Source organism: Equus asinus, chromosome 6, assembly GCF_041296235.1.
Source record: "Equus asinus isolate D_3611 breed Donkey chromosome 6, EquAss-T2T_v2, whole genome shotgun sequence".
Taxonomy (NCBI): Eukaryota; Metazoa; Chordata; class Mammalia; order Perissodactyla; family Equidae; genus Equus; species Equus asinus.
In genome coordinates this window covers 44,657,246-44,785,291 of record NC_091795.1, presented here as the reverse complement: position 1 = coordinate 44,785,291, position 128,046 = coordinate 44,657,246, and the positions used below count along the sequence as shown (strand labels likewise).

General features: G+C 45.2%; 1 protein-coding gene and 1 long non-coding RNA gene across 8 annotated transcripts; one reads left to right on the top strand and one right to left on the bottom strand.

Moving 5' to 3' along the window:
* The first annotated feature begins 33,121 nt into the window (after positions 1 to 33,121).
* On the top strand, positions 33,122 to 118,946 carry ARHGAP25 (Rho GTPase activating protein 25). 7 transcript variants are annotated; one of them, XM_014836741.3, is made up of 11 exons: positions 33,122 to 33,587; positions 75,156 to 75,355; positions 82,887 to 82,974; positions 87,967 to 88,083; positions 101,360 to 101,567; positions 106,262 to 106,394; positions 109,155 to 109,228; positions 111,040 to 111,161; positions 111,975 to 112,171; positions 114,807 to 115,339; positions 118,090 to 118,946. In XM_014836741.3, the coding sequence occupies exons 1-11, from the start codon at positions 33,527 to 33,529 to the stop codon at positions 118,295 to 118,297; spliced, it is 1,941 nt and encodes a 646-aa protein (XP_014692227.2). In that variant the 5' UTR covers positions 33,122 to 33,526; the 3' UTR covers positions 118,298 to 118,946. The 7 variants fall into 7 exon arrangements, with proteins under 7 accessions (XP_014692227.2, XP_014692229.1, XP_070368115.1 ...); XM_070512014.1 differs by lacking the exon at positions 33,122 to 33,587 and adding an exon at positions 33,712 to 33,865; XM_070512016.1 differs by lacking the exon at positions 33,122 to 33,587 and adding an exon at positions 74,136 to 74,448.
* On the bottom strand, positions 63,678 to 73,864 carry LOC139045509 (uncharacterized). The gene is made up of 3 exons (XR_011503965.1): positions 73,740 to 73,864; positions 65,190 to 65,276; positions 63,678 to 63,810 (listed from the first exon to the last, which is right to left on the bottom strand). It is a non-coding gene; the product is annotated as an uncharacterized lncRNA (long non-coding RNA).
* Positions 118,947 to 128,046: the final 9,100 nt, after the last annotated feature.

Below are 128,046 nucleotides of genomic sequence, written 5' to 3'. Positions count from 1 at the left end.
GGGTCTCATGCACATGCTTATTGGCAGAACATGAATTTTTGAACTGAGTAGCACGGCAAGACCCTGCGGCTCCTCACAGTGCCAGACTTTGCCTCCCTCCAGCCAGCCTTAGCAGTCAATTACGTTTAGCCAAAACTAGCTTTCTGCTGCAACCCCAATTAACATTCTTTGTAATGCAAAACTCCCTCTTTTGCCTTTAAAAGCCCCTGCCTCTTCCTCTCTAAGCGGGACCCTATTTGGGTTGCTACAGGAATCTGTGTAGCCGGAATTGCAATTCTTTGATCCCAAAATAAATGCCTCTCTGCCTCTCATTTTGCCTCTTTATCTGTAGGTTAACAGATCCCTTGCTCTGGGATTTCCCATTAGTCCTCGCATGCCCAAGGACCCTCACGCCCTAGGTTAAGGTTTTCATCACTGTGGCCCCTTCAGGCAGAAAGGTCCTACTCAATAGCTGTAGCGAAGAGGGCCAGCCTCAGAACATCCCACTCTACGCTTCTGTTTTTATTTATTTATTTATTTCTTAATAAAGCTCCTTACCCAGACATAAAAGTAGTGGAGGGGTGTTCCCTCCCTATCAAAAACCAACCGACAAACAAAAAACCCCTGATCCTTTCCAAGAGATCCTATTTTCCTTGTACAATACAGAGGAAATCAAATAATGCATAAGCGTTCATAACTCTGACCCTCCACTAGCTCATAAGGAAAAATCTGGAAATTCCAGCATTGTTGGCTTGGCACTTTCCCTTTGGCCATGTTTTCTGCCCTATTCACCTTCTCCCTGCTCCACCCACCTCAACAGTCATTTTCATTAAGAGGATCTAGTCTATTAGAGAACAGGAGAAGCGCTAGCTAGAGAATTTATAATAGAAATGAATTTAAAAAACCAACCAATAAACCTAAGAATGAGGTGGAGCGCTACAAGAGTCTAATAGGATAGGTTCAGAAAGTTTAAGTTGGGAGCTGAGGGTGGGCAAGAAACCATTCCCGGGGAGTAACTTCCATGTACGTGAAGATATTGAGAGTGGAAGAGCTGAAGAGAGAGGATGCCCAAGACGTTTGTGGATTAAGAAGGTGGTTCCTCATGAGATGGAACATTTGAATTACCTTGAATTGTTTTTAATGACTGTTTAGTTGTTTGTTTTTCTTTGAATTAGGGGGCATGGTATAAAGTTTGGCCATGGGATGGGGCCAAGTATATTCATGTTCTTCAAAAAAAGGAAAACATTATTGACCTATCTTTGAACCAAATGCAGACGCTCTGCCTTAAGAGAGAAGCAGCACTTTTTCCAATTAACCATCGGAAGGGTGGCCAGTGCCAGTAAGCTGGGTAATTTGTCTACTTTAGTTGCTCTTCCAGGCGCAGTAACACTACACTTAATTAACTACTGCTGACAACACTTTGCTAAGTGTGCGGAGGTGTGGTCCCTTGCCAAGAACCAATTTCATTCGCTGCCCCTCTTGCCCCTCCTCAACAAACCTCTCTCCTGATGGTGCTCCAAAGACAGCAGGTCTTCACTCAACCCAAACTACCAAAGTTGGTTATCTTCGGGCCTCCTTCCCAACTACTGTTAGAACACCTTATATGGAGGCAAAAGGAGGAGTTTCCTTCCTTATAATTCCAACATGGAAGGCTCTCAGTTAGGCTGCTTATCTTGTTGGGGTTCTGTCTGCAAGGTTCAGAGCAGAATCTATAAGAGAGAGGAAATGCTCTGCATAACAGGAAGGGAAGAATTTGAGGTTCAAAGGACGTGTTCAGGGCAAGGAAGAAGGGAGGAATGGAGCATGTGAGACGGTGGAGGGACCTGTGCTGTCCATTGTAACTCCAAATCTTGCGCAAATCCTACTAAACTGAAAACATGGTGCTGACTTCTGAATCCAAGTTGATGTATGACAGAAATGGTACACACGGACTCAGGATCCATTGGCAGAGAGTACCAAGAGAATAAATAACTCTTGGGAATTCACAAAAATCAGAAAGGGGGCTGTGAAATTGGGTGACTTTTTTTTTTTGAAGAAAATTAGCCCTGAGCTAACATCTGATGCCAATCCTCCTGTTTTTGCTGAGGAACACTGGCCCTGAGCTAACATCTGTGCCCATCTTCCTCTCCTTTATACGTGGGACGCCTGCCACAGAATGGCTTAACAAGCAGTGCAAAGGTCTGCACCCAGGATCTGAACTGGCAAACCCCAGACCACTGAAGCGGAACGTGTGAACTTAATTGCTGTGCCACTGAGCTGGCAACCCCCCCTTTTTTTTGAGGAATATTAGCCCTGAGCTAACATCTGCTGGCAATTCTCCTCTTTTTTGCTGAGGAAGACTGGCCCTGAGCTAACGTCTATGCCCATCTTCCTCTATTTTATATATGGGACGCCTGCCACAGCATGGCTTGATATGCAGTGTGTAGGTCTGCACTTGGAATCCAAGCCAGCGAACCTTGGGCCACTGAAGCAGAACATGAGAACTTAACCCCTGTGCCACTGCGGGGCCCCGAATTGGATGTTTTGAATCAAGTTTACCTGGATATCTTGCATAGCTAATATTGAATTTTCATTAAAAAAGGAGCTTTTCAATATACAATTGGAGATAAAGCTTTAGAATGCAAGCATCCATGACAGAGACAACTCATTGGCATAAATGTGCACTAAGGTATGAAGAACTGACGTCCTGTTGAAAGGACTTATTCAAAAGCACATATAGGAGGGTGGTAGGAATCTAAAGTAGAAAAAGAGTGAAAGAGAAGAGATGCTAGTGTGGAAAGAGAAGTGGAGAGAAGGAGGGCATATCTGTGCCTGGGCTAATTAAAATTTGCAACATAGACGGAGGAAGGGGTACATAGCAAATGACTAACCAGTATTAATTTTTCTATGTTGCTGCATAAATCGTGAATTTAATGAAAAAATTTAGATGGCTCTTAAATTCTGTTTCTAAATCTCAGTGAAATCATATATATTCTCCTTCATCTTTTTTTAATGATCTAAAAAAAATCAGATGTGAGAACTTGAAATTTTGTGATCTATTACAGTGTGCACGTTCTCAAGTTAATACTCTTTGTGTGTGTGTCTTTGTTATATCTTTATTCTTCATTTTTAACATAACACGCATAAAAAATGAACATATTTTTGTTGTAAAAATGTTTTCTATGTTCTCTTTAGTTTCTCTAAATCACTTCCAAGAAACAATTTCTTGGTTAGCTTATTTGACCTTTTCTGTTCTTGACATTGGACACACGTATTCTTCTACCATTTCACCACTTCCTAGGATAAAAACCTATAAATGTCAGTTAGTAGGATTAAAATGCGATAATTCCAGGCCAGCCCTGGTGGCCTAGTGGTTAAGTTTGGCTCTGCTTCCATGGCCTGGGTTCGGTTCCCAGGCGCAGACCTATACCATTTGTCTGTCAGTGGCTATACTATAGTGCCGGCTCACACAAAAAGAGGAAGATTGGCAGTGGATGTTAGCTCATGCCACAACTAGAAGGACCCACAATGAAGAATATACAACTATGCACCGGGGGGCTTTGGGGAGAAAAAGGAAAAAAATAAAATCTTTAAAAAAAAAAATTTGAAGCTGCTTTGCATTTTTCGAAATTCCTTTGGGGAAAAGCACTTTTGTTAACAAAAAACATTTTCAACATGGAAATTGCAACTAGAGGCACAGCCTACTATGAAAAGTTCAGATACATTTGGTTAATTGGAAAACTGATCTGACAGATGGCTGCTTGTATTTGGGGCTAAGGAGTTTTCTGATTAGTGTTGTGCCTGTTTGTGGGATTCAGGCTGTGTATACTGCCGGGTTCAGAAATAAGTGGGTATTTCTGGTGAACTGGTGGGGTGGTCTGAAAGAAGACTGCTGTGGGAGGTGGTATCTTAAGGGAAGAAGGAGCCAAGCATGAAGAGTTAGAATCAGTAAAGAGATGTACTTCCCAGAGGTGATAGGGATCCTGAGGATATAATTGTGATTACTTAAATGTGTCCTTAGCCTAGGGGAAAAAGCACTGAGGGAAAAACTGGCATTCTGTAATATATCAGGCTCTAGCAATCCTACTTTGGGGTCTCTCGTGTAGTATCTAATGCAAAAGGGAGAGAGCCATTCTCTCTCATTCCCCTCCAGAACATTGCACAGTTCTGGTGCCCCGTGGCTCACTGTTTGCAGCACGGTAGCCCAGGAGAGTGGCAGCGATGGTCATCCCTGGCAGAGCCACACTGGAGCAGGGGCAGGATCTGCTTGGTGGCATGAATAATGGTGGCACAAGTCGGGAAGCTGCCATGCTCAGTGGAGGTGTGACGAGAGACTATGGTGCAGAGACCGTGGTGCAGGCCCACAGAACCAAGCAGATCCCATGCGAGTGAGACTTCCCCACGTACATAACCATGGGGAAGACCAGAAATACTTGGGCTGGAGTAACTGTGGGGGCAGGTTAGAGCCAGGGTATTTGGTTTCTGCATAGAATTTGACTGAAATTAATATTATAATACTTTCAAGCTAAAATGTGAACTATACATGATATTAGAAGTATGAACAGAATTGGAATATTTTAGAATGTTGGTTACTGTTCGTTTTGAGGTAGCAGGTCACTTTGATTGAGGTCTTCAGGGAACTCAAGATCTAGTAACAGTAGAACTTCAAGGTAGGGATTATGCTTCTGCTTAGGATATAGAAAGCTGGAAGAGAGTTTCACTCCCACACTAACAGTGAGAAGAATCAGATAATCTACAGAATCCTTGAGCCCATCAGAGAGTTGAGGTTGCAAGACAATTAGGTGATGTGAATTTCAAAGGATAAGACAGAGAGTGAAGATACACAAATTGTTTTAGCCTTGGCCAAGCATGCAAGGGCTAGGTGGAAGCCAGAAAGGCAGATAAGAAGAAAACAATGGGAATTTTAAGGAATTCTTAAAGGCTAAATGGGATAGCATGACAATTTAGCATCCTGGGGGCCCCAGGTTCAAGGTGGGTATGTACTCACTCACTCATCAGCTTTTCTCCACGAGCCTCCGCTGGGGCTCAGGAGAAAGACTGGGCCAGGGCAGGAGATCTGAGAGAGCTTCCCTTGTTTTATTGTGGTAAAATATACGTAACATGGCATTTAACATTTCACCTGTTTTTAATGTAAAATTCATTAGCATTAAGTACATGCACCTTGTGCAACCTTTGCCACCATTCATCTCTGGAACTTTTTCTTCTTCCCCAAATGAAATTCTACACCCATTAAACAGTAACTCCCCTCTCCCCCTTCCCCCAGGCCTTGGAAACCACCACTCTATTTTCTGTTTCAATGAATTTAACTACTCTAGGTACATCATTGGTTTTGTTTCAATTTTGTATTTATCTTCTGGCGAGGTAGCACACTGACTTGGTTCAAAACTTAAAAGATACAAAGGGATATATGGTGAAAAGTCCCCCTCCTACTGCTTTCCCCAGCCACCCAGTTCCCCTCCCAGAGATCATCAATGTTCTTAGTTTCTTGGGAATACTTTCAGAGATAGGTTAGGACTATACCAGCAGATATACTCATATATACATAGTGAGTATGTACATACACACCCCCGCACATAAAACAGACACATATACACACGCACATATACCGTCGATTCTCATTATCCACGGTAGTTGTGTTCTGTAAAGTCAGCACAAACATTGAATTCACGAATACTGACCCATTGCTTCTAAGGGGAATATAGAGTTACTTTCCTATGAGCCTCTGGCCACAACATTTTTGTCAGCTGATCAATACATAACCTTGTTTTATGTGTGTTTCTGTTTAAAGACACATTATTAATATATACTATTGATTCACTAACACTGAACTCATGGCCAACGGCACTATAACTCCTGGCTAAACAAAGAACTGAGCTAACACACACATTTTCTCAATAGGGCACATTATGGTCTTCTAAAACTTAGGAACCCTAGACAGCACTTCAGTACTACATTTGGGGGCCATTTTAAACAGTGCAATCACTAATAAAAAGCACAAGAATGTGGAAAATGTGGCACTAAATAGACCATGGAGAGGATGCTTGTTGACCATTTGAGAGCTGAGACAAGAGGGCAGGGCACTACCTTGTTCAACCTCAGTGGGACTGCCCTTTTGATGGTGTAGGCATGGAGGGCTGGTCAAGGTTTGAGGGTGGAGCAAGAACACCTAGAGAAGCTTGTCCACGCCCTTGGCCTTGTATGAATACTAGGTGGTGATCAGCTGCCCCTGGGAGACAGGCAAGAAACCTGGCCACTTCTGCCATAGGAAACAAAAGGTCTTAAATCAATAACTTAAGTCTCCATCTTAAGAAACTAGAAAAAGGAGAGTAAATGTAATAATAGGAAATAATAATAACAAGAGCAGGAGTTAAAAACACAGACAATAAAAATACAATAGAGAAAAATCAATGAAAATCAATGGAACACTATCTTGTTGCAGTGGATAGGCACAAAAATCACCCTGGTGTTCTCATCTGGCCTCTGATTTACATGTATCTATCAGAAGTAGACTTTGTCAGATGTTTAATTTTGTTACGATTCCTCTTTCAGATTCTACTCCTAAGGAATCTGTTACGCCGAGTGCAACTGACTTCACTGTTGGAAGGCTATGCCTCTTCTCTGTGTGCCAGTCAATTCAGCATCAGTGTCCCCTGCATGATCTGCCAAGCAGAATCAGACCGTGACAAATCTTAACCACTTTATCGACCTGAGAGATGATCCTGGATGGTATATTAAGTGACTAAGGTTTAGAAGTTACCAAACACCCACACTGAGTTTTAAAGACTTCCTTTGAAAGGGATGGTATGTAAAATTTGCCTATTTTATATTCTATCAATAGCCTCAGGGACATTTCAAACTTCACATGTCCAGAATGGAACTTTGGTTCCCTCCTTCCCCCATCTGTTTCTCCTCTCAATCTTCACCATCTCAGTAAATGACATTAGTAAACACCTATTGCCCAGTGTAAGAAAGAGGCCACCAACTAGCTATCTCCTTCTTTCTTATCTCCCTCTTTTAATCCAACAGCAAGGTCTGTGTCTCCTATTTCCAGTACATATCTGTCTCTCCATTCCCATTGCCACCATGGTCCAAGCCACCATGACCTCTCCCCTGAGCTGCCGCAATAGCCTCCACAGTGGACTTTTCACATCCAGTCTATTTCCTTCACAGCAGTGAGGGTGATCTTTTGAACACACAAATCTGGTAGTGATGCTCTCTGCTTAAATCCCCACAGGGCTCTACAATGCACTTTTAAAAACTTCAAATTCCTAATTATGATCTACAAAGTCCTGAACAGTCTGACATTTACTCATCTCTCCAAACTGATCTCAATCTGCTCTCCCTCTGGCTCGCTCGTTCTAGCATCATTGGCTTTTTTTTCCTCTTCCTGGAGCATACCAACTGATCTTCCGGGGGCTTTGAGAATACCATTCTCTTTGTCAGGAACATTCTCTTGGCCACCACAACTGCTTCCTTGCTAATATCACCTCCCAGGTAAGTGTCAGCTCTTCCGAGAAGCATTTCCTGATCATTTGAAGTAAGTCAGTTTCACTCCCACTCTCACCACCATCCTTTCATATCACCCTCTTGGACTCCTCTCCAAATAATTTATAAGTGCCATGACAGTGGAAGTTCACAGCCATTTTGTCCACCATTATATATGTAGCATCTAGTACAGTACCTGGAAACTCGTAGGTCTACAAAAAAGACCTTCAGGGCTTCATGCCTGTTGTTTCCTGTTCTGAAGGACTCTTCCCTCATCTTCGCAAGTGTTGCTCCTTCACATTGGTCCCCTGGGCTCTGCTCAGCAGTCAGCTCTTCAAGGAGGCCTTCCCTAACCACCCTATAAGCCTTCCCACCACTCTCGCCATCGCTCTCTTTTCCCTTAGTTAAGCCTTCATTATCTTTCTTCTTACCACCTGTTATGTGAATTATATTTTATATTTACTTGCTGATTGTTGGTCTTCCCCTTTGGAATGTGACTCCACAAAGGCAGTGACTGTTTAGTGCTGTGTTCCAGCACTGAAAATAGTGCCTAGAACACAGAAGACACTTAATGGATATTTGTTCAGTGGATAAATATAGAAAGCCAAGCAAACTCATGCTAAATTCCAGCTGAAATGGTTATGAAGCAGATTAGAAAATGAGTCAGCATTGAGGGCCAATTAAACTCTAAACATTTGGGGCTTTAAAACCCTTTCCTTGCCTCCTGGCCCCACCGCTGTGCTATAAGATGAGCGAAAAATAAAAAAGATCCAGAGTACCAGTCTCCTTAATTTTTCCTAGTGTCCAGGGTATTTTCAATTTAATTTGGCAGCTTTATGTGTTGGGAACAAAAGACAAAGTGAGTGGAAGAATAAATATCCAAATGAGTAGATCAGGGGCCTTCTTGGTGGGTGCTTGAAAGTGCATGTCAATATTCTTCTTGAAGAGTCACAGGCGGTTTGCAAAGCATTGTTAACATTACAAGTGAGAGTCTCAGTTCTGGTGCGTTATAAACCTAAACTATATCTGTAACAACAAATTTTTTCTTTTTAAAAAAAGACGTATCTCTGAAAAATCCAAAGAGCTTTCCCAATATTTATCTCAAGACTTCTTCTCACATGCATTGAACTTACATCATTTCAATGTATTGCTATCAGTATTTTTTAGAAGGCCACTCACAGGGAATTAAATTTGAGAGCTTGTGGATTAGGCCATTAATTGAGTCCTTACAGATATTTTGGGTCAATATTTGTCAAACCTGAGACATTATTTTCAATAATCAAGGAGCTTATCTTAAAGATGCTAAACTACGTTTCGAAAAATTTTCTTATTTAAAGGTTATAGGTATATATGTAAATATATACAAAATGTGTTATGTATATATATACACACACACACAAATGACTTATAGCAAATCATTGTAACAAATCAACATGTATTTGTGGTTGTGAAATTTGATTGTAAAACATATTAACATGCTTTATGAAGAACGCAGGTTTATAGGAAGGTATTATATTATGTGTGTATAATATTTTCCTAGATAGAACAAACTATGGGAATGTTTTGTTCTCTTGCTTTGTGTGTACTTTGACTGACCCATGGTTATTTGGACAAATTTTGAGTTATTTCCCTTGGTAGGAAATGACTGAGACCACACATTTGCAAGGTGTCTGGCTGAACTCATGGATATAACTCAGAGCTGTGAAACTATTTTTCTCGGTGTAGCTCTGACTGGGGTAAATAGAATTTGAGGGTAAATTGTGCCCTGGCCAGTGAGAAGCAATCTCTTAGTCCCTGAGCTGACACGCCAAGACGTCTTCTCTTGCCAGGGATAGGTTTGATGTGTAGACCTCAGGCCTGTGGGCTCAGTATGCTGTGTGTGTCATTCAGCACCTGCCCGGTCTTCGCTGCTCTCATGCACGAGGAACGGCAGTCAGAAGGTTGGGAAATGTGACCCTTCTGTCATTCAGAGGAAACGCATTGACACTAGCAAAACCCTTAAGGAGAAGACTTGAGAAAGCCAAAGACAGGAAAGCAGCAGCCTTCAGAAACTTGGGTGCAGAGCTGAATGCCTCTCTGAATTGCTCTTATCAGTTCCTGAGAATCTTCGAGGAGGATAAGAAGCATGAAGAAATGGAAGTGGGGTTTTAAGTCTGAGGAAACAAGGGTATATGTGCCATTAAATAACCAAGCATATTGGGTCAGGTTAATGATTAGCCACCCCCCTCAACACATTAAGCCTGCAAAATACATAGAAATGCGAACTGTAGCCACCAGAATATGTCTTTGACATAAAACATAACTTTAGGACCTGCGGTTCCTAACCAGGATCACCTGGGAGTCTTTTTCAGAATAAACGTGCCTAGGCCCCATCTCTGGCTTGCTGCTTTGTCTAGTGGGCTGGAGAATCTGCCTGGCAGTTTGCACTCACCATTAGGAAGGCCTGCCTCTCTTCCATTATTATCTTTTGGAGCACTGGGTTTCTTGAGGAGTTTTTCCCAGTTGATGTGGACCTGTCTTCCCTATCAGCTCACATTTGGGAGGAAGTTGGCCCTCTATGCTCACAAAGCACGAGATCTGCTAGTAAGGGGACAAATGGTTTTCTGAAAGGCCAGCAGAGGGAGCTGAGGAACAAGAATTTTCCTCTTGCTAAATATTCCCATGGCTACAGATATAGAAAAACAGACTTTACTCGGTTATAATTCGGAACAGATTAAACCAAGATCCTAATATCCTGGAATTTGGCAAGTGAATGTGTTTGGTATTTCAGTCCCACTTTGCCTCCCTGAGCCAGACATGTGGTCCTTGTTCCTGAGCGATAGGAGGACAAATGTAACACACGCCAGCCAACGTGGACGTCTGTGCTGCCTAACATCCTCTTCAGGGTGGAGACAAAGAGAGCAGAATTAAACTGGACTTTGGATCGCAAGACAAAATGACCATACATTTCTCTTCAGATTGTTTTTCTGACAAATTAGAGAATAGTTTTCCTTAAGGTAATAGTGTTATTCTTTTTGAAAGCTGTCTTATTGAAGAATCTGATGACAAGCCCTTCCATTTGATCCATAAAGGAAACAGCTAATTATTCAGGACAGAGAGCATGAGGTTGATTTTATGCTAGGTCTGCAAATGAGTCAAGCAGGTAATTAATAAATGAAAAGAAGAATTGGCCATAGAAAGGGAGGAAAAAATGTTAATTCAACCTAGCCTTGCAATTGTGAAGAGAAATGGAAATGCTTTTAAAAAAAAAAGATACAAACTTGAATTGTGAAAGAAATGTATTGATGAATAGAATCCATTAAGTTCTTGAGCAAATGGAATAATAATAACTTTGTATTAATGGCAGAACTTCAGGTTATTTCCTCGGTGTTAGTGGGGAATGATGGCCAGAACCAAATGAAGAATAAGTATTATTTGAATCAGAGTCCCTGTTCTTCAGATGGTAAATGAAATAATGGTTATAGAGTGAATCAGGCCAAAAATAGCTATAAGGGTTTTTTTTTTTTTTTTTTAATTTACTTATTTACTTAGAGAAGCTCCTGCAATGGGTCAGACTTGGCTTTTCTGGTTTCTGCGTAGATGACTGCCAGCCTAGGAGCTCTCCGAGTTGTTCCACATGAAGAACACACTCAGCTTTTGGTCTATAGCTCCCAGCCCGGGTGGTTCTGGACACTGCTGAACCATCCCCCCTTCCAAGAAGAGTTCTCTGCAGCAGGTGAATTCCTTCTCAGGAGGTCAGAGCCCTCGGTCATCTGGCAATTTCATAGGATTGAATATATTTGCTCCCTGACATGAACTTGGTGGTTTTTTTCTAGTTCTTAAATGACAGGGTGTCAACTGGAGGCTGAGATGTAGGTGAAATTACCTTCAACTCTCTAATAACTGGGCCTGTGGAAAGTGAAAACCAAGATTTCTGCTACATCTCCCTAGGGTGGACTAATCATATGTCGTTCTCCGAGCCTCTGCTGCCTCCTTGGCTTTCCACTTCCTCTTGGGTTGTCTGGGTCATCCCATGTCATAGCTGCTTTAGTTTCCACTTCAAAAAATCACTTGCACGAGTATGTGTGAGTCTTAACTGAAGAGGGCCTTGGGAGGTGAAGAAGGATGTCAGGTGAGAGGTGACAGCTCAAAATGCAGCCCCTCTCAGTGGCACTCATTTCTCGATCCTTCTACTCTCTGCTCTTTGGTGGGTTTTCCAAGGAGGTCCAATGACTGCTCTTTTTGTTTGCAGAGCATTTCAGCCATTTTCTCTTGAGCCTTGGTGCTAGCCTTCATGGAGGTCCTTGTGGCGGGGGGTGGGCTTGGGGGGTGGCCTGAGGAGAAGGGGAGGTGAGCTTCTTCCCCAGGTTGTTTTCAAATTATTTTTCCAAAGGGGAACAGTGCCCTTCCTAAGACAAATTTTGGTGCAAGCCATAGGTTAATATTTTGTCAACCTCACTATGATGATTTTAACTCAATTACTGGTATCCTTGAAAGAATAGCTACTCATGCCTATATTATGCTCCATTCACAACCTTGATCTCGATACACAGAAGTGGCTGGTTGGGGAAAGGAAGAAAGTTGAGAATGTTCTTTAGTAGGAAAAATGTGCACTCCAAAAGTATTCTTATTAAAGCAAATAATACAACGAAAAGAAAAATCCAATCAGTTTAGATGGGCACATAATCATAACGAAATATCTCATTACTTCTTTTCCTCCCCTCCTCTCCCACCTGTTCTCCAGAGGCAGCCACTTTTGGCCGTTTCTGCTTTGAGTTCTTCTGCTGGTTACAATCATAACTTCCCTGTGTGAGAAGGATGACTCAGCTCTGAGCACGAGGGCGGGCCATGTAAACTGGAAGACTTAACTTGAAACGTGTGAGCAGGAAGTCAGGTTAGAGCCACTTAAAATGCCGAAAGAGGATGGGCCTTTCACTGTTGGTTACCTCCTCACATCCGGTAATTCTTAGCCCAGCACCATCAGCATCACCTGGGAACTGGGCAGAAATGCAAATTCTCTGTCCCTACCCTGAAACTTACCAAATCAGAACTTATGAGGGTGGAGCCCAGCCATCAGTGTTTTAACAACTTCTCCAGGTGATTCCGATGAGTGCTCAAGTTTGAGAAGCATTGCTCTAAGTCAACCACAGAAATCCCATTCCTCTTGCCGGTGATTGGTTTAAGGGTGAACACGTGACCCTGTTCTGGCTAATGAGTTATGATGAGAGGTTTGTTTGGAGGGCTTCTGGAGGGAAAAAATGTTCCCACTGTCCCTTGTAACCCATTTCAGAAGCAGAAGGAAAAATGACGTGTCTAGGGAAAGAGAAGAGCTGTCCAGCGAGGTCCCCTCTGGAACATCCCTGTGACCCTTGTGGGACACACTCTGATGCTACAGAAATTATCCTTCACACTTACATGCTGTGGCTTCTCCCAAACTGTAGATCCTTCAAGATAGACAGGGATACTGTGGTGGTCAGCGTGGCAGTGGAGAAAGTCAGCAGGGCTCCCGAGCTTGCCTTAGATAGCTTCTACCCTCTTATGGAGCTTGGGCCAACATCCTTTCCTCCCAGAAGGTAAATCAGAAGATGTGGAATATGATTCCCTTTACCTTCATAATTTTATGAAATTGTAGTTTCAATTGTCTAGCACAAATGGATTGAGAATGTGTATCTAGTTTTATTCAACCCCTCACCCACATGGTCTGATCTTGAGGTGGCACTTACATTGGTGAGAAACCACCATGGGGGCTCTAGGGCCAACTCAGATGGGCATCTGTGTTCTACTTATAAAGTTTTCTGACCTGAACTTCCTTTAGCTTGATGTGGTTCTGCCACAGCTGATATTTCTCTGTACTTTTTGATCCTAGTTGAATGATACATCTGATTCTGTCCTCTTTAAATGTCAGAATGTGACATTCTGTTTGTTTAAAAGTATTTGTTTTGTGTGTATTCCTTAATGTTCTTCTTATGATTAAATATACCTTAAACTATTGCTCCCACGCTGTCTCTGATCAGGGACCCCCTTTTAAAGGACAAGGCACGGCAGAGGTGTCATGATCTGGCCCTGGGTTGTTGGGGATGACCCAGGATGTTGAGGCTTTTACTTGCTCTAGAACTGAATCAATTCACTCATTTCATTTTCAGCTTCAGATTCTTTCTCTGTGAAAGACAGAGACTAATTACAGCCTCTGACAGATTTGTGGTGCGGAGGCTGGACAGGGGTGGTAGGTAACAACTGTGGTGTTATGTAAGGAAAGCCAACGGTCTGAAGTGTAAGCAAGCACACTGTCACCACCACTAAGGGTGGCAACAATCACTTGACCTTTTACATTTTCTCTTAAAAAGCAGATGCAGATCCCTCTAGCTTTTCTCGTCTAAATCTTATTCATAATGCACTGGCAGGAAAGTTTAGGTTTCTTTAAAATCAGAGTGAAAATTTAAAGGCATATTTTAAAGCATTCTTTTTTTTTTTTTAAAGATTGGCACCTGAGCTAACAACTGTTGCCAATCTTCTTTTTTTTTCCCTGCTTTTTCTCCCCAAATTCCCCCAGTACATAGTTGTATATTTAAATTGTAGGTGCTTCTAGTTGTGGCATGTGGGACGCCGCCTCAGCATGGCCTGATGAGCGGTACCATGTCCACACCCAGGATCTGAACCAGTGAAACCCTAGGCCAGTGAAGCGGAGCTCGTGAACTTAACCACTTGGCCCCGGGGCCGGCCCCCTTTTAAAGCATTCTAAGTCTAGAGATTTTTATGATTCTCCGTTCCACTTGCCCACATGTGATTTGATGTATTTTGTAGTGATATACATTTATTCTCTCTTTCCAAATCCATTAAATTAATTTTCATAGAAAGAGCTCTGTTTTTTTCTTTGCACTCATATTTCATTGGTGTAAGTAATCGACTTCATCGTATAATTAGAATAGTAAGTACAGCTTGTATTATCTTGGGATGCATTTGTTTGGGAACTGATCCAACCGAGTCAATACGTACAGTTCACTTGGTGGGAGTGGACGTGAAAGACGTACTACCAGTAGTGAGCACTCAGCAGACCCTGGGAGCCCTCAAGGAGGGTTACAAAGGACTGAGCAGAGTTGGGAAGTTAGTTAAGGGCAGGTCCCTTGCAGGAGTCTCTTGTGTGCCAATCAAATGTGTTCCCTTCAAATTGGTCCTCTAGAGCCCGGCTACTCAAAGTGTGATCTGAGGACCTGCAGCATTGCATCATTGTGAACGTGTTAGGAATGCAGAGTCTCAGGCCTCACCCCAGACCTCCTGAATCAGAATCTTCACTTCAACAAGAACTCAGATATTCAAAATTACAGGAATGTCTGAGAATCACTGCTCTAGGGTCTGCTTTAAGGCCTCTGTTTGTCCCACTCTACACACTGAAAGAAGTATGTGATGAATATGTGATAATCTTGTTGTAAAAAAATGGGAAAGATTGTTTTGTTGGAAATTGCCTCCAGAGCCAGCTTATGGGTCACCCAAGAAAATCAGTTTCATGACCTTTGTGTGAGTTTCTGCTTCCTACTGTAGTAAATTACCACAAACTCAGTGGCTTAAAACCACACAGATTTATTCTCTGATAGTACTGGAGGTTGAACTCCTAAAGGTCTCCCAGGGCTAACGTCAAGGGGTCAGTAAGTCTCGTTCCCTTTGAAGGCCCTGAGGGGAGAGTCAGTCTCCTTACCTCTTCCAGCATCTGGAGAGTGTCTGCATTCCTCGGCTCGTGGCCCCTTTCCCACATCATTCAGACCTCTGCTTCCATACTCATATTGATGTGGATTAAGCCTGCCCCAGCTGGAGAAGCCCAAGGTGACCTGGCCTACATGCCAAACTATACGACCCAGTGGACTTTTTTTATGGTATGAATTAGGACCGCCCCAGGGAGAGAAGCCCAGGGCATCCTCACCTACATGCCGATCTATATGGCCAGATTCGTATCTAAAGTTATATGACCGCACAATAACCAGACCCCATCTGCACTGAAATCATTTAATGACTTTTTACATCATCTTTTCTTTTCTCCAGTAAAAATAAGTCACGTACCCATGCCTTATAAAATTAGCCCTAACCCTCAACTCGGGGCAGCAGCAGGAGCTGTGACCGCCCGTGGGTCCTGTCCCCACGCACCAGCTCTGCCTGCCCATGGGCCCTGTCCCCATGCCAGCGGGGGCAGCAGAAGCGGCGGCAGCAGAAGCTCTGACTGCCCATGGCTCCTGTCCCCATGCTATTCCACACTATTCTCTAAATAAAAGAGCACTACTGCCAGATCTTAAGAGTCTAAGAAATCTTTCTTTTGACCTTCGGCTCACCGACCCCGCATCAATATCAATCCCCCTCTGCCTCCTTCTTATAGGCTCCTTGTGATTACACTAGACCGACCCGGATAATCCAGGATCGTGTCCCCATGTCAAGTTCCTTGACTTAATTACTTCTGCAAAGTCCCTTCACACGCTGTCAGGTTCCTGCGATTAGGATGTGAACGTCTTTGGGAGGCCATTATTCAGTGTTCCACATCGTCTTGTCAGATATTGGAAATTTAGCATTATTTTTAAGGAAATCTTAAGGAAATTTAGCATTATTATCTTACTATTTAACAACTCCTGCTATGTCCCAGGCACTTTACATACGCAAAGCCTAATCCTCACAAGAATAAGCCACAGCAAGTATTATCACTTCATCCTTATAGATAAGAAGCCTGGGGCTCAGAAATCACAGTGAGGGGCCGCCCAGTGGCCAGGTGGTTAAGTTCACGCACTCGGCTTTGGGCGGCCCAGGGTTTCATTGGTAGGAATCCTGGGCGCAGACATGGCACCGCTCATCAGGCCATGCTGAGGCAGCATCCCACATACCACAACTAGAAGGATCCACAGCTAAAATATACACAACTATGTACTGGGGGGCTTTGGGGAGAAAAAGGAAAAATAAAATTTTTTAAAAAAAGAAAAATAAATCACAGTGAGACAGAGAAGGGGTTCGCACTCAGACCCTCATGAGTCCAGGCCTACCTCTTGGTACCTGGCTCATGTCACCAACATAATCACCTGATTTATTTCCAAACTCAGTATGAGTGACATTGGATAGTCCAGGGTTGTCCAGTTACCTATGTCCACTGATCTAAAGCCCATGCTTATTTTGAGAAGAAAACTTTAAATGTTACACAAAGACCAAAGTGATAGTTTTGGTGAAAAGCCCTAGCAACTTCCTGTGCACTATCAGCTAACTGATCAGAGCCCCAATTCTAGAAATCACACACCCAGATAGGGAAGGTCCCCATCTTTAAAATCACGGGAGCCAGACAGAAGTGCTTTCCCTTCACAGAAGGTGGCTTGAGAGATGCCACTGACGAGCTTACGTGATAAACTGCGGCTCTAAATTTTGGTGGGGCGGAGGAACGAAGCTGGGACAGAACAGAGATCGCAAACATGGGAACATTACAAACAGTTTTTTCAAAAGTAAAAATAGCTCCTACGCTTGCCCTGGAAGTTTTGCTACGGGCAGAGATCAAACGCCCCCCAGTTATGTGTCCATAATCACTCTGTTATTGGACTCATCCAAAAGGGTACGTTCTTGGTGCACAAGGACCACAGTCTGCCTTCAGCATTTCTCCACCTCCTGGACACAAACATCCTTTAGCAAGGTGGGCAAAATCTATGTGGTTTTAAAATGTGTAGGCTATTTTCTGACATACTTCCCCACAAACCCCTGCCAGATATTTTGGAATATCTGAAAGTGATCCTAATAGATGCCTCTGCTTGAGTAATATGATCCTTCAAAACGGAGATGAATTTTTATAGAAATCCTGCCAGGCTTACAGATGTGACTGATACAGAAACACAAGACACCCCCAGACTCCAAAGGCTTATTGTGGATCAACATCCTCATTCTTTTTTCCCACCCCACATGTCTGGAACCACACATAAAACTTCTTGGTGACAACTTTAACTAGTACCAACTCTACATCAATACTGGCAACAGTTATGTTTCAGATGAAAGTGTGTACAAGTTTTAATTACACTGAGTACTTAAAATTTCATATACAAAACTTGTTTTGAATAACACATAAAGTAAGGCGACACCTTTTATGAAACTGGCCCAAACTCATTTCCTCATTTTGTTATCAGAGCTAACAATCAGAAATTAATTCCTTGATTTATTTTGAATTTCATACTTTATTTTAAGGATTATATTGTGTATTTTCTGACCATTAAGGTTTGCAACAACTCATGAACAAAATATAGATTTCTGACCTGATCCCTAGGCAAATTACCTCTCCAGTCCATGCCTCAGTTTTCTTATCTGTAAAATGGGATGAATAATACAATGTTGTCATGAAAATCATGAGAAGAAAGTGGATTTGCATTGGGTATGAAAGCCGGGTGTTCTCTTCGCCAATGTGTGGACTGAGTTCAAGGTGAAGTTACACATTTGCACTAATTCTTTCCTTCACCAGCAGGTCTGGCTGTTCTGTGTGAAATTACTCAATGTGAACTGCAGGTTTACATATCACTGGCGAAATCAGCTGCCTTTGTCACTTCCTGTTCTGGCAGCACCCTGCTGAGCATCTCGTGATCTCAGGAGAGTAGAAGCTGACTGACGGAGTGGTCCAGGTTGGGCTTAAAAATACAGTTCTCGAACTGTTGCATTAGATTTCCTCTTAGCAAAACCCCAGGTAGACGGAAGATGACAAGTTTACCTTTCTGCGACTTGGACCCCTTTCTCTTCTCTGAGTGTCAGGATTAGAATTCAACCCCTCCCCACGACACCACTTCCTTCCCCCCAATATGTCCAAGCTGATAAAACTGGGTGTGTCATTGTTTGCACACGTGCTGGGCCATTGGGCGGGTAAGAAGGGGCTCATTAAACCACACCACTGGTTTGTGGTCCAGAATTAGTCACCATCCTTAGCATGTCAGCACTGCAGTGCTTTGTGGACAGACAGCGCCCTTCCTCCCTCCTTTCCATGCCCTTCCCCAGTGGGTCCAAGCTGGCTTTGCAGGCTGGTGGGCCTTTTCAACAAGGAACAGCAGGTCCCTCCTGTTCCCAGGTTGGAGCCTGTATAGCACATTTTCACTTGTTAGCTACCACTTGCTTTCTTATTAAGTTACATGAAATGGAGCTTCAAGGGCTCTTCAGGACACATAAATTCACCCATGGATATTATTTTCTTCTCTAACATTTATTAAGAATTTGCTCCATGCCAGACCCCGTATTGAGTGTTTTTGGTGTATTATCTCATCTGATCTTCTCATCAGCTCTATGAGACAGATGTACTAATTACCTTAGCTTAGAGAGGTTAATCAACGTGCCCACGGTCAGGCGGGTAGCCAGCTGAGGAAGGCGGGTTCAAACCCAAGGAGTCTAGCTCCAGGGCCTCTGCTCCCTACAATGCTTCTCACCTAGTTCAGGCTTCTGGACTCCTCGACCTTTCCACATCACTTATGGGCACATGAGTGCTCCAGGACAGCTTTGTAAAGCCCTGTGCAAAGGACAGGACAAATGCAAGCAAGTGTCACTAGGTGCAGATGCCCTTGGGCTGGCAGTCAACAGGTACACCCTTTCCCCCCTCTCCAAACTGGGGAGAGGAGAGCTTGGCCTGGCTTCAGCCGGATGCCCATGAGTCTGTGCTCCAGCAGAAGGGTACCACCACCTCTTTGCTCTCTCTTCTTATGGGGCCAATGTGACAGTGGCTGGTTTGCTTCCTGAGCTGACCGTTCCAGTGTTCATGGAGGCACATTGGCTATCGTTGGTAAGAGTGTGGAATAGCTGGCAAATGCCACGGAGCTGAGCCTACCGGGAGGTAGGCAAATGGAGTTCCTGTAGTCAGAGATTTCCAGCACATGACAAAGGAGGTCATTTATAATCTAACAGTCTGTGGCCTTCCACTTGGGAGAGGCAGACAACTTCATGCCCTGAGAACATGTTCAAGGAAGTGACGCCCCCTGTTCAGGAGGAAGGAGCCTATAAAGTTAGTCTGCTAGTTATGGGCCAGGCTAGACCCTCGGGGGATGGAACCCTGCTCAGGTAGCTAGCGAGCAATGCATCTCTGTAACCAACACATTCCTTGTGGCCTTCCCAGTCCTTGTGGCTATTTCATCACTGTCCTGGGTCTGAGCAGGGGTCCTGCAGGCCTCTGTGGTCTGCTGTGGGTATACTATAATGACTGCTGCATCCAAATGTTCCCAGGGGTTTTTCATTCCAAATGCTTTTTTCAGAAGTGGTCCCTCCTGTGGGGTACAACCTGACACTCATAACCAAGAGGAGGAAGACCGTGGGTACCTGCTGACCCTTCCGCCCGTGGTCTCAGCCTGCACATGCGATGGCACCAGTGCTTTCTCTGGCAGAGTGTGCTCATATGGAATGAATATCGCCCAACCACACATACAGAAGGGGTCGACAGGGTCCTCCAGGGCGGAAGATAGCTCCCTCACCCCAAGGGTGATGGCAAGTCAGGAGAAAGTAGAAGTAGTAACCAGGGTGACCACAATGTCTGTGGGCCAGCAAAACCCCTGAGAGGGTGGGTCACTGGCCCTAAGGAGGGTTGGTGGTCTGGTGGCCATGTTGTTAGCTGTGGGCCAAGAAAGCCCTAGAAGGAGGGTCCCTCAGAAACCCTGTGTGGTGGATTGATCACACACGGGGAACTAGAGCCATTGGGCTCCCGCATTCAAACATTTGGCTCCTCTCCATGAGCAGAGACCAAAGACGCCTCCCCAAGATGGAGCAGTTCCTGTACAGTTACACTCTGGGGCCTTCTGAGAAAAGAGAAGTGTGCCCTCTAAGGCCCAGGCCACAGGAATCTGTCGGTGGAATCTCTTTGCGGTTGAGTGAGCCCAAATGACAAGCAGTAGAGGGTTAGTGCAGAGCTCTTCATCGTGGAATGAGGTGTCTAGACTGGCCCATCTGGAGGGGGCAGACACACCCACCCTTGTCTTGAACTGGACTCAGAGTGAATACATACCTGTGTGGGGTATGTAACTTCCCAGAGACCCCCAAGGCAAAGTTGAACAGCTCTGCTAAGACCGCAGGTACCACCCAGGCTCAGCATGCCCTGTCAGCATGGACCATAAGATCCCAGGCTGGATGGGTGCAGCTCCCAGGTTTCCACCCAGGAAAGAGTTGAGAGATAGAGCAGAGGAAGCCCAGAAAGGGCAAAGTCGGTGGGCCAAATCTGCTGCAAGAGCCCCTCATGGGAAGCAAGATGGCTAACAGCATTTTTGCTATAAGAGAAATGGAGGAGTTGCTAAGTCTTAAACCGTGGGGAAAATAGTGAGAGCCTGAAGGGGCAGGCCAAGCTCAGCAGTCTCCGGAGAACATGGGCAAATGCACCTAAGTGCTGTCTACCTTGGCACTTGGCTTGGGCAGCCTGCACAGGGCACTGGCTTTGTGTTCAAGGCCAGGAGGGCAAATCTGGGCTTACGAGAGCCTGCAGCAGCCACCCAGGTGCCTGCACCGTGGCTGCTGGTTGATAGCAGAAACAGGCTCTGTGGAGCCAAGGTGAGGGAAGCGAGGTGGTCATTCACAATGAGGGACGCTCTGGTGGACTTACCCACACTGGGCTCCCTGGGCAGCCTGCTCAGGCCTGTCATTACTCCAGGACCAGCTGGAGAACTGAATGCCAGCAGGCTACCCCAAATCCTGGAGGCGCCTTTGGAAAATTCTAGGAATGGGCTACATTGACTGGGAACTTCCTTGTGGCGGTTTGTCACATTTGGGACGGCATATGAAGGGGCGATAGAAACCTAGAGCCGTTGTGAGAAGGAGAGTGACGAGCCTGAACCTGGTCAAGGAGGAAGGACAAGGACACCCTTCTTGCCCTAGGGCTCCCTCTAGGGATCAGCGAGCAAGCTCCCACTCCTCACTAGTTCTGAGGGGAAAGAAAAGGGCACTGAATCTTGGCCTCTTGACCGTTTCAATCCGTCTCTGGGGTCTGGTGTGAGCTAAGCGCGTGGGAAAATCTGCTAGGGAGGGGCTACCTGAGGGGGCAATTGTGAGGCCCAGGCTGCTCTGCCATGGAGAGACTCCTGGACCTTGAGATGAGGCGTGAGGGATGGGAGATGGGAGAAGCTATCCCTCCACCCCTTGCTCACCTGGCCTGCTTGGTCAGGTCATCCTGCAAGTTGCTCTGACCTCCTGTGCTCAGCGGTTAGTGCCCATAGCTCAGGGCTCCCGGGGGGGTGACAGGCCCTGCCACTGACTATGGCCAGCCAGTCTGGGATGGACACAAATCGGACATACAGATGTGCCTTGAGTGATTTTATTAACACACTTCCTGAAGAGCACTTATGGTGGCAAGATGGAGACTCCCAGATCCCCACAGAACGTATTGCTCCCAGGAGATGAATAATCTGGCTCACTTTGGAAGGAGGAAAGACCCCAGTTGGTTGGGCATGGACATGTCCTACACTGGGAAGTGGGAGGAGTGAGGTAAATAATCTCCCTCTTCTTCATCCAGACACAAGAGAGCTATGGGCCTACTTGATGAGCCGCTGGGGTGAGAGAGCAGAACTATGAGCTGAGCAGGACCGTCTGAGGAGTGAGCTGAGGAGTTCTCGGGGTGGCCAAGAGGCACAGCTTCCCTTCTTCCAACGGAAAAGTATGAGTCCCTCCTGGACTCAACTTCCTGCTAGATTAGGGCCCCCAAGTTCTCCAGGTGCTAGGGAGCTGACAGTTCCCCCAGGCCCCCTAAACACCTGGCCTCTAGTTTAGACGCTTGGCATTTGAGCCTCAAATGTTTATTTCTCCTGGGCAAAACCTCTCTTACTCTAGCCCCCTGAAAAAGGAGAACAACCGTGGGCGGCCACCCAGCTGGGGCAAGCCTCGCAGTGTGTAATCGCTGCAGGATGTTGCGAGGATGGGGGCCACGGGCACCTGTGGGCCCTGCAGGTTATTACCTATTGCTTTTACTGAGGCTGCTCCTCAGCCACTTTACGGCACCGAAAAAGTGTAAGGTCAAGGAGATGTCTTTTTACATTATCTAAAATATCCATCCACTGGACCTCAGCCCTGAAGACCAGACTCGTATCCAACTGCCCACTGGCCCTTCTCCACTTGCATGTTTACTGGGCCTGTTAGCTCACTATGTGCTGCCCTCCACCCTCTCTCCCCAGCCGGCTCCTTCTCCATCTTGCCCATCTCAGCAAATGCGAACTCCATTGTTCCATTTTCTGAGGCCGTGATTCTGGGAGTTTCTCTTGATTCCTCTCTTTCTCTCACACTCCTCATCCAATCTGTTAGTGGAGCTGGCAGAGTTGATCCAGGATATATTTAGAATCTCAGCACCTCTCACCAGCTCCCTGGCTACCACCAGAGCCCGTGCTGGTCCAGATGGTGTTGCTTTCGTAAAATTTAGAAAAACGTTAAATCCATGACTTAATGCGTGGACAGAGCTCCACGCTTAGGCTCTGGGCCCTGGCTGGATTCTAGCTCCACTCACCCACGAGACCAGCACCAGCGCAGGGCATCAACTGTACAACCACGCGTGGTGTGCTGGCTGGTCCACACTGGTCCAGACCCACTATCCTCTCTCACCTGCACTGTTGCCATCAGCCTGTGTGCGATGTCTCTGCTTCCGCCCTTGCAGAAGGCACAAGTCCCACTCTTCAGACTATTTGCCCCTTTTGGTTTCCTGCCAGCCTGCTTGAGCTGGGACCTCTCATCTCATCTTCTCCAGCCCTCAACATGGAAGCCATAGGGATCTTTTAAAAGTACAAATCGAGTCAAGTCACTCTTCTGCTCAAAACTTCACTCCAAGTAAAAGCCAAAGTCCTGGCCAGGTCCTGGAAAGCCCTGTACAATCGGGCTCCTGTTGCCTCACCAACCTTGTCCCCAAGGGCCCCCTGCTCCCTCTGCTCCAGGCACACTGCCACCTGCTGTCTCTTGGTTGGACTTGGCTTGGTCCCACCTCAGGTGAGACTCTTGCACTCACTCTCCCTTCTGCTGGAAAGTTCTTCCACAGATATTTACCTGCCTCATTTCTCACTCTTTCTAGGTCTACTCAAATGTCGTACAGTCCAACTGTTTAAAACTGCAGCCACATCACCTGAAACCAGACCTCTTCTCGCTTCCCACAGCACTTTCAGTTTTCCTCCACAGCACTCACCACCATCTAACATACCATACATAGTTTACTTATTTATTGTGTTTATGTGTCTCTGCTCACTAGCATAAGCTTCACAAAAGGAGGAAATGTTGTCTGTCTTGCTTTTGGCTGTTTTCCCAGCACCTAAACAGTGCCTGGGACATTACAGGTGAACAATTCATTCGATATTTGTTGAGTGAATGAGTGACAGGAAGCAGACTGGGCCTCTTATATTGAACCATATGAAACTGGGTTTTTTTGCAGGTCTAAAGTGGTCAGATATCAGCAATTTCATGGGGTTCAGCTTCATATAATGTGGCCCAAAGGAGGTGTTATGTGGGGGACAATTGCCTTTTATTTGCTCTGTGTGCTTCCTTTCAAAAACTTCAGGTTCTGTTTATAATCCCTTGGTAACAAATTTCCCACTTAAATGGACATTTCTGTCCCTAATCCCGTGATCCACGGAACTGTGTTCCTCCAGGTACAGCCTTGGCAGCAACAATGCCAGCCTTGGCCTTTGATACTTTAAATACTTTTATTTTGGCCATGGGATAATTGGAAAAAGTAAAGGTTAATAGACTATCAAACTGTGACCAGCCATCGGAACCAACATCAGAGACATTGGCAGAGGCAACATCACTAATGAGACAGGGCATGTCCACTTCTCGGCTCAGGCCCTGGAGGAACAAGGCTCTGAGCCAAGATGACTGTCCTCTGTCCCTGAGCTCACAGAGTGTTCAGAGGACAGAAGTCTCTTCCTCCGCCAAGTTTTTTTTTTTTTCTTCTGTTTTCTCCATATAGCCAAGGGAAAGGGAATAAAACCTTGAACTTGTGCCTTCTAAATTCAGCTTTCTTAGGGAGAGACACACATCAGAAAGATCTTTCTTTGGGTGTCTGCAAATGCCACACTCCAGGACACACATTCTGGGAGCTGGTCATATCTACAAGATGCAGCCATTAGCCCTACACACTTCAGTGGTAACTAAAAGTGCAGTTGCTACTCAAGTGCTCCCCCAACATGGGGCCCACACTTCGATGCAGGAGCGGGGCGTGGGGCGGGGGGGACACGACATAAGCATGTAAAACTGGCTAGCTCATGTCCACGAAGAGAGATTGTTTCTCCCAACCATCTTGACCTTCTCAGACCACATTTTATCTCCCCACATTTGAATGAGACGTGGGTATAAAGTATTATACTTTTTTTCTTAGATCTATTATAGAGAAAACAACAATACAAGTGTGACTACAAATGGCACCTGGCACCGCCTCTCGGGAGTGGAAGGGTTTGGGTACACTTGACCCATCTGAAGAGGGTCAGCCTTGGCTGAGCTTCTGCTGACTGTGGTCTCGTGGACATGCAGGTACAAGTGGCTGCATCGCTGGTTGTTTAAAGAAGCCAGAAACCCAGATTCCTATATGAATCTCTTGATTTTAAAATCATGGCAATTAATTCTAATAAAGAAAAAACCCTCTACGCGAGCAAACATGAGGAGGTGTCAAAAAGTGGGTCCTCTACACAGACTTTTGGGACTTTTGGGGCAGCAAAACTACTCTATCTATGATGATGATGATGGACACACGTGTTACGCATTTGCCAAATCCATAGAATGTACAACACGAAGAGTGAATCCTAATGGAAACTATGGACTTTAGTTAATAATAATGTTTTAATATTGGCTCATCAGTTCTAACAAATGTACCATTAGCGCAAGCTGCTAATAAGCGGAAATGTGGAACTGCATGGGCAGTGCATGGGGGTGGGTGGTTTACGGGAACTCTCTACATTCTATTCAATTTTTCTGTAAACCTAAAACTGCTTAAAAAAATAAGATCTGTAAATTTAAAAAAAAAGTGTGAACTCTACCCAAATTGTCTGGATAAGCTCATTAAGATGCAGTCTTTCAAGACATTCCTTTTTAGAAGGGCATCCTGCAGGTTTTCTCAAACAAGTCACCTGATTCAAATTCTAGGCCACTGGAAAGTTCACAAGATGAGGGGGTTTCTTATAGACCACCACTGGGGAAAGTGGGGTAAGGGCTGGAGTAGGGATTCAAATTCTCAGGGAGCTGGGGTGGGAAGGATTGGGGTTGCTGTTGATATTTGCAGGTAGACAGTGAAATCAATCAAAGTACACGACACCTGGGCAGGTGCGGCAGCAAGGAGAGAATTCTCATGTGGATGAGCAGGGGTTGCGGGGCATACCTAGGTGGGGGTTGGAGGAGGTCCAACTAAGGGGGAGCAGTGTTTTCACAGACATTATTTAGAATTACCGTATGTGGTGATGATAACAACAATAAAAAAGCAGATGGCTTCTAGTTTTGTTATACTTTTTAAATTCTCTGTAGACAATGCACCCTATTGCATGGGCAGCCCCACTTATTGCCCTCCTTTCCTCTCCCACCCCACACTCACCACTGGGAAAGAGACATTGTATTCAGGGTCTGCCACCATGGGCAGGGCCTTAAAATTTCACCAAGTACCTACCTCTTCAAGGACTGTGGGAGACACGGGGGACGCAGGCCAATCCTCAGCCACCTGTCTACATTCCAAGAATTTTTCAGTTAAATGTAAGCGAATGAAAGTGAAATGGAAAGCCCCTTTTGTTTAAACTCCAACACCAAGATTTATCTTGGTTTATGCCCCTCCCACCCCAAATGTACAGTAATTCTGTTGAAAACAGCAACCATAAAGCCCTTTGGCTGGCACTCACAACAAAGCGCCTCTTTGCTCCTCCTAAGGAGAACCTCACTGATCAGCAGGGCATCGTCCTACTGCCTAAGGACCTGGTTCAGAGAAACCTTCCTGGTTTGTCTCATGAACAGAGACCTCCTGACAAAGGTGGACATCCACGTTCTGACTCTCTTGGAATCTATTCTTCACTCAGAGACTCAAACTGTGCAAAACCCAGAAAACTGAACTCCCCTTCTCCGCCGTCCATTTCTCTGATGCTCATCAGCGAGGTAGCTGGAGCATTATCCTTCCATCCCCTCCCCAGGCGTTGTTACAAATCCCTGCAGAAAACAACAGCTACAACAGTGATGATGAGGAGGATGAGGGTGACAACCACAACCTGGAGCATGTGATGGGGAAAGAGAGGGAGAGATCTAGTGGCAGCTGACTCTCTCCAGCAGATCTAATCACCACGGGTAAGGTGTGACTGCTTTTTCCTGCGCAGGGTCACTTAAACATTCTGGAGAACTGGCGGGGGTAGGGGACGATGGCAGTTTAGTAAAGTGGAAGTAATAGAGAAAAGGCTGCCGGAAGTTTGGAATGCTGTTCAGCACAGTGAGCATCAGCTTCCCCTAAGGAAGGATTTAAGGGAACCAAAACAAAATAGTAGAATGTCAGTCAAAATTGGAGGCTTGAGGTTTAGCTAAAAGTGGTCTTGTAGAAATGCAGGTTTCCTGTGGCTACATCCTTGGATGTTTCAAGAAGCAGGATTTACGCTTTGGAAAACCAAACCAGCCAATAAGCACGTGGAAAGATGCTCAACAGTATTAGCCATCAGGGAAATGCAAATCAAAACCACAATGAAATATCATTATACACCCACTAGGATGGCTAAAATAAAAAAGACAGGGGGTAACAAGCGTTGGGGAGGACGTGGGAAAAATGGAACCCTCCTCCATTGATAGTGGAATGTAAAATGGAGCAGCCACTTTGGAAAACATTCTGGCAGTTCCTCAAAAGTTTAAACTTGAGTCACCACATGATCCAGAAGTTCCACTGCTAGGTACATACCCAAGAGAAACAAACTCATATGTCCACACAAAAACCTGTACACGAATGACCAGAACAGCATTATTTATAACAGCCAAAAAGTGGGAAAAATCCAAATGTCCGTCAGCTAATGAATAGATAAACAAAATGTGCTATATCTATACAACGGAGTATTATTTGGCTATAAGAAGAAATGAAATTCTGATATATGCCACAACATGGATGAAGTTTGAAAACATAACGATAAGTGAAGGAAGCCAGTCACAGAAGATCATATATTATATGATTTCATTTATATGAAATGTCCAGAAAAAGCAAACAGAGGCAGAAAGTAGATTAGTGGTTGCCTAAGGCTGGGGAGGGAGAGTGGGAAGGGACTGCTAACGAGTGTGGGGTTTCTTTTGTGGGGGATGAAATATTCTAAAGTCGATTATGGTGATGGCTGCACAACTCTGTGAATATATTAAAAATCATTGAATTGTACATTTAGATCGGTGAATTGCACGCTATGTAAATTATATTTCAATAAAGCTGTTAAAAAAACAAAACTAGTAAGATGAAGGTCGAATATGAGCAATTGTCTCAACATGCAGAGGACAGTAACAGAGGTGACAAAATGAAAGACAAAGGGGCAACAAAGCAGAGACCCACCATGCAGGTATTGGCGTTTCTGAGGAAGACCCTAGATCTAGTGGGATGAAAGATCTTTAAATAAAGATGTAAGAAAACCCCCCTTTGCCGATTCCCCGCAAAATCGCTCAGACACATAGACACCTCGACGTATCTGACCTCTATAAGTGGCCATTAAGCACATGAAAAAAATAACTTGAGTTTCATTGTTTAATTATTTGCTTAAATAATTGGCAATGCTTTTTCTTCTTTTTAAAATAACAGCACCAACTATTAGTGAGGCCATGAGGGAAGTGGGCCCCTCATATATCACTAATTGGAACATAAATTGGTAGAATTTTCTGGAGGACAGTTTGGAAATACACGTTAAGTTTTAATATTTTCTTATCCACTTTCACAGCAATTCTATCTCTAAGAATTTACCTGGGGGTGAAAGGAGTGGAGAATGGATTTACCCAGATATTTAGCTATAAAAATATTATGAAAATTTGTACATATCTCAAATACTCAATGATACAGGGATTTGTTGAATAAATGCTGATCTCACCAAACAATTAAGAACTATGAGGCCACTACTAATGATATTTTGAAAAAATGCTTAATGATAGATAACTATTCATGTTTTTTGTGAAAGGAAGATAATAGCTTATAAAACAGCATACACTAACTTTTTTAATTAAAAAATATGTATACAGGATCTAATGTACAGCATGATGACTATCGTTAATAATACAGTATTATATATTTGAAAGTTGCTCAGAGTAGATCTTAAGCGTTCTCACCACACACACAAGAGTGTCTATGTTAACTGTGTGAGGTGATGGCTGTGTGAATAATCTTAATCTTGGTAATTGTACATCTGCAATGCGTCTGGATGTATATATACATATATATCAAATTATGTTGTACACTTTAAATATATACAACTAAATTTGCCCATTATTCCTTAATCAGTTAAAAAATCCATATATACATACACTACATATAAACGTAAATAGAAAGAGAGAGGTGGAGACTGAGAATGGGAAAAATTTTCATTACACATTAAATGGTAACAGTGATTTTTATTTTAGGCTCATTTAAAACCTGCATAGACTCCTATAATGGTGAAAAGAACATTGAAAGGAATGTTAAAGAGTGCTCCAATGACTGTCATCTCAGGTGGAGTCCAAACCCTCAGCAGTGTGTCAGGCCCAGTGGCTCCTCCTGCAGCCGTACCCTGCAGCCTCATGCCATTCCTGCTACTTCCCTAAGCGGGTTTCCTGTTTTAGCAGCCGTCTGCTGTTTCATTGCCCTGAACGCCCTCCTCCCTCCCACCTTGCTTCCTGCCTGCCTGCCCTCTCCTGGGTTACCTCTCCCGGGAAGCCGTCCCTGGCCACCCAAGCAGAGCTCCCCATTTTCTGCTCTCGCCCTTCCCTGTGCGTGCACTATTTTTGTACCTCGAATAGCACTGCCATTATGTTTACACTCCTCTCTCATGAGTCAGTTGAGGATTAGGCCAGGTTCTTAATCATCCTTGTTTACTCAGCATCCAGCACAGTCCTGGATAAATGTTTATGGAGTGCACAAGTGAACGAATGAATCAACCAGTCTCCTGAGCTCTGGGCTCACATACTTGCAGGACATCTGCACTCGACTACCCCATAGGTCTTTAAATGCAACACCCCCAAACTGAGCTTTGCATCTTCTCCCTGGGGAGCCTCAACTCCCCGCTCCTCATTAGCAGGGCTTGCTCTTTTGGTGCACTCCTCATTTCTGTGATTGGAGCCTCCCTCTCTGCAGGGACTGTCGACAGACCGTGGGGTCTCTTTTTCCTCCCATAGAAATTCCCCGTGGGCGATCAGTCCTTCCACCTGAAAGCCTTTTGCTTTGCTTTCCCTTCTTCCGCTGCATGCTGCTGCCGACCTCTCTCCCTCACACTCGCTCTCACCTGGACACATCTCATCTCTCATCTGCCACAGCCTCCTCATCTCGATGCCAATAACAACTCTGCAGTGGCTTCCATTTCCTCCCAGGTAAAGTCGAAACTCTTTACCAAGGCTTACCAAGGATTGAGGCCCGATCTAGCTCTGTCTATCTCTCCAGCTTCATCTCTCCTCCATCCCACCGCTTTCACCTTCTTCAGGAGCAAGCTGGTGTGTTCTTTTTTGCCTCTGTGCCTCTTGCATGCTGTTTGTTTTGTCTGGAAGACTTTTCCAACACTCTTGCCTCCCTAACTCATTCATCAAGCCTTAATCTAAAAGACGCTTCCTCCAGGAAGCCTTCCCTCACAGTCCAGGTCCCAGTTAGGCCCTCTGATATAAACTCCCAGAGCTCCCCACACCTCCCCCCACATACCCCTTCTCACACTGTATTTAATTGTTTACTTAATCACTCTTCTCCCTCAACAGACTGTAAGCTGAATGGGGGCGGAAACCAAGCCTGCTTCTTCATGAACATTCCTTCAATGTCCAGCAAAAATTAAGTCCTTACTCAACAAATGGTTAGCATTCAGTAAGCAAATGGGGGTAGGAATTTTTGCTTTTGCTGTTGGCGATGCTGATTCAAACTTTGGGACCAGACAAGACATCTCGTTCTTCCTTTTCTGAAGAGGAGAGCAGCCCTGCGGCAGACAGTGCCCCTACCCTGCCCCAGGCCACTGACGGCCCCGCGAGGGCCCTTCGGAGGGAAGGCTGCGGTGCTGGGCCTTCCCAGGGGTGCGTTTCCTCCAATGGCCTTCCCAAGTATTCACAGCCAACTTCCCCATCAGTCATGAGTTTTTCCAAGACTCACAGGAACCTGCCCTAAAGAGTTAAGGAAGTTCTCTGCGTGTTTCTAAATACCACCTCCAAAATACTTTCAGAGTTCCTGAGTTAAAGATCCCAGGACTGAAACTTTGGATGGTGTCAAGTTCCCCGTGGAGACTCAGAGACGCTGCAGGGCTGGGGCTCAGGATGGCTACCGCCCCACCCTACCCCTACTCAGGATAGGAAAAGGAGCAGCGATGTTTGGGTCAGGCAGGCAGTAATGAGAGTGGGGGTCCAAAGTCTCCAATTGGCTGAGTCAGGTTCAGAGGAATCAGCACCCCTGGGCGGTTGGAGGGTAGCTGGGTAAACCAGGTTGGGGTGATGGATTGGAGTCTTGATCACAAAAATTCACTCCCTTCTCCCTTCCCCCCGCCCCCCTCAGCGCTGTGTGTAGTTCCTGCCTCAATAACTTTGACCTTGGCTATGGGATGTGTATGGGCCACTGGAATATGAGCAGACATGATGCGAGCAGAGGTTCTGGTGCAATTCTTCCCTCTTACATTCTTGTCAATCACAATGAGAAGAATATGCCTCAGGTCACCACTCCTCCTTCAGCCTGGTCGCCTGAATATATAAGTTTTGGACATTTTATTTTTAGATGGCTATTAGATATCTAAGCAGAGATGTGGATGATTTGCGGCTCAGGGGGCTGGTCTGGGCTGGAAATATACGTTGAAATCATCAGCAGATATAAGGCATTTAAAGCCTTGAGTCAGACAAGCTCACCAAGATGTGAGTCTGGGTGGAAGAGAAGTCCACTGAGAGAGTCTTGGTTTCCTCCAACATGCAGAGGTCAGAGAGATGGGACGGCATCAGCAAGGCAAGGGAGACGGAGCAGCCAGAAAGCCCGGCAGACAACCAGGCTGGTGAGGGGTCCTGGGAGCCAAGCAGAGAGGGGGCTGAGTTGGAGAAAGTGGTCAAATGTGTCCACAGCTGCTCAGAGGTCAGTGAATGAGATGCAGACGTGACCGGTGGGTTCAGTGACAGGGGTGTCATCAATGTCCTTGACAAGAATATATTCTGTGGAGTCATGGGAGCAAAAACATCAACAGAAGGGGTTCAGAGAGAATAACAGTAGATAATTCTTATGGAAGCTTTGCTTAGAAATGAAGGAGAGAAATGGGACTGTAGCCGAAGGGCCAAGTGGCATCAAGAGAGATTTTTTTTTAAAGGTGGGTTAAAAAATAGTAAGTGTGAATGCTGATGGAAATGATCCAGAAGAGAGAAAGAATTGATGAGGCGGTAAAGATGGGAGGTGATGACAATGTTTCATCTGCTGTAACCGGAGAAGCTTGAGTGTGGGCTCACATGTACGGAGGTGGGCAGATGTAGTGGTGGGAGCCTGCAGACATTCTCTTCCAGTTGCGTCAACTTTCTCCGTGAAACAGGAAGCCAGGTCATCAACAGACAGTGAGCATGTGGGAGGCGAAGAAGAAAGTGTGACAGAGTAGGCCAGGAGAGCTGAAGAATGAATGGACCAAGGATGTGTAGCTTGCATGCTGGCAGGCAGCGACTGTGGTGAGCACTTTGTACCTACTATTTAATAAATCCTCATGGCAGCCTTATGAAGTAGGGCTTATTATTTGCCCCATTTACAGATGAGGACATGGAAGCACAGAGTGGTCAAGAAACTTGTCCAAAGTCACACAGCAAGAAAGTGGGAGAGCCAGGATTTGAACACAGGCAGTCAGCTTCCAGGCCCAAATACTTAACAACTAGGTTAGGCTGACCCAGTTAAACATATGAAAGCTTGTTGCAGAACTGGACTAAATGGAATAAGGGTTGAATTATTGTGGTGCAACCACTGTGTGTCAAGGTCTGTAGTAGCCACCTTCACAACTTTGTTCAGTCATGGGTATTATCAACCCCATTTTACTGACAAGGACACGGAGGCCCAGAGAGATCCAGGTGCTTGTTAAAAACTGCAGAGCTAGGAAATGGAAGAACTGGGTTTGGGACTCATGTTGGTCTGATTCCAAAACCCACACCCTGTACACAATACCAGAAAATCGCTAGAGCGTGTGAGGGGGTCTACCCAGCCACAGCTAACTTATTAGCTAAATCCATCAGAACGCTCCCTACAGCAGGCTGGGGTCCCTTAGAACCTTTATCCTGAGCAGGTGGAGAGCTTACCATGTGGTCCTTACAGCAGGAAGAATTTAAAGGAAGGTGACTTTGGGGGAACACTGGTTATCATACTGGCCATTTTCAGATGCTTGATCCATTTGGTGAGGAGGAGGGGCTTAGGGGCAAATGGCAGGAATCCTGGCATTTTCTTCTTCTTTTAATCAGAATGCTAGCCTTATATCACAAAAGCACTCACTCTACTTGTACAAGCATTTCCAAAACCCGTTTTCTTGAGAAACAGTGCTCATCAAGCATCATCTACACTGAACAGCCACCCACTTCCTCAAATGCAAGGAAGCAGACAGTTAAAAAAAAAAAAAAAAAAAAGCCGAGAGGCCGCAGTTGTTTATCACGACCTCGTCTCAGGGAGGCCTGAGATTCTTTCGAACAGGAGCTCTGCTTCCCATGACGCACAGCGAAGTGTCAACTGGGATATTTCTGGTAAAACTGAAAGCAAGAAAAGCGAGGTGCACGCTTCACGAGGTCCCGGGCCCCGTGGGACTGTGGGTGGAATTTGGAGGGGTTTGGGTGCCATCTCCAAGTGACAGATGGGTGGACCTCTCATCTGAAAGGAGGAGACACGTTGGCCAGTCGACCTCAAACCCAAAGTTGCTTGTGAAGCGACATAAAGGGGAAAACACACACACACCAGCTGGAGGGAAGAATCGAAAAAGCAAGAAGGGTGCGAATCCTGACAGACTCGCCGCTTGGGCAGGGACTCGCCGGAACCAGAGGCAAAATGTCCCTGAAGTTGCCAAGAAACTGGGATTTCAACCTGAAAATGGAGGCTGCGAAAATAGGTACCGTCAATGTCTTTTTGTTACCTTTGCGGTTCTTCTACTTGAGCTCCCACTATTTGCATGTGGGTCTGCAGGGAGCACAGGCTACTTAAAAATGGGTCTCTCACAAATCTGGGTTTGGGGAAAAATTTGCATTCAAACGGATATGTTGGCTCAAAGTTCCCTAGCACTGGGAGGGGATTCTCTTTCATTCGGAGGTGGCGGTGGCATGGAGCTCCTCAGTGTGTGGGACCTGGGGTACTTCGGATGGGCCAAGCCTACAGATCAGACACAAAACTGTGAGTTTTTCTCTATTTATCCTGGAAGGATAATTTGCCTCCTGTTTGGAACCTCATCCATATTTGGAGCGGTTTTTGATGGGAGCACTGAGAGTAGAGTCTTTTGAAGTGCTTCCTCTGTGAGTAAACTCGAGGTGTCCTGTGTTCTGAGTCCGCTGGGTCTCCAGGCCTTCTCTGTGGACCTGGGGGGCTGAGATGGGGCTGCTTGTAGCAACAAATAAACAGTGAGGACAAGACAGGAACATAGAGACATTTGAAGGTAGAATAAAGACAATTTTAGTTATAGCGACAGAATGGAAGGGAACTCTTTGCTAGAGGAGCTAAAAAAGAGAGACACATTTTAGATTAATTATCTTAAGGGTCGCTGGCATGCTTTCTCAGCTCTCCTGGCCTTTCATTAATGACGATGGTGATCCGTTGATTTTAATCTGGCATGCACTTGTGATGAGTTTCTTTATGTGGGTTTCTTCTATTGAATCGATCACAGGACTTTAGTGTGGAGCAATTGGGCCAAGAGGGATTCTCTGTGTTTTATTCTTATCCCCGTTCAGCGGCGTGGTTTCCTTGACCTTAGACAGAGGTAAGTGTTCAGCTGTTTCCAGCGGCTTGGAAAAGTTTTGCTAAGAACAAAGTTTAGACTTGGGCCTCCAACAGTGGTTAATGTGCTACTAGAGTAAGCGGTCTACTGCAAAGTTACATAATGGACGGTTAACGACGTAGGTCTGAGAAAGGATTTGAAAGAAAATTGAGAGTAATCAGAGGAGCCATTTATCTTGGTGACCAGGGAGGTCCCTAATCAAGGTAGAAATCACTGCATGCTGAGGTCGGTCCAGAGAACAGGGAGTGTGTGTGCCTCTAAGCAAGAGATTTTCCTCCTAACTGCTGCTGATACCAATGCCCTTGGCTAATGTTATTCTATTATATGTCATCAAAATTGTTTTTAGAAGTAAAACTTCTATGGTTCTATTCCTTTGAAAGTGTCCTGCTTCTCTTCACGTGAGGTCATTCTACCTTCCCCTTATCTGTGTTTGAACAGGTCTTACTCTCCTTCTGTTTAAAACTGGGAAACGTGAGACAATTAACAGTTAAGTGATTTTTTTTCGGGGATCTAGGAAGTTACCACCTTCGAACTCATGTCTGAACATGCTCAGACCTGGGAGTGGGTTGGGTGGATTACATGATTTCTACCAATGCTTCCTAAATCACGGTCCCATGGATAGCCGGTATCAGTTACCTCCAGTTATTGTTAAAGATGCAGATTCCTGGGCACCATCCTGACTTATGGAATCAGAATCTCTGAGGATTAGGCCTAAGAATCTGTAATTTAACAAGCACCCGGCCCTCTATCCCACCTGATGAAAAGGCCTGCTGTACGGCTGGCATCTAAGTCAGTATCCTTGAGAGTTACCATTCATCCAGCATGGAGCGCTGTGCCTGGTCTTAGTGGGCACAATATAAATATTTGTTGACTGAATGAATGATTGACTACAAGAAGATAATGTTATTTAGTATTATTTACTGAAAAAAAAATTACCTAATGAAATATAGACGGGCCCTTGTCGTTATCCATGCTATTTACAAGTCTGTCACCCTGAGAGATGGGACTGCAGCCAGAATACCTTTCATGAATGTCATGTCGATGGAGAGAGTCACTGACTCAACCACTGGATCTCAGGTCCCCTCTCCAGCATCCTGTGTCCAGGTGCGTCTGTAGGAACTGGCTTAACAATATATCAGAGATGCTTACCTCTATTAGGAGGATGGGTGGAACTGGGAGTCATGTCAGTCAAGCCAATGACCTGTGGTTTTCCCAGCCTGAGCTAGTAAGGAGTAGATCAGGGTTTCTTAGCGTGGACACTATTGATATTTTGGGCTGGCTAATTCTTCGTGATGGGGGCTATCCTGGGCATTACAGGATGTTAGCAGTATCCTTGGCCTCTACCTGCTAGATGATGGCAGCAACTACCCTGCCACCAGTTGTGACAACCAAAAATGTCTCCAGACATTATAAGATGCTTGGGGAGAGACATCTTCCCTAGTTGGAAACCACTGGAGTAGATGAGCAGCAAAAGGGTGTGATTTTAAGGCCACTTTGACTGGAACCCAAGTATTACCGCAAATTCACTGTCCAGGTCAATTTCCAAGAGGCTCTTATTAAGCTATAGTTTAAGGGGGATGGGCAGAAGCACAGGGAGTGCAGCAAGTGCAGCACATGCTTCAGGAAATAGCAAGACACTGGCCCAGGAAGAGGCCCCAGCATTTTTCTGGTGGGCTGCACTTCCAGTTTCCCCTAAATCTTTTGTGTGCTGAGTCAGGCTGGACTGAAAGTGGAAGTCCCTGAGAGTGGGGAAGGGACTCCCCACTGTACATCCATCTCAGAGAGCTGAGGAGGGCCCTGCTGGAGGCCAGGGCTGACCCGGAAACCACCACCTGGGCCTGGCAGTGGTGGGAGACCGGGACGCAGGCCCCCCTGCATCTGACCTATTGATCCTGGTAGGGAAGAGGGGTTGGAGGAAAAGGGGATGCAGAGCGAACAGACTTGACTTAAGTTGGAGCCAAGACCACACAGTTCCTTTTTTGATCCTTTATCATTTTCAATTTCAGTCTAGCAATTAAAGCTGTGACAGCCTTCTGTGGTTTTCATGCACTGTTACTCCAATCTACTCTTTCACATATTTGTCTTTCTCACTGAATTGTAAGCCCTGGAGGGCGGGTTCTAGGAGGCAGCATCCCTTCTTGCACACTGTCGGGGGCCTGGCACATCCACTTCCTTGCCTGGAGGCTCCATCGAGAGGGTATTGATCATCCAGGGAAGGCCCCCCCGTCTGCCCGGTGGTTGGGAGCATTTAGTGGGAAGATTGCTGGGTGGATTTCCGGACCGCCCATATTGTATCCAGTCGCAGGCACATCTTTCTCTTTTCCTCATTTCCCCCAAGCCAAAACAGGGGAGAACAGGCCCTAGACAGCGTGTGACTGTGAGACACATGACGAAAGTAACCATGGAAAGGTGGCTGCTTTCAACTTTTTTTCCCTCTGAAATTTAATATTGAAAAAATTTTTATTTAGAAACAAAAATGCATTACTCTAGTCTCCCAAGTAGTAAAGTGAAAAATATCAATAGTGGGGTTTTTTTCCCACTTGAGTTTTTTCCATTTGATAAATCATTATTTGTCTGAAGTGGGGTCTCGTTTTTTCCTTTAGGAAATTAGACTAAAGGGAATAAAAGCATTTCTTACTTAGGATCTTCACAACTAGATCAATTTATAAAGCCATAAGGCCTTACGCACTGTAGGTCATTATTCTTGTTAAAAGAAGTCAGACTTGAAAGTATAGTTTTAGGTAGATAAATACATAGATACACAGACACAGATAGAATTAAATATACTAAAAAAGTCCTGTAAATCAATAAAAAATGATAAACAAAATAAACAAAACACGAATAGGCATTTTATAGAATAAGAATACTACCGCCAATAAATATATGGAAATATGCTTAATCACCATAATCAGCAACTGCAAATTAAAAGCACGATGACATACTTGTTCTCACCCACCAAACTGGCCTTAAAATGAAAAAGTCTGATAATACCAAGTGTTGTCAAAGACGTGGAGCAACAGGAACTCTCGTAACGCTGAGGATACGACAATTTTGGAAAACAATTTGGCATCACTTAGTGAAGTCGACAATGCACAAACCCTGCGAGGCAGCCATTTCACTTCAGAGACTGCCTAGACACATTCTCGTGCCTGGGAACCAGAATAGAGGTACAGACGTTTCATAGGAGTATTGTTGATGACAACAGGAAACAACCCAATTGCTCATCAATTACAGAGTAAGAAAATAAACTGTAGTATCTTTATAAAATGGAATGCTACACAAGAGGAAAACTACTTAATTATAGTTATACATTTAAATGAGATTGAGTAGCAAAAGCTTAACATTGGGCCAAAAAGAAGCTCACAGGAAAGCAGAATAGGATTCATTTATACTAAGATTAAAAATTATATATGTATATGGCAAAACTATAAAGAAAAGCAAGGCATGGACTAATATAATATTCAAGGGGGTTGGTACCTCTGGAGGGGAAAAGAAGGGGAAAGCAGTTGGGATGCTTCACAGGTACCTCAGTGGGAGGTACACAAGAGTTTATTTTATTATTGTTTGTAAAATGAACAAAGAAATGAACATGTAAATAAACCCTCAAAAATCTGGAAGGATGTGCATCATTCGTCTCTAAGAGTTAACCATGGGTGAGAGATTTATGGGTGAGCCATACTTACACACATATATATTATTAGTTTTAAAGTAGTTTCCAGAATTTCTATAATGAACAAGTATTAACCATGTTATTAAAAACACCGAAAGCTAAAACAAATTCCAGATTCCGAATTCTGGACTCCAAGTTCTTGGCCAGGCCTACTGGCCCAAGGTCTTACAGACACACCCTCTTTGGCGATCAGCAGCCAGCTGCAAAACCCTGACCACACAGATTCGAACAAGCCAGGACCCACACCTGGTCCTCTGTGGACTTTCTGGACCTCTAGTCCCAGGATACAGGGCTTTCTGGGAACAGCTCCATGGCCCCAGAGTGACCAGGCCAGCCTGCTGGAGCATATTCGTCACCTTCTCTGAACACTGAAACGCTGGCTCCCCAGGTCAGGAATCCTGAGACCATGCAGGCCATGGTGAACTCGTCTTGGTCCAGTGTTCAGCTTTGGTGAACACTTTCTTTACAATTCATTGCCATACTTACAAGGTGCTAATCCGGACCAGCCTGCGTTCTGGACCAAATTTAGTTTATTTGCTGTGGCTGAAGCCTTTGCCGTCCCTGAGCAGCTCCAGGTCCCCGATGGGGAAAGGTCCCCACGTGTGCAGGCAGAGTCAAGGAGAAGAAAGTGACTTTCTCCACAGGGAACACTGACGCAGGGATGCCCCTCCACGGCCCATGCCTATCTTTATTCCTTGTTCGAGTAAAATGTCTGTCCCCATGTTGTTGTTGACTTACCTGTGGGCTTAAGTTAAATTCTTTCCACAAGATGCGTACCACCTGCTGCCCAGGCCCAGGGCCTCCCGGCCACTTGGGAAACAGGGACTGATGTCATGTCCTGCCCTTGTACACAGCAGCAGAGTTAGGACCAACCTAAGTGGTGAAGGGATGTCACAATCTTGATTTCTACTCCCTCACACACAAAGTGTCCCCTGCAGGCGCTGGACAAGGTTGCCCTGGATTCTGGACTTTGTGTTAGATTGGGAGCCCAAGTTCACTGGGATTGGCAGAGGCCAGCTCAGTGGCTCCGGGCGCTTGTGTCTCTAAAAATGGGTCAAGAGTGCGATGCCCTGTGGCCCTGGTGTGGGATACACAGCCATAAATACCTTCCAATTGCGGTAGTGCCGCCATCTCTCCCACCCACACTTCACAGTTTATAACTCATCTGCACAGCGTCTGACGGGAGAACTTGATACCTTCTCTGCCTGTCTCCAGAGCTGGCCCGCGGTCCTTTGAGTAAGGAAAGCCTGCCCGATGCAACTCTCAGGGTGCCATCGGTGAGGGACTGCAATGACGATCGAGTCAGGAGTTGCTCCCCTCAGAGCTTGGGGATTCAGGGAGGCCTGTTCAAGGACAAAGATGGGGTGGCTGGGTGGCAGGTGCCCCAATGGTGCTAGGAATTGTACCACCGTGCTTCCCGTTAACTTGCCGCCTATTTTTCTAGAGGACTCGCTCCTCCTGGAGGATTGGCCTTCTGTGTCCGCCAGGTTCCTGGAGGGCGCGGCAGCGCCGTGGCAGGGGTGGCAGGCCTGAGCGGGGGGCGGCCAAGGCTGGGACTCAGGGAGGGGGCCACGCTGGGGACTACGGGGCCGGCGAGGGTGGGGGCATCCCACCGGGAGCCTGGTCCCTGGTCCTTTTGGCCAAGATGCTCCTAACTGAGGGGCGCTCGGAGTTGACCACAGGGCTTCCCTGCCGAGCCAACTACACTCAGCAGTAGACTTTGATCTTCGAAAATGTCTAGGATGTGTGTAGTGCAGTATGTGATTTGTTTTTTTTTTTAAATCCCAAAGTTAAGCAAACTAATAGAGTTAGTTCTAAGTTTCAGAATTAATAGGGAAAGTTCACATACTGAGTCTTGTGGTGGTTTTCTTTAAAGGTTTAAATTTGTATAACACTAATACTTGGGAGATTTTAAGAAAAGCATTCTTTTTAAATAACTGGTATGAGAAAATAGGCTAATATTTAAAATATTCAGAAAATTGTTAAACTTTGCTCCTGTGCAGTTGTCATGATGAACCACAAAAACACCAGAATTGTACCTCATGATAAGGCTTTAATTGCCAGGAGCTTCTGAAAATACAATAATTCTAGATAGAGATATATTAATTTGAGTTAGTTTTCCTCTCTGTAGAGTGTGCTGTAGGTTTTGTCACTGAGTGAAATAGGAACAAATGTGAGTTGATTCATTAACATTTCCTGGTAGTTAAAATTACTTTTTAAATGCTTAACTCTATATCTGTTGGATTCAAAATCTCAGTTGAAACCATTTTTATTTGCCTGAAATATGTCATGAGCTGATAATGTAAAATACGCATAGAGAACAGTACTATTCTTTTTGAAGAAGAAGAAGATTAGCCCTGAGATAACTGCTGCCAATCCTCCTCTTTTTGCTGAGGAAGACTGGCCCTGAGCTAACATCCGTGCCCATCTTCCTCTGCTTTATATGTGGGACGCCTACCACATATGGTGTGCCAAGCGGTGCCATGTCCGCACCCAGGATCCGAACCGACGAACCCTGGGCTGCCAAGAAGCGGAACGTGCGCACTTAACAGCTGTGCCACCAGGCCGGCCCCAGAACAGTACGATTTTTGTAAAAACAAAAATATGGGAACTAATATTTAAAGCAGATTGACTATATAACGTAGTGCATTATAATTTGGATTTTCACTTAAACTCTCAAAATTAGAAGAGCTGACTTAGAAAGGCTTCAAAAAGGAAAAATGAAGTGTAGACGTTTTCCCTTTCTCTGAACATTCTGTTGTTTGAACAGAAAATAAAATGGCATTAGAAAACACCTAGGATTTGTTTCTACAATTCCACACTGTGTGCAAAGCCCTGAGCTGGGAGCGGATGGGAACATGCTTTACGATGTATAAAGTAACAGAGAAATCATCCTCAGTTATTCCTCTTACTCGTCTGGCCCAACCATGTCTCCCTGGGATACATTTTAAACTCCAAAACTTGCAATTCTTGTGCTAGTATTAATATGTACAGTTGTAATAGTATTTTAAAGAAAGCAAAGACAAATGATCTATTTACACTGTAAAAAAAAAAAAGCAAAAACAAAAACAAAGGAATGCCCATTATGGGAGTTTTGGAATGATCCCGGGACCTATTGAGAAGATAAGTTGTGAGGATGGGCCATCACACACAGCACAGCTTGAGAGATAAGAAGTGCGTGACAGCTCACAAGGCAGCTCTATGGCTAATCGGGTACAAGAGATGGGAGTGTGTGAGGAGCTGAAGGGAAGCCCCAACTGTGGCCACAGCCATTGCGACCACAGGACACCCGTGGAGAGCCAGGGATAACATGGGTGAGAGCCGGGGTGAGGCACAGGCCAAGCGGAGAGATTCCACCCAGGGGACGGTATGTACATTTTGTAGAGTTTCCAGACAGGAACTGAGATATGGAAGTTACAAAGAGAGAAAATAATTTGCATTTCTTGTCTTATGTTTCACTCATCATCATTTTTCTCCTTGAAACCTTTTTTTTTTGTCCTTTGAAAGCTTTCTTAAAAAACAAAAATCACTTTACAAAAAAAATTATACCAATAGGTCTAGCAGCCAAATATAAAGACAGTCGTGCTCTTTGCACCTGCAGGGCTTATGGGGTAGTGGGACAGACAGGGAAACAATGACAAGACGCGAGACAAGTCCTCTGATGGGAACAGCCTTGGGAGCCATAGGAGGGCGCCCAGGAGTAGGAATTCTGGTCTCCCGGCCACCCATCACTGCCATTCTTTTTCTTTAAGGTGTGGACGGACATGTTCTTCAGGGAGTCGCAGACTTGCCATCTTTCTCACCCTGGTTTTCCTCTACATAGTCTCTGTTTCTTCGAAGGAGAAAGAAGCTTTATAATTTCATATGGCTTCTCCTTGTGAAGGGATTAAACCGAAAGTGCCTGTGATCTGGCCCTGCTCACCTGCCCGCTTGTCTCTTGCCACACCCACTTCCTTCCCCAAGCACGCACACACTCTCACTGCAGCCCTCAGCCACAGCTTACCTTTCCCAGTTCCTGCTCTTTTTCATTTGCCTTGAAGCCTCTCTACTCAGGGCCCCCTTTTCACCCCCCAGTTCCTACCGCTACGTAAGTCACAGTGAAGACATCTTGTCCTCTGGGAGTCCCTCAGTCTGCAAATTGCTGGAAGGGAAATGTAGTAATCCTTTCCCAGCCATTTAGACAGAGAGGCTTGTAGCTCTAGAGACTGTGGACCTCCTTTGTGGTGAGCTCAGTGAACGCTCCTGAACTTGCGTGCTCTGAGTCAACCCTACCAACTGATCGCTGGGTAGTCAAAGAAAGATATTTATCCTTAATCAGTAACAGGCAACCACAGTGCTCTAGGCTCTCCCTGGAGAGAATGAACTCAAACTGCCTGTAAAAAGTGGCATCGACAGAGGACTCTCTAAGGGGTGACTTGTGACTTGCCCATTGACCCTTCTTGATAGAGTTAGGAGAGCAGGAGGGTGTTTAGTCAAGAAAACAGAAAAGCATGCATGGACTTGGCACCCTTCTGCTAACTAGCAGAGAATCCCAGGGCAAGTTGCTCAACGAATAGGATTAATTACGCGTCTGTTGAGAGGAGGAAGCTACATCATGCGCAGAACACGTTAGGGGCTCGGCAAACACCTGTTTCCTTTCTTTATAGATAATCTCATTGCCAACCTCGGAATGAGCTAAAGGCTGTGCTCGGACTGCATGCGCTGGAGGCACACCCTCACACAGTGGGCTCACGGACCTGTGCTTTAATGGCACACCCTCGGTTTTTATCTTTGCTGCAAGTAATCATTTCATGAAATCTGCTCCTGTTTGTGTTGTAAAAATGAGAACAAGGCGGCCAAAATGTACAAACTTCCAGTTATAAGATAGACAAGTCCTGGGGACGGAATGTATGGCATGGTGAGTGTAGTATTGTATATTTGAAAGTTGCTAAAAGAGCAGATCTTAAAAGTTCCCACCATGGGACAAAAAAATTGTAACTCTGTGCAGTGACAGATGTGAACTAAATTCATTGTGGTGATCATTTCGCAATGTAACATATATCAAATAATTGTCTTGTACAGCTAAAATGAATACAATCTTATATGTCAATTATATCTCAACAAAAACCGAAACAAAACAAAGAACGTGACCTTCTCTGTGAAACCTCGCTGACCTCTCCCAGGTGAAGTGCTCCACGCAGAGTACCTTGAGTCTAAATATCCTAAACATGTGTCTCATTGTATTGTTGCTCTTCGTTGTATGTTTGATGTAAGCCCATTGTTACACAGTACCTAGTAAGGTACTGTTTATACATTAGTTGCTCAATAAATGTTGTTGAATGACTGATAAAAAGCTGTGAACAAGGAGTGGACAATGCTAGCGACTCCTATGTATAACTCTATGAGGAAATTAGTTGAGAATTCAGTGCTCAGAAACCCTTTGTCTTCTTTGAGAGACCCAAGTGTTTCCTCCTTTCGGGTAAGACAGTTGTGCAACTCATTGTGTTTCTCCTTTTATCTTGGCTGCCAGGAAACTCAGAGCTAAATTTTGAAGCTCACTCACAGCAACTTTCAACCATTCGATTAGCAAACTTATATTTTCCTGTCTTTGATATGAATTTGTATGTTCATGGCAAATGAGTTTTTTATTTGAATATGAAAACACCGTTAAGTCTTTTCCTTTAAGAAGAGAGTGTAAGCATAAGCAATCTATCAGTACACAACTCCTAGGAGATCCTGTGGGTACAGTTCATTTACTAGTAGCAATCGGGCATTACAATTTTTCCAAGAATGGTGTTCAAAATTGTCAGTGCTGAGAATCAGTTCTTTTTGTTCATAAATGAAAACACGATTCCACAACCACTCATATTCTTTCCCTGGAGTTGCATAAGATGATGGTATCATTAGCACATTGAGGCCGGTCATTTGTTCGTTCATTTGTTCATTCATTCTTCAGGTCGTATTTATTTGCTCATCTCTGTAGGACTGGTCCTGTGCCGGGAGCATTGTCGATACTGTGCTTCTCACGCTGCCAGCGCTCTCTCACCCACACCTCCATCTTTCTAAGAAAAGTGTTTTTCCACTTGGTGCCACCGCACATTCTCCACAAGCCGTGAGGCGTCTGTCACCAGGACTCTGGCTGGCTCAGGTGACAGCTGCTTCACTTCCTCCCTTTCTTACTGTGTGACCCTCCCCGAAATGTCCACACACAGATCTTAGTTCCAGATGGAGCTGGTGCTACTCTACTGATGGGACCCCAGCCTCTGGACCATTCGTAGGCTTCCTTGTTGGTTTGGGAGTTTCCAGATGAAAGAGGAAGTTCCACGGTATGAAGTTTCTGACGCTGATGTAGACGATTTTTTAATATTTTAAAATAATTTAATCAAGCTTGCAAAAAGAATTTTCTGACCAAAGTCTGAACTAGCTACAATGAAATGGGCCAGCTATATATAGCAGGGGAGTTAGGAAGCTAGCTTTGGAGTCAGAGTGCCTGAATTTGAATCCCACTATCCCTAGCTGCTAGCCGTGTGACCGTGGTGCTCAGTTTCTTTATCTCGGCATAATCATCATGCTAACCCCTATGGTTACTGTGAGCATTAAAGGAGGTGATCTTGGTAAAACCCTTAGCATAATAGCGGGCATTGGTATGTGCTTCATAAATATCAGTCGTTATCATCATCGTCACCATGAGCATCACAACAATGTAGACATGATGTCGGCTCCTTCTAACCAAGTCACTGGTGGAAGCCACAGCCAGCAGGCTAGGGTTTTGTTTGTTTTGGTCCAATTTAGTTCTTCTTTCTTTTCTTTAGACAAATGGTCTTTACAATATCTTCTGATCCGCTTTCCTGCCCAGTGTCGGGCCCTGGCCCACAACAGCCATGCTGGTCTGGAGTTGGCTGGTCACGTCGTGTTTCGTACTCCTTTTTCCTCCAGTCCTCGAATGCGCAGTCCTTCCTTAATGCACACGAGCTTTATCGGTTATGTTCACCCAGCTATGCTTGTTTTCTTTTTTCCTTTTTCTTTCTTCTCACTCTTCTCTTTCTGTCTTGTTTCTTTGTTGTCATTTCTTTCCTAAATCAGTAAAGTGCCTGCGTTGTGACTTTCCAATAAGGATGATGAGGAGCTCGTGGGAGGTGTCCCGCAGAACGCCTGCTGTGGAAGTGTCGCTGTCTCCGTGCTCCTGGGATGGGAGCAGTTCCTCAAACTTCCCTTACCTACGGTGGGAAAAGAGGGACCGTGGGTTGCGTACCACCTGGAAGACCCTTCCCCAGTACTGAGAAGCCCCTTCCTCCAGAACTGCTGACGTCTCCCACTGTCACATGTATCTCTGGCCACTGAAGTGAGGGTGAAAGTTGTTTATTTGGGGTCAACGTTTAACGTCTGTGATCACTCACATGTGGGTTACAACAGTGGTGGATTAGCTTTCTGGTTGACTGTAAGAATCCTGCATGTGGCCTACTATTCATTTTCAGATCGTTAGTTTCAGATAGAACTATAAGGAACAGCAGGACCTTTGAAATGAGACTGCCATCTTCCTTAGCAACAGCTACCCAAGGGTTCTTATAAGTGCATTCTTCCTCCACAGCTAGTCACTTATGACTCAGAAACCCATTTTGCTGGTCGTGAGGAATCTCGCCATACCCACAACCACAGTCATGATGACAACAGGTACAGAGTATAGTTGTCACCTCTAATCCATTCTTAGTCAAGGTCGTTTGTGCTCTGTTTTGAGGTCCACCTGCTTTTTCTTCATTTGGGACTAATCTTCCTCTGAGCCATTCCAAGTTCTCCTGCTCAGCTAGGGTGACCAGCCGTCCTAAATTGCCCGAGACTCAGGGGGCTCTTGAGATTTGAGACTCCCAGGATGAAATCCAAGACAGTCACCCTAGTGCCAGCGCTCTGTGTCTGAGAAAACAAGGTATTTTGAGAAAATAATGCCATCATTGTGATGGGTGTTCTGTATAGCTAATGAATTGAATTTCTGGTGAGATCACATAGTTTAAGGTAAAAATGAAATTATGGAAAAACTTCTTTAAACCTTGAATTGTTGTTCTTTTTTAGGACCCATCTTTAGAATCTTCCAAATTCTTCCTTCAGCCTAACTGAGTCTGCCATGCTAGCTTCCTCCATCGGTTTCTATGAAATTTTTTATTTTTGCTCATACATTCTCTGGAAGGGTCAGACCGGTCAGTCATATGGCAGGGTATTTCCTTCCAGAATCACACGAAAATCCCATGGGCTCTATATCTGCCCCCTAGGCTTGCCATTCTACATTCTGGAAATTTTTGCAGCTCTCCTCCTTCCTCCCCATCACCACGCCCCCCCCCCCCCCCCATCTCCTGGAGTCTTCCTGAATTGCCCAAGTACAGTTCGTCCCTCTTTCTGTGAAATTGTACCACTTTGCTCATTTTGCTTCTATTCTGGCTGACGCATATTTATTGGACACCTACTATGTGCTGGGCACTATACTAGGCTCAGGATGTGAGAAGATTAAAAAGCTTAAGAGCTTGACCTCAAGTAGCTCACAGTCGTTGGAGAGACACCCAGAGAGAGGCAGGGCTCTCCCACTAAAGAGAATCAGGAACACATAAGTGACGTGACTGCGATTGTGACATTTAAAAAGCTGACACAGGGTTTGTTCTGTAACTAAAGTTTCCTTGCCCTACTTTACCCATAGTCACTAAATATCTACAAGGGGCAAGTTTTTACTCGTTAATTCAAGTCTACACTCTCCTTCCAAAAAGCACCAAGCATTTCCTGTCCCAGACTGCTGTTCTGACTAATGGCCAGTAGAGGGCGCCCGCAGACAATGGACGTAGTTGCATTTCTGCCGATAAACTTGCTCTGTTTTGTTTCTCTCCAGAAAGCCCTAGATTAAACCAGTCTCCGGTCAGCACAAAGTTAGGCCCATATCTCATCCTTCTGTGGCCTGAAATGCCCAGCATTATAATGAAAGCGATTGATGATTTAGTCACCGTTGTGTCTTTACAGATAAAAAGTGATGTTCCAGACAAAAAGTGTTTTCTTGAAAGAAAAAAAAATTAAAAAACACAAACCAACTCTACTCAACTAAGAAGCCAGACCTGAGTGTCGTGGCAGGGTCTTTAAGAATACAATCCTTGAAGTCAGACAAGCCTGGATTCGATTTCCAACTCAGCCTTTTACCACCTCTTTGACTTCGGGCAAGTAGGTTGAATCTCTCTGTGCCTGGGTCTTCTCGTCTGAAGAATGGGGGCAGTAGTCCTGCCCACTTTATAGAGCTATTATAAGAATCAAATAATGGGTGTACAAGCTACTTAGCGCAGTGCCTGACAATGACCTTGTTTTTATTATTGGTAGCATCTCTCCTTTGATGGCCTCATTTCCCATAACACTTCCTCCAACCAGTTGGTCTGCTCATAGTCATAAGTAAACCATGTCATCCCCTATAATTGTACCATCTCTAAAATCTCACTTCCAGGCTTCCCTCGCTGTGACCACCACCTCCTATATGCACAGCTCCCCCACCCAGGCAATCCTCTCACCCCAGTGAGCGATCATTCCATTGGTTCTATGGCTTTTTCATGATCAATCATCCACCACACCCCTCTACCGTCGAGTCCTCATTCTGGTGGTGCAGAACTGCTGAACTAACCCCCTGAAGTCCTCTGCTCCCCTCTCGCATGGTCATAACCACTGGAGAAACCCCTGACCCTGTTTAAACCCAATGATCCCCGGTCTTGGTGCCTGTACCTGGGCCGTTGAACACTGCTGGGGGAAATCAGACCACTGAGCCGCATGGATTTTCTTAAAATTTGTAATCAATCATATTAGGGGATGTTCCACAGAGCTTGACAATCTTACTATGCCTACCTAGTAAATTTACTTTCCTTTTCCCCAAAACTTTTTTTTTTCTCTCCCCAAGATCTTAGCACCTCCTTCCACCATCACTCTCACTTTTATGTTTCATTGAGGAAATATGTGCCACCCAATGAGAACCACCTCATTCTCCTACCGCCAAGTGCTTCCGTCTGCCCGCATCTTCACCTTCTTGGTCCTGGGCAACAAAGGCCCCATCAAGAGGCCTGGATCTTCGAGGGTCCTGGCTGAGGCTGTATTCCTCTTCACAGGGCAAGGCGGCTGGCCAAGGGAACATGCCCACCCACAGCCTGTGCCCTGCTTGCCGTCTAGACCACTTGGGACTGTGAAATTCGCCACACAGATGGCCAGAGCTGTTTCCAGGGCCCACACAAATGTTTTCCAGGGTCCCCCCAGTGGCTGTCTTGAGGATGATTGATTGCAGGGAGCCCCAGAACAGAGCCCGGATGTCTGGGCTGATGTGTCCACATGCACGTGTGAGGCCCCTCACTGTGAAGTGGAGCTGGGGGTGGGAAGAGAAGGGGTGTAGACTGCAGGATGGGGGCTTCCACTTGTATTCTCGCTACAGGTTCTCAAATGGCAGTGGTAGACCTGGTCACTTCTCTTTCTGCAGTCGACTTAATTAAGCCCTGGTGTGCGCCACTCCACCAAGAAGGTCCTCTCCAAAGTCGTGAGTCATCTGTACCCCGGCAAGCCAAGGCAGAATCCTCTGTCCTCTTCTTGCTCCACTACTCTGCACTGTTTGACACAGTCAGCTGTTTTCTCCTTGAAATAATTTCAAGGCTTCCTTGATACCACATTCCCTGGCTTCCCCTTCCTCTTGAGCCACTCTCCCTGAGTCTTCTCTGCTGGAGCCTCCTGCTTCACCAGACCTGTTAACTTTGAACCGTTCCAGGCAAAACTGGCTACATCATCTGCAGGGTCTGGTGCAAAATGAGAATATGGAGCCCCTTGATCCAAACTGTTAAGAATTTCAAGACGGTGAGAGCAGAGCATTCAACCAAGTGCAGGGGCCATCGAAGAGTGGAGCCCGATGTGACTGCACAGCTTGCATGTCTATGACACCAGCACTTGTCCCAGGGCTCAGTTCCCTGGTCTTCTTTTCTTCATCCATCCTCACTCACTGGCTCATCTCATCCCTTCCCGTGGCTTTAAATCCCATCTGCTCTGTTACACATCAGCCCCAACCTCTCTGCTGGGCTCTGCTCAACATCTCCACTGGGATGTCCCAGGAGCTCTCTCTCAGCATGTCCAACATGGAATTTGGAATGGCCTCTCTTTCCACCCTCCCACCCAGTTTCCCTGACCTCCATAAAAGCTCTACCATTCACCAAGTTGCTCAGGCTAAAAACCTACAGTCATCTCCCATTCATCTTTTTCTCTCCCGCCCTACATCTAATCCACCAGAGAGAACTTCTGGATTCTTTACCGATTCCTCTCTCCAATCTAATTATTTCCATTATCTCTGATACTCTAAATACCATCATTTCTTGCCTGGTCTACTGCAGTTGTTGCTAACTAGTCTTCCTGCCTCCGCTCTTGTCCTGAACCACAGATTCTTTGCACCATGGCCAGATTCGCTAGCTTTAAAAAGTAGAAATTGAGTTGTGTCATGTTTTCTTTAAAACCTTCAGTAGGTGCCGGCCCAGTGGCCCAGCAGTTAAGTGCGCACGTTCCGCTTTGGTAGCCCAGGGTTCACCGGTTTGGATCCCGGGTGCGGACATGGCACCACTTGGCACACTACGCTGTGGCAGGCGTCCCACATATAAAGTAGAGGAAGATGGGCACGGATGTTAGCTCAGGGCCAGTCTTCCTCAGCAAAAAGAGGAGGATTGGTAGCAGATGTTAGCTCAGGGCTAATCTTCCTAAAAAAAAATAAATAAATAAACAAAACAAAACAAAACACCTTCAGTACACATAGAATGAAATTCTAACTAATGATCCTGTCTATGGGACCTGATCCCTTCCCCTCTCTCCCAAGCCATCTGCCACTCCTCTGCTCCTCTCACACTGCCCTTCAGCCACATGCACCTTCAAGGTCCTTAAACACTTGGTGCACAAGGCCAGCTCAAGGCTGGTCTGCTCTTCTCTCTGAAATGCCCTTCCCCCGCTCTTACCACGGCCTTTCCTCCACTTCATTCAGTTTCAGTTCCAATATTATCTCTCCAATATTATCTCTTTCCTGACCACAGTATCTAAGATAGCCTCCAATACTCCAGTTTCTCTTTATCCCATTATCTTATTTTATTTTCTCTGCAATGCTTTTCATACCTGAAGTGATATTCATTTGTTTGTGGGTCTGTGGTCTCCAACCCCCACTAGACTGTAAGCCCCTTGAAGGCAGGGTTGGTCTGTTTCCTTCACTTTTAGATCATTGCTGCCAAGAACAGTGCCTGGCACACAGTAGGTGATCAAGGAGATTTTTGTGGAATAGCTGGGGACTGACCTGTGGCCTGCTAACTTTCCTCTATCCCAGTGACATGAAGTAAGTTGAAATAAGACCAATGCCTCCTTTTGCTGCCCTTATTAGTGTTGAGCAATGGTTTGGTCCAGAGAGGCAAGTCTGACTTTCTTGTGGAGAAGGAAGCAGGTCTTTCAGTTTCCGAAGCTAATTTGGAACAGCGCGTGGGTGACTGAGCATTCAGCTGTTCTTGAGAGAGGTCAGGGCCCGAGTCACGGGCTTAGACTGTTGAAAAGTGTCAGAAGGGATCCAGGCTGCTCCGATAATCACAGTCTTCTTGATGACTGAGACTAAAATGTGGCCGAAGAATTCCTCTACCTCAGACTCAGGGGTGTGGGGGAGCCATGTTCACCAGCCCTGCTTCCCCGCCACCTCTGTTCTCATCTTGAGCATCCAGGGAGCTCCTAACTCAGGCACAAAGCAGCTTTACTCAGGAAATACAGATGCTGAAGCTATTCACCAGTTTTGTCATATGGTCAGTGAGTCTAGGTGGACAGCTGAGATGAGGGGCGAGGACGAGCAAGGGAGAGGAGGAAAGGAAGAAAGACGGAGAGTAGGAGAGAGCACCTAGCATATGGAGGGGGCGGAAAGAAGGAGGAGGGGAAAGTGGAGAATGTGAGGTGGGCGAGAGAGGAGCCTCCACATGGTTTTGCAATTTGGGACACTCTTCAAAGTCCCGCAAGTTGACTTTCACCAAGCCACCAACCAGCCGCCAAACCCAGCATATCCACCACACGTTCAGAATGTGGTTAGGCTATTGGGCAATGGCTGATGACAAAACAGACTGCGATTGTTACTCTGGACTGTTTCACTGAAACTTCATTCTACCTTCCCTCTCTTTGGAGAGATTGAAAGATAAAACCAAGATTTCTCGGACTCTCTTGTAGTTAAGATTCTAGAAACAGATTACATTCTGCTGATTAGCTTTGCTCTGATGAGATCTGGAAGGTGGAAGGAAAGTGCGAGCATCTAGCTTCCTGTGGTTCCTTCCTGGCATTGCTGCTGGCGAGCAAGATAGGAGCATGCGAGGCTTCCAGGCAGCAGAGCTCCGGCCTCCATTCTCTAGCATCTTGGGCATGAGCGGCAGTGGCAGCAGCCACTGCAGAAGGATGTTACTTGTGGAATTTCCCCAAAGGTGGTAATTCCCTGAGGGAATCAGGTCTGTTTTGCTCTCGGAGGTCTTCCAGAGGCTAAGAACCTGCTCCTTCAGCTCCTCCAAATATTGTATAAGCCCTTAAATCCTTACAAGGCAGTTCCGACATCCTGCATTGAACTCTGATCAATACATTGGTTTGTGTCACCATTGCAAAGTTTGCACACAGCTCTATCATCTTCTCCACCTGGAATAGCCCATTCCATAGACTCCTCCACCAAAAACATCTCCGGAGTTTCTGGTGCCATTGACACCCGAGCAAACTACGGGCTTCAGGGACACACTCCTGCCATTAAAATATTCTGCAGAAGTTCACTGATCGATATGAAAATTTACAATAACCCCGGGTAGCACTTCTGTGGGTCCTTCAAAGAGATAGACTCATCAGTCCAGTGGTCTTTCTTTCTAGTTGTCTCTCTCTATGCACCCCTGTATTGTCCACTCCTCCGTGCTCTGTCAGGTGGCCAAGACCCTCTTCTCAGGGTTGGCTGCACGGGTGTGCAACACACAGTCACCCAGGGCCCCAAGCTCAGAAGGATACTCCGCTTGGTTTAATGCTCTGCTGTAACCATCTTGAAATTCTTAATACTGTTTGAATAAGGGGTCCCCCATTTTCATTTTGTACTGGGGGCCACAAATTATAGCTGACCCTGATGTTCTTCTACCTTGTATTTCAGGAACTGAGTCGTTGTTGAGCCAGACCCTGACCACAGGACCTTTTCCTCCCCCAAGTAGCGCACATCAGTCCCAGTAATTCTGTCTCCTACCTGTATCCCAAATCCCCCCACTTGTCTTAGCTCCATTTCAGGCCCAGATTGCACTGTAAGCCTCCTAATCATTGTCTAACCTCCAGTTTTCATGGTCTTGTAACTTAGTCTCTGCAAGCCCTGCAGCGCCTGCACGTGTGTGTTGATAGTTTCCTTGATCAGAGCGATCGCCCCAGGGCTCAGGGAAATCATGTGAAAGTGACATCAGGCTCTTGAGCTGAGCCCCTCCCCTCTCCTCTAACTCATTGATTCTCAAACTTGGCTGCTGTTTGGAATTGCCTGCAGAGGTTTTAAAAAATTCTGCTACTGGGGGCCGGCCCCATGGCCGAGTGGTTAAGTTCACGCGCTCCGCCGCGGCAGCCCAGGGTTCGGATCCTGGGCGCAGACATGACACTGCTCGTCAGGTCACGTTGAGGCAGCGTCCCACATGCCACAACTAGAAGGACCCACAACTAAGATATACAACTATGTACGGTGGGGTGTGGGGAGATAAAGCAGAAAAACAAACAAACAAAAAAGGAAGATTGGCAATAGTTGTTAGCTCAGGTGTCAATCTTTAAAAAAAAAAAAAGGGGCTGGCTCCGTGGCCGAGTGGTTAAGTTCGCGCGCTCGGCTGCGGAGGCCCAGGGTTCAGATCCTGGGCGTGGACATGGCACCACTCGTCAGGCCACGTTGAGGCGGCGTCCCACATCCCACAGCTAGAAGGAGCTGCAACTAAGATATACAACTGTGTACAGGGCGGGTTTGGGGAGATAAAGAGGAAAAAAAAAAAAAAAAAGAGAGTCTGCTGCCTACATAAACAGACATTTCTCCAAAGGAGACATACGGATGGCCAATAGGCCAATAGACAAGATGCTCATCATCACTGACCATCAGGGAAATGCAAATCAAAACTACACTAAGATAGCACCTTACACCCAGTAGAATGGCAAAAATAACCAAAACAAAAAGTAGCCAATGTTGGAGAGGATGTGGAGAAAAAGGAACCCTCATACACTGCTGGTGGGAATGCAAACTGGTGCAATCACTGTGGAAAACAGTATGGAGATTTCTCAAAAAATTAAAAATAAAAATACCATATGACCCAGCCATCCCACTACTGGGTATCTATCCAAAGAGCTTGAAATCAGCAATTCCAAAAGTCCCATGCACCCCTATGTTCATTGCAGCGTTATTTACAATAGCCAAGATGTGGAACCAACCTAAGTGCCCATCAACTGATGATTGGATAAAGAAGATATGGTATATATACACAATGGAATACTACTCAGCCATAAAAAAGAATAAAATTGTCCCATTCACAAGAACATAGATGGGCCTTGAGGGAATTATGTTAAGTGAAATAAGCCAGATAGAGAAAGATGAACTCTGTATGGCTCCAGTCACATGTGGAAGGTAAACATGTGGACAAAAGAACAGATTAGTGGCTACCAGGGGAAAGGAGGGGTGTGGGGTGGGCACAAAGGGTGAAGGGGTGCACCTGCAACACGACTGACAGACAATAATGTACAACTGAAATTTCACAAGGTTGTAAACTATCATAAACTCAATAATAATTTAAAAAACAAATTCTGCTGTCTAATTCCACTCCAGAGATACTGATTTAAGTGGCAGAGGTGTGGTCCACGTGTTTGGATTTTAGAAGCTCCCAAGTGACCAGATATGCAGCAAAGGTTGGGATCTGCTGCTGTGAGTGTTACCAAAGCACAGGGCCAGACGACACTTATTTCCTCTGCTCTAAGCACGAATTGCCTGTGGCGCATCCTAGAAGGACTTGTTTTTGGAATAACATCGCAGGTTCCAAAAATGGTCCACCACTTTTCTTCCCATGATTTTCACCTGTACGCAGTGTCTCATTACATCCCCAAAGGGATTAGGGAATGCTTGTCCTCATTCAGAGCTCAGAGAGAGGGAGTAGGAGTTACTCATGGTCGCTCAGATGAGTTGGGCCAAACCCAGCCAGTCTTCTCGCTCCCAACTCAAGCCTCATTGCTGGTCTGCCAGGGACTCTGGACACATCCAGAGGGAATGGGAAGGGCTGGGAAAAACTCAGATGTGTAAAACATCTGTTCAGGGGAAGAGAAAAGGTGGAGGATACACAGCATGAATCCATATGGCTAAAGAACCCTATGGGTGTTTGGCACACTCTAGAGGACAGTAGGGGGCTTATTATCCTCCAGTTAGCATAGCTTTCCTCTTCCTTCCCTCATGCTTACCTCTGCCATTTTTCCTTTTTGTTCCAAATGACTTCAGAGTGGCTTATGATGATATATATATAATACCCAACTAACACCTATATCAGGGCTGTATTCAGTGTCCCTTCCTTTGTGTCCACGGGTTGGCTTCATTAAGCCCATAACCTTCCTAAAATTGTATGAAAGATTATGTGTGCATATGCAGATTCTCAAAGGGGTCTGTCATCTTACAAAGGTTAAAACCACTGCTTTTTATTTCCGAGTACAGAAAAACCCTCAATAAGGAAGCAGGGGATAATTAGATATAATGTGATGGGCAAATGGCTCCGTCCTCTGTCCTGAGCCTCCCACCCAAAGGTATTTCCTGGGTGTCGTGAGATGTGGAGGAAAAGATGAGGCTGAGTGGGAAAGGTCACAGGGGTTCCCTAGTCCACAGTGTTTTCCTGGCCCCGTCTTCCTGGCCTGGGCCAATAAGAGTTGGAAACTAACTGGCAAATTCCTAGAATTGCTTCTTGCTGCAGAACTGCAGGTCCTGGCCCCCCCGCAGGGCTGCGTCCTGTTGGATGATGTGTAAACTGAAGCTGACTGTGGCCAGCAGATGGCAGCACACTCAGCCCGGGCTGGGATGGATGTGCTGGCACAGCCAGACCTCTGGAGCTGCCGGCTGAGCAGGTTCCTGGCAGCCATTTCATTAGCTTCAAAACAACGTGACCATGTGTAGTAGATGACTGAGTTTTGGACCTCGCTTACTGTGTTGGGGAAGGGATGTACTGTACTTTATCTCATTTGATCCTCATCTCATAAAGGGCAGGTAGCAGAATTACCCTCCACATCCTAATAGCTCTGAGGGGGTAAAACTTGGGACTGCCACAAATAAGCAAAACTTATTGAAGTTCATGAAATCAGCTGTGCAAACTGTGGAACATAAGTTATGGTTCCCTTTGTTCTGTAGCAGTATAAAAATTGCAAACGGTTCTTCAAGATAGAAAGGGAAAAAAAGAAAAGATTATAAATTCTCTTTCAAGGAGAGACCTGCCGTTTCCACTTCAAGTGAGCTGAGGCCCACAGTCATTCATTTAATGATTGGCTTCTAGAGGATAGGTGGCATTATGATCATTTTACAGATAAATGGGATATGCCTCTTTGGGACTGTTTTCTCAGCTCCCCATCTCAGAGGGCTTCCAACCCAGTCTCCAGGGGTGGCCACAGGCTTGGCCTTTGTTTTCCTGCCCCCTTGGACAGACTCGAGCAGGGTGAACAGCTGACTTGAAGTATGTCTGTCTTGTTTTCTCTCAGTCTGAGGTTCACAGAGAATGGGTGTTTGGAACTGAGCCCTGCAAATCATAGGGCGCCAAGGGGAAGGCCCTTGAACTCTAAGAGCTTAAAACTCTCAAAGTCTACCTTGATTTCTACTCGTCTCCAGCCATGATCTTTTTTTTCAAAATTTCCTTAGAGTTTTTGAAATAATGTTATCCTTAAAAAATTATACACACATGCATACACCACATTATTTATATATATGTATGTGTGTCTGTATTTAAATCAAAGTTTTCAACCTCAGCACTATTGCCATTTGTGGCTGGACAATTCTTTGTTGTGGGGGCTGTCCTTTGCATTGTAGAGTATTTAGCAGCATCCCTGGACTCTATCCATTGGGTGTCAGTAGCAGCCCTCCCAGTTATGGCAACCAAAAATATCTCTAGACATTGCCAAGTGTCTCCTGTGGTTTAAAACCGTCCCCAGTTGAGAACTGCTAATCTATCATCTATCTAGGTAGCTAGCTAGCTATCATTTATGTGTCTATATTAAACCAGCTTATTTCAGAATCTGTTTCTTGCAGCCAAAAAATTGTTGACTGAGACAATGAGAAAACATGGAGAAATTATGTGAACTGCCCAAATATGAACACAGCAAGTTAGCAGGAGAACCAGAACTGGATATTAGGTCTCCTGAACACTACTCAGTGGTCTTTCTACTACTTTCCACAAGAGAATCCTTTGCAGGGTCTCTAATCCCACCAACTTGCCTGCCGTTGTGCTATTCCATATACTAAAATTCAGTACCACTGGAATTTGGAGATTGAGTTTATGGAGGGAACACCCCTGGCTACCTTCCCGTGTTTGTTTGGGACACTCAAATGAATAATCTGGGTGAGGCCCATGGTCAGACTTTCTTCATGGGAGTGTGGGCTTGTTGCTGGGGGAGGCATGCCAGGGCCTTTCCTAGCCCCTATGAAAGGGAAAAGCTAAATGAAGGAGCCCCATCTGTCAACTCTGGGATCCCACTCCCTTACAATCTGGGGAGATTTAGCTTGATATGTTTGTCTTTCCCACGTTCTTATGTTTTTTGAGGTAACTCACTTCACCCAAGTCATTGTGGGATGGTACAAGTCGCTTTTTTTTCATTCAGAACTTACATTATCTATGGAAAATTTGAAGGTCAGGAAGAGGTGAGAATGTCAGATGGTTCTGTGTAACAAACATACAACAAATGTGAGCAGATGAAAAAATTTTTTGACATTGACGTCTAGTAAAATGTGTTCATTTTGGTCTGCAGTTATGAGTTTATCAAACGCATAGAGTCATGGGACAATCACCACGATCAAGAAATAGAACAGTTCCATCACCATGAAGGATTTCCTCCTTCTCTTTTTTGTCAACCCTTCTTTGTCAACCCTTACCTTGGGCACCCACTCATCTGTTCTCTGTCTTTAGAGTTTTGCTTTTTCCAAAATGTCATATAAATGCAATCATGTAGTATGCAGCCTTCGGAGTCTGATTTCTTACTCAGCAGAATGCATTTGAGATTCATCCATGTTACTGTGTGTGTCAATAGCTTTGTCTTCTTGATTGCTGTGTAGTAGTCCATTGCATGGATGTAGCCATTTGTTGGTTGAAAGATATTGGGATTGATTCTAATTTTTGGAGATTATGAATAACCTGCTATAAATAAGTGCTTACAGGTTTTGGTGTGAACATAATGTCTCATTTCTCGTGGGTAAATTTTGAGTAGTGGGACTACTGGGTCATATGGTAAGTGTATGTTTATCATTGTAAGAAACTGCTAAATTGTTTTCCAAAGTTTTTGAGCGTTCTTTGTATATTTGGGATATAATTCCTTTGTCAGATCGGTGATTTGCGATATTTTCTCCCAATCTGTGGCTTGCTTTTGATTCCCTTAGTGACTTTCATAGAGCAAAAGTTTTTAATTTTGATGAAGTCCTATATCAAATTTTTCTTTTCTAGATTGTGCTTTTGGTGTTGAGTTCTTTTTTGATAATCTCAACCCAGGAGATTCTGCAGATATCAAATATGGTTCATAAATGTTATGGACTCTTTGAGCCTCTCATTCAGCTCCTGCCTGCAATGGTTTGCAAACATTTTCTCTCATTTTTCCTTTCTAGCACTGCCCACAGGAACACACCCACACACTTATGCATTACGAACAAAGATTTCCTGTGTCCCTTGGAACCCTCAGCCCTCCCTTTCCAGGCCTCCTCCCAGAGATCACAAAAGTCACATTTTCCAAAGTATTTTTTTATCATTCAGGAGAAAGTGCTGGAAGATTGGAATGGTTGGTGCTATTTTTATGGCCAAACACTCCAGAATGCCGTTCAGGATCCTCTTTCTCAAAATTATGCAAGTAGAAATGGCATTCTGGAAATTTATCTTCCCAGAAATACATCCGTTCCTGGTATAAGAAAACTCACGCTGTTTGTGCATCAACGGAATTCAATGTTCAAGTCAGTTAAGTGGCTATGTTTATCTACTTGTATTTTGAAACATCTTCCCACATATTAAAAGGAACAGATGTTTTCAGGGGCTGTTCTGAAGTCTGGGTTCAGCTCCCTCCCACTTCACCATTTCGCAGTTGATACCGTAAGGAAGTGCCAGGACAGAGAAGGAGAGAGGGAAAGGGTGGAGCTAAAGGGTTGAAGGAGAAAAAGATGTGATTCATTCTCGAGCACACGAAGGAAATCTTTTCCATTAAAATATTTACTATTTCTTTTCTAAATATGCCCCATGCCAGTTTATTATAAGACGTGTCCGTTATTTTACGTTTGATGAATCTCCATTTAGTGCATACACTGGGTTTAGCGAAATTATTCCTTTAATAGAAATCCAGCCCAAACATGACAAGTTATTTTTTGCCTTGAAAAGGTCTCTCATGTTATAAGATGTGCCAGGCTAGAGGGACATGGATTTGGGAGTAAACCCTGTGTGTCATGGTGTCAGTCACTGAGTCACCCACTGTGGGTCTCCTTTTTCCACTTCCTGTGTCTGTCTGTACTTCCCACTTCTTCAGCTTCTGCACCGGGACTTCAACGCATAGTTCGTCCTTCAGTGACCATCAGCTAAAAGCAAACGAATGGATAAAGAAAAAAGAAAGAAGAATGATGTTCTGCTAGTTGTTCTATGGGCAACAAGAGACTCAGTGTAGAGGCTGTGAGCACCATCAAGGTGAGCCAGCCACAAAGAGACTTCTCAGGGCCAAGGTCTGTGTCTGACCGCCAACAAAGCCCAGGGCAGACAGAGGAGCTCCGGTTGCTCACAGATGCATACAAAATAAATCCTAACGTTTTTGCCAGGACCTTGGGTGATAAAAGGGAAACTCCCTGAAGTATTTTTTTCCTCAGACGGCTGATAAGGTTTGACAGCTTCAAAGAGGAAACAGAACTGCAAGATTTCAGTGGCAAAATCACAGGGGAAATTCTGCATTCTGCAAAGCTTCACCTAAGTACTGTGACGCATAGCCTGAAATGGATAGAAACACTGGTAAATGATATGCTTTTATGAAAAAGTAAAATCTCAATAATTTCCCACAAGTCAGTAGCTCTGAGCAAGACACTGACATTGTTTTTTTTTCTATTTGATTACGTTTCATGAATTTTTGAATGATTTCTTCTGTCAAACCCTAAAACTTTTTTTTTGAGGAAGACTGGCCCTGAGCTCACATCTGCTGCCAATCCTCCTCTTTTTGCTGAGGAAAACTGTCCCTGAGCTAACATCCATGCCCATCTTCCTTCGCTTTATATGTGGGACGCCTGCCACAGCATGGCTTGCCAAGCGGTGCCATGTTCGTAACGAGGATCCGAACCGGGGAACCCTGGGCCACTGAAGCAGAACATGCGAACTGAACCACTGCGCCACCAGGCCAGCCCCAAACCCTAAAACTTTTAACAGCATTGCAAAATGTCACAGCAATGCAAATTTTCACACATTGCACAGCCCTTAATTGTACGACGCAGTAGAGGTGTCAGACATTTTCAGCTGTGTCATTTTCTCTTCCTTTGAGACGTCTCGACTGTGCTTCATCATTCTTCCTTACACAGCTAAAACACCAAACACCTTCTCTGATTCCCAAGAACTTATGATTCTTCCAATTTGCAGAAGCTGAATTTCAAGAACATAGAGTCTTCTCTCAGTTCCCTCCTATCGGTTTGATAGCCCTTGTTCACATCTTTCTTCTATTCTTAATAATTAATTTCTAGTATAAATCAATATGGAACTTTATCAAATTTAAGTTGACAATCTTTTGAAAACATATGGCTTTTTAATTCTTTTACCTATTAATGTAATAAAACATTTAATAGTTTTCCTAATACTAAAGTATCCTTGCATTCCTGGAATATTCTAGACATTTGGGATACATGAGAGACAAAACAGGCAAATCTCTAGTTTTGTGGAGTTTATAGTCTATTTAAAATGGTTTCATAAGATGAATTAGGAATTATTTCTTATTTTTCTATGTAGAGACTGTTTTGCTCTTCACGCTTCCACTGTGGGTTTCTTTCGTGTGTGGGAGGCAACTAAATATACACGGTTCTTGATCTTTCTTTTTACAGCTTTATTGAGACACGATTTACATACCATAAAATTCTTTTTTTATTGAGTTCATAATAGTTCACATCATTGTGAGATTTCAGTTGTACATGTTTCTTGTCTGTCATCACACAAGTGCTCCCCTTCACCCCCTGTGCCCCCCCACCCACCTCCCCCAGTAACCACTGAATTGTTTTCTTTGTCCATGTGTTTGTTTATATTCCACGTATGAGTGAAATCATACACCATAAAATTCTTTCATTGTAAGTGTAGATTCAATGATTTTTAGTAAATTTATAGCGTTGTACAGCCATCACCACAATTCAATTTTAGAACACTCTCATCATCCCAGAAAGTTCTCTCCTGCCCATTTGCAGTCAATCCCTGCTCTCACCCTCAACCCCAGGCGACCGCTGATCTGCTTTCTGCCTCTACAGCGTTGCCATTTCAGCATATTTCGCATACGTGGAATCATAATCCGCTGTCCTCTGCATTCAGCTTCTCTCAGTTAGCATGACGTTTCAAGGTTCATCGTGTCGCAGCAGTGTCAGGACTTCATGCCTTTATATTTTGAGTCAGTTGCATTCTATGGCTATACCACGTCGCGTCTATCCATCCACCAGTTGATGGACTCTGGATTGTTTCCAGTTTGACCATTATGAATAATGCTGCTGGGAACTTTTGCCCACAAGAAATTTTGCAGACATGCATCTTCACTTCTCATGAGTGGCTTCCTGAAAGTGGAACTGCTGGGTGGTGTGCTCAGCTTACCTGTAACTTTTTAAGAAGCATCCTGTTTAGAGAGAGTAGCTCCCCTTCTGTTCATGGAGAGTTTCTTTATTTTCTCATTGTGGTAGCCCGAGCTTAGTTGGAAAAGTGCCCTCTACTCTTTCTGATACGGTGACCCAGTTTAGGAGCCAGCAAGACAGGGCCACCATTTCTTCTCTGACTGGACTTGCAGTCAGCTGGAAAGAACATGCCCCAGCCAGACCTCTGTTCTGTGAGCACTTCCGGAAGTACAGCTCTGGGGTCTCCATCCGTTCCCCACCTCCCCTGCTGCTCTTCCTTTCTAGGAGTCGGAGCAGAGTCTTCTTGGGACCTTTCCCCGGCTCTGCTCTAGGACAGCTGTTCCTCCACATACACTGAATTGTGGGTTGGTCAGCTCTTGTCTCAGTTCGGCCCTGCCTTTCCTACATCTTACAGAATTCCTCCTCCCCTCAAATAGCACGCAGAGAGCATCCCTTCTTTACTTTTACTTCCATTTCACATTACCCCTTATTATTACTGAAGTAATTCACTGGTCCTTTCAATGGAAATTTGGAAATACACGATGAGGTCAAACCTGGAATTCCAGGTAGTCCTTCCTTCCTGAGCTCCCTCAGGGCCGCCCCCCCCCACCCCCCGCACCACCAACCCCGTGCTCCCCCTGACAATCCTGCTGACTTCTCTCTCCCCCACGTCTGCCCCTTCTCAGTGCCAAGGATTGTGTTCAGGTTCTATGGTTTCTGTGACATCTTGGCTGAGAGCGCCAAGCTATACTGATCCCTCACCTTTCCTGAGCACTTTCTCTTTTATTCTCTTCCCCAAATAATGAATCCTCCATTTCTGCTGCCCTTTTCTCTAATTGTATACTCTGCATACATTTTATTAGTAGAAACTACCAGGATACAGAGAATAGGAGAATTGAAGGTTGAGAAGCACCTTAGAAAGCATCTTGTTCAACAATCTCATTGCATATATGTAGAAACTAAGCTCTGTAGAAGTTATTTTTGTCAATGATAATAATAATAATTGGCAAGTCGATACCTACTTTGTATTTTGTAAAAGATATTAATATAGTGTATCCTGCTAGCAAATAATCCCATCAAGCACGGGAGGTGATTTGCCCAAGAAGATACAGCTAGCTCCTGAAATGGTCTATTTCAAAACTTTTGGAGTTTGCTTTGTTTTAGATTACGTAAACTCCTCCTAACATTGGGACAGATTCCCCTCAGTCGTCATTTCTCTTTCTTGACTCACATACTTTGTCTTAAAATTTTTAAATTGGGAGATTCAGCCTGCTTGTAATTGAAGAGAAAGCTGACATAGAGCTTTTACAAGTAACTTTTGTTTTCTTTATAAACAATGACAGTAAACAGAAAACAAAAATTACCCACAATCTCACCTCTCTGGAAATAACTTCTAACCCTTCGTCAGTCTGGTGTGAATCTTGCCATTAGGTTTCTCTGTGCTACACCACATATGTATTTATGCTTTTCCTATGCTACAATATGTGTGTACATGTGTGTGTGTATTTCAACAAAACGGAGTCAGCAGTTTTTGGAATCAGCAGTTTTTAACCTAACTACATAAATACAACGTTTTCACATCTCATGATAATCCAATAAAACATCATCTTTAAGGCTACATAATATTTTGCTTTATGGGCATACCATACTTCATTCAACCAATCCCATGTTGTTGGACACTTAGTTGTTTATATTTTTTAAACAAGAGTACTGCAGTGAATATCCTTGTAAATAAACCTAATATGCATACATTATCATCTTCTTAACTAAATTAGTAGATGACTTCCTTGGTTGAAAGGCATGGAAGTGTTTGCAGTTTTTTGATACATAAAGGCTGGTTTAGAGTCAGAGTATATCCAGAAGATGATGGATCCATAATATTTGGGAGCTAAGGTATTTACCCCAAAATAAATCGACCAGACAGCCTGTTAAGCTGTCAATCCTTGAGTAATAGCTACTGTGTCTTTTGTCTTTGTACCTCCTACTCTGCATTTTTACTGAGACTTCTCAGGAAATCTTCTTTAGCCTACTATTGAAATTCACAAACACTCAAACCAGGGCTGTGCCAACCCTTGTGTTTTATTAAAATCACCCAGATTATATATTTTGCCAAGTCTATTTTTCTTAATCAATTAAATAAACACATCCCTAGAATCCTGTTTTCTTGGTATACAGCTGGAATCTTGACTGAGTTGGTAAATTAAGTTAGACATGTCGCACCTAAAATAGGGTTACCAGACAAAATAGTTGGCTGAAAGATGTTTATATTAATTTTTAATGTGTTTATATAACAATCAAAAAAATTGAGAGTTGGAAACACATTCAAGATGCTTTATTTCCATGCTTTTATTTTACAAATAAGGAAATGAAGGCTCAGAAAGGTTGAGAGAATTACACAGCTGGTATATGTCTGAGCTGGAACCTGAACGTGGGTCTCTTGATGCTCAATCAGATACACCTCTCCCTGTGCTCTGCTGCCTGCCTCTCTGCCGCAGGAGCTATCATCAAGTGTTGGCCATCTACCATGCTGCAGTGGTAGCCTGTGCACTGTCACTTCCTCCAACTTTTGTCATTGCAAACGCTGATAATCCTGTTACTTCATTCTTTCCATTGAGCCTGTACTGGGCCTCAGATAGCCCAGACACTACTCCCTGTCAAAAGGAATTGTCATATAAGTCGGGGCCTCTTTGCTTTCCTTGCAACAGCTGTTTTCCAAGGTGGGGCTGGGGGAATTAGGGGCGTGTGTGTGTGTGTATGTACACACACACACACCATTGCCACCACTAACAGTTTCTGTAAAAGTTGACTTTACAGGAAATACTATCCATAACTAAAAGCATCAGGAGACCCTCAGTTCTTCCCTGTCATTAACTGATAAAACGAGTGCAGGGGAAAGGGAGGGCCAGGATCTGTCTGGGAGGCAATGTGCCGTGTGTGGTGTAACATCTGTGTAGCATCATTCCGCTGTGCTCATAGGAGTAACTAACAGGTCTAGAAATGCAGGCCTGGGAAAACAACCAAGTTGAAGTTCAGGGCGATAGCTGATGTGAGAAAATAATGAAGCCTAATAGAATCTTGGAAAAGATTTTTTTATTATACATATGTTTCAAACGCCAAAATAGAAAATAAGTATAATGAACCCCATATAAGTGTATCTATTACTGAAGTGCAACAATATCACTACTTGGTCACATTTGTTTTATCTAGCTCTTTCTTTTCCTTTTCTTCTTTTCTTTGCTGAGTTATTTTAAAGCAAATCCCATATACTATGTAATTTTATTCCTCAAGCTTAAGCATCTTTAAAGATATGAACATTTTATTTCTTAACCACATTGCCTGATCACACCTAACAAAACTAAATGACAATTTATTAGTATCATCTATCATCTATCCATAATCTAATAGCCTCAGTTTTTAACAGAATCTTTTTATCAGGTTGTAGAATAAGAGAAACATATTTTGACTTGTATGCCAGGCCCGTCCCACTGCAAGAATTGTTCATTGTTCACAATCTTAATAGAATTATAAGGTGAAAAATCACTTTTCCCGAAGACCAGTGAAGGACCTAGGAACCTCTTGGAGTGACATCTCTAAGGTCAGTAATGACTTGCAGCCTCATCGAGGCCCAGTGCTTGGTCATCAGTGCCAGTCCTTCAGCATTGCCTTGGCTGGAGTGCCACCGTGAAATACTGGGGCCGCAGAATTCATTTGGGCTTATAAAATGCAAATACTTCAAGCATTCTAATGCGATACTTATTTATGAATGCTAGTGACTAAGCAAAACCTCTTAATTAGAACAAATGACTCGCTTTGACAATGGAAGAGTCAATTCTTCTCCTGATGCCCTTCTTGCTTTAGCATACCACGTGAGCCGTGAGTAATTTACTGTGCTCATGTCCCACAGTCCTAATGATGCAAAGGCCTTCCTTACACTGATGTCTGGAAAGGCAATTAACTTTGATACACAGCTAAGCAGCCACTTGTCAACCCGGGGTACATTTACCACCCCATTGCCCAATGTCCCCTTCACCTTGTGCTGAGGAAGAGGCAGCCCCGGGCAGTGTTCAGTAGGAAGCATTCACAATTCTGCAAGCTTCTTGTTATTACACTTGGCTTCCTGTTATGCAAAGATAGGCAGAGGGGGCCGGTGAAGTGTTGCAACTGTTGGAGACACACACCCACAAGAGACAACAGCACTCTCAATTCCTAAGAAACCTGGAAGCTGAAAAATGTGGACACCAGAGGGGCAGCCCGGGAGAGGGGTGACGCTGGGTCAAGAGAATTTGCAGAGTGTAGAAGATCTTGCAAGCTTAAGAAACAGAAAGCCAATTTTCTCTCTCCCTCCCTTCCGCCCTCTCTCCACCCCTCCTTCTCTCTCTCTCTCTCCTTTATATTGCTACTGAGACCACATTTTTATCTCTTCCTGCAAAAGACATAGCTGTGTGCACTAAGTCCATTTCCAAAGCAGAATTTGCTTTTTTAGGTTGAAATGCTCACTTGTCAAACAATGAAGGACATTTCTACAAACTATAGAACAGGGGAAAATGTAACCCGTTCAATTCCTGGGTATGGAGGCCAGCACGCGGGAAACAACCTTCAGATATTTCTTTGAATTAGGTTATGCAAATTTGTCTCACAGGCAAGCGTCCTGGGAAGGTCCCTGTGATTTGAAGTGAGGTGCACAGAGCAAGCCCCTTTCCTGTCCTCAGCCTGGAGGCTTGTTTCTTTTTGCAGGGAGCAATGTTTTTCATACCAAAGTTAAAAATGAAACTTAGAATTCAAAAAAAAAAAAAAAATCCAGGAGGGTAATCACAGGATACATTTATCCTAAAGTCTAACTGCCAGGTTTTGAAAGTGGAAAGATTTTTAAAGTTCCCCACCTCCCCCCAAATGGTGGATGCTTTCAAATGGAGGGCAGTTTGTTTTGGAGAGGAATGAGGGAAAAGGGATGAAGAAAGAGGTCCTGGAGGTTCTGAGGTTAAAAGATCTAACTTTCTTCTAGGAGGGCCATCTTCCCACTGTCTGATAACCGGACAGGCTGAGGGTGTGCATGTGCACGTGGGCGTATGGGGGACAGAGCGTGTGTGTGTATGTGTGAAGGGTGTGGGCAAGAGTGTGTGAATCCCTGTCGATCAGGGAGGCAGTGATGATGGGCCCGCTGGTTCACACGGTTCCCCAGAAGCATCTTTCTCAGCCGGGGTGGGGCACTGCCTGTGAGCTGTGATGTGGGCGTGAGCGCTGAGCCCACGGTGGGTTAGCCCTCGTTCCTCCCTCTCACACCTTGGCTGCATTGGGCTTCAGTCAGAACCCTTAGGTCTCTTCAAATGAGCTTGGACTGAGAGCTCGTAAGACATGGTAGGACTACCTAATATGTCCATTTTCCTGTGGGGATGTCAGCTCAGCTCCGGTGGTGGGCTTGAGGTTTCAGTACCTTTTCTCTGTCACTATTTTTTCAAGGCCTGCTGAGCCTTGCAGAGCATACATCGCTGGATGGAAAAAGTAGCGCAAAGTTGTTTACACATAATATTGAGGCAAAATGGGTGGAGGCTGAGGCTGGTGTCTCTGTGATGGGTTAGGAATAGTGGCTTTGTTCCCTGCCCAGAGGAAGGGTGGTGCTATCTCTCCTTCACTTCACTGTTACTGGCTAATTTTGTGAATTATCACACGTTGATTCTCAACTTAGATGCCTCTCTTTACCACTAGAATACATGCTTCTCCATGGGCTGTGTGGCCTAGGTATGGATATGGGGCTTTGAAATCAGATTTCTAGCTGTAAAAGCGGGACAAATCATTTCGCCTCTCTGAGCTTCAGTCCCTCCTCTGTAAGAGGGGAATGACAATATGCTGCTTACCGTAAAGAGTTAGTTTGAGCATTGAATGAGACTAGACATATGAAGGGCTTACACTGTGGCTGGCACATGGTAAGTACTCAATAAATATATCATTATTGGTGTGGGTCATTATTAGATCTGGGATTATATCTTCTACTGGCCACTCTGCTGGAGCAGGCACAAGATCTAGAGATCTCACAAATAGGTAAATCGGCCAATATTTGTTGCAAATATAGAATGCCTGATGGTGGCTTCCATTTCATTCTAAAATGTTTATTCACTCAACAAATATTTATTGAAAACCTTCAGTTGGCTAGAAGCTCTTCTAGGAGGAGTGGTTAGACCAGTGAAGAAGACGTATAAAAATCTCCGCCCTCGGGAACCTACTTTCTGATGGTTGAGCTTCCATTTTATATTCTCCATCAGTGGTACTCTTTCCTCATTCTGATTTTACCAGAAAGAAAGCCTCAACTAGATGCTAATCTCTCCTTAACACGTTGTATCTCATGAGTGATGACTAATTCTCCTTTTCTAGAAAGGGAGCATGTGACAGAGCTCTGGCCCATCAGGAACTAGGGCTGGGATGGAGCAGCTCTTGGCCACAGGGTGCGGGGGAATACATTTCTGTGAGCCAGGGTGCACAGCAAATATTTGACACCCCACAAGTCTTGAGTTCATTAATTTAGTAGCTTTCCTCTATTTTTTAAACGCATCTCATTCCCTAGCACCATGTCCTGCGCATAAGAAATGCCCAAGAAGTTGTTGCGATTGGTTAACTAAAGGCATAAGAGAGAAAGATGAGTTTCTTTGTTAAAGAGAACCCATCCTACGAATCTTTTATTTGAAGATTACTCAACATTATTTTCTCTCCATGTAACATAAACACACATATCCTTTCTCTCTTAGGTCCTTCCAATTAACTTTACTGGGCCAGACACTGTGAGGGTCCTCAGGATGCTAAAATGAATAAGACATGGTCCTTGCCCTCAAGAATTTCTCTATAGTTTTAGCACTTATAACCTGCGGACATGCAAAAAAAAAAAAAAAAAAAAAGCATGAAGATGTTTATTCCTGAGGCCCTGGGGCCTTTCAACTCACCTTTGTAGTCAGATATACCTTTCTGAGAGAGAAAACTGAGATCAGAAACTTGAGCAGTTCTTTAAAAAAGACCTCTCGCTTTTGAATGGTACTTTATATCCTTAAATGACCTCTTGCAGAACATGTAAGGTGTATAAGCATGCATTTTGTACAAGGGTCTTGGCAGAAAGGATGAGTAGGGCTGAAATACAGCTGGTGCTCCTCTCATCAAGCTGTCACCCTGGTGTGTGGCTACATCCATCTGCCCAGAGACAGAAGGGCCTATTTCTCTACCCAAAGGCACCATCTGCTCCCTAAGGACAGCTCCAGTCCCAGGGCGTGAAATGGATGAGAAGTGGCCCTGGATCTTCACTTGGTGCAGGATGACAGCCTCTCTCTTTTCATTCCCTTCCAGGCAGCAACCCTCTGCTCCATCCCCAAACTCTTGGGGATAACGGATTTTCTGACTGCACTTCCTTACTTCTATACTTAACTCTAGTACAAGCTTTCTTTAAAGTTCCAAGGAAAACAATACTTTTTCTGTCTTGTATCTAAGCTTATCTCCATATCCTCAAGTTAAAATGTTACTTTCCTCTGTGCTCAGCCTTTTCTTTGGTTTCTGAACATCTCTTGTGTTACTTTCCAGATCTGATATTTTCACATCACTCAAATCTCCTTGCTTTCTCTTGCACATCTTTTCCTCCCTAACCTCTTTCTTAATCCACAGGCCTTACCTGTCAAAACCAGAACTGAGGGGAAGTCTAAAGCTCTCGGTCCACCCTTATGTTTCATCATGCACGGAACTGGACTCCCCTGCCTGTTCAAACCCACCTTACTCTCTGACTTCATTCCCTGCTTCCATAGACAGGTCTCCCAGGTATATGATCTATTTGGGGGCAAGGTTGTGTCTGGCTGATCTTATACCCCAGAACCTGACACACTTCCTGGCACATGCCAAGTGCTCAGTCAATGTGCGCTGAATGAATGGATGGAGTAGGCTACCTTACCTGAGCCACGCAAACCCCAAACCTCACAAAAGTCTTTGCCTCCCACTACTCCTCGTTCAGCCATTTGCTGAGGTCTGGTGGTCTGCCCCATGACTGCTTCTCCTGTTCTTTCCTTTTCTACTGCCACCATCCTGATTCAGGCCTCTGGATTTGCACCTGGAATATTGTACAGTGCCCAGCTAGTCTTCTCTTTTTCCCTTTCTCCTTCTCTCTCCCTCATTTCACCCCTTCCCTCTTTCATCTTTTCTTTCTTTTCTCTCATTTAACATAAAATCGAGTCCATACTATAAAAATAATGTTAATAACAATAGCCTCCATTTAATGCCCATGTTTTAAGAAGCAGACATTGGCTGGGGCCCATCCACTTACCATTATTAATCTTTATAGACTAATCACCCCACAAGGTATGGATATTATCACCATTTCACAGAGGAGGAAACTGACCCTCAGAGACAGCATATGACTCGCCCCAGGCTGCGTATGTAGAAGTCTGTGCCCTCTGCTACTTTTTAGGTGTTAGGTGCTGGGAGAACAAGGATGAGCAAGGTCAAAACAGCAAGGCAGAGGCCCTGTCCTCTTGGTGGGTGTGACTTGTTCTCGCAAGTGGAAAGGGAAGACATTAAGCAAAAGGACCAGGCAGGATAAGTGCTTTGATGGACGTGTGTCCCCAGTTAAGAGAGAACAGAGCCCAGGGAGCAGCTGAGTCTGGCTGGACTGTGAAGGCTTCTCATGGGAGGTGTGGCCAGAAGTAAGTCTTGAGGGATGAACAAGGGCTTTCCAAGGGTTGAACTGGGGGTGAGTGGGGATGGGGGGTAGAATATTCCAGTAGCTGGAATAGCATATTGTCATGAGTGAAGTGCAGAATGAGTATGGAGGAAGAGCAAGGAATGCAGTAGGAAAACCACAAAGGACTCTGACTTTGGTAGGGAATTCAGACATCACCTTTCAGGATGAAGGTGTTGGGGAGTCATTGGAGGCTTTTAGGCAAGAGAGTGCCACATTCAGATTTGTGTTTTCAAAGGACTGTGCCATAAACAATGTCATCAATGGACTGGAGGTGAGACTGGTAGGAGACAGATAGGTCAGGGAACTATTACAGAAATCCAGGGAGAGGATAGAAGGGCCTGAAAAACCAGGTTCAGGTAGAGAGAAAGGCCGAGAGAGAGACAGAGAGGGAGAGAAAAAGAGAGAGGGAGAGAGTTGTTCATTGTGATGATCATAGGAATGGGGCAGCTTTCTGGTTTGGTTGGTTGGTTGGAGGGATGTCACTCACAGCACGTCAGAGACCAGTGGAGGTAAAGCAGGCTTGGGTGTGTTTACGGGGCAGGATAGGGGGAGGGTGGAAGGCAAGCAGTGGGGAGATGGTAAGTTCAATTAGCACCATGGTGGCCTTGAGATTCCTGCCGAGGTACATGAAAGCAGCTGGACAGATGGGTCTGCAGCTCAGGAGAGGGGCTGTGGTGAAGCCATGTAAATTCTGCTCCCTTTTACAATTCATTTAAACATGGTTCCCAGATGAATGCACTGTTCATATCAACATACTGAAAAAATATCTTCAGTAGTTCCCCCAGCTTTGAATGAATTATTCCCATCTCACCCACACATTCAGAGCCAGCTAAAATGGAATCCTAACTGAGGCAGAGTTGAGAGAAAATGGAATAAATATCTCAAAAGTAGACCCTATGAGATTTTGTGATTGGTTATTTTTGGGTTTAGGGGTCAGAAGATGGGAAGATGAAGAAAGGAACTGATAATGCTTCTCAAGCTGACTTCTCTGTTTATACTTCCTACTTTAATTTTCTCTTGCTGCAACTTAGGGTAAAAAGCAGCTAACTTCTACTGCAAAAACATCATTGCTGGGAATGTGGCACTTCTTCCATTTCTCTTCTTTCCTTTGGTACATTCCCTCACTTGCAGACTAAAATTCAGCATATGCAGCACAAGTGTATAACTCATCTATATTTTATCATAGGCCTCCCTTGCTAAGGTATATGCAATGGCTCCCTATTACCTCTAAGATCAAGAGAGAACTTCTGCCAGCTGAAGCCACTTCTTCTCTGGGCCCTGTGGCTTAATTTCTCGATTTGATGAAATGCTGTCCCACCTTTATGGCCCATTTTGTCCCATGCTTAGTAATGATAACACTCAGATGCCAGGAAGTGCTGACCAATGGAACTTTCTGGCATGATGGATATGTTCTCTACCTGTGTTGTCCAGTACTGTAGCCATGAGCCACACAGGGCTACTGAACACTTACAATGTGGCAGGTGCGGCTGAGGAATTGAATTGAATTTATTTTAATTCATATTCATGTACATTGCCACTCATGGTAATTGGCCACTGTACTGGGCAGTACAAGGCTGGGGCTTGTTTTTTCTCTCTCTATAGCGTGAGGATGGATGTCTGACTTCACTGAGACCTTCATTTCCCACTTCCCCAGAATGTTCCGTAAAGGCTTAGCAACTGCCTTCCAGCTTCCCGCCTCCCTGCTCTGCCCGCAGCTCCCTCTCCAGCCCACAGCCTAGTTCAGATCTCCTTCCTGAAGGGCTGGGAGTGTGCACTCAGTGTGCAATGACTGGCTCACAAGCAAAGCTTATCACGGTTGTTATTTTCATTATGAAAAACAGTTCCATTAATAGTAACAGATTTCTTTGTTTACTTTATCCGAGAACAAGTCACACCCACCAAGAAGACAGACTGTTTAAAGGGACTAACAAGGAAAGTTAGTCAAAAGCAAGTCAAACTCAAGGCCCACCAGGCTTTCTTCCCTGATGTCTGAATCATCTCACGATAGGCCTGGCTAATGAGCAATGCTGAGGGCCACAGTAGAAGATGGCTCTGACATGGGACCGGAAGTTCCCCTGCTTAGTCATCAGCGTCCAGCTGTCATCTCCCCAGTGCGTGGGCCTAATTCTAGCAGTCCCAGCAGTGTGGAGGTTTGTCCTAAGCCACCCCCACTCTACCCTGTAACCCATGGCCCAGTGCCCACAGTCATACCACCTATGGTGGGGATGATAACAGCATCCAAGGGACACTGGGTGGGTGTATGGGGGAATGGTATTATTTCAGGAATACAAAGATGGTTAGTCAGGGCCCTGACCACGTGCAGGCAGACAAGGTGGTAGCCTACCTGTCACAGGGGCATGAAAGCCCCTCTCGGCTAGGTCTGAGAACTTAAGATCCTCACACCTACTCTTGTCTTTGCAAGGCCATTCTACAATGCACAGATGCTTCTGGGGGAGGTTTTTGTTTTTGTGTGTTTGTTTTTGCCACAACAGAACATAAAATATTTCCCAGAAGTAATCACAGAATAATATCCCAGCATTCTTCTGTGCTGAGTTAATTCTCTTTAATCTAGGGTATCTTTTTGGCTCCTGTTCCCCTGACCCCACTTCTTCAATGCTGTTGGAGACCTTCAGTTTCTCCCATAGCGGTTCTAACAATTTGGGTCTCTGGGGGTAGCCCATGAGACCGGAGTCCTCATAACCACCATGTGGCACCTGCCTGTTTTCCTCTTCTCCTATGCCAACTCCATTTGGTGGCATCACACCAGAAGCCAAGTGAAGGCTTCTCATTATGCTGCTGCTAGGAGGGGGTCCTCTTTCCCAAGTCTGATGCTGCTTCAGGTGAATGATCACAAAACTCACACTGGGCTGGGCCGTGCTGAGACTGTTGAGGTAGGGGAGAATGCCCGTGCATTTGCCAGAATGCCTCACTCTTCCATCTTCTCCAGAAAATTTTGTGTGTGAACCATCCTTTTCATTTCTGCCTCTCATCTGCCCTCTTGCTAGGATAGATATGAGTCTTTGCAAGTTACAGCGTCTGACCTAGAGAGACAGAAAGCTGTATACAGGTCTTTAAATTTCCTCCTCCTCCTTGCATTCCTGCTATGGCTCCTTCAGATCATTTACACAGGCTTAGAGTAAGTGGTCAGCCCCCGAGTGGCTGTTCTTTGAGTTGGAAGACCTTGAAGACAGCAGTTAACTGAGGAGCAACATCTAAGATAAAATTCTTAACGGGGGTGTCAGGACACTGATGGAAAGCGAACCCTTTGCAAGTGTGGTGCCAAATTGTCATCAAAATGTCAAACTCTTTTTACCTGAGTATATGCACTCGTGATGATGCCTGTCCAACAGGAGGTTGAATCAAGTATGTCTTGGCTCCTAGTGTACAACATAGTATGACCTTTCTAGTCCCTGGTGGGAGGTGAGGGCTGACTACAGGCTGGCACCCAGGAAGGAGAGTTTGTGACAGGAACACAGACCCCATGTGAGGATCAAGAGAGCCCAGTTAGGGCAGAGCCCTCTTCAGACAGCAATGTAGAACGGAAGGGCAAAACGTGTAAATAGGGTCGGAACTCTGAATACGATTAGAGTCAGTGGAAGAAAGACTCTGTAATTCCATATAAAATTCTAGTATTTGAAAATATGCTGTGAACATAAATAAAGATCGAAAACCACAGGTCTGTAAGGAGATAAAAAGAAAGGAATCAAAAGCAATGGATTCAACATATTAAAGATAGGAGTGAAGGAAGAGAGAAAGCCTGGTGATGGAGCAACATTTTGAAATGAAGAGGGGAGTTTAGGAAGCTCTCAAAGACGATCTCCATCCTTGGAGTAGGAAGCAGTCATTCGTTGATAAAAATAATGAATAACATTCACTGACCTTGGACCAGGCGCCTGCTCAGTGGTTTATATGCATTAGCTTGTTTAGTCGCCACAGTTCCACAGAGTAGGGACTATTATTATACCAGTTTTAGAAGTGAGGAAACCGAGGCTCAGAGAAGTTGTATAATGTTCCCAGGGTCAAGGAGCCAGGAAGGGAAGGACTGGTCTCTAACCAGGTGAGATGAAACTGCGCGAGAGTGCAGTTGGCTTAGCTTGGCTATGTGGTGGACGTTCTAGGGACTGACGAAAGCTGAATAAAGTGGTTATAAGATGGAGACTTCCTCCAGCCAGGAGAGGAAGGCAGGCACTGGGGCCTGGCAAGCGTGAAGCACAGCACAACGCTGAGGAGTCAAGGAGCTCCACGTGGTGTTAAGGGCGCTGTGGAAGTGGCTGGGAAAGAAGGAAGGTGGCGCTCAGAGGATGTGCTCAAGGAGGACCACAGTCCAGCTGATAGGTCGCTGTGGAGGGAAGGAAAGGAGAGAGTTGTCTTGGGTGGAGTTCCTGTGGAGACAAGCTGTGGACTCCTGGACCTGATCCAACGACAGGCAGAGCTCTTGTGTGAAAACAAAAGCCAACTAGTGATTCAGTGGGTTAAGGGGTCTGGATTCGAATCTGATTCTGCGTTCTGTCGGTAGATTCATTTTGCTTTCAAATGCTTATGTGCTGTCAGCCTCCTGGAGAGAGCCACATGGAGCCTGACTGAAGAGGTAGGAGGAAGGCAGCTACAGGGAGGCCCTTGGTTCAGCAGAAGGGCTGTAAACACTCTCACAGGGCAGGGGACAGAATGCCACCCGATGACATGCGGCAGGAACATTCAGGAGATGCCAACTTCCTGCAGGGTGGCTGCTTGGCCAGGGGCCGGGGGTTTTGGGGGTCTGCTGGGGAAGGACTCCACTCCACGGAGAGGTCAGAGCACGGACCCCGGCACCTCCTCTGTGGAAGCATGCCCGGGCCGCTTCCGCTGCCTCTGCAGCTGCGTGGGACTCACCCGGTGCCCTCAGAGCGAGGCTTTATTTTCTCCTCTCTCTTGTCAGATACTGGCTCCCACGCAGGAAAAAGGAAGCACCTTTTGTCAGATGCTGTGGCCACTTCCTCTTCATGAGGCTCCAGCCAGTCTTTCGCTTTGCAGAATGAGGGGGCCGACATCAGCGGCCGGACTGCGTGTGCATCGGGCCGCTGCCTTTCGCCTCTTTTGCGGTCTCGCTCCAGCCCCCCGTCGGGAGCAGGCCCCGCGGCCGCCTCTCCGGGTCCCGGGGGATTTTCTCTGATACAGATCTGGACCCTTGAGGCCGACCTGGCTGGGGCCCCACGGGCTTGTCCGGCCCCCTGGGGGTTCCTCTCTCGCCTCTCCGCCCCTTCTTTGCACACTGCTTCATATCCCTCGGTCAGCCTGCCTGTCTCTTCCTCTCCATAGCTCGGTCAAGGAGCGTGATGACCGGCGAGCAGATGGCGGCCTTCCACCTGTCGTCCACCCCCAACCCTCTGGAAAGGCCCATCAAGATGGGCTGGCTGAAGAAGCAGAGGTCCATCGTGAAGAACTGGCAGCAGAGGTACTTTGTGCTGAGGGCGCAGCAGCTCTGCTACTACAAGGACGAAGAGGACATGAAGCCACAGGTACCAGCCAGACTGTTCGTCCCCGTTCCCAGGGTTCTCCTCTCCAGGCACGCAGGAGGCGGGCGAGGAGCCCACGTAGATTATGTGTGAACTCACAGGGGCCTTTTTACTGGGACGAGACCCGCATCCATTGGAGAGGAGCTCACTCTCCCCCTTTCACCACTTTCTAGACAAGTAAACTGAGCTGCAAAGATGCCAGGGTGATCCTCCTCCACGGAGCCCCCAGGTGAGCACTGTGGAGCTTCCTAGATGCAGCTCCACGTCAAAGCTGGCAGCCTGGTCTTGACAGGGATGCTGAGTACCAGGGCTCAGAGAGAGCGGATTTGGGTTCAGGAAAACTGATTTGTCGTTTTCCTTTATTTGTTCATTCCATCAATATTTATTGAGTATCCATTACGCGCCAGAAACTGTTCTGGGTACTTGAAGAAAACTAGTGAGTAAAACGGATAAAAATCTCTGCCATGTAGAACTTAGAAGATGGGGGAAAGACAGAAAATAAATATAATAAATAAGGAGAATAGGTGGTTTGTTGGAAAATAGCTAGTTCTATGAGGAAAAAATAGAATGGCTTGAGGGGGAGCAAGCGTTTGGGGGAGGAGTCACAATTTTAAAGAGTGGTTAGAAGGACCTGGTGGAGAGGGAGGAGAGGCAGTTGGGGGGGGCAATCTGGGGAAAGAGTGCTCCAGGGGAGAGGGAACAGCCAGTGCAAAGGCCCTGAGGTGCAGCATGTCTGCTATGTGTGGGGAACAGCAAGGAGGTCAGTGTGGGGCAGCAGAGCTAGAGAATGAGGGAATCAGAGGGAATGAGGTCAGAGAGGGAAGGGGAGGGGTTGAGGGTCAGGGCTCAGATTGCAAAGGGCATTGTAGGTCACTGTAAATCCTTGAGTGTTTACATTGAGGGCGATGGAGAGGCGTTCCAAGGTTCCCAGCAGAAAGGGGTTATGTTGTAAAAAGATGGCTCTTTCTACCGTGTCCAAAAATAGACTCAGGGCCAGAAGGAGGAGGCAGGAGGGTAATCTAGGTGAGAGGTTAAGATGTTTAGAATCTCAGTGGGAGTTGTGGGCTGAAGGACAGCAAACAGGATTTCCTGATGGAGTGGATGGGGCCACAGAGGGCTTTGATCCTAAATGTTGGGCCTGTGTTTCTTTTTCCTGCCTCATTGATTCCTCATGGCCATCGTGGTGCATGAGAGTGGAAAGGGGTGCTATTAAAAATTACCCTGGGACCCAAGGTGTGGACTCCTTGTCTCAGGGCAACCAGGACGACTGGTCTCCCTGTCTAGACCTCATGTCTGCGGAGGTGGAAGAGTGGGCTTGGCCAGAAGGAGCTTATTAGGATAGACAGACTCTAGAACCTTCTGGAGCCAGAAAAAATCCCAAGAAAAGTGAGGATATTGGAGGGGGGATGGGAGTATGTAAAGAAATGAGACGGTCATTTTGGAACAGGACAGTTCCTTTTAAGGGCAGGCTTGGGGATCTGTGACGCATCAGCAGCACCTGGTTAACCAGGCCTGCCACTTGAGGACTGTGAGTGTCTGTCATTGCAGAGGCTGGAGAAGGGCCAGAGGCCCCCCGACAGACTGAGTTCTTGCCCGGTGTCCTGTGCGTGGTCACCAGACTCCCTTCACTTCCTGAACAATGCAGACCCTGTCAGAGCCAAGCAGTTGCAGGCCAAGACGCTGGTGATGCAGTGACAGCGGGTTAGTAGGTGGACTTCCCACCTGCAGAGTGAGGGAGGTGGCAATGAGGCATTGGCCTCACCAGATCAGGGGAAAGGACAGCTCCGTGGGGTTTACTGCCCAGAGGTGTAGAGAGTGAGAGGAACGTTACGTCCAAGCTTGTGTTCTTTTCCCGGTCCTACTGTCTGGCCATGTGACTATTTAATTTTTCCGGACCCCTCTTTGTTCTTTGGTAACAATGAGAGAATCCTACCTGGCCTGCCTTTGTCACAGGATCAAACAATATGAAGCATGTGTAAAAAGCCGTTTTGTGTAAGCATAAACTGATGTCAAAGGGTAAAATAAATTGTTGAAGGTCCCAGCTTCTCTCCCTTACTTCTGGAGGAGGAAACTCAAAGTCCTCTCAGGATTAAATTAGCCTGGGATAATTAGGTAAAGCTTCTTCTAGGATGACAGGCGTGGTTTATTTTTTAGGAAATCTATTAATATAATACGTCAGATCAATAGGTCGAGATCAATAAGGCAAATGAGAAAAACCACACAACTCCTAACTAGATGGCTGAAGAAAGTATTTGATAAAATCCAAAAATACTCATCTCAGATATAAAAAGTTTTTAAAAAAGCTTTTAAGAATAAAATGATAATTTCTTAGAAAAAAATTTTACTTTATATGTATATGCATGTTTTGATTACAAAAGCTGTATGTACGCATGGTAAGAAATTTGGAAGATGCAGAAAAGCACAAAATAGAAAATAAAAATTATCCCATCAGCAAGACATAGCCACCTAAATCCTCACTTCTTCTAGTTTTTTCTATGTACATTTAGAAACTCATTATTCTAAATGCAAAATTAATATAATCATATTCTTTAAAAAACTAACAGGATATCATGAATATTGTCCCATATGATTAAATATTCTTCTACAACGTGATTCTTAATGGTGGCAAAATAGTCTATTGTATGGACATTCTACAATATATTTAACTAATTTCCTACTGGAAATCAGTTGAAAATTTGGGCTGATGTTTCTATATTATTATTATTATAAACAAGAATTAAGTGAACATCACTGTAGACTCTCATATATCCGCAATTATTTCACTAAATAAAAAAATCTATTCAAAGTAAAGTACTTTTATTATGCTATCATTTAACATTATTTTGGGATTCCTAGACAGTGCAAATATCTAGAAATGAAGTGAAAGGTACAGACATGAGCTAAATTCCTGGGAAAAGTGAAGGTATATTTCCATACTATGTTTCATGCCACTCGTGATTCCGGGTGGATTAAAGACTAAATGAAAAATCCTGAGTTTGTAAAAATGTCGTTATCTGCATAATCTTTGGGAGGCAGGTATTTTTTAAGCAAACAACAAAGATATCGCAAGGGGAAGACTAATTTAATTGCATAAATAAAAATGTCTGTATTTAAAAAACCAGTATAATAAAGCAGGCAAATAATAAACAGGAAAAAATTGTGTGTATGTATATGATAAACAAATATTCTTAATATTTAAAGTATTCTTTCAAATCTATAAGAAAAGTTCAAACAGCTCAATAGAAAAATGAGCAAATGACACAAATGGACAATTTGCCAAAGTGTAATGGCCGATAAGTATCTATAAAAAAGTTCAATCTCAGTAATAATTAAAGACATACAATGTAAGCTAGTGAGATACTACTGTTCCCTTATCAAATTAACAAAGACTTTCTGGAAATTTCAGTGTTGGTAAAGACCATGGAACAGGAATTATCATGCACAGCTGGTGGAAATGAAAATCCATACAACCTTTCCGGAGGGTGATATATGCCTTTTAGAAAATACAAACTCTTTGACCCTGTATTTCTAATTCTAGTAATTTAACCTAAATGGATGCTTAAGATTGATGTAGATAATTAAATTTACTTGTACAGGTTTTCACCACACTGTTGTTTATAAGAGAGATGTGAAAACAAATGCCCGGTGGAAGGGGCTAAGTTATATCAGGGAACTTTTATATAGCTGTACAATAGAATACAATTCAGCTGTTGATACCCTAAATTAATAGTTTTTGAAATGGAAAGATAGCCATAATATTATTGTTTTAAAAAGGGCAGTTTACAACAGAGGATGATGTACGTACTAATCCCATTGTTGAGAGAAAATAGTCATGAGTCTCTGAGTACTGGAGTTACATGCAATTTTTCATTTCCTCTTTTTTGTTTCCTTTCTAATTTTTATATAGCTAAAATAGAAGTTTAAAAAGAACACACACATCCTATTCCTAAGAACCCCCCAAAACAGAAACACCCCAGTAATCTTGGAGCAATCAGATGAAAAAGGCCTTCATGTATGCTGACAATGTGTGTGTAAATTGGTGCAATCTTTCTAGAAAGTCATTTAGCCAAATTTCTAAGAGCCAAAAATAGTCATATCCTTACATTCAGTTGTTCTGGTTTTGAGAGGCTATCTAAAAGCAATAACAAGATATGTACAGTGCTATTTGTAATGAGAAACACTGGACCTAATGTACAACAAAGGAAAATGATCAAATAAATTATGGAACCCTGTATTGATGGTCTCTGTGTATGTGCTGTCAAGAAACTTGGGGCTCGGTAGAAGGGAGTCTATGCATTTTTTGCTCTGAGTTCACAGAAAGATCTGCCCAGCTCTGACAACATAATGCTCTGTGAGTCTCTGACCTAGCTTCGCAAAACTCGTTCCAAAAGGTTCTTTGCTGGGGAAGTCGTTTAAAACAGAATCTCAGCAAATTGTCCCCAAGTCACTGCTACCATGATGGTTTTAGACAATCCGAGCTTGGTTGCTCCGTTGTCTCATCTCCTGCTTTCTGTGGAGTCACCACAGGCTGTTGTCTGTCGGTGATGTGTTGGCAAAATTTTAATAGATGATTCTCTGGTGGGAGAGTTGATTTGAATGCAGCATTTGCCAGTTTCTGTGGTGTAAATCTTCCCCACGTGGCTGATTCAAGTGACCAACGTGTCATCACTGAATGCAGCATTGAAAAAAGACGCGCAGTAGCACGATGTTACAGTATTTCTAGCACACAGGTAGGTTAGATGAAAATAACCATAGGAACAGAAATAATAGTAAAATATGGTAGATAATTGGGAAGTGCTGATTTCTGAGTATTATCTTTATTTTTAATATAAAATATTTCATTGTACATTTATATGGTTTAACTTTTAATAATGGCTGTGTTTAACCACTGGCTCACCGAGTTGCCTGAAAATGTAACAGTTAGTTCTCGTGAGCCAATATAAGCAGGCCCCGTACGGCTCTCCCCTGCCTCACTCCTGTAGGACTTGTGGCCTCCAGAGCAAACCTCCCCCTCCTTCCATCTTTGTTCAGAGTCTGCTTTAATCAACTTGTGAGTTAGGCGAAAGTGGCCACAGGCGTCTTGGGCCCTTCTCTATCTGGGACACTTCCTCCTTCCCCATCAGTGTTCCCACCCCCACCCCCACCAATGTCTCTTTTCCTCCTTCCCGCTCTTCTTCTCCCTCACTCTCCTCTATTCGTTTAAGATGTTAGGCTCTCATGCTCAAGATGAGGAGACGGCTTGCGATCTGTCATCTCTGCCTTGGTGAGATTAAGTTTACTTCTGATCACTACTTCTTCCAGCAAGTAAGTGCGACTTGTAAGTAAAGCCTTACTTGTAATTCTGGAATCCCACTGACCGAGGTTTGAATCAGCTTTCTTAATTAGTTTTGTGATGTTCGATCAGCTGATTAACCTCTCTGAGCCTTACCTCCTCATCTCCCCAGTGGGGAATATAACATTCCATCCCTCATAGAGTTCTTATGAAGGTTGGATGTAATAGTATATTCAGGGCATTTAGCACAGATCCTGGCACCTAGTAACTGCTCAATAAGTGGTATTTATATGTTTTGCATTTTATTTTTACTATTTTTGGATGAAATGATTTGGGATATCAAATAATAGTTTAGAGAGGTATTTAGGAGAGGCAGGTACCTGTGAAATCACACTCTCTTTTTCTTCCTACCAGGTGGTACCCCCTCTGGGGTAAAAATAACGTGGCCTTTTCTTCTGGTGCCATAACTCATGCAAAGTAGCCCAGCAGTACAATCTCAGGGCCGTTTTTTTGAGGCCATTGATATTATTTAAAGATGGCGAGGACCATGTAGGTAGAGTTACATTTAAGTGATAAAATCAGAGAAATGTAGAAAAAATGCAGAATTCCCTTTGACAGACGGATATTTTTCTTTTTCTTCTTCCCCCTCCCCCCTCACTTTCCTTCCTCTCTTCCCCTTTCTTCTCCTCCTCCTCTTCCTCTTCTTTCTTATTCTTCTTCCTCCTCCTTTTCTTCTTCTTTTTCTCCTACTCTTCGTCTCACTCAGACGTTTTTATTTCTATTTTTATTTTTATTGTTTGTTTTAGATTGGCACCTGAGCTAACAACTGTTGCCAATCTTCTTTTTTTTCTGCTTTTTCTCCCCAAATCCCCCCAGTACACAGCTGCACATTTTCAGTTGTGGGTCCTTCTAGTTGTGCCATGTGGGACACCGCCTCAGCATGGCCTGATGAGCGGTGCCATATCCGTGCCCAGGATTTGAACTGGTGAAACCCTGGACCGCCGAAGCGGACCATTGCAAACTTAACCACTCAGCCACGGGGTGGCCCCCATTTTTATTTCTAGACCCTTAAGAAACGTTTATTTTTTTCGGGCTCCTGAGTGATCTGAGAGTTCCTCAAGACTCTTGCCTTTATAGCTTCTCTGCTGCCAATCCTCCTCATCCACGTGGTGTTTTAGAATAACGACACACATGTTTAGTCAGCTCAGAATCAGACGCACTACCTCCAACAGCCAGTGGGATGTAAATTATGAGTAACTAACTCGAGTACAAATTCACCACGTTCGCTGATGCAGTCAGTTAGACATTCAAAGTGTTGGTCTTCCCATCTGCAAAGTAGAAGTGGCAGATCTTGCCACACTCTTGATATGGAGCTGTTGAGGGGATCTGGGGAGATGCCGCATGTGACAGTGCGCAGTGAATGGTAAAGCACCGTGCATCCACATGGTGGAAGTGACTTGTTTTTCTGATAACACATTTGTGTATAAGAGGTCACATATCCTCCGGACCCTCACTCCCCGCCAAGGATCCATGATCCTCCTCCCTCCTTCCAGGGCACATTAAGCTGACGGGTCCCCACAACCCCAGCTGTGATGCTGATGAGCGCAGGCTTTGAACCCTCTGAGATGCATTACCATTCAGCCTCTTGCTAGCTCTGTGACATTGAGAAAATGACGGGGTCTTTCTGAGCCCCAGTTTCCTCACTTGTAAATATGCACAATGGTACTGTGCTTGGAGGGTTGCTGGAAGGACTAAATGAATAATATATTCAAGGTGCTTAGCAAAGGGGCAGATACCTGGAATGTGCTGCTCAGTAGCTCTTGCTATGACTAAGAACCCTATCCCCTTGAATGGCTACCTGTGGTTCAGTCCTCAATGCCCCCTCTGGCAGCCCAGCAGATAGTATGATCCACTCAGTCTCAGCGTTGCCTTCACAAGGATCAGGTGTCTGATTTGGCCAGGAAGTCATATCCTTGGAAAAGTGGGAAGAGGCAAGTGTTGGCGATGGTACCCTCTCTGCTCATTCTCCTGTCGGGACCTTGTCCTTTTCTCTCTAGGCGTCTAGCCTGCTCTCAGATGGCTGCCAGTTTAATTTGGCTGAGGCCTGAATAGTGGAAGGGCCCCAGATGCCAGCTTTCCATGTTCCTCACCACCCATCCCCTGCCCCAGCCCATCATTATTGTGTCTGTCCTCCAACTTCCTTTTAGTTTACAGATGATAAAATTGCTGCTTATATGAAAGGCCTGACTTTTGATCTTTCAGGGTTGCGTGTATCTACCGGGAAGTACGATCAAGGAGATCGCCACAAACCCGGAAGAAGCAGGGAAGTTCATCTTTGAAGTCACTCCAGGTAGGTGATGAAAGGTGGGACAGGGGTGCATTACGTTTTAATTTAACTTCTGGATCCAAAGCTATATTCAGTGAGTTCGTCAGTCAACTAACTAACCAACCTAGTAAGAATGCATAGTACTTCTGGGTATAGTTAATGAACCTATACTAGCTCCTTAACTGGCATCAAGTGAGCTAAGTGGGTGCACATTCAGGTCAACTCCATAAGCATTTCATGAGTGTGTGCTTAGCGTCAGGTATTCCACTAGGCCCTGGGGGATGTTTATCTGGAAAGTGTGCCCTCCCTGCTCACTAAAAGCAGCTCAGTTTTGAAGGGGGAGTGGGACATTAAAATTAACACTTAAAATATAAATTGAATCATGTGAGATTGCCGTTTGCGTAGCTCGAAAATGGTTGACGATCAACAGTCGCATACGGTTCAACGTGACCTAACGAGAAATGACAGCTCTAACTTACTGAGCACTTAGCACATGTCGGTTGTTGTAATTCACCACTTGTACGCGTGAGCAGCCCACTGGAGGGTGCCTCTTCCCCATCAAGAGTTACCTTCCTGTAATGCATTTGCAGCGAGGGGAGTTTGTATAACTGTGATGGGGTTACTTACTTTCTCCCTGCCTCTGTTTCAGTATCTGTAACATGAGGACAATGATGATGGTAGTGAGCATTGAATAAAGGAATATATATGACACACTTGGTACAGTGCCTCATGTATAGTTAGCACCATGTCAGGGTTTGATATTTTGGGGATAGCTAGAGGAAATTATAATGTAGAAACCAATCCTAAAACTACCTATGACTATCCATAGAAAACAAAGGAAAACATTTTTAAAGTTCAGCTCTTCCCAGGTGGCCCCCTCATGGGCACTCTTTCACTTTTCTATGTGAAAGTCTCTCCACCTGTCTTCTCCTGCAGAGGGAGAACTTACTTTTTCATTCTCTCCTCTCTGGGAAAACCTCACCTCTTTCCCACAAGGCTTCTATTCCTAGGATCCTTTCCCCAGCCCAGTTCATAGGATGCAACCATCCGTGGTAACACGTGTCCCAAAGACTGAATTTTCAGTCTGGGGGAACCCTTTTGAGAGCTCCAGCTGCAAATGCACTGTGGGCTTTGCACCGAAGTCCAGGACCCTCGAAGATTGCTGTGCTGGGGTGGATGAAGGTTTGTCCGCTTACTCTCACTCTTACTTGCAGCATTCTCCTGGCTGCTGGGGGAATTCTTGGACAGAGTCACACACGTACACATGCATGCACACAGCACGCATACACGTCATAAGGACAAACAACAATTCTAAAGCAATGGGAAGGTAGGGAACCATTTTCCTAAAGGTGCCATCATTCCCAAGGCTCCACCCAACCTACAGTGAGACACCCTTTATGTTATGACGTAGAGAAGTTTTGGTCCCTTTTTTGATCAGCCTCTTGTCCAGGATGGTTCTCAGGGGCCGATGCTGGCTTAAGAAATGGCCTTCCTAATCCAGGCCCCCTCTCCGTGATCACCACTGTTAGTGCACAAAGGCCACAGAGAAGACTTTCACTGTAGGTATGCTATGTTTTTCTTTATTTGAGGCAGGCAAAAATTTAGGGCAGGCATCCTCCTCCCACTTACCTCCAGCAGAATAAATATCTGTTCTCCTCCCACCCTAAGGGAGTCTTCAGAGATGGGGGGGTTAGTCCTTCTGTGGGCTTACGTTGCATTTAATTCTCGTACTGCCTTATGAGAGGTTACAACAAATTTACTATGAGCCGGGCACTATCGTAGGAACTGGGCATTCAGCAAAGAACGAAAGAGCCTGCATGCAGGTTACAGTCTAATGCGGGGGAGACTGAAAACAAACCAAGGAAATGAGTAACTTATATAGTTTTTATGTTAGGATAAGTACTATGCAAAAAATCAAAGCAAAGAAAGAGAAAGCGCTGGTTGAGGTGGGGGTGGCTTTGGTTGCTTTGTCATTTTAAATAGAGCAGGCAGAATAGGCATTGTTGAGAAGGTGACCTTTGAGCAAAGATCTGAAGGAGCTGAAGGAGTGAGCTCTGTGCATATCTGGAAGAAGAGTATTCCAGGAAGGGGAACAGCCAGTGCAAGGTCTCTGAGCATATTTCACATGTTCAGGAAACATCAAGGAGGCCAATGTGGTTACAGTGGAGTGGTGACGGGGGGAAGAGGAGGACATTTGGTGGGGGAGGGCACAGACTTTACAGGCACTTGTAGGCAATTGAAAAAAGTTTAGTTTTTATGGTAGAAGGGTGGGAAGCTATTGGGAGGTTTTGAGCAAAGAAGTAACATGATCTGACTTCTGTTTTAAAACTTTTGTGAGTTGAGAATAAAAATGAGCAAGGAGGCTACTGCCATAATCCAAGTAAGAGATCGTAACGATGAAGCGGGTGAGAACCAACCAGTCTCTGGACACATTCTGAGGGTACAGAGGACTTCATTTGCTGACGGATTTGAAAGAGAAGTCAAGGTTCTCACCTAGACAATGGGAAAGATGGATTTGCTGAGATTTGTGCATGAAGCAAGTTCTGAGTGGAAGATCAGGGCTTTAGTTTCGGACATATTAAGTAATTACCTCAATGTTAATGATAAGGAAACCAGTGTCCAGGATAATTTAGCTACTGCTGTGATAGAGGTAAGGATAGCATGTTAAGGAATTTAGAATAGGGACTCCTCACTCAATTTAGAGTGGGAGGAGGAGATGTTTGGATCCTTAGAGAAGATGACACTTGAGCTACGTTTTAGAGGATGGATAGGAGTTCCTTAGGCAGAGGAAGAAAAGAAGGGAGCTTCCTTTCTGCCAAGGGAAGCAGCCCAAGAGGTGATGCATATTGAACAGACTGTTGAAGTCAGAGAAAGTATGTGCCTGAGGGCAGATTGCTATTCATGGGCTTTGTATTAATGTCAGGCAATTTCCCTCAAAGAGAGTTTGTCCTGGCACCCCAAGGGCCCAAACAGTAATTTTTTTGTAGGGCAACAAAAGATTTTCAAATTCCCTTTGGCTCTGGTTTCTTGAACCTATCTTAATGTCACTGACCCTCACCATGTTTACCCTTTGGGATGACCTGATTTTGAATTCATCTTATCATCAGGTCATCAGCTATTCTGACCAGAAGGGTCAGTCCATGGAAACCCTGGCCATTCAGGACCATCTAGAGAGCTGGACTTTTCTGAGTGGGGTTACCATGATGGAACTAAAGGATTTCTCAGGAATCAGGGTAAACTGAAAAGGCATGTTCTTTTTTTTTTTTGCTGAGGAAGATTCGCCCTGAGCTAATGTCTATTGCCAATCTTGCTCTTTTTGCTTGAGGAAGATTCACCCTGAGATAACATCTGTGCCAATCTTCCTTTCATTTGGGAGCCACTTTCACAGCATGGGCACTGATAGACAAATGGTATAGGTTTGCACTCAGGAACTAAACCTGGGCTACTGATGTGGAGCATGCTGAACTTAACCACTAGGCCACTGGAGCCAGCCCTGAGAAGGCATATTCTTGATAATATAATAGACTGAAGTGTAGGCATGGTAGAGAATGGTAGATGCCAGATAAATTTTGGCCAAGGTTGGTCAAATTTAAAGCAATATGGGCTAGTGGAAACTATTGGGAGAAAGACCAGAGGCCTTACCTCAAGTTTGGCAGTAACTTACTGGGTATCAATGGGCGGGTCCTTTTGCATCTCTGGGCTTCAGTTCTGTCATCTGTAGAGTGGAAATGCTACCAGAGCCCTATTCTATGTCAAAGAGGTATTGTGCTTCCTGAGTTAGTTCTTTAGTTCTTCCCTGAGCACTTTTTACTTCCCATTTTACTTCTGGAAATACTCAGTTCTCAGGATGTTCCTGAATGGCCAGGGCTTCCATGGACTGGCCGTTCTGGTCAGAAGAACTGATGACCCCATGATAAGATGGATTTAGAATCAGGTCATCCCAAAGCGTAAAAGAAGATGAGGCTCGGTGATATTAAGGTAGGTTTAAGGGACCAGAACCAAAGGGAATTGGAAAGTCTTTTCTTGTCCTGCAAGAAAATACAGGTTTGGTCACAACCTGGGTGTTAGAATAGGCTCTTTTTGAGGAAAATGCCCTGACATTGTGAGAAGAATGGGTTGCTGTCTACAAAGGCACTTTGAAATTTAATAGTACCCTGTATTTGAAAGAGATTGCTATTAATTTCTTGTCCTACAAGAACCCTACAAGAAAGACCCACGCTTAATGCTCTCTCTCTCCCTCTCTTCTCTCTCCCTATTTTTCTCTTTTTTGTCACTTTCTCTCATCCTTTCTCTTGGTCTCCTCTCCCCACCTCTGTCCCCTTGTCATTTTCTCTACCCTTTTGTCCATTTGGTAACACCAACCCAGGAAACACTACATGTGTCTGTCTATAATCTTGGGTTTACAGTGAAAATGGTGAAGATAGTCCTGACAAACTTCATTTGCCCACCAACTATGTATCAAGACCTACCATTTGCAATGCCTTGTGCAGGCAGGAGAGCAGTAAATCCTGAACAGGAAGCGCCATTTTTGTGAGAAAGGCACACGTGCTCATTGTCCCTCCCTCCTGAGTTGTGGTTCCCTTTCCCATCCCCATAGCTGAGCTCAGGGGTAGCTTAGGAAAGTGTCTGTGATTGGCATGATGGACTGAAGTCTCAAACTTGTGTTCGCTGATCCTGTCTCCTCTAACACTGACACTGACACCACCCCTGGAACTTCCTCTTCCTTTTTGGTAGGAAATGGTTTCTGTCTTCCGTGGGAGCAGATCTCAGCCCAAGTCATCCCAGTTGTAAACCACTATGGTCAGTGGTTTATCTATAGAATTAGAGCTTTGGCAAAAACAATAGGAGTGCATAGATACTCAGTTCCACTGAGGATAAGTAGATTATGCTTTTGTGTTGTTTGACTGGTTGTTTAATTGAACCAAGGAAACAAATCAGGTTCAGCTTCCCGTCTCCTCCCCTTGCTCCAGCCCCTTGCCACTCTAAGACCTTCATTAGTGTTACTTCTTCCTCCAGCCTCATGGGACCAGTGTCGCACGGGACAGGACTCCTATGTCCTCATGGCCAGCTCCCAGGCGGAGATGGAGGAGTGGGTTAAATTCCTTAGGAGAGTCGCTGGCACACCCTCTGGAGGTAAGGACCTCAGCAGGCTTTCCTGGGCAGGTGTCTGTGACATCTCAGGGATGGGGAGGAGGTAGTTCCAGACATGATCTCTCCTTGAACAGTGTTCAAGGGAGACTACCAGAGGACAGCTCTGAGGCCATGCCCATTGCTAAGCCTCTAGCTTCCTTCCTTGAGTCATCTCAAAGAGTCACCTTCAGTTTAGTTGGAAGGACTGAAAGCCCTTTGCACTCATTGGCAAATGTGGGTGATGTTCTGAAGCAGTCCGTTCTCCTCTCTGGGCCGCAGTACTCTCACCTGTAAAATGAATGGGCTGCACCAGCTGACCCTAGTCCCTGGCAGTACTAACATTCTGCAGCAGCATGAGTCGGCCCGGTTATGGGGTTGTGGAACCTGAGAGCGTTGATAGCCAGAGCGATGCCAAAAGCTAAGTTAGGCTGAACAGCACAGGAAGGCAGAGCTGCCATCCAGAACTGGGTGGTCCGACTGGGGCGAGGTTCAGGAATAGCCTTGCAGGTACTCGGGATGAACACTTTTCTAGGTTCCATGACTCAAGTGTTTGAGCTCTCTGGGGCCTCCGGGGTTGTGTCCAGACTAGAGGAGGGCCGTGCCTGTGAAAAACTGATGTGAAAAAAAAATCTGAAATGAACAAACAGGTGAATCCAGTATGTGTTTTTTCCTTTCATAAAAATATGAAAGAACTGATATGGATGAGTTCTCAAGTGGCCATTTTCCTCCAACTTTTTAGGAACACGCTTATTTGTGTCAACTCCAGGATAACTGTATAATACGCAATTATTTGTTAACTGTGCTGCCGTTATTTTGGAAATCATTTGGGGGGTTTTACAGCTCAAATATTAAATATTCATTTGATTGCCTAACACTTTCAAGAATTATGAACACGATAGCAATTCTGTGGAAATTTGAAAAAATATGGGAAAATAATGACCTCCAAAAGCAGCGGAGATATTTTTGTTTTCCTTCCAGCTAATGTTTATATATACGTTCCTTTTTTTCTCAGGACAAGCATAGAATATATACAATTTAATACCTATCTTAATTGCTATATAATTTAATTGCTATGTGATCTTAATTGGTACATTTCAGGGATTATTTGGTTATAAGAAATAGAAACCGCATGCAATGATGTTAAACAACAAGGAGGGATTTCCTGGGTAGGTACAGTAGCTACCCAAAGAAACCTAGGGCAGAACCACCAAGAGAACTCAAGACATTAAGACCAAGATCTGGACCGTCAGCATTGAGCTTGTCCTGTTGGTTTCTCTGCGGCCACGCAGCTTCTCATTCCGTTTTTCTCTGCATGCCTGCCTGTTTTCGTGTAGTTATCAGCCCTCCAGTACTTAGACCTGTCCCAGATACTGCTGTGCCAGCCCCGGCTTTCCTGTATTTCTCCCTCAAGCACCAGCGGAGGCTGAGCTGAACCTCCACCGCCCGATTCCAAACTCCTGAGAATGAGGAGCCACCTGGCTCAGCTGGGCTCAGAAGTCCACCTGCGGCCCCAGGATCTGGGGTGGGGAGGCAGTCCTGTGGTCTGTGACCCTCCTAGTGGGGCTTCAAGAGAAGAAGTGACCTGGATGGAACATCCAAACTCAAGAATGAGGGCCACAGTCCTCCTGAACAGCTGTATCCTGTTACAAAAAGGAGTATCTCGGCTTCATTAACTGTTTCCCAATTCCTAAACACAGTTTTTTTATGATGCTAATCAGGCTGAGATGAGGTGTTTATTTATCACAGCTGTATTACATGCCGTTCCACCTGGATAATCTTCGCCTTCCCTTCCCTATTGCCCTGGATTAGGAGGTGGTGAGCCACATTGACATGTTCTGTTTCCCCAGTCCAGTGCTTTAGGCTGTCTGCCCTGACAAGGGTCATGGATATTGCCTTAATTAGGCACCTGCTCTGAGTCAGATGCCGTCGGTGCACTGTGACCAGCATCTGTGCCCCATGTGGTGCTTGGCTCAGCCTCGCCACGGTGAGCTGCTGCACTCAGGCATAGTCCACAAGGGGATTTCTCCCTCACCCCACCTCAAGGCCCCTACCCTGAGAAGCAAGTCAAGCATAAGTCCTGTGGTCAGGGGAAAGTCCAAGGCAGGAGAAAGAAGAACCCAGCACTATTTATTAACTCAAGGAACAGGTTCGGCTCTGATGTGGCATTTCAGTTGTTTGTAAAAAGCGTCTTATTGAACCAAAATCATAAATCTCGGGATAAGAAGGCATTTTAAGACAGCGATCGGAGAGTCTACTCTGAGGCCATGGGGCAGGACAGACATCTGTTCTTCCTGTTCGTGAGTCAGGAGACTTTGATTCTGAGGAAGTCAATGATTAGTCCAAGGGGCCCAGCTATCGAGGGGCCGGGCCGGGGCTCCTGCCTCTGTGGGCGGCTCTCTGTCACCGCACCATGATCCCACTTGGAAAGTGCCTCTCATAGAGTCTGCTAGATCAGCAGGGGAGGTCCCCACAAACAGTGTGACATCATTGAGATATGTTGCTGCTGCCTCTTCCCAGCCCTTTGTGAAAGTTTCTATGCTTTTCCCACCCAGAACCTACCTTTTCACTCCTTGCTCTTCCTCACACACCCTAGGCACATTCCTGCCTCAGGGCCCTTGCACTTACTGTTTCCTCTGCCTGCAACCCTCTTTCCCCTGGGGAGCTGCAAGGCTTGGTCCCTTGCTTTCTGCAGGCCTTTTCTCAAACATCACCTCAGTGAGCCTTCCCCTGATCGTCCCATTTAACGTTGAACTCCTTCCCCACCCAAACCCCCATCCCTCTTTCCTGACTCACTTTTTTCCTTAGCACTTACCTGCTTCTAACATGCTAAGTATTTTACTCATTTGTTCATCGTTGGTCTCGCCTCACTAGAATGAAAGCTTCAAACTACTTGGCAGGAAATTTTTTTTCTATTTTGTTCAGTGCTGTATCCCAGCATCTAAACAGTGCCTGACATCGTAGGTGCTCAATAAATATTTATTAAATGATTAGGAGAAGGAATGGCCTCCTCTCCCCATAGAAGTACTATGTTCTGCTCCCTCTAGGCTTTCCTCTTTGTTAAACGATGATCAGCTTATCTGAGAAATTATTTGGTAAATGGGTTGCTCCCTCTAGAATGATCTCCCTCCAAGCACATTAATGGTGAGCTTTGATGAAGCTCTTTATGGTTCATAGACCCCTTAGAGAATCTGACAAAAGCTATGGAAACTCTTCCCAGAAAAATGTTCAGATGAAACTATTTTGCATTCAACTGCAAAATATTTTCAGACCCCTGTAGTCCATCTGTACGCCCCAGATAATGAATCCCAACTTTAAGTTTTAGTAGTCACTCTAGCGACTATTTGGCAAAGCTAAGGCCTCTCTGCCTGCCCTAGTCCCGTTTCTGTCTCCTTTCTCCCTTGATGGGAGAGATGACCCACCTGGTCCCCATGGCACACCCGGCTTCTTCCCCTTGGCTGCTCCTGCCTCGTAGCTGGCTCTGAACATTCCTCTCTCCTTATCTGATTCTGGGACCAATTCCAATGTGTGTGTGTGTGTGTGAATTCTCAGAGATCAGCTGAGTGTCCTACAGTTTAACTCAACTCTGACACTCTCTACCCAGAGACAGCGTCAGATTCTACACCTTGAGGACTCGGTCCTACAAGACTGCCCTCAACCACACACACGCTTCAGAGGCCAGTCTCAAGTCCAGATCATCCATCGCCTGTGCTTCTAACCAACTGCCTAGAGATCGGAGATTCCAACTACCCCCTCCTTGGGTTTGAATAATTTGCTAGAATAATTTGCTCACAGAACTGAGGAAACCAGTTTACTTACTAGATTACTGGTTTATTACAAAAGGATCTAACTCAGGAGGAGCCAGATGGAAAAGATGCACGGGGCAAGGTATGGGGAAAGGGCATGGAGCTGCCATGCCCTCTCCGGGTGCATCGCCCTCCCCGGACTTCCGCATGCTCACCAACCCTGAAGCTCTCTAAACCCCGTCCTTTTGGGTTTCTATGGAGGCTCATCATGCAGATGATTGATTAAATCATTGGCCAGTGGTGATTGAACTCAGTTGCCAGCCCCTCTTGCCTCGCTGGAGGTTGGTGGGGGGCGGGGGGACACTGAAAGTTCCAACCCTCTAATCACGTTTGGGTCCACTGGTACCCAGCCCCCATCCTTAGGTGCTTTCCAAAAGTCACCTCTTTAACATAACAAAAGATACCTTTATCCCTCTCATCACAGGAAATTCCAAGAGTTTTAGGAGCTCCTTGCCAGGAAATGGGTGGAAGACCAAATATATATTTCTTGTTGTAAATCACAGTATCACACCTTGGAGAGCCATACCTTGGTACATCTCACTGTTCCAGCCTTTTCCTTCCTAGCCAGCCAGTTTATTTTTTTTTCTACTACCCTCTCCTAAGGGCCGGGCTGGAAAGGTTAGATTAACTTCTCCCCAGAAGGTCTGGATGCAATCCCAGGTTTTCCCAATTTAAGTGGGAGAAAGGGAAGAGAGGTGATCACATCTCAACTTCTGGTGACTTGTTCCCAGGCTCACAGCTGCCCATTTTCTCCAAACCACCCTTCTTTTTAGTAAGAGGGCTCTGCCTTCCCTGGAGCACCACATTGAAACCTGGTCTCTTTTGCATGCGTAGGGAGCAGACAGTCCACATTGCAAATTGTTATTCAGTCAGGCCCTGCCTTGCTTTCTTCTCCTGGAGGCTGGCCATCTGAAGTTTTTCTCAGGCCATAGGCACTCCACTACATTGTGCATAGCTCTGCTTGGCCCAACCAGAGTGTGAGGTCCTGGGGCAGGTCCCGTGTTTTAAGCACCTTTGTGTGTTTGCCAACACTAGGCATAGAGTATATAAATATTGAATTGTTATATGCCTTGGGTTTCTTTTCTTCCTCTCATTTCTTAAGTTCTCTGCATCCTTCGGAGCATGATTTCACAATCCACAGCACGGGTTAGCCTGTGGGAGTGTGCTGTCTCTGTGATTCATTGTTGTTCCATGTGTGCTGGCTCTTTCTCTCTAGCTAAACTAGACATTAAGAGGATTGATTTTTACTTATTTCCACTAATTCCCTCATCCTTCCTTCCCCCAGATCCTAACACCAGACAGATACTTATTTATTCATTTACCCAATAAGTATTTCTTGAGCATGTGCCAAGCACTGTGCTAGGACTGAGGGTACAATAGTGAGAAAGGAGACAGAGAAGAGAAAAAAAACAAGAGACAAAGTCCTTTCTCTCAAGGAGCTCACAGTCTAGTAGAAGACACAAAAATTAATTTAAAAAATCCCAAGGAGAACCATAAAATTGCAACTGTGAAAAGTACCGTGATGAAAAAAACACATGATGCCATGTGAGAAAAACAAATCTTTGTCAAGAAATTCAGGGAAGACTTCCCTGAATTAATGATGATTAAGCTTATATCAAAAGGGGCAGTAGAATGGAACTAGGCAGAGAGGGAAAAGAGGAACAGTGTCTCAGTCAGAGGAGTAGCATGTGCACAGATCCTGCGACAGAAAGGAGAAGAGGCTCTGCAGTGAGAGGAAGGTGACAACAGTGGAGTCAGCCTTGTTAAAGATGGCAGTCTTCATGCTAAGGTGGCTTGAACGAGGGTGGTGGTGGTGGAGGTAGAAAGAGGTGAACAGGATTGCCCAACATTTTGGAGGTAACAATGCCAGGACGTGGGAGGGAATTTGATATGGAAGGAGAATGTGGTGTCAAAGATGAGTCCTTGATTCCTGGCCTGTGAATGAATGGAGGGATGGACACTTGGTTGGCAGCATCACATTGCCCAGAGTCCTTCCTGGCAATCTTTCCCTGCTCCTGACTATCCTCTCGTGATGCTGAGTCCATTTCAAGTCTCCTGGGTATGTCCGCTAGGGTTGCCGCACTATTTGCTAAATCTCAACGGGAGAGGGAAATCATCTCAGTTTACCCAACAACTCCAAGATCATTCTCTCTGAGGGCTTCACTGAGCCACGTGCAACTCTGAAAGCATTTCCAGGGGATGGTGGGCTGGCCTCATCAGCGCTAAGTGAAGTCCTGTGTTCTTGCCAGAGGCTTTGATATATGGAGCAATGCTGGTAAGGGCTTGTGTGTGGGATTGTTTTTTTTTTTTTTTAATCCACCTCCATGGTATCCTTTGAATGGCAGTTGACAATTAGCCGCTAAGTAAAAGGAGGCACTTATTTTTATTGCGGGCCCTGACAGCTTTATGTTCACTCTTTGAAAGCCAAGAGTCATGTGTATAAAGGTGAACTGGGAGGGGAAGTGGTGTGGGAAGGAGGAAGGGAGGGCTGGGGCAGGTGCCGACAGATCCCATGGTTTCTGTGCCGGAGTCGGAACCTGAGCAGTATTTACAAACATGTGCTGATCTGGAAGCGAGAGAGGATGGTTCTTCCAGCTTGGGGAGGAGGAAAGGCCTGAGGCTGGCCCAGCAGAGGCTGAGATTCCGTGGCTCCCGCCATGCCTCGTATTCCCAGGATGCCGCAGTGGGAGCTGGGCTGTGGCTTTCCTGCCCTGGCACTGCTCTTTTGCTGGAATTTCAGGAGGAAAACCCCCAAGCTCCAAAAGAAAGGTATTTCTTCCTTAATTTGTGATTCAATTCTTCCACTAAAAGACACTTTACCCAGCTCTTCTCCCCTCTCCTGTCAGGGATGGGGACATTCCTGGAAACCAGCCCCTGGGAAGCAGGTACCAGTGCTTGGCTGATGGGGCCAGTGGGAAGGAGGGAACAGAAGGGTAGGGCGAACCCTTCTGGTGACCTGGGCTGGACTGGAGATGTGGTAGGGAGGGATTAGGGGCTGTTAATCTGAACCCAGGAGTGTTTGAGTGATGATGAAGGAGGGAAGAGGATAGAAAGGAGGTAACAGCTAATCTTTCCATTGTCACTTCTCCAAACCAACCCGGTGTCCTGGAGTTTTCTAGCAAATTTGGAGAGGGGACTTGAGAAGCAAAGGGTGGTAGATGGCCTGTGAGCAGAGACCGCTTACCCTCTCCCCTTAAGACTTGATGATGTCTGAAATTTTGCCTAGATAATTTTATTCCACTGACTTTAAACAAAAGAGATTAAAGCACTGAATTTAGAATCATGGGCAAATATGACCTTGGAAAAATTCCTAATCTGAGTCTCAGTTTTCTCATCTGTAAAATGGAACAATAATATCAACTTTGTAGGGTTTCTTATGAGGATTAAACGAGAGCACGTGTGAAAGCTTCTAGGGCAGTTCCGTCATAAAATTGATTAAATTTATAAATAATTATAATATTACATAGTATAATTAATTAATTAAGATTTGTGCCTGTTAATATGGAAAAGCGTCTGCTAATGGTGGCTGGTACAAAGTGATGGGCAGTTCTGAGTGAATGAGTGGCTGGGGAGGGTAGAAAGAGCAGTAAGGCACTGGTTCCCTGAAGGAGGGGGTGCACCGAGGAGGGCATGGCACAGCGGGGAGCCTGGGTTTTGCCCTTTAGTGTTGTTGGGTGGACAATGGTCTTTGAGTACATCCCACCTACTCTCTGCTCTCCTCCTCCTTCCTTGGCCCCTTCCCTAGTTTTCTTGGGATTTCTCGGTTCACCTATATCCCCGTAACTAGGCTATTTCATGTCCACCGAGGATCAATGGGTGGTGATCAGGACCCAGAAGTCAGAGGTAGGTATAACTCAGGATTGGCTCTCTGGAGTTCCAGGGATGTTTTAGATTCTAAACTCCTCATATGTGATTTGAGATGAAGAGTGGCAAAGCCTGACCTAGACAAACTAAAGAAAACCAGGATGTTCTTTCTTTCATGTGAGAGGGGACTCTGTTGGTCCTCATATCTCTAGAGCATGCAGTGGTGATTTCTTGTTGGAGGAAATAGCTTTGACTGATTTCTAGGCTGGAGATGTAAAGTTCGGAGTCTTCATCATGTGGGTGACGTTTGATGCCACGAAATTATGAAGTTCATGCGGATGAGCAAAGGAAGGCCAGGGACACTCCAAAATTTAGAGAATGGGGAAAAAAGAGGAATCGTCAGAGGAGGCTGAGAAGGAATGGCCCATGAGCTAAATGGAGAACTAAGAGAGAGTACTGAAAGCCATCTGAAAAAATGTCTCAAGAAGGAGGGTGTGATTTGCTGTGTCACATGTTGCTGACAGAGCAGTTAAGAAGAAGGCTGAGAATTTGACCCCTGGAGTTTAAAAATGTAAAGGCCATTGATCTCCTTGACAAGTGCAAGTTTGGAGAAGTGCTGATCAGAGTGCATTCGAGAGAGAAGGGGCGAGACAGGGAGGAAGGGGAAACAGCAAGTAGTCACAGCCCTTTGAGGACTGGTCCAACATGTGCCAGGCTCTGTGCCAGGAAATAAAAATAGATGGTGAGCCAGACAGGCTGTCTGCCTTTGAGGAGCCCACAGTCCAGTGGACGAGAGAGATGTTTAAATAAATCATCATAAAACTACAGGAGAAGTGATAGAATAGAGGTGTATCTGGGGAGCTCTGTGAGCGCTGAGGAGGGAGTGGCCAGTTGCCTCTGAGAAGACATCTGAACTCATGCTTGCCAGAAGATCAAGTTTCCAGGTGGGGAGAAGGAGGAAGGGCATTGGCTCCAGAGTTTTCAAGAGCAAAGACCATTTTTCATTTTTTCTATCATAATCTCCAGCTCCTAAAGAGGCTGGCCCACAGCAGATGCTCAGTCAATATTTGCTGAACGATTTTGTGAATTCTAGTGGAAAGAATTTGTAAGAAACAGAGTTGCAAAGAAAATTACAATAATTTTGACAATGGCAGTGTGGATAGAAGAGAGAGATGGCTTAAGGCATATTTAGAATGTACTGAACTGTTTGGAGGGAAACAGGGGTGTTGCAGATAGTTCTTTTGCTAATTGGGTTAGCTGAGTGCAGGTAACTTGTGTTAATGGATTTGTATTCTCAGTGCCTGGTGCTTGGTTGATGGAATGCTATTGCCTGCAAGCAAGGCTACAGGAGAAGCAGTGATTTGGGAGTGTTGAGGCGAGATGAAAGTGAGACTGGAGGACACTCTGAGAGAACTGCCATTCAGTGTTGCACTTATGGGAAGAGAGGGGGCAGGGGAAGAGAGAAGTGGAAATGGAGACGATAGAGATATATAGAGAGACCTAGACTAGGTATGCAGATTTGTAAGTTATCAGTTTGTAGATAATATCCAAATGTATGGAATCATATGACCTTTCCCAAGGAGAATGTTTAGAGTGAGAAGACATCTGAGTTGGAATGACAGACATGACACACTAAAGGAACAGATGGAGGAAGGGGACGGCAAAGGAGCCAGCAGGGAAATGGGAATAGAATGAAAGTGGATGGTTTTTTAGCCATGTAGGGAGAAAGTCTTGAGGAGAAAGGAGAATCAACACCATCAGAGTCTTCAGAGAAGACCAGTAGAATGTGGAATGAACACAGGCCAGATTTGGCCATTAGGAAGGCACTAGAAAACTTCGTGAGCAGGTTGGATGGACAGTTGCAGGCAGATGAACCAGAGAGAGATGGGTTGAGAGGTTGAGAAGTGAATAATAAGGGAAGAAGTAGAAGCTGTGAGGGTGGACAACTTCCCAGAAGTAGACGTGTGTTTCTATGAGTGTATTGGTAAAGAGAAGAAAGGCAAGTATCGGTCATTTGCATGAGAGCTGGGATGGGAGATTATTCTCTAATAAATTGGCAAAGACTTAGACTCATGTGGGCTCCTTCAATTGAAAGAGAAAAATTTAAGATACCAAAGAGAAGGAGTGAAGTCCTGGAAAAGATGGAAGGGGTGGAACCCACATTCAAGAAAGCAGAATCTCAGAGGAAACCTCTGAGAGAGGACGGGCAGACAGACAGAGGAGGAAAGATACGAAAGGCAGGGACTGGAGATGAAGGGGTTCACTTATGATGTCTTCCATTTGGGGAGATAAGGGAAAGAGGAGACAAGGTCACTTGCTCAGAGGAGAGGGAATGGGTCCTGACCTCAAGAGGCATCGTGAAGATTTGGAACCAAGGTCTTACAGAGATTGGAAATAGAAATTCCCGTGATATGGTATGCTGTGTTCCCTGGAAGCTCTCAGTGGCCATATGAAGGCATGGAGAGGGCATCGGGAATCGGCAGGTTGGAGACGCTGGAGGGAAAAGGAGTGTTGGGAAATGAGTCTACTGGTGAGAGTGACATTGAAATGACTGACTGTGGGGTGTGGAGGGATAGAGGATGAACACAGGACAAGTCTGATAGACTTTGATGAGGAGAAAAGTTAGAGGACTGGCTACACAAGGGGGTGTAAGAAGGAGCTTGATTCCAGATCACCTGCAAAGTGGAGCATCGGCCTCAGGACCTCAGACATGGAGCTCACATTTGACAGCTCTGACACCTCTGTGCACATCTTTCCATAGTCTTTGGGATATCTTTCCCTATCTGAGTCCACTGGGCCCCTTGAGCCCAAGTTTCGACTGCTTTGAAACACACTTGCTTCTCCCTTTGAGGTGCCCCTACCTGGACCCCTCAAAGGGATTTACAAATGCCATGTGGTCTGTGTTTTAAGTCAGATGGTTTCAATCGTTTTCTTCCAATTTGGTGAAAATGTCTATCCAGCTCTTTTCACAGACAAAGAGGAACCTAATTCTACATAGTTATTGATATTCTCTAATTGTTTTTATTTTACATGTGGTCATTTCATTTTCATAACTCAATGGTACGTTAATTGAAAACAAGAATGTCTCACATGCCCTTGCTTGCATAGCCCATTCCACGTGGCCTGCTGCTGGCATATGGCAGGGCACTCAATAATTCTTAGCATGTAGCTGAACTTGTTTACTGAGGAGATCCTTACTAGTGTTTAAAGAAATGTCAAAATTACCATTAATCATGGAGAGAATTTGCTTAAAGATGAAATGATTCATTAAGTAATTCAGTAGATCTGATTGACTGTCTTCCTTGTGCCAGGCCCCATGCTAAATACTGGGGATGAGAAAAGACCCTGCCCATTTTCCCAGCATCAGGGAACTTATAGTTGTGCAGAGGACACAGGTACATACAGATAATTGCAGCCCACTGTGGAAAGGCCTTGGGTTATTCAAGAAGGGATATGAGTACACAGAGTAAAGATGGCGTGTCTCAGGCTGGGGTCAGGAAAGGCTTGGGCAGAGTTGATGATATTTGAGTTGGGCCAAGAAAGACAAGTAGAATTCCGGCAGACAGGGAAGGGAGAGATGAACAGACTGGGCAAGAAGAAGAGACTGTCCAAGGGTGTGAGGACTGGAGGGTGCTGTGGGCTTTGGGAACATCAGGCTGAGGTGCCTTTGGGAGTGTGACAAGAAGTCAGGCCAGAAAGGCAGGTGGGGCCAGGCCCAATGCCAATATAAGGAGTGCCAGCCCAAGTTTTCAAACTTTAGCCCAGAAAGACTTAACCAGCCAAAGTCTCACTGGAATGCTGTAAATAAAACAGACAACAGCCCAGCAGATCTGGTTGGGAATAGAGGGTGCAGAGGCCCACCTGCTCAGCTCCTTCTAGATCTGATGCCCTCTCCTTTCAGCACCTGACATGATGAGGGAGGGGCCTCAGAGGAACCCTTGGGATTTTGAGGGGTGATTTGAAAAACACTGCTGTGGCAATTGGGGAAGAAGTGGATGACTATTAAAAACAGGGGAGATGTGCTCAGCTAGATCAGTGGTGTAGAAAGGTAAGAAGCAGGAGAGGTTTGAACATGTTAGAAGAGACCACAGCAGTCGTAGATGAGAGAGGAGTCCAGCCTGTCTGAGGGCAGAATGGAGGAGTGGAGAGGACGCATTGCATTCAAGAGCTCACCACGTTAATGTGGAATCTGCATTAATTAGAGACTGGATATAGGCGACCAACCAGAGAGAGAGAATCGTGGGAAGACCAAAGGACTTTGGGAACCAGTGTCCCAGGGATTGAAGTGGTCGGTGTGGCAGAGCCCTACTTACGACAGAGGGAAAATCAGGCAGGACGGAGCTGAAGCCGTGACCTGTCTTTTGAACCTGCAGGAAATGAAGGGCATGGGGGCAAGTGGGAGAACAGGTAGCCAGCGATTGGCCTGATTTGTAAACTAACCTTGCTCTACCACTTGGGTGGGGAAATTAGAGGGCCAAGTGCTGACAGGGCTGGGGTGGAGCTGGTCCACACATGCTTTGCTGGAGGCAGTATAATTTGGAAAAATATTTTTGGAAAGCAATTTGCATACCATCAAGTCGTAAAAATGTTCAAACCACTTGACCTGGTAATTCTACATGTGGAAATTTGCCCTAAGGAAATAGTTCAAAAGAACGAAAAGCCTATGTTCATCCATCCAAATGTTAATTAATTAATTAAGCAATTAATTAGAAATTACACATTGCACCACATAATTCCAAGAGCTCTGCTAGGTGAATGAACATGTTCTCTGTGGCAATGTTGATCATAGTAAAACATAGTAAGCAACGTAAATAATTAAAACTGCCTCAGTGGTTTAATACAGTGAGAGACCCATGTGAATGTGATAGACATTCAGGCTTTAATGCGATATGACATAAGCAGAATTCAAAATGGCCTGCTTGCTGCTGTGGTTAAGAGCACATTCTCTTGAGTTTACTGCCTGGACTTGAACTCTGACTGTACCAGGCCCTGCCACTGACCTTGGCAAGTTCATCAGTGCCTCTAGGGCTCAGTGTTTTTAGTATTAAAGTGGGTATAATGATACTACCACTTCATGGGGTTGCTGTCTAGATTAGATGAAAAAAGGTGTGCAAGGGCTTAGCACAATTTCTAGCACACAACACATACTCAGTAAAAACTAGTTATTTTATTTTATTTTTTTTTTGAGGAAGATTAGCCCTGAGCGAACTACTGCCAATCCTCTTCTTTTTGCTGAGGAAGACTGGCCTTGAGCTAACATCCATGCCCATCTTCCTCTACTTTTTATGTGGGATGCCTACCACAGCATGGCTTTTGCCAAGCGGTGCCATGTCTGCACCTGGGATCCAGACCGGAGGACCCCGGGCCACCGAGAAGCAGGAACGTGTGAAATTAACTGCTGTGCCACTGGGCCGGCCCCACAAGTTATTTTAAATACGTAAAAATGTGGGTCAGTGGAAAAAGGCTGACAGAGACTGCTCCAAATTTGTAGCCCCAGGAAATATTATGGGTGATTGTCTACTATATTTCGTTTAATATCATTTGTTTAGTACCTAAAAGCTTTGAGGCTGTAAGCAACATAGAAAATCCAGATATAGGCAAAGTGCCCTGGCCTATCAGTTCATCCAGCGGAAGCCATGGTGATGGGCAGGTCCTGGTTTTTCTCTTCCCAGCCGTGTTTGGTCAGCGCTTGGATGAGACCGTGGCTTATGAGCAGAAATTTGGCCCCCACCTGGTGCCCATCCTGGTGGAGAAGTGTGCAGAATTCATCCTGGAGCATGGCCTGAATGAAGAGGGCATCTTCCGCCTGCCCGGGCAGGACAACCTGGTGAAGCAGCTGAGAGATGCTTTTGACGCCGGGGAGCGGCCCTCCTTTGACAGGTATGCCGTCCTCACCTCACCCTCTCCTCTGTCTTGCTCGAGTGAGAAGACCTCTCTATTCCAGTTGAGCAATGGGACTTGCACAGACACTTCCAAGAGCCCTAGCTTGCAACAGAAGGAGCCTTTTGTTGTGCTCATAATCAGAATTTGGGAGCCTGGAGCACAGTTAGGAGAGTATGCTGATCATTTATGTGATAGATGATGTGAACTAGAACTAGAGCCTTGCTGGACAGTCAAGAGATGTTTAAGATATTGGGGTGGGAAAAACGCAGAGTAGTGGAGAAAGATGGGCCCTAACTCCAGGTCCACCCTTCTGAGCAGATGAGAAATGCTGGCTGTAGAACAGACTCGGTGTGGTGGAGAACGCACCATATCTATATCCAAGGGCTCCAATGGTCTTCCTCAGCTTTCCAGAAACGGCCAGAACCAGGACTTCCTGTTAGTTTGGGAGGTCACAGTACTGTGCATTGCTGAACTTAGCCCTGAGCCCTTTTGGAGGGAGTACATACTGACACTTTGGTAGCCTGGCGTTCTCCCAAGTCTCCTGTGTGGAGGTTGCAGGGCCTGTTTGGGGCATATCAGGTATAGTGACATTTCTGCCCACCATCCCCCTCCCACCCCACCTCCTCCAGTCACCCAGCCGAGGTTTTCTTCTCTGCCATGCCCAGCTGGTACAACCCCCACCCTGACATTGTACATGCTCTGCTATTGTGCAATGTTCGCCCTGGATGCCTGCATGCGCTTGTTCTCTTGGCAAGAAGGAGACATTATTCTTTCCAAATAAGCAGCCCATAGACCAAGGTTTAGTAAGACAGGCCTGAACTCTGTCCAGTTTCCAAAGGCTGAAATTCCCCAAGAGTTTATTGAGGACCCAGGAGTAGAGCTGATCCTGGGAAAGTCATGACCAGCTAAGTGTCATCTGTGTGGACAGTCTAACTGCTCCCTATCCCTCACCTCCCACTCCAGTCACCAGCGCTGTCCATTCTCTCTCCGAAGTATTTCTGAGACCCATCTGTTTCTTTCCATTCTCACAGCCACTGTCTTAGTTTGGCCCACCATATGTCTGTCGTTGCTGCCCTTGGAATGTACTAGGTTAATTTACCAAGGGTGCTGTATTTTAACAGGAAAGCAAGGGTGGAGTTGTTACTAGAACTGTAGCAGGGTATGCCATCAAATTTAAGGACCTTTCAGCAGTAGTGTAAATTGCTCTTAATTATCAGGCGTCTGTTCAATCAAGCATACCACCTTTATATTCTGTTTTCTTTTTATGTTTTTAATTAGCTTTGAGTTGATCAAAAGATACAGGTGGGTGGTTGCTAAAGCACTGGGAACAGTCAGCCAGGAGGGATAGAGGTGATGGTGGCGTGTCTGCCAAATACCCACCCTAGACTTGAGCTTCTGCACCTATCAAGTCAGCCTGGGGAGCGGAGTCGGCGTCTGGTTCCTGTGAGGTACTTGGGGCTGGAAGGAGGAAAGTTACCACACGTTGTCATGACGTCTCCACCCCCAGAACTGAGGGCTAGAGTTTACACATCCAGAAATAGGAAGGGCCACCTGGGGCTCTTCAGGGTCCTCCCAGGGTGACTCTTGGGTCCACTTGAGCCTGCTGGGTACTCATCTGGACCCTTTACATCGATCATACGCTTGGTTCCATCATGAGATCCCCTAAATTGCCTCGCTAGAGTAGAGAAGAACAAAGGAGCTCTTATTTGGTAGATTTGAGTGCAGGTGTATCTGCTTCTCATTAAACATGAATAAGAATTAAAAAATCTCCTTGTGGAGTTTCCACTGGGCTGGATACTCCTTGGCTCCAAAACTGATACACTTCCAATACCTACACTTCTGTGAGAAACACATACAGGCAGGCCGCACTGTAAGATGGGTGCTACCAGGGGAGGGTGGGCAGAGTCGGCCAAGGGGCCTGGGCTGATCTCTGGTGGATCAAGTGGTGAACTCAGAGGCCTCCCGGCTCCTGACTTGCTCTTAGTCCTTGATTTAAAAAAATCATTTAAAGATGTTGGAGGAAAAGCAAACCCAGGAAAATCATGCTGGAAATTTAGGCTATAACCATGGCATCTGGGTCAGCCCTGTTATAATGAGGGCACAGATATTAAACCAAAAATTTACAGAAATGCCTGTATAATTCCCATTGTGTTAAGTGCTAAAAAGGAAAACTAGATGGTACCATGAGAACTTAGGATGGGGGGCTTTTGATATGGTCTGGTGGATTTAGGGAGGTCTCCAAGAAAAGGACATTTAAGCTGAGACACAATAAACAAGCATGAGGGTTAGCCAGTCCAAGCAGCATTATCTTCCCCTGGTAAAATGGATTGGGAAGCTTGCTGTGGGTTTCACTGTTCTAAAAGATGGTTTCTATAGCCAACTGTGTTCTTTGACTATAGCTTTGAAGTGTGTATACTGTATCTGTGGTTATAACACCTTTGTCTTTTCTAATGTTGGATATTTTTGCTGTCTTCGTTTTTCCTGGTTAAACTATCCAGTAGTTTGTCTTTTTTATTGTTGTTTCTCTTCAAAAGATTCCATGTTTTGAGGTATCGTCTATACTGTTGTTCTCATTTCAGATTTTTTGGGTTTTGCCTTCATTCTGTGGGTGTGTTTTGAGTGTTGAGGGCTGTGCCAGGCAATGGACCGTACATTGGATAATGGAACCCTGGAGGCAGGAGGCCGGATGGGAGGCTGGGGCAGAATTCCTGGCAAAAGACGCCACCCTCCTGAAATAGGGCAGTGAAAGGAGGGGAGGAGCATTGAGGGGTTCACTGACATTTGGGTAGTAGAATTGAGGGGGATTGGGAGACTAATTGGATGTGAGGTGAAAGAGAGCCCCCCATCAAACCAGAGAGCCTGGATTCTGAAGCTTGTTGTGTATTTTCACAGGGTGTGTTTTTAGGCAGTGACTCAGCAGGGAAAGGCTTTTCCAGAATCCATGTATAAAGTGAAGGTTCCCACCCTGGATTTCCTGAGGGCAGCCGTGGAGCCTAGACAGGGCCGTGTGCCAGCTCGAGGTCTCCTTTGAGGTAGAGAGTTCACAGGCTGCAGAAGGGGAGCCTTTTCACAAGACAGCTCCAACCACTGGGTGTTGAAAACAAAAAATAAAAATTGTCATCAAATGCCAAGACCGAGTTTTACCGTCAAGTCCTGGTGTTCTTGTTTCTGCTGCCTCAAATGCCTCTCTTCTCCTCCTCCGGCTCGAATGCACCCCTCCCGTCCCTCCTCCAGGGGGCATTTCCACCCAGCCAATTCTAAATTCCCCATCGCTGAAACTGAGGAGACACTCAGATTGTCTGAACTTCTTACTACATCACAGCTTTTCGAAATACTGCCAGGACTGCCTCTTAATACCAGTTTTTCTTGACATGAAATAAATAAAGATTTCTTCACTAATGAGCTTCAAGTGCATGGTAGATTCAGACATTTTCCCTTATAGAATTGCAGAATAAATGCAATAGTTCTATAAACCAGGGGTCAGCCGACTTTTCTTAAAGGGCCACATACAAAATATTTAGGTTTTGCGGGTCAGATCGTTTCTGCCGCAGCTACTCAACTGTGGTCTTAGAACATGAAATCTGCCAAAGACAATACAAAAACGAACAAGCATGGCTGTGTTCCTGTATCACTTTATTTATGGAGGCTGAAATTCGAATTTCGTATCATTTTCACATGCCGTGAAATGTTCTTCCTTTCAGTTTTTTTTCCCAACTGTTTGGAAATATAAAATCCATTCTTAGCTCACAGGCTGTACAAATACAGGTAATGGGCCAGATTTGTCCCCTGGCCAGGGTATGCTGACCCCTCTGCTGTAAACCAGAGAGGCTGGGCTGAAATGCCAGTGCCTCTTCCAGCAAAATCAGGCAATCGCAGGACTGTTTTCTCAGTCCCTGCAGCAGGGCCTCCTCTCCACCCTCCGGGCTGACACGTACGCTGCCTGCACCATGCTGGAACTCCTCGTCATTCTTCCGATCCTGTCTGATGAGTCTCCTGTGGCTCCCCGACTCTGCATTGGGTGTCCCTTTCCCACATTTCCACATGGTCCCAGGTCCTGGACAGCCCCCATCATCACACTAACCATGCAGTCTCGTAATGACTTGGTAATGTTTGACTCTGCGCAGCTCTGTGGCTCAGTGAGGCCAGGTGTCCTGTGTGTTGTTCGGGTTCACTGCTGAAATCCCAGTGCCTGACATAGTATCTTGCACCTGATAGGTTCTCTCAATGCTTATTGATTGAATGAATGATTGATTACACAAATATACAGATGAATCTCAGAACTACTTTAAACTCTCTGAGGGATTAAAGAGATCAATAAACCATAGATATCAAGGAGTTATCACATGAAAAATTAGAGACTAAGTAAAGAATGCTAAATTATGAGGTGCTAAGTGACTTGGAGAAAGAATAAAGCCAGGAAGATGAAAATAGTTTCCACTTTAGAAAAAGTAGCCCTTGAACTTATCTTTCAGACAGTTAGGTGGAAGAGATAAAGGAAAAAATGTTGAGCATTATTAATCCAGAAGGGGGATTAGCAAAAACATTTTGGTTGGATACATCTTTATTGGACTCAACTCCTCTGTAAAAAACTCCCCTTTGGAACCTGGGATTCTATTCAGTGGATCACCAGGGGGGAAGTGCGGAGAGTTCTGGAGTTTCACTTTCAAAAAGCATTGCTTATTTTCTTCCAGAGATACAGATGTGCACACAGTGGCCTCCCTGTTAAAGCTCTACCTCCGAGACCTCCCAGAGCCAGTGGTTCCCTGGAGCCAGTATGAGGGGTTCTTGCTTTGTGGGCAGCTCATGAATGCAGATGAGACAAAGGTTTGTATCTCATTAGGGGTAGTTGTCCTGCTTCAGAAGAAAGTAATTGTTACTGAACACTATTCTGGGAGGCAGGCAACAGTGGATCAGGGGGCTCCCTACCTTTTCGTGAGGTACTTCATCACCCTGGAACTTCCTCAGCAACGAAAGGCAAAGGAAGCCAAGTATGGTGATAGTCTTCGTGGGATCTAACGATCCCTAATAAAGAATTGGACTATAATCAGATACCCCCAAGTCACCTTAAAATTAGTAAGAGAAGGAGGATGCTTCTCAGAAGGGTTTCAAGCAACGTGACCTTGCCGAGACTCACTGGGACACAAGGACAGGCTGACCAACCTTGAGGACAGGTGAGATGTTAGAATGTTCTGGCTCTGTGATGACCATGAGTGTCAGGTATGGGCATAAAAGGAATGCATGTGCCAGGGAGAGGAAGGACAGGGAGATTTTCTTTGTTCCTTTCAGCTGCAGCTGCCTGTAGGGTCTGTAGTCACTGTCTGCGGCATCAAGCTTGTTAGAGTGCACGAGTTCACCGGCAGGATTTTTGATCGTATATAAATTGTTTCCTGAAAGGCCTTATAGTCAACAGTCACCCCACTGGAGTTGTGTTAATTAAACAAACTAACCAACTAACAAAAGAAACCAATAAAACCCAACTAGCAACAATAAAGCCTTCATGGTTTTCAACCAAAATTTGCAAAACCAAATGGCCCATGAATGCATTTATGTTACGCTGCTAACACAGGGGGCTAACTGCCCACTTTTGGGAGGTTAGTTTTTAGCACTACTATGTTAAAAGCTCTCTCTGGCAAAGTGATGCACAGACAAACCTGCAATAAAGACCTGGATTTAACTTTGATTTTGCCATGAGGCAAATCATGCCTCTTCCATGAGACTTAGCTTATTTACTTAGTCCAATAGAATTTTCTACAAGATAGAACTGTTATATAGCTTCACCTTTCAATATGATAACCACAAGCCACACATGGCCATTGGGTGCTTGAAATGTGGCTGGTGCAAGAGAGGAGCAAAATTCCTAATTTAATTTATTTTAATTTAACTTAAATTTAAATAATTTCGTGTGGCAAGTAGCTATTGCATTGGACGGCACCAACTTAGCCAAACTTCGTAATAGCATCTGCTCTACTCAGATTTGTTTTGAGGACCAAGGGACATGGTACAAGTAAGTGACATTTTAAAATTATTGGTTTAAGGGGAGATTTATTCTCTATTGTACTTTAAAATTTTTTATATAGTATACTCTCAGAAAACTATGTATATATATTTTTAAAAATCAGTGGCTAGCACCCTAGCCCTGGAAGAAAGCGCAGCCGTGGGAACTTCTGTCCTGACTAAGAGGGAGGACCTCACGAATTAAGTGGATCCTGACCCAAGAAAAGAGGCGACTTTCTATTTCAACATTAGGAAAGAAGAGAATGATAATGTTGTAGCCAACACGCTGTAGTGATTGTAGCTGTTTTCCAACACAAAAACTAGATCTGATTTAGAATATTTTGTGCATGATTTATGAGTTTTTTTGTGAAGGGGAGAAGAGGTTATAGAAAGCCTTAATTTATACAGCCATATCAGCTCCCCTTTGTGAAAGGAATAATATTTTATGGAATAAGGTTTAAAAGTGGGCTAAAAAGATCAGTGTTTCAGCTGGCATCTCAGCCCACAGCTCCAGGGTGAGGAAAGGAGGCGCATAGATGTAGTTCTGACAATGAGACTGCCACCCCTGACTTCCCTGCTCTGGACCAGTTTCTCCCGACTTTTCTCAATCTCAGCATATCTGAGAGTTTCTATCTACGGTAACGCACATCTAGACAGGGCAGAGGGACCGCAGCCTCCCTCATGGGTGAAAATGTGGCAGAGGCAGTAGCCGAGAGGGCTGAGTCTATACCAACCTTTGCAAAGAATTCACTTAACTAAACTGAAGAGGAGGAAAACTCAGTATGAAGCGGGTCCTCTGGATACACAGGGTCTGCACCAAGTCACAGCATGCCGCCTGACAGGCCATAGGGCACATTTTCTCCAGGAGATGCTCAGGTTGAGGAGAGCCTGCGTGCCTCACGGGAACTGGTGCACTTTACAATTGTGATGTTACAGACGGTGACTACAGACGGTGACTACAGACCCTACAGGCAGCTGCAGGTGAAAAGAACAAAGAAATGCTTCCTGTCCTTCTTCTCCTTGGCACACGCATCCCTTGTATGACAGTCTCTGACACTTATGGGTCATCACAGAGCTAGAACTTTCAGACCTCTCACCTGCCCTTTAGATCGATCAGCCTGTCCTTGTGTCCCAGTGGGTCTCAGCAAGGCCATATTGCTTGAAACCCTTCTCAGAAGCATCCTCCTTCTCTCAGAACTTTTAAAGTGACCTGGGAGTTTTTGCTTAGGGTCCACTTCTTTATTGGAGTGTTACATCTGAAGCATTCATTAAGTAAACAATTATCGTGAATATGAGTCGTCAATAGTCCTGGCTTAGAGTAGCTCCCAAGTCGGGGAAGGGGGCATCATTATAGACAAATTAAAAAAACACACTATACAAAAAACTGTGAGCCTCTCTCCATTATTTTTATTGCAATTTTCTGTAAATTTGTAGTTATTTCAAAATAAAAAGTTTTTAAAAATCCCACAAAACAATGGGAACAGGAGTGACTGCCAAATTGTTGCGTCTGCACAGAAACACCATTATGTTCCAGGGGCTCTGCTGGCAAGTGAGCAGGCTCGTTTACTGGTGTTAAAAATCTCTTCCCAGGCTCAGCAGGAGTTGATGAAGCAGCTCTCCATCCTTCCTCGAGACAACTACAGCCTCCTGAGCTACATCTGCAGGTGAGGGTCCCCGGGATCAGCTCCACAGTTTTCGGGCACCTCAGAAAGAAGCTCATGGTTAGAGGAGGAGAGCGTCTCTGGGACCTCAGAGATGCTGATTCAGATCTTTGGAAGGTCAACTCTATTCGCATAGCACTGAGGTAGTTTCCTGTGTCCACAGGATAATTTAAAGGATCCCCTGAAAATCTGATCAGCACAAAAAATGAACCAGTTTCCTCCTTCAGGCCTGCCGTAGTGCCACCCAGAGTCCTGGGACATGCAGCAGAGCCCAGAATCCTTACAATGTTTCTAGAATCATTTCTCATCTTCCTGATTCTGGGCTGTAGCTTAGCATCCCAGAGACATTCATTCTGGGCCACTGTTTTTATTTCCTTTTCTGAGGACATACTGTGTGCCATCTCTGTGGCAATATGTAGTGTATGGATTGACCCAGACCTGGCTGAGTTGGGAGGCTGGAGCTCCATGTCAGACACAGCTGAAAGTTATCTTTATTTTTTAAAAAATAATTTGCTGTAGTTTCCAAATTATAAAAATGATACATGCTTGATTTGGAAACCAGGAAAATACAACATGCTATAAATAAGAAATAAAAATTACCCACAATCCCCTCACCTAGCAAAAATCACTATTAACACTTGGATATGTGTCCTGCTGGATGTTTCTTTTCTCTATGGTAGATCTTTACACACATCAATATAAATACAGGGGAACAATTTTTTATACCAAATTGAAATTATATGTATATGTATTTGTATCCTGCTTTTTTTGGCTTCATGTTATATTGTGAGCATTTCCCTGTGTCATAAAATAGGATTATAAATGACTCCATAATATTCCATATTGTTTCTTCATTTGGACACACCACCATTTATTTCATCATTTCTCTGTGTTTGGAATTTTATGTTGCTTCAGCCTATCCATTTAAAAAAGGTTTTTAGAGAGAGTATTTAGAAATTCCTTTCCTCATCTGTTCAGTTTATTTAATAGTGAATCTGAGAGCTTCATTCCTCAAATGGGTGGAAGTATAGTAAAAATTCTTCTTCAGTTATTGAGCACCTGCTGAGAATTCAAGGTGCTCGATGCTGTAATCAGAGGATGAGAGCAAGGAGGCACCGTAGGTTCCAGTCTCTGAGATCTTCTCATGATAAAGTTTTCTCCTCTGGAGACTTGGGTGGGAGGGGTGCTGAGAGCCTGGGAGATACGCCTAGAAAGTCGGGACAAGAAGACAGTCAAGGGGCCAGCCCGGTGGCGCAGCGGTTAAGTGCACACATTCCACTTCAGCAGCCTGGGGTTCGCCGGTTTGGATCCTGGGTGTGGACATGGCACCCCTTGGCAAGCCATGCTGTGGTAGGCATCCCACATATAAAGTAAAGGAAGATGGGCACAGACATTAGCTCAGAGCCAGTCTTCCTCAGTAAAAAGAGGAGGATTGGCAGCAGTTAGCTCAGGGCTAATCTTCCTCAAGAAGAAACATAAAAAGAGGGCAGTCAAATAGTCATTTTAGTCCTTCTAATCTCCTCTTAGCTCCCTGAACTGGATCCTGCCTCCCACTGAGGTGACTCCTCTCCCCTCCCCATCCCTGGCCCAATGCCACCACTAGCAGTTGAGCAGGCCCCTCCTGGATTTTCTGCTTCCTTAGTCTTAAATCTTTCAGGGCAAAGCTTAACTCTTATTGGCAGAGCAGGCTGGTTCCACTCCTGAGACCAGGGGGAAAGAGTTGGGATCCATCTCTGAGATCTCACTGGTACCTGGATGTGCTTGCTTCTGGCAACTTCCTATTTCCTACTCTGGGATTTCCTGGCTGCCCACAGGTTCCTACATGAAATCCAGCTGAACTGTAGTGTTAACAAGATGAGTGTGGACAACCTGGCTACTGTGATTGGTGTGAATCTCATCAGGTCGAAGGTGGAAGACCCTGCTGTGATCATGCAAGGTACAGCTGGTCCTAAGGTGGAGGCAGGCATGGAGGAAGTAACAACAATTACCACACTGCCCCTTATTTTTTCTGCGCTGTCGCAATTTGCCAAGCATTTTCAGCTGATTATCTTGTCTGAATTGTAAAGTAGCCCTGTGAAGTAGGCAGGGCAGGAATTGTGTCTATTTTCCAGATCGCAGCAGAGCAGAAAAGTTAAGGATTTACCCAATGGTCACACAGTACAATAGGCCAGCATGAAAACAGTCAGCTAGTGTTTCTTAGTCTTTTATTACTTTTAAATATCCTTAGCCTGAGAGAGCAAATAGGTTTCATTTTATGAGTCATCTCTCAAAAAGGCTACTTGAAAGCTGTGTTGAAATGACTTCCGAGGCTGTCTTAGTTCAGTGACCAGAAGTTGGCATAAAGTACCGATGTCTGTCGTGGATTTGGGGAGGCAGTATGCCAGGCATGTGTTCACTATGTGCACCATAAGAAATCAGATATATTGAGGACCACATCAGGAGAGAAAGATATCTTCATTTTGTCTCCTTTTATATTGCCTATTTTCCTGATCAAAGACTGAGCCAGCGGAGTGTAGACTGAAAATAATTCTCTTTCACCCCACTCCCATATCCATCTTCTACCTCATCCCTTTCACCACAATCTCCTACCCCAAGCAATTAAGAAGGGTCTTGTGAGGAGCAAAATGAGGTCCTTTTGGGCCCTGTGGTTTTACAGCCAAGTTTAGAGACACCCCATGGGTGTAGATCCTTGAGGACTACCTGCCTCCTGCCCCGTGGTCCAGCATAACAGGTCTCTTCTTTCTTTCAGGGACTCTTCAAATCCAAAGAGTGATGACCATGATGATCAGAGACCACGAAGTCCTCTTCCCCAAGTCCAAAGATGCACCACTGTCACCCCCTGCCCAGAAAAATGACCCCAAAAAACCTCCAGTGGCTCGAAGCTCTGTGGGCTGGGATGCCACTGAAGATGCCCCAATTTCTAGAACAGACAGCTTTAGTAATACGGTAAGGTGCAGAGGCTTCCTCCTTCCGTCTAACTCTTTCTTTTGTCTAGGTCATTCTGTGTAAGAGCTGCTCTGGGGTGGCAATTTGGGGAATTTTGGATGATCCTATGGCAATGGGCACAGCTGGTACAGACCCCTGGGCATGCATCTTGAAAGGTTGCCCTCGTTCACAATCTACTCTATATTGGCATCCTGGAGGTGGGGTTAGTGACGTGTGCCAGTCGCCCAAGGACTGAGCAATGGGAGTCCTCACTGAAGCCCACCCTAAAAGGGAAACCCTTTTAAGCACGATCCAAGGAAGTTCAATGGAGAAATTATATACCACATTGTAAATGTTTTAGTGAGTGTTGTTGAAAATTCCGGGTGAAAGTCCAGAGGGATCTGGTTTCCTGCTAATGCATGAAACGTGATTCCTTTCTCAGAGTATGTGATGTGTTCGTGTAATATTTCTCATTCCCTGATAAGCAGTCTCAGCAATGTCAACCCCCTCATTTGTCCTGAAGGGTTGGGGTTCATGTTCCCGATGTCAAAAAACTCTGCAGACTCTGATATTTAGACTCTTGGAGGACAATAATTTACAAAGCTCAAATATTTTTCCATATTTATAGGGGCAAGTTTCTTTTAAAAGAACGTGAACTTTCTATAGCAACTTGATTCGTTATGTGTGGCAAGAAAAAATTTTAAATTTCTGATTGAGCAGGTAATGTAAGTTCCCCATAGTACTGTTAATCCTGAGGATGATTAACAAAGTACTGAAAAAAAGATAGATAGTGGCAGTGATTGTGATTTTTCCTAGGTGATGTCTATCTGGACACAATGCATCTTACTAACACTCTAAAATTAAATTAATATTTAGAAATGCTCATTCCTCATATAATGAAATCATCCTGGCAGTCCTTGAGAGTAGCCATTGTTCCACTCATTTGACAGGTTCTGCTGTTTATTGTAACAGCATGGGCAGCTATGACAGGCACTGTGCTGGGAAATTTAAGTGGAGCACCTCTGGAGTCCTCACCATAACACTGTAGGGCAGAATTTATCATCTACACTTCATGGCCGAGGAGCTCGGCTCAGGGAGGTTGACCAGCAGGCCCAAGGTGTCAGCACTAGAAGGGATACAAGAATGAGATTTAGATCTGGTTCTCATCCCAAGGCCCGGGAACTTCTGGCTCCAGATGGGGTTACTGAAGCAGGTGATTCGCTAGAAGGGTTAGAAGGAGCCCTTGAGCCCTGATTTTCTGATTTTACATTTAGGGCTCATTATTTTTCTTTTTAATTTAATTAAAAAATATATTCACATGGTTCAAAAAAGATTGAAAACTTAGAAAAAGATATACGTGAGAAGTCGTGCTCCCTCTGCTGTCTCCACCCACCCGATCCTTCCCTGCCTTTATTAATTTCTTGTTTATCCTTCCAGTGTTCCTTCAGACAAATCTAAGCAGATACAGTTGTACATTGTTTTTTTACATAAAATTTAGCATAATCTCTCATTCTCTCTTTCCACACACACACAATAATCTGTATCTTGCGTTTTTCTACTTAATGGCATATCCTGGAGACTTTTTCATGTCAGTACATAGACAGCTGTCTCCTATGACCTCGTGTTTTTGCAGGTGTGTAATGTTCCATTTGTACATCTAATCTGCTTAATCAGCCCTGCAACCAGCCCCCACAGAGGACCAAGTTGTTTTCAGTCCTTTGTACTACAAACACGGCTGCAATGAATAACCTTGACCGTGCTTCATCTTGTACTCAGGCAGGTGTACTTCTGGGACAAATTCCCAGAAGTGGGATTGCTGAGTCAGAGAGTAAATAGATCTGGAATGTGCAATTTTGATTAAAATTGCTGAATAGAGATTGTGCCATTTTGTACTTCCACCAGCAATGTGTGAAAGAACCTGTTTTCCTATGGTTTCACCAGCAAGGGGGTGTTGTCAAATTTGGGGGAGGTTGCTCATCTGATAGGTGAGAAGTGGTATTTCAGTAATTTTCATATTAATTTGAGTTTCTCATTTTGTGAGAGAGGCTGAACACCTTTTCTTATAGTAAGGGCCAGTTGCATTTTTCCCTCTCTGAACTGTCTGATCTTGTCCTTTGCCCATATTTTTATTGCTTGGTCTTTTTCTTCTCAATTTTTATAGGTTTTATATAATAGGGAGAGTAGCCTGTGATATGTATTGCAAATATTTTTGCCACTTTGTCATTTCCTTTTTGATTTAGTGTGTGGTGATTTCTTTGCTCTGTTTTTGTTCTTTTTATTTTGGTGGGTCATGGAAATCCACAAGTTGAATGTATCAAACTTTTATTTTGGATTTTGAGCCATAGTTAGATGGGCCCCGCCCCCATTCTAAGATTATAACAAAATCCTCATTGAGAACTCTTTTACCACAAACAAACAATTGATTTTAGTCACGACTACACCTCTAGAGTGTGAGTTCCTTCAAGTGTAATGTCCTTTTGAAAAAAATGCCATGCAGATTATCAACTAATGTGACAAATTAAGAGATGGTGTCCTAATTAAGATTTTCATGGGGGTGCAACCAGGACATGCTTTCTTTCAAATCTCTAATCTTTATCTTGGGAGCATGACCTATGTGGGAAAAACCCTTGTAACATTCATGGCCATTTTTTTCTAGACCAGTGACTCGGACACAACCAGCCCCACTGGACAGAGGCCAAGTGACGAGTATCTAGAAGACAACGGCAAAGCCCCCAGGGAAAAGCCAGGAGATTGGAAGTTGCAGTCTCGAAAAAGGACTCAGACGCTCCCTAACCGGAAATGCTTCTTGACATCAGCTTTTCAAGGTGCCAACAGTAGCAAAGTGGAGATCTTTAAAAATGAGTTCTGGTCACCTTCTTCAGAGGTGAAGGCAGGGGAAGGGCACAGGAGAACGATGTCTCAAGGTGTTCCGCAACTTTCTGACCCCCAGCGGACTTCCACCTATGATAATGTCCCTGCCCTGCCCGGGTCCCCCAGGGACGAAGCAAGTGCACTCTCTCCCCATGCCTGTGACCCCAAGAGAGACACTTTTGCCAGCCCAACCTCTGAAACCGGACCTGGAAAAAAGAACTCTGGAGAAGAGGACCCTGAATCTTTGCAGAGGGTGGTCCAGGAGCTACGAAAGGAAATCGAAACACAGAAGCAAATGTATGAGGAACAGATTGAGAAGTAAGTCACATGCAGAGGGCCCGGGGCAGCCACTGGCTTCCATCTTTAGAAGCGAGGGGAATTGTTCTCATCTGCCAAAGTAGTGACGTTATAAAACTTCAATTTAGAGAATACAGTGATCAACAGCAATTGGGCCTAATAAGAAAGAGGGTAAAGGGAGTAATGAGATGACGAAATTAGTGAAAACTCTAAACTTTAGATTAAATTCATACAAAGGTAAGTATGTAGCTTAAGTAGCTTAATTAACTATTTCTGAATAGTGGTTCTTTAAAGATCAACAACCTTTAATGAATTAAGAGGAACTTAAAATTTTTTTCATGCTAATGTGACTCATCCATTCTGAAAATATTTATTGAGCACCCACTGTGTGCCAGGCACCATCCCAGCTGTGGGGAATAGCACTGAACAAGAAGACCAAAGTCCCTGCACTTAGAGAGCTTTCCTTCTGTCAGGGACAGACAGACAATACAGATGAGTAATTAATTTGTACGCTATTATGCTATGTCAGGTGGTGGAAAATGCTATGGAGAGAAATAAAGCAGGGCAGGGGGATGGAGAGTTCCAGAAGGGGTTCTAATGTTAAGTAGGGTGGTCAGGAAGGCCTCACTGAGGAGGTGACACTTAAGTAAAGGCCTGAAGGAGATGAGGGAACAAGTCAGGCCCACAGAGCGGGGAAGAGCATGCCTGGCAGAGAGAACCAAAGGTGCAGAGGCCGTGGGAAGAGCAGGTGTGGTGTGTTCGTGCACAGGAAGAGCCGTGGTGGGCTGGAGCAGGGGGAATAACCGATAGGACGGGAGGCAGAGCACGGGGGACCTTGTCAGCCAACTTAAAGCTGCAGTGAGGCAGAGCTTCCGGGAGACTCCGCCTGACTGAAGCTTCACTGGGTCACTGGCTTCCCATTGGACTCAGGCTGCAAGGGACAGACTCAAGCAGGAGGCCAGTGAGGCGGCTGTGGCCACAATTTCATGCAAATCCCTAAGTTGCTTGGACATAATTTGCTCTCTTGGGTACCTAAACTATTGTCTTGAAATCTTTCTCACACCACTTATTTTTCACAAGAGGAAACCTCAATCTGGCTTAGCCCATATTAACACTAATCATGAGGTAGTGAAATGTGAACTAGACGGTTTTCAAATTACAGGCACTTTTCAGTCCATTGAGACTCAGGTACGCGAAAGGAAGACTTCTGTGAGTCCTCATCCTCTGTTCTCTAGAGAGGGCTGCCCTTCTCGAGGCAAAATGTAACTCTTTTGTCTGAGAGCCTGAAATCAGTCACCTGTGAAAGTACAAGACTTGGATGATGTGTTGGCAGGGACCAAAGCAGCCCCAGAGAAGACACCCGCTGCGCTCTAACACGAGCGTCACTGGCAAAGTAGGTAATGAACTGGCTGCCACTGAGGCGGTTGCTCCTCCTGCATGGAACCAAGTCCTCTGAATCCACCGTCAGGTGGGCCTCCCATCCTCAGCAGAGGGAGGAGAATTAACAGTCTGCAGTGTCTAAGCTTTGTGCCTCAGACACACCTTCTCATGTAATCCCCACAGCGATCCTGTGAAATAGGTAATATCTCCACTTTACAGAAGAAATAGGGGCTCGGGAAGTATCGAAAGATCTCTGAAGGTCACACCACTTGTCCTTGGTGGGGCTGGGATTTGAACCAGGGTCAGCCAGGCTCCCGAGGCCCTCCAGTTCTACCTCTTCACTGGAATCGGTAGTGGCTAAGATCTAGCGTAATGTCCCATTGGAGATTGCCCCCAGAGCAAGAGGGAGATGGAGAATTTGGAGAATAGTCAGGCTGAAGGAATGAGACTAATTTAGCTTTAAGAAGAGACAGACAGGGGTAGGCAAGGCTCTGAAGAGGGGCTGTTAAATGCAGAATGGGCTAAGAAGAGAAGCCAGATGTGGGCTCAAATGGGAGCTCAAGTCACCGTATGAAAATGGGCAGGCCATTGGGGGAGCCGCGAGGCAGCACCTCACAAGATGAAATTCTGAAGCAAATTTCCTATCACATAATCCCCTCACAGGCCTGAAATTTCCTCTTTTGCCTTAAAAATGGCATATGTGTACTCATTCTAAGAATTACTTCAACATAACCTGGCAGGGGGAACTGGACTAAGATTTTGACCAGTAACCATGAAAATCCTGAGATTTCATGAATCCGACAAATCCTTCACCTGGAGCAGGATTCAGAAAGGAGGGCGGGAGTGCCAGGACCACTGTTCCTCAGTGAGCAATTCCCTATACTTTTCCAAATCTTGATCCCCAGGAGGCCTTAATAAGAGAAGGCATTGGTCTGTGCTCTCCATTGAAGCGGCATGAGAAGGCACTCCCGTGTACAAAAGTGTTGGTAATCTGGAGTCTGGACGGGGCTTCAGCAGTCAATCAGCATTTCTATTGAGCAGGACAGATGCAAGGTGCTGTGGGGGTGAACATATACATATATTAGAGGTGGTCCTCTCTTTCAAAAACTTCATTATCTGATGGAAGATACAAAAGAAAATGACATGAAAAACAACACAAGAGATGTCACAAGATGGCGTTAAATGACAAAAGGGGCTCAGACATGCTCTGGGAATTCAGGTTTCCCAGGAAGTTCTCACATCGGGGGGTGGGACATAAATAAGAGGTACAGGTTGGATGTGAATCTTGTGACGTGGAAAGAAAAATGGACAGAGGAGGTTGTAGGCAAGGGGGAAGGGAGAGTTTAGAGGTCATACCCTGTTCTTTCATTCTGTTGTTTCCTTCCTCGTAGCCTTGAGAAGGAAAATTATGACGTCTGGGCTAAGGTGGTGAGGCTCAATGAAGAACTGGAAAAGGAGAAGAAGAAGTTTGCAGCCTTGGAAATCAGCCTTCGCAATGTGGAGCGCTCCCGGGAGGACGTTGAGAGGAGGAACAAGGCCTTGGAAGAAGAAGTCAAGGAATTTGTCAAATCAATGAAGGAGTCCAAGACGGATGCATGAGGGTGCCAGGAGTACTGCAGAGACAGCCCGCAGAGACCAAATACTGCTCCCTTTCTTGGTGTGACCTGATGACTGGGAAGCACAATTACTCCCTAGGAGGGAGAAGATATTGTGGGGCAAACATCATATTCCCTAGTAAATAAATCAATGGAGTTTGTAGGAAGATGAGACTGAACAGTGACATGTGTGGACATCTAAGACCCCCTGTGGCCAGATTCAAAAGGATTGCATTATTCCACGGTGGTCTCAGGCTGACTGAAATGGAACCTTCCATGACTGAATAGTTATGTGTGATGGAGACATTTGAGGCAGGCCACATCCCAGGCAACAGGCTGCCCCCAGCTGAGGCTGGACTGAGGCGTTAGTTGTTTGTTTTCTGTGTGGAACAACTTGCCTAATCAGATGGCACCAGGGCATCTCTGAGACACAGGTGCAGAAAATGACATTCAGCTTTTGAGTGCTGGTCCATGGTATGCTGTGTTTTCCAGGGGCTGCACCTGCTGAAGCCAGAGCCCTGTTCTGCCACCCCCACCACAATGCGTACTCTCCAGGAGTGATTATTAGACTAAGACAAAACAAACAAGAAACTGTATTTATGAAAGCAAATCGATGAGAAAATTATATTCAAATAAAGCGAAAAAAAAAGGCAGGCTGTTGGTAATCCATGCAATGTGAGTGTTAGTAAGAGGCACCCTTCCTCAGGGCGGATGCTCCCCTTTCTGGTACATGGCACGGCAAGCAGAGCACAGACTGGATTCCAGTCCCTACTTGCCTTTCAGGGGCCACAGTTGTGTATGGTGGTCCTGGGAGCAAAGGCCTTCCCACCGTGATGTGACTTCCTGAGAGGCTGATTGGGGCTTTAGATAGTAACAGTCATGATAATATTTCTTCTGTTTGACCAAATATGCAAGTGATTCATCCTTTAAAGGGGCATGAGGCACTAGAGACGAGCTGAGAGAGGGGCTTTCCAAGCAGACAGCTGACGTCTCCTACATTAAGCCAGCTTGGCCAAGGCCCCTTGGTGAGGCCCCAGGCTTTAATGGAGTCTTTAAAGGTTTTTGTCATTGTTCTAGTCAGGTGCTCTGCAAGCTCCTTTGACCGTGTACCCCATCAGTAGGAAATATTTGAGTATACATCCCCTGATATAAGTATATTTGTTTATTTATAAATTATATACGTGTACTATTCTATTAGCCAGCCCTGGTGGTCTAGTGGCTAAGATTTGGTTCTCTCACCGCCACGGCACGGCTTCATTTCTGGGTCAGGGAACCACACCACCCATCTGTTGGTCCTCATACTGTTGTGGCTACATGTTGCTGTGAGGCTGAAAGCTATGCCACTGGTATTTCAAATACCAGCAGGGTCACCCAGGGTGGACAGGTTTCAGTGGAGCTTCCAGACTAAGACAGACGAGGCAGAAGGACCTGGCCACCCACTTCCGAAAAAACTGGCCATGAGGACTCTTATGAACAGGAGTGGAGCATTGTCTGATTAGCGCTGGATGGTGAGAGGATGGAGCAAAAAGACCGGGCAGATTCTGCTCTGCTGTACACAGGGTCGCTAGGAGCTGGAATAGACTCCACGGCACTAACAATAAAAACTACGATATTGCAATACCCTGTATATTATCAAACGTACCCAGAACAGAAATCGAATACTGATAAGATAAAAGCAAATATAAATAGATGTTCTCAAATGTGCTTTCAGCTCTGGAGGCCACTGGCCCGATTTCCCAGCAGGGATTCCTTCCTGCACGAGTTTTGCAGATGTCATCCCATTGCTCCCATCAATTTACTTGACCTCTTGAAGCCACATGGCTTAAGTAGTGGTCTGACAGATATGGTTGCCATGGTGAGAGTTTAGCCTTCCAAGCACGTGCATCTCTTCTCTGATTCTGTTTTCTTCCTTTGTTTTCTCACTTTTTCTTCCCTGGTTATTTTTCCCCGCCTGTGGGTGACATATTACTCACAGAACGAAAGGTGCAGGCAGAGGGGCTCAGTGTTTCTCAGTGCTCCTCAGGCCCTGCTCCCCGCACCCCAGCCCCTGAGGACCAGACTGACAGAAGGCGGGGACAACACCTAGAGCGTTCTCTCAGAGGCCTGCTTGCAGACGATTGGGGGATGAGGGCAACAGATCTGGAGCACTGTTAAGTAGAGCAATAAAATATTTTATTTCCTAGGGTTTACTTGTTCTTTTAATTAGAGAGTAACAAACATGGAAACACTTACTGAACACAATTTATGTTGATGAGTGTCTGCTGTTCTACTGGGTGTATGTCCCCGGGTTCTCCCATGGGTTCCTCACACTGACTCTTTTTTTTTTTTTCTTTCTGGAGGAAGATTAGCCCTAACCTAACATCAACTGCCAACCCTCCTCTTTTTGCTGAGGAAGATTGGCCCTGAGCTAACATCTGTGCCTATCTTCCTCTATTTCATATGTGGGGCGCCTGTCACAGCATGGCTTGACAAGTGGTGTGTAGGTCCGCGCCAGGATCCGAACCAGCGAACACCAAGCCACCGAAGTGGAGCACGCAAACTTGACCGCTGCACCACCAGGCTGGCCCCCACCGCCTTTACTTGTAAAGCCCTTGCATGGGCGGGATCTGCTAAATCCACCTTTTTCCAGCCACCCACCCTCTTCACCTTACCCCTTCTTCTACCTGCACAGATACTGAGAACCTAAAAAGGTCCGCAACATGCACTTTAAAACTCCTTGCCCTCTTCCCTATCCAGATTCTTCATTTCCCTCACAGCCTCGAGTGTAGCACATCACAAGGCAATTTTCTCATGAATTCGAAGCAGATCTGATGGTTTTCCAGTAAGTTTGTGCACTAGGTAAGACACTTTGTATTAGGGGGTTGCCTGGGGTGGTTCCCGTCTTCGTCCATTCCTGCTGCTATAGCAAGATACCACAGACTGGGTGCTGTTTATTTTTCACAGTTCTGGAGGCTGGAAGTCTGACATCAGGGTTGAGTGAGGGCCTTCTTCCAGGCTGCAGACTTCTTCTTGTATCCTCACATGGCAGAAGGGGCTAGAGTTCCCTGTGGGGTCTCTTATAGGTCATTAATCCCATTCATGAGGGCTCCACCCTTATGATTTATGCACCTCCCAGAGGCCCCACCTCCTAATACTATCATCTTTGGGAATTAGGATTTCTACATATGATTTGGGGGAGGCGGCACAAACATTCAGACCATAGCGATTTCCTTCCAGTGAATTTGGGTCAGAATCTAAGGCCTGGAGGGATTCCGTGACATCACTGGTACGGCGCCTGCTGCAGAGGATGTAAGTGATAAACAATAAACGTTTTTGTTGTTATTGTTTTGGCCAATTCTTTAAACCTTGCTCAGAGGCCCAGGCCCTCTGAAGAGCGTGAAGCAGGAGGCTCTGAGCAGCCCAAAGCTGCAGGGAGCGGGCGGACAAGGAGCATCACAGCACACAGCCGTTGGCTGCACTCCCCGGGCTCAAGACAGGGGGATGTGCGTACATTGCCATCGTGTAAACTTCCACATTCCACCACTTCCTTTGCAGATACCATCAGTGGTCAGGCCATGTGCTTGCTGGGGAGCGGACAGATCACTCAGAGGCTGCCCCTGCAATTCAAACGGGCTGCCTTTACAAGAATCGCATGAAAGCTTTCATCCTGCCGGAGAAGGCTGGGTGGAGGAAGGCCCCAAAGATAGAGATCAGCTGCTGCTCCAGGAGCCTAGGCAGGGAGCCAAGAGACCTGGAGCTACAAGGCCTGTAGCTCAGAAGGCTTCCCAGAGTGACTTCAGACAAAGAATGAACAGAGAGTACCAACATGGACGAGCAATATCAACCTCTCTTTCCTCTGATGCTTGAAAAGTATCTTAGGATCCTAAGATAACAGCACTGGAAGCACCCTGAGCTTATCAGATTTTGCCTGTTCATTTACTGGCTGGAGAAATGGAAGCCCAGAGACATAAGTTGAATTGCCAGTGCTCACACAGCAATAAGGAAGAAGATTAAAGTTAGGTGATTTTTAAGGGCTCCTTTAAGCCATTGTTCCATAATTCTTGTGATTCTTGGCTTCTATCCAAGAGTTCTTTTCCCCAGAATACAACCATGATGTGAAACCCATTGAACATCAGTTGCTGAGTGCTTCCAGAATGTAGAGCTGGGCTCAGCTTTTGGTCACAAGCAAGACCCACCAAGTAGGATGCCATTTTTCACCCACTTTGTATTACTGATACTGTTCTAAGACAGTGGTTCTTAGTCTTGGCTGCACAACAGAATCACCTTAAGGAGCTTTAAAAAAAATTTTGATGCTCAGATCCCACCCATATCAATTGAATCAGAATCTTGGGGTGTGGAGCCTAAGACTTTTTTTTTCTTAAAAAAAAACTTCCCAGTTAATTCTAATATGCAGACAGGATTATTAAACATGGTTCTAAAACTGCTAAGTTTGGCTCCAGTCATGACTAATGATAATATTAAGCCCGTCTGTTCCCCTCTCCCATCTCTAGTCAACACAGCTACACTCTGTGTCCTCCCTACATACTGGTTAATCATGTGTTCACTCAGTTAGGGTAAGAGACGCGGAAGAGATAGAAAATGGATTTGTGTTATATACCCATTTTTCAGTTGGGGAAAACTGAGCCCGAATATATAACTCAATGTAACTGTAGCTTAGTCATGAACAAATCTATGGAGTTTGAGATTTACCTAATATATGAGCGTCCTCTCAACTTGCTTTAAGGGTTGACTCTATACGTAGGCAAAGAAGGTAAGCAGTTGAGGGCTTGATTTAAAGAATCCTGAGAACAGCTCTGATTCAAACCATCTCCCTTTCAGACCCATCGTAGATCAAGAAATCTCTACCAGGAGGCTTTGGGATATTCACCACGAATATGATATGATTGGGAGACAACCATGAAGCCTCTATTAATCACTAATATCCTCTTTATATTAGTTATCTGATTCCTAGCAGAGGGCTGTGTAATGAGAGAATGAGAGCCAGGCAAGATAAGTTGTGCTGTGGGTGGAGGGGTAGATGAGAGTACAGTGTGTCACCAAGGACTGTGCAGCGTGGAGGTGCTGGCCGCCTGAGAGGACAGGGCGTACGATCAGAGATGGGGTGAGGGGGCAGGGCCTTGAAAGAGGAAAGGGGATTCAGGCAGTAGAATGGGGAGCTGGTTTGCCCTCAAGCAAAGCTGACAGCTGGTCAAAGTTGGCTCTTTGACATCCTTTACTGCTCTCTCTTCTCCCCTTTACTGATTACTGTCTTCCCAGGGCTGCTGAGGGCCACCACCTTCCTGGATCATCCTGGATCCTTGATTGGCATCATCGTCTGCATCACAACAATAGCTACCATTAATAGGAACAAATATCATTTGCTCTCTGTCAGGCACTGTGCCAAGCATTTTGTACATGTCATCTCCTTTAAATCTGAAGTCTTTAGATTGAGTGCTACTCTACCTCTTTTATGGATTGAAATTGAAATTTCAATGCAGCAGACCTGGGAACTGAAATGAGTCTGTCCAAGTTCTTCAATGCTATATTGGCCGTGCCTTCATGTAGGGAAGAAGGGCAGCATGGAAAGCTACCTCTGAGTAATGACAGACTAAAATGAAATTTCCAAGGACTTGTTTTTTAAGAATAGAAGACTGATGAGGGCTCAGGAAAGAACCCCCAATTTTGCCACTTTGCATCCAGCATCAGGATGGAGGAATATCTGTTAGCAGATGCCTTCCCACCAGCCCACCTACTCACCTTGAGGATGGCTGGAGGCCGCACAGAACCAAGTCCTTGCCCTGGAGTCCCATGTCATCAGCAACACTCTCAAAATACTTCTTGGGAGTAACTCTAGGACGGAGGTCTCCTATGAGTCTGGTCCCACTGTGTAGGGAGTGAGTCTCTCAAACCTCTGTGCTGAATTTCCTCACTTAGACTCGACTCTCCTTTCCAATTAGAGAAACCTTTTCTCTTCTGATGAACCTGGAAGGGCCCTCAAGTGAGCATACTGGATAAGTTTGAAGGACGTTCTGCCAGTGAGCCCATTAGGAGAGAGAAAAACTTCTTCATGTTCCACAGAGAGGACTCTATGTGAATGGGGTGTTTTTGGTGGGAGGAAATAGGGTTACGTATTCCCCATCCTTTCTTCATCTTAGAATGTATCATAAACTAAATATAGTCTCTAACCTGTAGAAGTTTATAGCCTAAAACAGCCCTTCCTGGCTAGAGGCGTGCATCTTTGGGGCGTGGGACACTGGAATATCTTCAACCTGTTTCACGTGGTCTGACTGTTTCCAAAGCACTCGTGGTAGGTGAGCGAGCAGAGGAAGTGTTGCCGCGTGACTGCTTTGGAAACAAGGCCCATCTAATGATGCATTCACCCAAACTTGCCCTCTGCTTCTTGCATTTTATCGTCACTGCCTTTCGGCTAGGATACAAAGCCCGTATCTCCCTTAGAAGTCACTCCTTCCTGGCTGTGAAAGAGGGCAGTGGTTTGCCTGTCAGTCTCCTTTTAGGCAAAGAGCTGGGTGATCATGTGGCCCGGCTGGGCTGGGGCTGGACACCAGACACATTCAGTGGAAACTTGAACTTGAGTACCAGGATGCAGGTGGTCTGGATTAGGAGCTGTGTCTATTGTAGGGCCAGATATTACCTTCGACAAAAAACCAACCGCAATCAGAAAAAACCAGCACCATGCTCTGCAATAGTGAGCTTACTCACATGTTGAAATGCTGGTTATTTATTAATGCAAAACTAATACCCTCAGAATTCCAGCGAAGAGCTTCACGTAGGATTTCGTAGTCTTGGACTCAATAATATGCACATCGATTGTTTGGCTTGCTATTCATGCTATTTATTTAGCCACTGACACTCGCTTTTGTGTGTTTTCCTTGCTCTTCTGAGGGTTTTGGAATACATCTCCCAAGGAATTTGAGGGTTACTAGAGAAATAAAACACATGGAAATTATACAGAAGGCAGCGGCTGCCATGCCAATCTTGAGACAGTTGATCTCTACACAAAGACAATCTAGGCAGTTGTTTGGCCAATGGTATCTTTACTTAGTATAAGTAAATGGCACCCAAGATATAGCAAAATGTTACAATACTGATTCTTCCTCCTGCAGTTGAGTGTTTTAGAGGAGCTACATTTGACTAGGGACATTAAAAAAATAATATTTATTGAGTGTTTTCTATTCTCTAAGCATGGTACCTCTGCTTTACCTGCAATATCTCAATTAATTCTCACAGCAAACTATGAGGTAGTTGCCAGTATCATCTCCACCATACAGATGAGGAAACTGAGGCTTCAAGAGATTAAGTAATTTGCTCAGGCTCACAGTTAATATCCTATTTCTAAGAGACAAATTTTTCATTTCAACACTTTTGAAATCAGTATGTCCAATGTGTGTTTTTTCCACCACCACTAAGCAATTCACTCAATTCTGTTCTGTCATTATCTACCTGAAGATACGGTCAGACCCCACCAGTTAAGGGTTCAGTCCTACAGAACTGCTCCCTCCAGCACTTCATATGCCAATCGCACGTCCGGGTTGTCACCTGTGCTTCTGGCTCAAGGCTCTACATCAGAGGTGCCCACGACGCCCTCCTCAGCTTTGATTAATTTGCTTGAGCGAGTCTTGAAACTCAGGGAAACATTTTGCTTACTAAATTACTGGTTTATTATAAAAGGATATAACTCAGGAAGAGCTAGATGGAAGAGATGCATAGGGCAAGGTGTGGGGAAGGGCATGGAGCTTCTGTGCTCTTCCCACATCGCCAAGTGTTCACCAACCTCAGAAGCCCTCTGAACGCCACTGTTCTGGGTTTTCACAGAGGCTTCATTACATAGGCGTGATTTATTAAATCATTGGCCATTAGTGATTCAACTCCATCTTCAGCCTCTTTCCCTTCCTCGGGTAAATGACGAGAGCAATGGTATGAATCACTGAATTGACCCTGGTGATTACTATCTATCTTCTTTTCCTGGCATTCCTATTTAAATTTTTATTTTTATTTTTCATCTAGTGTATAGTTTAAGTCTTATAATTTAAATGCATATGTGAAATTAAAAGTAATGAATATTACAGTAGCCATAATTGCTAACATTTATTGGGTGCTAAATATTGCCTGCCAGATGGTTCTCAGTGCTTTATTTGTATTAACTGAGTTAATCCTAACAAAAGCCCCAGGGCTAGATAGCAGTATCCCCTTTGTACAGCGAAGTAACTTACTTCTGCTTTTGCTCCCGCCTTTTACGGTGACTCTGCAAACTGTCTCAAGTCCAGAGGAAAACATTTTTCTGACAGCTTCTCGGGTTGGAGATGGGGTTGGGGCACGTTAGGGCAATACTAACACTTCACACAGGCTCCAGTAATTGGGTGAATTGCTCATCTGACAAATTGGCTTTTGGCAAATTAGTCTACTTTCATAGATTAATAGCCAAGCTTGGCCAACTGGAAACAGATTTACTGGAAACCGTAGTGAAGTGAGGAGGGAGGCAACAGCAGAAGGGAAGTCCGCACCTGACAGGCAAAGAGTTACACAAAGGATGCAAAGCAATGCAGAGGTCTCTACCTGGACCACTGAACTGGAGATCTTAGATGGGGGTGGGCTAGGGTGGGGCAATGGTTAGAAACTCTGCAGAGAGGGTCAGAAGACAAAGGGAGCTCCCCATCTGGATCTTTGGGGGTGAGTGCCCCCTGAGTCTAGGGCTGCCATGCGCCGTTGTATCGCTGAGGGGGCGAGTAGTATAGCTCCATTCCAGCGCCCTGACTGCTCACCCAGGGGAGGGGGGCCTTTTCCTCCATGCGGAGGCACAGTCAGCTCCATAGCTCACACCAAGGAGCCCTGTAGGCTGCTGGATGGCTCTCCAACAGATGGTTTCAGTGGAGGAGAAATGGCAGTGTGGCATGTTGAGAATGAGGAAGTTCAGGCATGCCACCCTTGTCACGAGTCACTAAGTAAAAACCAGAGACAGAGGGGATTAGAGGATTCTTAGACCTCAAGAGGTTTTCCAAGAAGTCCATCTTAAGATAGCTCTTTATTAGCAAATGAGGTTATTATTATTATTATTACTTATGGCAGATGAGAGGCTCTTTTTGTAGATAAATGGAGAGAACCAGTAGGCTGCAAATTCAGAAGCACAGACTTCCTATTCTAAAATTACCTCTTTTCTCTAGTCTGGGTGGTGGGTGGTACTGGTTAAGTTTAAACAGGGGGTATCACCTTGGGATACTTGTTCCAGGTTTGTAATTGTTGAGTCTGCTTCGAGGTCTACTGTATGTCTAACAGCCGTCAGGCCACCCTGCCTCATAAACCTTTGCCTGCCAGCGGTACAAGCTCAAATACCTTCCCTCCGTGTAGTGGGCACTTAGAGGATGGTCAGGCCAGTGCCCATCCTACACTTCATGCACGCACACACCCTTGGTCCCCGCGTTACCCTGGGAGCCACCATGTCAGCTCAGCATGTTCCTCAGCCCAGCTTGGCTGCCTTCCTTTGGGGCCCAGGATGACTACCAAGACAACGCCGCCATGGGAACCATACTAGCTGCTTTAAGGGGGTCGTCTCTGGACACATTGTTATGCTATTCATTTGACTGGCAGTGTGGGTGTCCCTCATGGTCATACCCATTGAGACATCACTTTCCTCACCTGTACACTGGGGTGATGGTCAGCCCTATCCTACCCACCACACAAGATGGCCATTAGGACTGAATAGCATGAGCAGGTGAAAGGACTGCACACGTGTGAGCTATTAGCCTGAGGATTAGGGTG

Coding starts and splice junctions, on each gene's coding strand:
- ARHGAP25 (XM_070512014.1), top strand. CDS start 33,733: ATGTTGGCTCAAAGTTCCCTAGCACTGGGAGGGGATTCTCTTTCATTC. Junction 75,356..82,886: donor AAGAGGACATGAAGCCACAG/GTACCAGCCAGA, acceptor TTGATCTTTCAG/GGTTGCGTGTATCTACCGGG. Junction 111,162..111,974: donor CCCTGCTGTGATCATGCAAG/GTACAGCTGGTC, acceptor TCTTTCTTTCAG/GGACTCTTCAAATCCAAAGA.